Source organism: Camellia sinensis, chromosome 14, assembly GCF_055761805.1.
Source record: "Camellia sinensis isolate YWXY chromosome 14, ASM5576180v1, whole genome shotgun sequence".
Classification (NCBI taxonomy): Eukaryota; Viridiplantae; Streptophyta; class Magnoliopsida; order Ericales; family Theaceae; genus Camellia; species Camellia sinensis.
Genome location: NC_138974.1, coordinates 6,526,040 through 6,670,218, shown reverse-complemented (window position 1 = coordinate 6,670,218; position 144,179 = coordinate 6,526,040). Strand labels below are relative to the sequence as shown.

At 37.5% G+C, this 144,179-nt stretch overlaps 4 protein-coding genes and 2 pseudogenes across 10 annotated transcripts in view; 3 read left to right on the top strand and 3 right to left on the bottom strand.

The window, feature by feature from the left end:
* Nucleotides 1-5,413, top strand: part of LOC114296873 (K(+) efflux antiporter 3, chloroplastic) — a 9,878-nt gene extending 4,465 nt beyond the window's left edge. For all 3 annotated transcript variants that reach the window (XR_014350686.1, XR_014350685.1, XM_082905935.1), the window contains 3 exons: nt 602-679; nt 1,377-1,511; nt 5,071-5,413. Coding sequence is in view for 1 of the 3 variants with exons in the window: in XM_082905935.1 (XP_082762061.1) it covers nt 602-679; nt 1,377-1,511; nt 5,071-5,196 (339 nt within the window). In the remaining 2 variants the exon portion in view is untranslated. The remainder of the gene's footprint in view (nt 1-601; nt 680-1,376; nt 1,512-5,070) is intronic.
* A 26,587-nt stretch (nt 5,414-32,000) lies between these two features.
* LOC145807668 (endoribonuclease Dicer homolog 1-like) lies at nt 32,001-49,602 on the bottom strand. 4 transcript variants are annotated; one of them, XM_082906260.1, is made up of 15 exons: nt 49,430-49,602; nt 49,225-49,347; nt 48,985-49,145; nt 48,647-48,880; nt 48,358-48,536; nt 48,119-48,298; nt 36,221-36,382; nt 36,049-36,144; nt 35,306-35,934; nt 34,824-34,924; nt 34,502-34,701; nt 33,506-34,426; nt 33,214-33,378; nt 32,737-33,101; nt 32,001-32,610 (listed from the first exon to the last, which is right to left on the bottom strand). In XM_082906260.1, exons 5-15 carry the CDS (start codon nt 48,496-48,498, stop codon nt 32,433-32,435), a joined length of 3,138 nt encoding a protein of 1,045 aa, XP_082762386.1. In that variant the 5' UTR covers nt 48,499-48,536; nt 48,647-48,880; nt 48,985-49,145; nt 49,225-49,347; nt 49,430-49,602; the 3' UTR covers nt 32,001-32,432. The 4 variants fall into 4 exon arrangements, with proteins under 4 accessions (XP_082762386.1, XP_082762384.1, XP_082762383.1 ...); XM_082906258.1 differs by having other exon boundaries at nt 34,502-34,728; nt 48,139-48,298; nt 48,386-48,536; XM_082906257.1 differs by having other exon boundaries at nt 48,386-48,536; nt 49,430-49,596.
* Nucleotides 49,603-57,067: 7,465 nt separating this feature from the next.
* On the top strand, nt 57,068-57,939 carry LOC145807669 (vesicle-associated membrane protein 721 pseudogene; annotated as a pseudogene).
* A 6,952-nt stretch (nt 57,940-64,891) lies between these two features.
* On the bottom strand, nt 64,892-65,833 carry LOC145806779 (F-box protein At-B pseudogene; annotated as a pseudogene).
* Nucleotides 65,834-66,360: 527 nt separating this feature from the next.
* LOC145806778 (endoribonuclease Dicer homolog 1-like) lies at nt 66,361-90,749 on the bottom strand. Its single transcript, XM_082904590.1, has 6 exons — nt 89,293-90,749; nt 86,810-86,923; nt 83,530-83,740; nt 68,496-68,600; nt 66,761-67,155; nt 66,361-66,681 (listed from the first exon to the last, which is right to left on the bottom strand). The coding sequence occupies exons 1-6, from the start codon at nt 90,436-90,438 to the stop codon at nt 66,361-66,363; spliced, it is 2,292 nt and encodes a 763-aa protein (XP_082760716.1). The 5' UTR covers nt 90,439-90,749.
* A 17,946-nt stretch (nt 90,750-108,695) lies between these two features.
* LOC145807667 (RNA pseudouridine synthase 3, mitochondrial-like) lies at nt 108,696-124,181 on the top strand. Of its 2 annotated transcripts, none has more exons than XM_082906256.1 (10): nt 108,696-108,975; nt 109,064-109,409; nt 109,754-109,822; nt 110,039-110,197; nt 111,745-111,792; nt 111,892-111,972; nt 122,452-122,568; nt 122,737-122,838; nt 122,959-123,117; nt 123,643-124,181. In XM_082906256.1, exons 2-10 carry the CDS (start codon nt 109,083-109,085, stop codon nt 124,027-124,029), a joined length of 1,449 nt encoding a protein of 482 aa, XP_082762382.1. In that variant the 5' UTR covers nt 108,696-108,975; nt 109,064-109,082; the 3' UTR covers nt 124,030-124,181. The 2 variants fall into 2 exon arrangements, with proteins under 2 accessions (XP_082762382.1, XP_082762381.1); XM_082906255.1 differs by having other exon boundaries at nt 108,717-108,975; nt 111,880-111,972.
* Nucleotides 124,182-144,179: the final 19,998 nt, after the last annotated feature.

Sequence of the window (144,179 nt, the reverse complement as noted above, 5' to 3'; positions counted from 1 at the left end):
TATTTATTTATTTTCCTTAATGTCAGTAAATCTAATCCTGAAATGCACTACCATTGTTGTGTCCTGCCTTGTTTTTGGTGGGAAATTTGGCAATTGAAAAACTATTGTTGTGGAGTTCTCATGTTGTGATTTTGCCAACTACTTTGAACTTTTTTGTCCTATTCTACTTGCAAGCTTACTTTAGATGGGGCAAATTACAAAAGTACTCCCTGATAGGCAATTTATTGAAATGCATCTGATTTGTCTGAGTTTTCTCAAATCTGAAGTAGCTAAAATTGTTTGGGTTCAACCAAACCCCTTGAAAACAGTCCCCCTATAATGTGATACCAATGGTGAGACAATGGTCCGTTGGTAGGGCCCATATGGATGTTTTCTTTCTCCTTTTCTGAGCATAGACTTTAAGGTGTCAATCTCCATATCAGTATGTGAGTTAGTTACTGCTGAATCATTTATTATGTTCATCTATATTTCAAATTGTCTACAAAACTTTTTGTTGACACTTGGATAAACTTATAGAAATTGTATTTACCATGTGGTGATCCATGTTTGAACATTGAAATTTCATGTATTTGTTTGATGTCTTGATTTCAAAAATTTGTAGGTGAACATCAGGAGTGTTGATGAGGCAATAGTGATCGGTGCTGCTCTTTCATTGTCTTCTTCAGCTTTTGTCCTGCAGGTAATTTTGTTGTAGGTATCTCAAGGTTGCTCTGTCGATTAAATAAGTTGGTTAGAGTTTGCCAGCATTGGCCTTGTGAATTTGCAGCATGGTTTATGCAATAATTACATTTCTATCATTAAGTTAATTGAACTCTTTTTTGTAATCAGTAAAAAATCAATTTAGCTTCTTGGTGCTTCCTGTTTTACTGCTCAAGTATTGCTTAATATTTCCCTTCTTTCTTCGTTTCTTTCTTTCTTTCTTTCTTTAAATTTTTGGCTTGTCATTCTCTGCAGAATTTGGTGGAGGAAAGTATTTGGCCAATGCTTGCTAAAGAAAGTTTGAAGGCTTTACGTGGACTTGGTTTGCATTACGTGGACTTGGTTTGCTTTCGCTGGGAGGAAAATACCTTCTTCGGAGAGTTTTTGAGGTTTGCATTAAGTTATCTAGACCAGAAAATCTCCAAAGTCATGTCGTCATATGATATGCACATACTAAATCAAATATATGAATCCCAAGTGGTTGCAGAAGCGAGGAGCTCAGAAGATTTTGTTGCTCTCTGCCTACTGATAGTTGCTGGGACTTCACTCGTAACCTAGAAGTTGGGTTTCAGTGACACGGTGTGATATATATTTCTCAAAGATGGAGAATACCTGATATTGATATTGTTCAAATTTATTAGTTTATGTAATTTGTGATTTTTGCGTTCACTGTGCAGCTTGGAACATTTTTGGCTGGGGCATTATTAGCAGAAACAAATTTCCGAACACAGATTGAAGCTGATATAAGGCCATTTAGAGGCTTGCTGCTTGGGTTATTTTTTGTTACTACTGGCACTTCCATTGACATGCAGGTAGTTCCATGCTTTTATCCCATGTGTTGTGTTTTAATTATGGTGCACTGTTTCATATTCATTCCTTGGGTACAAGGTTAGGGTGATGATTTCGTAGAGTGAGGTTTTGGAGATGAAATGTCAACTGTTTGGAGGGTGTTAGCAGTCACATATGAAAAATAATTCAGTTGTTTCTTGTGGAAAAGAAATTTTTGGGAATTTTACCTAAATTCCTTAGATGTCATCAGTCATAACGTAAAATGAAGGAATTTAGGGTTGAGATTTAGGAGGAAGAAGAAGAAGAAGTTTTATATATTGAAATAAGCATTAACCTCAACTTTACATCAGTCAAATATATATACAAAACCCTAACATAGCAATATGACCATCGTACCCTCAACTTAGGTAAATATTAACAATAGAACAGAAGAACAAAATTTAACTTCCCAACCAAAGATGGGAATCATTTATCTACTTAACCTATCCTTTGATATTTTTGTACTCGGAACTACTTTTACTCATATATGCTCTTTCTGATTTGCAAAACTTTACAACAGACGGAACTACCGTATGGATGTTGTAACGCCCTCAAAATAAGACAAGCATTTACATATAAACTAACCACATTCCTTTATTTCATTGAGTTTCATTACATAAGTATTACATGTTAACATCAAAACAAAATGCCCTACGGGCTTACAGCTTTCCAAGTTAACACTTGGTTTCAACAAAAGAGTACTAACTCGTTTACACATTAAGCCCTTGGCTTGAAGTTACATGTAATACATCAAGAGTAAAACCACTACACTATGTCCGCTTCTAGCCTTCCAAGCTATGTCCTTGGAGGTGGCATGCTTCCTGTACCTGAAAATGATATTCCCATATAGGGTGAGCCACAGCCCAGTAGAAATACACTAAACCAACCATGGACAATGACTAAAACATTAGCAATTGATCGTTGGTCAACACTGATACAATCACATAAATTACATATTTATGTCAACGACTTACAAGTCCCAATTACTTTTCATTTTCCCTTTTTCAACAGATAAGCATGCTAGCTCTATCATCATTTCCACAGATATGTATAAAAACTATATCTCACATTCAGATAAGCATAAAAGCTATACCCACATTCTCAACAGATATGTATATCAACAATATCCACAGATAAGCATACAAGCTGTATCCACACTCTACAACAGATATGTATATCAACAATATCCACAGATAAGCATACAAGCTGTATCCACACTTCACAAAGATAAGCATATGAGCTCTATCTTCACTTCTCTAGACAAGCATATGAGCTGTGTCTACGGAGTTCATCCCCTATCTCCTCCCAATACCTATCCGGTTTAGAGGTACATCCCCTATCTTCCCCTAAACCGCGGAGTACATCCCCTATCTCCTCCTCTACACATAACGTATATAAACACATTGGTTCTATATACAATCACACAATACACACAATTAATGTATACTATCAACCGTCAAGTTCTATGACACATTCCATTGATTAGTTTCCGTTTACCTAATCATCATGCATTGTCTACAACAATCTCGACTATCCTCCACCGATAGCCCAAAGCAGTTATTTCTAAAACAGAAAATAAATGCACAAATGGATATTCAATCAACATTTCATTTCCTCACTTCTCACCAATTAATTATCCCAATTAATTAAACAATGTAATTAGGCCATTTTCCATAATTACCATTTCAACCCTTAGGTCCCATTTTCATCAATGATTCAACAATCATTCCATTTTTTTTATGCCAAACATGCATCTAGGTTTATTATGAATAAAACCCCAACTTTTGTAAAATTACACAAAAGCCCCAAACTTTCACAAAATTACCAAACCAAGCCCAACATCTCAAAATACCAAAATTTAAAGACAAAACCCATAGAGAGGAGTAGGTTATCCCTACCTCAATTTCGGAGTCCCAAAGGAGAAGACGACAAAACCCAACGTGCTCCAAAACTCGAGATTTTCAGATTAAAATGAAGCCCTCGACGATCAACAACTTTTTTGTAAAGGCCAAAGGTGAGTAAATCACTCCTACTAGATCACAACCTAGAGAGAAGGTAGAGTCTAGAGTGAGAGGCTCAACAATGGTGATTTTGGAAAAGTAAGAGAGAGAAGAGAAAGTGAAAAAGTGATTTGAAAAGTCACAATTTCGGGATTTAAACCCAGTCTTCCGCTCGAGCGTAAAACACCCCGCTCGAGCGGCCACTCACAGACTTCCGCTCGAGCGGCCAACCTCCCGCTCGAGCGCAGAATGCACTCGCCCAGCACTTTTGCAGAACCAGGACTCCGCTCGAGCTCCCAACTCTACGCTCGAGCTCACAACACTGCACAACAAGATACTGGATGGACGTAATCTACGCTCGAGCGCCAACACCTCCGCTCGAGCGTACAGGCCAAAAATCTGGGCAACTAGTTTTGGTTTCTAAACTCAACCAACCTGTAACAAACCCGCTCAACACATCCTATAACTCAAATACAACGTAAGAAAGGATGTAAACAAGATAATAAACAACTACCAACATCCACGGACACATGTCCGGATCACTATACAACAAGGGTAAACCTGGGATCGCTATAGATGTCACGGTCACCTTTCCCATCATAAATACGAGCTGTGACAACAGACAGAATTTAATAAGCCCGTGTAGGTTGGGAGTTAGAGCTGAAAACGCATTGAACTTAACCGAAAAAGGACGTTAAAGGGGCGAAAATATGAAACAGCCCCCGAACTACCATATGGATGTCACGGTCATCTTCCCCATCATAAATAGGAGCTGTGACAACAGACGGAATTTAATTAGTCCATGTAGGTTGGGAGTTAGAGCTGAAAACGCGTTAAACTTAACCAAAAAAGGGCGTTAAGAGAGCGACAATACAAAACAGCCCCTGAACCACCGTTCGGATGTCACGGCCACCTTCCCCATGATAAATAGGACCTGTGACAATAGACGGATTGTAATTAGCACGTGTAGGTTGGGAGTTAGAGCCGAAAACGCCTTAAACTTAACCGAAAATTGGCGTTAAAGGGGCGAAACTGCGAAACAGCCCCCGAACCACGTTACGGATGTCACGGCTACATTGCCTGTGACAAATAGGACCTGTGACAACAGACGAAATGTAATTAGCACGAGTAGGTTGGGAGTTAGAGCTGAAAATGCATTAAACTTAATCAAAAAATGGCGTTAAGGGTGCGAAAAAGCAAAAAGGGCGTTAACAGTGCGAAAAAGCTAATTGATAAACTCACTTTGTTGTTGTATAATTGATACTGTGTGTTATATCCTCATAAATCATTATTTGCCTATTTTAGTTTAAATAACAATATGTTAAGCTAAAAGGAATCATTGACTGATTTTTAGTAATATAGTCTTGGTATATCAATTGGTATATTCGTTGTGTTATTCATCTAAATTCATCTGAGTTAGTTATCTAATTTTTTCTTTCTCCATAAGCTAACTCCACTTGTTAAATAAATTGAACCATATTCTGTTTAAAAAAAAATCAAGCTCTGCATTTTTTATTACTTACCTCACTGGTTTTTGTTGCAGATTGATAATGTTGGCATGGATACAGTGATGTTTTTGGGCCAGATTGATGATGTTTGCATGGGCGCAATTTACATTATATTTTTTTTTTTATGGAAAACATGTACAGCTGATATGTTTTGTTATTAAGTTTTTTTTTTTTAGTTTGAATTGTAATTGTTGGTTCGGATAGTATATGTATTTGTTAGATTATACTATATTTATGGATTCTTATTTTCTTTGATATGTACGGTTAATAGTTAAGTTGTGTATATGATTGAAAATTGAATGCTACAGGTTGTGGAGAAATATTTTTATTGAATGGTTGAGAATTGGATGAATGAATGGATGGATGAATAATTTTGTATATGCATAGGTTACATGTGACAAATAATTGAATGAAATAATTTTGTATATGCACAGGTTACAGGTGAGAAATAATTTTGGATGAATAATTGAATGAATGAATGGTTGTGGAGAAATAATTTTGTTAATGTGGTTCTTATATGAATTCACCTTGTGTAGGTTCTACTTACTACCACAATGATTCTACCTTGCCTACGACCACATTGGCCCTGACAGATAATTGTTTGAAGGGAACGACCATATGTCAAATTTTAGGGTTTAATGTTAAGGGCTGGTGTGGATGGCTTGTGTTTTCACCATCTCAATGCCTGATATTTCCTGCTCCTAAGCCTTTCTTTTGTTGTAAGTATGAATATACACTTCAGTTAGCTTTTTCTTCACGTCTGGCAACCAAGTTTCAAATTTATTTTGCATTTCTTCTCAGGTGTTGTCCCTGCATTTCATCCCATTTTTGTCCCTCAAGATGTCGACACATTTGATGTTGAAGCAGCAAACATTGCAATGCCGAGTCTGCACCTGCTCAATCTAACAAATAATCTTTGCTTACTCCTCTTGGTCAGCCTTTAGGTTCTTCTCTTTCGGGGCCATCAGGTCTCAGCCCTCCCCCCAAAATTTTACAAGGAAACACCATGACAAATTCAATTGTTGAGGTATTCAAGCAGGCTGCAGTGTGCCTTCAGCATGATCTTCTCAATGTTTTGAAGTCCAAGGATTTTCATGATCATGAGTCTATGATCCTAGAGGCCTGTTTCATTTTTTGTTAGATGCTCTGTTTGTTGATTCTCAACCCTTTAAAGAACAAGCGGAGGAATTTATTGGTTGTGCAGCATAACTTGATGAAGTAGAATTGTCTATTAACAATTTTGTGTATAATGATAAAGGCTTGTTCCTTTATTTATGGTTGCACCTCTTATTTATCTTGAGCTCTTTTATTTTGGTTTTTATGTTGAGCAGTGACTTTCAAATCCTTTGTAAGACCAATCCAATCCAATCTTTGTAAGACCAATCCAATCCGATCCGATCTCTCATTTCCAATTCCAAATTCAAACTTTTTTTGAATTCTCAGATCATACCAGGAATTACAAGAGGAAGAGGAAATCAGCCTTGAGAAAACATTGCTATGTATAGCACATGTAATTTGAAGTCCGATTTAATAGGGTTTTTGTTTTGAGTAGTTGTTGTTAAGGGTAGTTTATATTTTATTGAACTAGTAGGGTTAAGTGTGTTGGATTGAAGAAGTTTTGTTAGGCTGAATAGAGAAAATTAGGGTTAGGGTTTATGATGGAAGATTGATTGATAATGGTGCGGCTGTTGGGATTGATTGGCCAATTTCCCTGTTTGGGGCATTTTGAATATTTTAGTCCGACTTCTAGGTTGTATGTTGTGTCATATCTTCGTTACTGGAGTGTAAGACAATGTTGTTGTTCATCTAGCGTACGGATGTATTTCAACTATTTTTTATATGAACCTGAAGTTTATGAAATAACTACATCTATAAGTACACAAATCCATTCATTGAACTATTTGTAGAATTACAAGAACTATTCAAAAACAATTGAAATATCTCCTTTCATTGATAACATAGAGAATAAACATTACAAATCCATTACAAGATAAATGGTTTGGTCATTCATCCAAACAATTTCATTCATTATCATCATCCTCTGACATCTCAACATCAGATTCATACATAACATCCATGCTCCAGGCGAAGTACTGGTGTGCATCATCCATTAACCCATCTTCGGCACGCTCATTTGCGGTCTTCATTAGTGAGGACCTTTGCAAACGTTGGGTCATGCGATTAACTTCGTTGCGGATACGATGCAATGCCCTTTGCAACAACTGTGGAGTGTCAGTTGGCATACGCATGGCTAACCGGCGAGGAAATTTAATATTAACTTCACGACATAACTCAACGAGAACGTTTGCTCGAGTTATGCGAAATTCCCACTCAGCTCTCATAGTATTGATGGTGGCACGTGAGTAACGCAAATTTGGATTTAATGGGTATTGAAATTCATCTCCATCTGCAACCCAATAGCGACCCATTGCTGAATATAGATCAACCACCGTATATCTCATGATGATATCACTCGAAATAGCTGTAAAACTTTTGTTGTGGTATGATGCGATATTTATACCATATATATATACATGGTAGTTGTATGTATGAAATTATTGTAAACAACTATGCATCAGAGTTGTCATGTCAACTTTTATGACCTGAAGAACTGTGCATCAACTTTATAGGAGTTGTCACTTCGACTTTTATGAATTGCATAATTTATTGCTATTTCAAAACAAAAAGTAAAAAATTTGTGAAAAAATATTTCAAAAAATTAATAGAGCGAGTGCAAAAAATTAATAGAGCATTTCCTGTTCGATCACATGCATGCCACTGGCCTTATACGGTGCATTCGAATGCCAGGACTCCACTGTTGTCAAGTCATGAACGAATCTAAGGCATGTAGCATCGGCTGTTGTGCCGCAGATGGTGTCAGCCTGGCTAGTGTAAAAATGTAACTTTACCTTCTTTCAAAGGCAAGTTGAAAATTAAGAGGTTGTTTGGGATGATCTAAATAAGTGTATTTTTTGTCTTCTTACAATATGTTTCTACAATATATTTTTCTACCCATTGTTCAAACCACTTTTTCTACAATTTTTTTTACTTTTATGTATTTATTAATTTTTTTAAATATTTTACGAGCAAAATTTGTTTACTTTTTAGGTGTATTGAAATATTTATTAATTTATTGTTATTTTGTTCTGACACCCCCTCAAAATTTTTATGAATTGCATAATTCACATGGACACAGTAGGTATGGTACGATAATAAATTGTAGTTCGGCGCAGTGATACGTCCAACATTTCTCAGTGATGCTCGACAGTGGCTTGAACAGGCGTGATAATTTGGATGCTTTATTTTTTCCTCAGATGCTATGTGACTTTGTGCAGCGATGCAGTGATACATCTGACTTTGTGCAGTGATACAGTGATGCATGTGACTTTGTGCAGTGATGCATGTGACTTTGTGCAGTGATGCATAGATGCATGTCACTTGATGCATATGATTTTATCTGACAACCACGTCCGTGACTACATCACAGGTACACTTCGTCACGAGTACTCAGGATTGCATGAAATGAATAACATGTCATAATATCACGGGTATCACTTCTTCTATAGTGCCCCAGCATGCATTATCGTCACTAGATCATCTCTAGTTAACCCCTACTATGATGTCTATAAATACCGATACCCCTAGTATGGTGTTTGTTCAAGTCATAACAATGGTAATATATATCTACAATTACTATTATTATGTGTTTGTTCATTTTATGAACAATGTCTTCAAGAGGTGCAGGAAGTTCACGCCGACAAAGAAATCAGAAAGTGTGGCTGCTACCTCCATTTACTTATGACTACAAGAGCGAAAAGTACTCGAGTCCGAAGGATTATTATGCTGGTATCCGAGCAGAATGGGCGTTTAGGGTAACAGAGCAAGAAGGATTGTTTAATGATCTACGTAACTTTGGGGCACCGGTACCTCACCGTCGTTCATTAACCATGGCTAGACGAAATGTGAGTGACTATGAAAAAGCAGTTAGCAGAATTAAGAAGGAGAACAACAAAATGTTGATGCGGAGATGTCGACATTTCATGCTTCAGCTAGCCACCGAAATAGCAGAAGCCAGCAACAGAGATTTGACAGTGATTGAGCGAAATAATGTCTTAAACAATGAAAAATATCTCTCTGACTACTACATGTCAGATGAGGAATGAGAAATCAAACACCTTTATCTTTCATATATGTTTGTATGTTCTCTCGTATCTTCGTTACTGGAGTGTAAGACAATGTTGTTATTCCTCTAACGTACGGATGTATTTCAAGTATTTGTTTTATGAACCTAAAGTTTATGAAATAACTACATTTATAACTGCACATTTATTAATTCATGACTTTCTTTATTAAATTGCAATAAGTTAATGAATGTTCTGGATTAATGAATGGATTAATGTATGTTGAATTATGTGAATACTTAAAACACATAAAACAGAACATGTAGCTCGGTGAAAAGCTTCCCTTAACTGGGGCTCGTGAAATAGGGATCCTCTATGTAAAGAATTTCAATCTGCATCAGGAAAGAAGAAAGAGTTGCCTTCCAATTCGTGGAAGTCCAGTCAAGTACTCCTACGTAACCCATGTTTCACTCACAAGATCCACCATTATTTTAAAGTTTATTTCAAAAGTTGAGATTGTAAATGTTTCGCAAAATATTACAAATTCAATATTCAAAAGTTCATTTTAAAATAATTCCAAATGACCACCAATATTCAAATAGGCATACTTTTCGATGAAATATAAATAGTTGGTCGTAACAACGAATGATGCATAGCTAAGTGAAAAACAACATTGCCTACATAAGCTTCCTTTTCTATTACAGTGACAATTCAGAAAGTCACATGGCAACAGTGAATTCACTGATTTACCTTACAGTGAGCATGCCCTTATTTTGTCCGTATATGCAGATGGATTGTCAAGTCATGTGACTTGGTGCACAGGCTTTGGTTTTCTCTATTTTTTCCTCGATTTATTTTTATTACAATGGCAGCTCATCTTTTATTGATATATATGGGATTCTCAATTCAGAAAGTCACATGGCAACAGTGAATTCATTGATTCACCTTACAGTGAGCATGCCCTTATTTTGTCCGTATATGCAGATGGATTGTCAAGTCATGTGACTTGGTGCACAGGCGTTGGTTTTCTCTATTTTTTCCTCGATTTATTTTTATTACAATGGCAACTCATCTTTTATTGATATATGTGAGATTCTCAATTCAGAAAGTCACATGGCAACAGTGAATTCACTGATTTACCTTACGGTGACCATGCCTTTATTTTGTCCGTATATGCAGATGGATTGTCAAGTCATGTGACTTGGTGCACAGGATTTGGTTTTCTCGATTTTTGCCTCAATTTTTTTTTTATTACAGTGGCAACTCATCTTTTATTGATATATGTGGGATTCTCAATTCAGAAAGTCACATGGCAACAGTGAATTCACTGATTTACCTTACAGTGAGCATGCCCTTATTTTGTCCGTATATGTAGATGGATTGTCAACTAATGTGACTTGGTGCACAGGCTTTGGTTTTCTCGATTTTTTACTCGATTTTTTTATTACAGTGACAACTCATCTTTTATTGATATATGTGAGATTCTCAATTCAGAAAGTCACATGGCAACAGTGAATTCACTAATTTACCTTACAGTGAGCATGCCCTTATTTTGTCCGTATATGCAGATGGATTGTCAAGTCATGTGACTTGGTGCACAGGCTTTGGTTTTCTCGATTTTTTCCTCGATTTTTTTTATTACAATGGCAACTAATCTTTTATTGATATATGTGGGATTCTCAATTCAGAAAGTCACATGGCAACAGTGAATTCACTGATTTACCTTACAGTGACCATGCCTTTATTTTGTCCGTATATGCAGATGGATTGTCAAGTCATGTGACTTGGTGCACAGGATTTGGTTTTCTCGATTTTTTCCTCGATTTTTTTTTATTACAGTGGCAATTCATCTTTTATTGATATATGTGGGATTCTCAATTCAGAAAGTCACATGGCAATAGTGAATTCACTGATTTACCTTACAGTGAGCACGCCTTTATTTTGTTCGTATATGCAGATGGATTGTCAAGTCATGTGAGTTGATGCACAGGCTTTGGTTTGCTCAATTTTTTGATTACAGTGACAACTCATCTCTTATTGATATATGTGAGATTCTGAATTCAGAAAGTCACATGGCAACAGTGAATTCACTAATTTACCTTACAGTGAGCGTGCCCTTATTTTGTCCGTATATGCAGATGGATTGTCAAGTCACGTGACTTGGTGCACAGGTTTTGGTTTTCTCGATTTTTTGCTCAATTTTTTTATTACAGTGACAACTCATCTCTTATTGATATATGTGGGATTCTCAAATCAGAAAGTCGCATGGTAACAGTGAATTCACTGATTTACCTTACAGTGAACATACCCTTACTTTGTCAGTATATGCAGATGCATTGTCAAGTCACATGACTTGGCACACAATATTTGATTTACTCTGTTTTTCCATTCTAGTGACAACTCATACCTTGTTCGTATATGTGGGACTGCCATGCAGAGGCATCTTCCTAAAGCCGTTCATAACCAACTATATAAACAACTAAAGGTGAAGACACAACCTTACAACTTATTTCGCCCTACGAAATTATCATTCATTTGTTTTAAAAAATTAGCATGGCTACATGGTTCATGGGAGGGAGTGGGAGTCGTAGAGGTGGTAGGAACTTGCAAAGGGGTGATAGTTCACGACGAGGAGGGGGAAGGGGAAGGGGAAGTGGCGATGCTGAAGATGAAACACCATTTCCTTTGTTAGATGCCTCTTGTGCTTATCATGATAGGTTTGGGAAGCGACATTTTGTCATGCCCAAGTACTATCGAGATCCATATGGTTTTGTAACAACCCTCATACTGTTTACCGATTAAAGACTGATTGATTACCGATAACCATCGATTACCGTTAAACTGAATTGATTATGATCGATAATTGAACTGATTAAAGTACTGAACTGACTGACTGAAAACTGGAACTGGATTGAATAAGTACGTCTGTTTGAATTGCATTTTATCTGTTAACTGTTTGTTTGATCTGTTCGTATTTTAGTGTTTAAACTGCTAATTGAAGGCCTTATCAACGGCCGAATCTGAAATTGATTGATGTTTTTATGATCGTCATAATTAATGAGATTTTATGGTATAATTATCCGAAAACTGATTAGGTATGCTTACATTAGATTAAATAAGCTAATTTAAGAGTTGGACTTAATTACCGTTTTGCCCTTGAGTGGGCCACTACCTCTACACCTTGAGCTCACTATACTTGAGCCAAAAACATTTTCCTCAGCCTTCTTCTTGTTCTTGCCGACCTTGAGGGAGAGAGGGAGAGAATAGAATTGTTCTTGGGGGTTTGGCTTAGTCAACTTGAAGAATTGCTTGAAATTGAAGTGTATCTGCCTATTTGAGCTCCCTCACTTCTAATTCTACACCTAAGGTAGATCATTCATTATCTTAATGGTGCCTTTGAGTTGATTGTTGCATGGTCCATGTTAGATTGTAGAGCTAAGTCATGATTGGTCCATTAATGGTGAATTGAAGCTCAATCTTTGCATGCATGTTAGTATTGTTGGATTTTGAGTTGAGTTCATGGCAAAAGGTTACATGCATGTTCATAATTTTGTAATGGTCCATGTTTTCACCATGTTTTGAAAAGAATTGGCTCCTTAGAGCATCACATTGGAGCTTTGAAAATGATTTGAGATCATGCATGTTGCATGTTCATATTGTTCTTGAAATTGGTTTGAAATTGGGTTTGAATAAAACACCCTTGGGCTTTGATTTCTCAAATTGAGTTTTGAATCATGTTTAACTATGAGTTTACATGTGTTTTCTGGAAATTTAGCCCAAGAGGTCGAGTTTTGATGCTTTTGAACTTGGTTTTGAGCTTGGAGGTGCAATCTGGGTTTTCCAGATTTCGCACTTCCGCTCGAGCGGGGGAAATGCCGCTCGAGCGTGGAATCCGAGCATCCAGCATCTCTCTGCACTGTTTTACAGTCCGCTCGAGCGGAGGATTGGGCGCTCGAGCGGAGTAATGTCTCACGCTCGAGCGGGCATCGAGCGGAGATTTCACCCATCCAGTACTTTTACAGTACGCTCGAGCGGGTAAGTTTACGCTCGAGCGTGTACCTTTGTTGCGTGACCGCTCGAGCGGGGAAACATGCGCTCGAGCGGGACCCTATTTTTTCTAAAAATGCTTTTAATGTACATCTTTGCATCCTCATCCCATTCTAGGCATTCTTAGGCCTAGTTTAAGGCATCTTGTTGAGGATATAGATGTAGAACACACCGAGGCATTAGGAATTAAGTTTTTACCGTTCCCAATTGGGTAGCTTAGTGTGTGTTCAATCTGTTAACTGTGTAGGGTTGGCGACTGGGGAGACACGCTCTAGCATACTGTAGCCCAAACTCTGTGAGTAACAATTGTGTAAAGATATGTTCAACTGATATCTTTTGAATACTGAACTGAACTGTTTACTGAACTGGTATTACTGAATGAATGTATGTCCTTTATTTCTAAACTGTACTGTGGCATCCTTAGTACCTACTGTTTACTGTTACTGTTACTGTTACTGTTACTGTTACAGAGATCTCTGTCGGTTCCCTCGTGGAACCACTACTGTTTACTGACTGATGGCCATCATTACTGTTCGGTCTTTCAAGACCTACTGTTACTGTTATGCTAATGGATGTACCACATATGACTGTTTACTGTACTGAACAACTGAAATACTGATTGAATTGAACTGTTTTCATTACTGTAAGGACATTCATTCTAAACCCCTTTATGCTTTATGTTATTCACTGGGCTTTAGCTCACTGCTCATATATATATGTAGGTGTACAGGCACCAGATCGGAGCTAGGAGCGTCCTGGTAACTCCAGTTTTGTCAAGCCAGCCTTTGTGCCTCACTGCGAGGTTCCGAGTTGCCATGCTATGGCTTGGGGGTGTTTTGTTTGTTTTCCCCCGCCTGTCTTCATACTGTCTAACTGTTCTGTATAGACTGAATGTCTACCGTACTGTTATCAAGGGATTAGGTCCCTGTACTGTGTGATTGTAAATTCTGTATAGACTGTACTGTTTGTGTATGTATGAATGCATGAAAAATCTTTTTGGCATACAGACTGTCACAGCTCATTGGACATTGTTTAATTACTGTATTGGCTTCCGCCAGGCCCTGTACTCTGTTTTACTGTATTACTGTTAAGCAGGCCTTCGGTAATCTCGGATTACTGGCCGGTTACGGTGCTAAACCCATAGGGCCGGGTTTGGGTCGTGACAGGTTTGGTGGAGCAACCATCAGATAATCAAACAGGATATGGTTTAGCAAACGCTAGACTTCTGAAGTGGCCCGCACTATTTATAGAGCGAGTCCAAATGGAAAGATTATGTCGGGAAAATCGATTGAAGGTGCCAAAAGCACGTTCTGTTGAGATCCAAAAGGAATATCCTGATAATGTTGATCGACTATGTGAAAGACTACAACGTGAGATTTCTAAAATGGGCCGACTATGTGAAAGACTACAACGTGAGATTTCTCAAATGGGCCGTAGGTTAGCCCGTGATATGCAGCTACGCATAGTTAAGAAGGATGCCGAGAAGAACAGAACAGAACCAAATGTTGCGGCTATCAAGGGTATCATGGAGGATCCTGAACTTGTCTTTGACGATGAGCTTTCGGATTGTTCAGACTCTGAGCCACCTGCCGATTTAAGCGCGAATTAGGTGTTAATGTCTACACTTCGGCAATATAACAACTTGCATTAATATGTAATGTCTGTGTTAGACTAAGTGTTTCCCTAATGAGTTTGTCAGATTGTCTACCTAATATTTGTCTGTCTAACTATTATGTTTATGTATTGTGTGTTCAGTTCATGGTGTCTAGGATGTATGTATTGTATGTTCAGTTCATGGTGTCCAGAATGTATTTTTGTGGGAGACTTATGTCTATACTACCTATGTAACTGAAAACTGTTAGATTTGCAACTTCAGTTATGTTGTTTTCACGCATGTATGAGTATTTAGTAAATTAGTGACTTCTTATATTATGTATTAAGTTTTATTACAAAAATGTTGACAAAATTTATTTGTGGAGAAACACACTTTTATTTGTATTAAGCTTTCAATGTTCATCAAATTTTCGGCCCCAAACAGTGAAAGCGTGTTTTGTAATAGCGCTTTAGCCTAATTTGGAAATTCCGTCCAAACTAGGCCTAGTTTGGGAATTAAGATGATAATTTGGCTTAATATGGGAAAAGCCCCGAAATATAGTGCACATTAAAAAAATAAATAAATATTTAAAACATAAAATATTTATTCCCACTCCAGGGTGGGTTTTGTAAACACTTTGAAATTTTGAAAATTTTTTAAAAGTGATTTTGGAATTTTTTTTCAAAAAATTTGAACTAAAAAAATTCGTTTTTTCTGTTTGTTTGTATTTTTGGCATTTAGTGTATTTATGCTAGGTATGTTTAAAAACTTAAAATATTAAAAAATTCAACAAAAACAAAAAAATATGAAAAATAAGAAAATAGAATTTTCTAAAAAATGTTTTAGAAAACTCAAAGCAAGCATTACGTTTTAATTTTTATTTTTATTTGTGCTGTAATTTTCTAAAGAAACCCATCTTTGAATGCATTGAAATTGCTGCTCTCTTACTCATCTTTTCATTCCCAAGTACAACCTTCCCACATGAGAAAACATAATTAAAAAAAAAAATTTCTAAAACCATTTTTTATTAAAAATATTTGTCGTCAAAAAATATTTATGTTGAAAATATAAATTTTAAAAAATTAATGTAAAAACTTTATATTTTAAAACCACTTTTTATTAAAAAAAAATTTGGTAGTTTTCATATTTAAGTTGAAAATATAAATTTTAAAAAATTAAAAATTAATGTGAAACCGGTTTTTCTAAAACGATTTTTCTAAAACCGTTTTTTATTAAAAAATATTTTTGGTCATAACATATTTATTTAAAAAAAATTAATGTAAAAACGGCTTTTCTAAAACCGATTTTTATTAAAAAAAAATTTTTGAACAAAAAATATTTATCTTGAAAATATAAATTAAAAAAAATTTAATGTTGAAAAACGGCTTTTCTAAAACCGGTTTTCATTAAAAAGAAATTTGAACAAAAAATATTTATGTTGAAAATATAAATAAAAAAAATTAATGTTGAAAAACGGCTTTTCTAAAACCGGTTTTCATGAAAAAAAAATTTTGAACAAAAAATATTTATGTTGAAAATATAAATAAAAAAAAATTAATGTTGAAAACGGCTTTTCTAAAACCGGTTTTCATTAAAAAAAATTTTGAACAAAAAATATTTATGTTGAAAATATAAATTAAAAAAAAAATTAATGTTGAAAAACGGCTTTTCTAAAACCGGTTTTCATTAAAAAAAAATTTGAACAAAAAATATTTATGTTGAAAATATAAATAAAAAAAAATTAATGTTGAAAAACGGCTTTTCTAAAACCGGTTTTCATTAAAAAAAAATTTTGAACAAAAAATATTTATGTTGAAAATATAAATAAAAAAAAAATTAATGTTGAAAAACGGCTTTTCTAAAACCGGTTTTCATTAAAAAAAAAATTTAAACAAAAAATATTTATGTTGAAAATATAAATTAAAAAAAAAATTAATGGGAAAACAGTTTTACGAAAACCGTTTTTAATTAATTCAGAATAATTAAAAACGGCTTTAGAAAAGCCGGTTTCTATTTTCAAATTTTATTATTATTTTAATCGATGAATACGGTTTTGTGAAAACCGTTTTCTGAAAAACGGCATTAGAAAAACCGTTTTACCCTACTTTGGGAATAAAAATAAAAACACACCCTAAAATGGGACAAAAATGTTCAAAACGGCACAAAGAGGGAAATTGGCCAAGTGTCAAGGGTGCCCCTTCACATTAATTGCGACAGGTATAAAACCCTTATGTTCTTATCATACAGTGAAATTTCATTGTTTAAATTGAATTTTATTGTCCCCAGGATAACAAATTTCACTCAAAACAATGAAATTGAAGTGAAATTGTACTTTAGACAATGAAATTTCACTTCACGACATCTAAATGTCACAGATTTTTCCCATCTTAATTGTGTTGAACGCATGTTCAACACAGTGAAATTTTCAATTGATTGCTAAAGATGCAAAATTGAAAACTGATTACAAATACAAGATTCCTATTTTCAATTTTATTACTAAAAATTCATTAAATATAATGAAATTTCACTTTGGATAGTGAAATTCTACTTTAGAACGGTGGACTTTCATTGTTTGTCACAAATTTTCTATATATTTATTATGTTGAATATAGTAAAATTTTATTGTGCTGATAAATTTCACAGTGTTGATAGCAGTGAACATAATGAAATAACACAATGAAGTTTTCAATTGATATCTGAAAATGTAAAATTAAAAGACAATTGTAAAAATTAGATTGTTTGTTTCAAATTTAGAATGCAAGAATCCACTAGAGACAATGAAACATAGTGAAATTTCATTGTCTGTTACAATTTTTCTGCATATTCACTAGGTTAAACACAGTAAGATAGTGGCATTTCCAATCAATAACTAAAAATTGCAAAATTGAAATTCAATAGCGAAAATAGGGTTTTTATTTTCAAATTTTGGACAATTATTCAAATTGTGGGCTCTAAAATAAAAAAATTTGAAAATTGCTTTGTCATATATAAGAGAAAATTCATTGTTTACAAAACTTTTATGGTAATGAATCACTGAATTTCTACAAAATTGTTCTTTTAGTCAATGGAAGTGAATTACATACTTAAATTCACTGTAGATTAGAAATGCATGAATAAGATCTAGTTCGATTCAATACACATACAGTAAGAAGATCGTGAAATGAAATTTTTGATCGTATCAAGAGAGAGAGAGAGAGAAGTGCTGGTGGTAGCGGTTGCGATGGTGAAGTTGTGACGATTGTGGTGGTGGAGTAGCAAAAATAGTAATAGTGATGATGTGGTAACCCATTTAAACAAGTTTAGACGAGTTTAAACATGTTTTAAATGGGTGTAATTGGGATGGTTTGGGTTGAGTTTTCCATTTCTACATGAAAGTATAGGAAAATTCATGTTCATTTCATGTAAAAATTTAGGGTTTTCCAACTCAAGAGTTTGAATTTAGTGATAACAAGTTTCAAAACCTAAGTTGTTCAATTTTTTCTTCAAAAGATCATTTTCGAGCAAAATCAACCAAATAAACAGTTATAGTTAAGTGTCGAAACATAATTTTTATCTCAATTCAAGCTAGGAACTAGTCTTAGTCAAGAATTCAAGCTTTCTCTTTCCTTTACTTTCTTCTATTCTCTTTTCTCCTTTATTCTTTTATTTTTAGCATAATGTCTCTCTTTCTATTTTCTTTTGTTTTTATTATTACTAGAGAGACACTTTTGCCCTATATATGCATCACTATAGAAAATTACACTTTTGGCGACCAAATATGGCTACTAAAAGGAATTTAGTCGCCAAAAGTTGTACAATCAGCGACTAAAAATTACATTGGTCGGCGTTGTTAATGGTTTTAGCTACTAATATTTTTTAGTAGCCAAAAAATTATTATTGGTGACTAAAAATAAATTCAGTCGCTAAATATGCCACAATAGGCAACTAAAAAAATATTAGTTGGCGGTAATTTAGGTTTTAGGCTACTAAAATTTATTTTAGTTGTGGTATACTAATTTTTGCCGTAAAATAAATTTAGTAGCCAAATAACTAGCTTAATGTTTGTTATTAATATTTTGCGACAACAATTTTGGTTGACAAATATTTATTTTTGGTGACCAAAAAACTTTTAGTCGTGGTATAGTAATTTTTGCCTACTAAAAAAATTTAGTTGCCAATTAAATAGCATCCATGCTATTCTCATAATTGAGGCTCCAGAAAAGGTCACTCCCAACCACAATAACAAACTCGCCGGCTGTTGTCCCCTTAGGATCAATAGTTGCACCATCTCCTGATGTCACTAGCCTACCATTCGAGGATTCTAATGAGACATAGCCATCGTCGGAAACAGAAAATCGTGTCATAGGTAAGAACATTGTACTTCAAATTTGTCAATTATCAGTTGTCATTATTTACAATTTGATTATTGTTATTTTGTTATCAGGGACTTCTAGGTCCACATATGTACGAGGACCAACACTTAGAAAAGGAATACAAAAATAATAAGATCCAAAAAATAGGAAAAATTATATGTTCACATCGATCGTGTTCTGAATGCAACGATCGAAGAGTATGCCACTCTAACAGCTAATGAGATAGGGCTTTAGATTAGGAAATTGTGCCCTCTCAAGGATGTTACGTTGTAACTGAATATGGATAAGACTACCAAAGCTACCGTCATCCAAGCTGTTCTTGTAATGGATAATATTGGGCAATATTATTTGAATTAGTTATGCTTGTAATAAGCACTTATATGTAATGATGTGATTTTCACTTGTTATGATTGTAGGACAAGTTTGATATTGGGGACGATTTTCACAATGACCTACAAGCTCAACAGATTGTGAATAAGAAAGCATATACGTTGTACAAAGATTGGAGGTGCAACTTAAATCCCGAATTCAAACTATTAGAGGAAAAGGGGGTTGATGACCTCTACGCTTATCCACCCCGAGGGGTGAGTTTGGAAGCTTGGAAACATTTGATCGATGTGGCATGGCAAGATGCATCTCACCAAGTAAAATAATAATGCATTATACATAGTCCCGTGCCAAATGTGATATGCCTTAATATTTAACAAAAAATTGTTTATGTACTTATTTTTTGTAGAAACAATCAAAAGCTAGTAAAAGTAATAGAAGTCAGTTGCCATTCAATCACACCAGTGGATCTCGCTCATTTCCTATCGTGATGGCTGCTTTCATGAGATTGATTATATTTAAAAGTAAATCCATTATTTTGTTTTGTTAAGAATAATATGTTATGATTATTTTTTTGTTCTCATTTGAAACTAACAGATAGCAAAAAATAGGGACTTGGATTTTCCTAAGTTTTATGAGGACAGCCACACGTCCAAAAAGACGAATGACTGGATCTATCCCAAGTGCAGTAAGCTGCATGTAAGTATGAAACAATGAATTAATTATATTTAATATTACTTAGTACCCAAAAATATATATCTAACAATGCCTTTTTTCCTTCTTTATTTGTAATGATAGCAAAAGATAGTCAATCTACAAACGGCTGCCACTGAGTCAGGGACGCAACCCTCTACCATAGCTACATCACGAGCACGTGATAAGGACATAGAGGCAATGAGAGTTGAGATGGAGCCACTTCATGAGGAGCAAAAAAGACATCGGGAAGAGTTGATAAAAGAGCGAGAGGAGTGCGAGAAATATTGCAATGAGATGTTGAAAGAGTGAGAGGAGCGCGACAGATGTTACAATGAGATGTTGCACTAGCGGGCGCAGAGACAAAAAGCAGAAGCCCATGATGCAGCAAGTTTTGCAGCTGCATTCTAGCCTTATGCAAGCATGGAAGCTTCTTCTAATTCGGCCTTATAGCAGTGATTGTTGTTACTGCAACTGCATGGTGAGCCACTCAATGACTGCTTCCCTTGTGCACTTCTGCAGCTGCATCCACAACAACAACAACTCCATGTGATGCTAGCCTAGTTGCTATTGCTGCTACAGCAAGCAACAATGATAAAAGAGAGAATGCTCTTCATGATATACCGTTGCAAAATCAACAAACAGACCCATAACATTCCAAAGCTCTGTAAGAACAACATTTAACTTCTAATCACCTACTTTATCATCATCAAGATTTGAAAAAGTGAAGGTATGAAACCAAAATCTGGGGTTTAAGTGCGCTTGATAATGAGAAAGTTGCAACAGTAACCGAAGCACCACAATTCAAACAAGATGAAAAGCAGAAAACAGGTGGATCGTTCTTCTTGTGGTTCCAACACACCTTCTAGCAGTGAAGTAGAGATAGATGCTTTAGAGAAACATGAGAAAGGTAGGAAGAGAGAAAAAAAACCTCACGTAAGCTATCTAGTTAGTGACTCTAATAATTATCATGGCAGAAGCTCCAGCAGCACAAATGATTCATGGAAAAAGGTCTCTGAAGAGGTGACTAAAAGATATGCTTTTCTGAATGAATTTTGTAATTTCCAGATCATTGTTGCTTTTAGTTTCACTTTATTTACAGGGTTGGTCAGCCTTTAAGGCACTGGTCTCTAGAAAAGTACTGCCACAAAGCTTTTCACAAGGGGAAGGATTGTTGACATTGGAGCTTGGGCATGGGAAGTTGAAACCTCTCTGAATAGGGTTTAAGCAATATAAAAGATGGTCTACCAAGTGTCACACCCCGACAATTTATGTGACACAAAGAGCAGCGTGGGCGGTATGCTGAAGGCGCTGGAAGGTTCCGGAATGAGGGAGACCAACCTAGAGTATGGTGGAAAACTCTAGAACGTGGTAGAAGGGTCCGGAGTGGCCTGGAAGATTCCGGAATGTGGAAGAGCCTTGGAGTGTCCAGCAGAGTCTGGATGGGTCTGTAACATCCTAGATTGTCCTGGAGAAGCCTACCATGTACTACACTAGTGTAAGAGAGTTCTAGATTGTAGTAGATAGGGTAGTTGTCCTAGATAGTTCTATGGAATGTTCTAGATGAGAGTTTGTAGCCCTTGGATCAAAGTGATCCGAGCCGTCCATTGAGGAGGGGGGATGGCTATATAAGGGTGAGGGGTCTCATTTGCTAGGCACCTAGAGACCTGGAGATCCAAGAGAGCTCTAAGAGTGAAGCACTTACGAGTGTGAGAGCCTTGTAAGCTTTGTACACGACTATACTTGTAAAGTTAACTTGCATAGTGAAGGCATTCTTCCACCTAAACTGTGTGTGTTAGTGTGGTTGAGTGGGTAAGGCTGACTTAAGTGCAACCAAGAGGGTTGAGAGGCATCTAAGGCCGCACGGTAGGCTTGCAAAGTCTAAGTCCGTGACACAAGGCCAAGGAGAGCTGTCACGCCCCCAAACCGCCCCTAGTAGTTTGGTGCCATGATGGCCAGTAATCCGAGGTTACCGAAGGCCGACTTACAAAAATCACACACAATCAGAGTATGAAGTATGGGGCTTACAAGTGCAGAAGCAATATATACAAAAATCTGAGTAGTCCATGAGAGCCGTGCATAAGTCCAATGGAACGACATACATTTTCACAAGGTCTTAAAACTCAAATACAATAAGGAAATAAGATACAAAATACATCTTGACCAAAAGGCTTCTCAAGCCGACGTATGCAAGTACACATGAAATATAAGCTAAGAAGCATGATCTTCAAGATGGTACAAAATGCAATCCCAAAACAGGTCGGCAATGCACCCAAAAACATATCGGCATCACGTCTAGGCCTCAATGCCCTCTTGTTCACCACCTACATATATATAGAGAGGGTGAGCTTGGATACTCAGTGAATGATATTAGAAATAAAGGTTTTGCATGATTGATATCCAAGGTCTCTTTCAAAACAATACATAGCATACTTTACAATCAAGGGGAAAAATCAAGTTCGTTACCGGTCTTTCAAGTTCCTTGGATGTTAATAACATCTACATATTACAAGGGGCGATGACATTTCAAGACAAGAGTGCAGTTGCATTATAGTCCCCTGGCACTAAGGACTTTCAAGACAAGAGTGCAGTTGCATTATAGTCCCCTGGCACTAAGGACTTTCAAGACAAGAGTGCAGTTGCATTATAGTCCCCTGGCACTAAGGACTTTCAAGACAAGAGTGCAGTTGCATTATAGTCCCCTGACACTAAGGACTTTCAAGACATGTCATCAAAACAAGATAGTGTTTGATATGCAAATAGGGATAGTCATTCATGCTAAATCAAATACTTTTCATCAAAACAAAGCAAAACGAGATTTATCAAAACAAGTATAACATAACTTTATTAAAAATACCACTCACATAGCTCTTCAAATGTCGGGGTCAAGACAAGCCCAAGTCCTACAAACACATGGCAAAGCCTATTGAATGCACTTTCAAACAAGTTTCATATGTATACCAATGATCTCGGAAAAACATGCTGGGCACTAACCAGGTCTAGGCCGAGGTTCCACACCTCCTTGCCGAGGTGTGTCCCCGAGGGCCACATGCAAGGAAAAGAGGTCGGGAAAACTCTGGGTTTCCCTCTGCTGATGAACATGAATAACATGAGTACGAAAACATGAAAAATATGAATGTTCTGATACCAATCTGTCATTACAAAATCTGGGATTTTCATGCTACGAGTTTGAAAACATGGACCTGGGTACCCATACTTGAAGTTCTTGCAGAAATAAACACAAAAACATGATTCTCTATGCAAGCTTTCGAATCAAAACAAGACTTTTTCTTCAAGAACGTATGAACATTATTTTCTCTTTCTAAAATCAGTTTCAAATTAATGCATGACGTGCAGAACAGGTTCGATCATGCAATGCAGCTAGATAAACACAAGGAACAACAAGAGTAAGCCAAGGATCTAACCTCAATACACGAATCTAACGCTTCGATCTCTTGGAATCAAGCTTGAAGACTTACTTTCTCACTCTAAAACTCCTTCTTCCTCCTAGAGCTTCTCTCTCTAAAAGGGCAAGGTTATGATACCAAATGATAGTTTCCTTACCCGGTTCTGGGGTTAACCCTCTGCGGGGACACGTGGCGGCGACTGGTTGGGTTTTCCCTGAAAAGGTGGCTGACAGACCAGACAAAGCATGGCGAAAGGGTGTTCAACAAGTAAAGCGGTATGGGCTCTCTGACGGGGCAATGACATCGGCTGATAAAAGGGCGTATCTAACAAGCTTCACGGAAAGGCACTCCGGCAAGGGGTGACATCGGCTAACAAAAGGGCTTCGGCAACTAAGGTTACAATGACCTCGGCTAGGAAAGACAACACTTGACTAAGCTGTGCCACATCTTGGCCTAGATGTGCCACACCTCGGTCTAGGTCATACCACTCCAGGACGAGTTCACTTGGGTGCAAAGGTAACATCTCGGCCAATGCGTCAAAGCGAGGATGGAGGTCAACAAAGGGGTTCCAAGATACTTCTAGGCTGAGGATGACCTCGGCTCGGAATGGTCTAGGCGTAACGTAACCTAGGCTTGACATAACATCGGCTAATCATAACTTAGGCAAGGCGTGGCCTAGGTTTCACATCAAGGAAGGAGCAAGGCAACCACACAACACTTAGACAAACCACAAGGCATCAAAACAAGGCATGGATCTCACTCACTTAGGCAGAACAAGTCGCAAACATACACATGCAAGCTTAACAAGCCATAATCATACAGATGCTCATGAACATGATTAAGACGTAAAATGTGGGTTCCTACAGTCTACCCTCCTTAAAGAAGTTTGGTCCCCAAACTTAAGTTACCTTGTCCTACGAATAACTCTGGATAACGGATTTTCATTTCCTCTTCCTTTTCCCACGTGGCCTCCTTGCCATAATGCTTCACCCATTCGATTTTTACCATCGGTATCGACTTGTTTCTCAACCATCTCACTTGTCTGTCAATAATTCTCATCGGTTTCTCTTCGTAGCCTAGATCTTCATTAACTACAACCCCGGAATAATCTATTACATGCAGTGGGTCTCGGATATATTTCCTCAACATCGAAACATGGAACACGCTGTGGACTTGGCTCAAATCTGGCGGCAAAGCAAGTCTGTAAGCAACGGTGTTAACTCTCTCAAGAATTTCAAATGGCCCAATGTATCGGGGTGCAAGTTTACCCTTCTTCCCAAATCTCGAAACTCCTGTCATCGGCGAGACCTTCAAAAATGCATGATCCCCAATTTCAAATTCTAACTCTCTCCTTCTCTGGTCGGCATAACTCTTCTGTCGACTCTGTGCGGTTTTAATCCTCTGCTGAATGAGTTTAATCTTTTCAGTTGTCATTTGAACCAACTCGGGGCCAATTAGAGCTTTGTCTCCTACTTCAATCCAACATATCGGCGATCTGCACTCCCTTCCATACAAAGCTTCATACGGCGCCATGCCTATGCTGGCTTGATAACTGTTGTTGTACACGAACTCCACTAATGGCAAATGCGATTCCCAACTTCCCTGGAAATCCAACACGCACAGTCCGAGCATGTCTTCGAGTGTCTGGATCGTTCTTTCTGTTTGCCCGTCGGTCTGGGGGTGAAAGGCCGTACTAAATCTCAACTCGGTTCCCAAGGCTCCTTGTAGACTCTGCCAAAATCTAGAAACGAACTTCGGATCTCGGTCTGACACAATGGACATCGGCACGCCATGAAGCCTAACGATCTCATTTATGTACAGTTCGGCAAGTCGGTCGGCATTGAACGTAGTCTTGACAGGTAGAAATTGTGCTGACTTAGTAAATCTATCAACTATAACCCAAATCGAGTTCATACCTTTCTGCGTCCTCGGCAAACCTACTACGAAATCCATGGAGATGTGTTCCCATTTCCACTCAGGAATTGACAAGGGTTGAAGAAGTCCTGCCGGTCTCTGGTGTTCTGCCTTCACTTGCTGACAATACAGACACTGAAATGCAAACTCGGCTATCTCTCTTTTCATGTTTGGCCACCAAAAAGTCCGCTTTACGTCCTGATACATCTTGGTGCTCCCTGGATGAATGGAAAACTTGGAGCTATGGGCCTCTTGCAAAATCTTCCTTTTCAACTCTGGCACGTCGGCCACGCACAATCTTCCTTCAAACTTAAGCACTTGATCTTCCATTGTGTATCCTGGCCTCGGCTTGGTGACGAATTCATCAATTATCCTTTTGAGGAATTTATCCTCCATCTGTCTGGTCTTCACTTCCTCAATAATGGTCGGTTCCACTGAGATCGTTGTTAGGCACGCCAAACTTCCAACTAGCTTCCTGCTCAATGCGTCGGCTACGGAATTTGCCTTACCTGGATGATACTGAATCTGCATGTCATAGTCCTTCAATAGCTCGAGCCATCTTCTCTGCCTCATATTTAACTCTTTCTGAGTGAACAAGTACTTCAGACTTTTGTGGTCGGTGAAAACTTGGCAAGATGTTCCATACAAGTAATGACGCCATATCTTCAAAGCAAAAACCACGGCCGCCAGCTCCAAATCATGGGTAGGATAGTTCTTTTCGTTGGGCTTCAACTGACGAGACGCGTACGCTATGACTTTACCTCCTTGCATTAACACGCAACCCAAACCCTTATGTGAAGCATCACTGTAAATCTGAAATTCCTCATTAGCTGATGGTAGTACAAGAACTGGTGCTGTAACTAACCTCGTCTTCAACTCCTGAAAGGCTGATTCTCTATCATTAGTCCATTCATAAGCTGCTCCCTTCTTAGTTAGTTGTGTCAAAGGTACTGCAATCCTCGAGAAATCCTTCACAAACTTTCTGTAATAACCTGCCAAACCCAGAAAACTACGAACCTCGGACACGTTGGTCGGCGTTGGCCAATTCACAATGGCTTCAATCTTACTGGGGTCAACTAATATACCATCTTCATTAATCACATGCCCTAAAAATGAAATGCTGGAAAGCCAAAATTCGCATTTACTCAACTTGGCGTACAACTTCTTATCTCTCAAGATTTGCAGGGCAAGTCTCAGATGATTCTCGTGCTCGCTCGTACTCTCGGAGTAGATCAATATGTCGTCAATAAAAATAATTACGAACTCATCTAGATACGGCTTAAAGACTCTGTTCATCAAGTCCATGAACGCTACTGGGGCATTGGTCACTCCGAAGGGCATTACCAAAAATTCGTAGTGGCCATATCTTGTCCGAAAAGCAGTTTTCTCAATGTCCTCGGCTTTAACCTTCAACTGGTGGTAGCCCGACCTAAGGTCAATCTTGGAAAAGACTCGTGCTCCTCGTAGTTGATCAAGCAAATCGTCGATCCTAGGCAAAGGGTACTTGTTCTTAATGGTCACCTTATTAAGTTCTCTGTAGTCAATGCAAAGACGAAGTGTGCCATCCTTTTTCTTAACAAATAGAACGGGTGCTCCCCACGGTGAAGTGCTCGGCCTAACAAATCCTTTATCCAACAATTCTTGTAATTGCGATTTCAGTTCTCTTAGTTCGGCTGGGGCCATTCTGTAGGGTGTCTTGGAGATAGGTTGTGTTCCTGACAGGATGTCCACAGTAAACTCTATTTCCCTATCGACAAGGTGGCCAGGCAGCTCATTTGGAAAGACGTCGGGAAATTCCTCAGCAACGGGTATGTCGGCTAACTCAACACTTCCATTCAAATCACTTAGTATACTGCACAAATAACCCTGGCATCCTTTTTGGATCAACTTGTAGGCTTTCATGGATGAGATTAAGTAAGGTGGGGGTACTACTCCTTTACCCTGGAAAATGAACTCGGCTAGATTTGGGGTCTTCAATGTGACGCTCTTAGTAACACAATTAATGGATGCATGATTCGCTACTAACCAATCCATTCCCAATATGACATCGAAGTGAGTCATGTTTAAAGGCATCAAATCAACTAACAACCCTACACCTTCAATCACAACAATACACGCCCTATAAATGGATGTAACAATCATATTTCTCCCAGATGGAGTAGACACAGATAATACATAATCAAGGGGTTCTAATTCCCTATTCAACTTCTCGGCGAACATAGTAGATACAAATAAATGCGTAGAACCCGAATCAATCAATACATATGCATCTTGAGAACAAATTGGAAGGGTACCTGACACTACCGCCTCGGCACTTTGGGCGTCTCCTGGTACCAATGCAAAAACTCTGCCTTGCCTTGCCTGTATCCTCCCGACGTTGTTGTTCTGTGCAGGGCCCGAGGTGCTTCCATTCCTCTTTCCGTCATCAGCCTTTGCTTTCGGGCAGTCCTTCACACGATGACCAATCTCGCCACACTCGTAGCAAGCCCCTGTTGCCCAACGACAGACCCCGAAATGTAGCTTTCCACAACTCGCACACACCGGCTTGGCATTACCTTCCTGATTTGAGTTGCTGGAACTGTCCATATTCATCTTCTTCTTGGCATTGAACGGAACTCGGCGATTATCATAATTCTGTCTCTTCCTCTGACCCTCACCTGAACCCTGGTATCGGTTCAAGTTAGCTTTAGCCAGGATGGCCTTGTCCAGTACTCCAGCGTATGTCGGCATATTGAGCATGTTGACCCGATCTTGTATCGGTCCACGCAACCCACTTTCGAACTTCCTCGCCTTTCGGTATTCGTCGTCAACCATGTGAGGCGCATATCTCGCCAGTTCAGTAAAGGCACGATCGTATTCTGCCACTGTCTTGTTCCCTTGCATCAGATTCTGGAACTCTGTGGTCTTTCGATCTCGAACGCTAAGGGGGAAATGCTTGTTGTAGAACAACTCCAAAAATTTGGCCCAAGTCAAACCTGGATTGCTTTCTCGGACCATCATCCACCACCTACGAGCGTCGTCATCTAATGTGAATGCTGCCGGAAATACCTTCTGGGCGTCTGTACTGGGGAAAATTTCAAACAACTTCTTCATCTCTAAAACCCATGCCTCGGCTTTCATTGGTTCTATACCTCCTTGAAATCTCGGCGGTTTCATTTTCTTGAACTCTCTGATCAGGGTTATCGTGTCGTTTCCATACAAAGCTTGCGGTAGAGGCACTTGTGGCAATGGGGGAGGTGGAGCTGTATATCGGCCATTCGTCTGCTCGGCCTGCGTGGAAGTGGTACCAGTATCCTGTGGCCTGGGTTGTCTCTGCTCACGAACCAAGCCTTCGACTAACCTTTCCAATCTCTCCAATCTATCTTCTGAATGACCTCGGCCAACTGGAGGTCTACCTCTCCTCATGATGCTAGGAGGATGTAAGATGAGACTTCAAAACAACTGAACAGATAACACGTATGCAAGTAACAAGCGTCTATGCCGAAATGATGCACACATAGTCAAGTAGCAAGCAATATGATGCAATCCTAACATCATTCTAAGGGAAATCCTATGCTCTTTAGGACTCAAGGTGTGTGATTAACGTACTATAAGGAACTTGTGCTCTGATACCAATCTGTCACGCCCCCAAACCGCCCCTAGTAGTTTGGTGCTGTGATGGCCAGTAATCCGAGGTTACCGAAGGCCGACTTACAAAAATCACACACAATCAGAGTATGAAGTATGGGGCTTACAAGTGCGGAAGCAATATATACAAAAATCTGAGTAGTCCATGAGAACTGTGCATAAGTCCAATGGAACGACATACATTTTCACAAGGTCTTAAAACTCAAATACAATAAGGAAATAAGATACAAAATACATCTTGACCAAAAGGCTTCTCAAGCCGACGTATGCAAGTACACATGAAATATAAGCTAAGAAGCATGATCTTCAAGATGGTACAAAATGCAATCCCAAAACAGATCGGCAATGCACCCAAAAACATATCGGCATCACGTCTAGGCCTCAATGCCCTCTTGTTCACCACCTACATATATATAGAGAGGGTGAGCTTGGATACTCAGTGAATGATATTAGAAATAAAGGTTTTGCATGATTGATATCCAAGGTCTCTTTTAAAACAATACATAGCATACTTTACAATCAAGGGGAAAAATCAAGTTCGTTACCGGTCTTTCAAGTTCCTTGGATGTTAATAACATCTACGTATTACAAGGGGCGATGACATTTCAAGACAAGAATGCAGTTGCATTATAGTCCCCTGGCACTAAGGACTTTCAAGACAAGAGTGCAGTTGCATTATAGTCCCCTGGCACTAAGGACTCTCAAGACAAGAGTGCAGTTGCATTATAGTCCCCTGGCACTAAGGACTTTCAAGACAAGAGTGCAGTTGCATTATAGTCCCCTGACACTTAGGACTTTCAAGACATGTCATCAAAACAAGATAGTGTTTGATATGCAAATAGGGATAGTCATTCATGCTAAATCAAATACTTTTCATCAAAACAAAGCAAAACGAGATTTATCAAAACAAGTATAACATAGCTTTATTAAAAATACCACTCACATAGCTCTTCAAATGTCGGGGTCGAGACAAGCCCAAGTCCTACAAACACATGGCAAAGCCTATTGAATGCACTTTCAAACAAGTTTCATATGTATACCAATGATCTCGGAAAAACATGCTGGGCACTAACCAGGTCTAGGCCGAGGTTCCACACCTCCTTGCTGAGGTGTGTCCCCGAGGGCCACATGCAAGGAAAAGAGGTCGGGAAAACTCTGGGTTTCCCTCTGCTGATGAACATGAATAACATGAGTACGAAAACATGAAGAATATGAATGTTCTGATACCAATCTGTCATTACAAAATCTGGGATTTTCATGCTACGAGTTTGAAAACATGGACCTGGGTACCCGTACTTGAAGTTCTTGCAGAAATAAACACAAAAACATGATTCTCTATGCAAGCTTTCGGATCAAAACAAGACTTTTTCTTCAAGAATGTATGAACACTATTTTCTCTTTCTAAAATCAGTTTCAAATTAATGCATGGCGTGCAGAACAGGTTCGATCATGCAATGCAGCTAGATAAACACAAGGAACAACAAGAGTAAGCCAAGGATCTAACCTCAATACACGAATCTAACGCTTCGATCTCTTGGAATCAAGCTTGAAGACTTACTTTCTCACTCTAAAACTCCTTCTTCCTCCTAGAGCTTCTCTCTCTAAAAGGGCAAGGTTATGATACCAAATGATAGTTTCCCTTACCCGGTTCTGGGGTTAACCCTCTGCGGGGACACGTGGCGGCGACTGGTTGGGTTTTCCCTGAAAAGGTGGCTGACAGACCAGACAAAGCATGGCGAAAGGGTGTTCAACAAGTAAAGCGGTATGGGCTCTCTGACGGGGCAATGACATCGGCTGATAAAAGGGCGTATCTAACAAGCTACACGGAAAGGCACTCCGACAAGGGGTGACATCGGCTAACAAAAGGGCTTCGACAACTAAGGTTACAATGACCTCGGCTAGGAAAGACAACACTTGACTAAGCTGTGCCACATCTTGGCCTAGATGTGCCACACCTCGGTCTAGGTCATACCACTCCAGGACGAGTTCACTTGGGTGCAAAGGTAACATCTCGGCCAATGCGTCAAAGCGAGGATGGAGGTCAACAAAGGGGTTCCAAGATACTTCTAGGCTGAGGATGACCTCGGCTCGGAATGGTCTAGGCGTAACGTAACCTAGGCTTGACATAACATCGGCTAATCATAACTTAGGCAAGGCGTGGCCTAGGTTTCACATCAAGGAAGGAGCAAGGCAACCACACAACACTTAGACAAACCACAAGGCATCAAAACAAGGCATGGATCTCATTCACTCACTTAGGCAGAACAAGTCGCAAACATACACATGCAAGCTTAACAAGCCATAATCATACAGATGCTCATGAACATGATTAAGACGTAAAATGTGGGTTCCTACAAGAGCAGCGTAAGTAGTGCCAACAGCCAGGGTGAGGAGAAAGGTCCGAAGAGAATACACTTGGAAGGAGAGGCTTGAACTTGATATATTGTGATAATGCGTACACAAAATTTTACCAGGGAAACCCTTGTTGCTTGTCAGCTTTAACCTATATTGTTCTACATTTACCATTATAATTTATTTATCTAATCCTAAAGCTCACGAAACTTATTGTGTAGGCGTGCGTATGTATTCACCTCTATTTAAAGTATGAAGATGCCCTTAAGACTCTCTTGAATGGACATGATAAATTTAAATGACTAATATACCTTGTTCTGCCTCTCGATATATATGTGTGTGTGTGTGTATTCTAATTGGAAAATAAAATCCCTTTCCTTCCCTCCTTCAAATGAGAGTAAAGATAACTTGGTTTGTAGTAAATGTGTTGGTAAAAAAACAAACTAGGAACACTTCCACAATCGGCACTAAACCATCAGTATATCAATGATTCCATTTGAAATAATCAGAATAAGTCAGCAACAAACAAGCTGGGACAATGGAACATCAATGCATCAATATTTCATCCAATTCACTTGTTAGCATTAGTTAGCTACATAGAACTTTTGTATGCAACACAGCTGCTTACATTATTGAAGCTTGCCAATTGACAGGCATTGGCTTAGCTCAGATCATACAATGGCAGAAGTAAATTTAAAGTTACTTAGCATAGGATAATAACCCATGATGAGGAATAACATACAACACCACCAACGGAGGTGCTGCCACTGCCAGCCAATTTTTTCTCACTGTTATCTCCAAGTGCCAGAGTCCTTGGATCTGTTCACATTTGGCAAAGGCTTTCCAATAAATGAAAATTAAGTTACATCAACAGCTAACCCAAAGACGAGGCACCCATACAGCTAGCCCCATTTATGGCAAGACAAACACCAAAAAAAAGTTTTTTTTGGATTGCTATGACCATCATGGGTACAATTTATTTAGAAGTTCTAAGAGAAGAACTGCTGCAGAATCCTTGGCTTTCTTAACGCTCGGCATAGGCTCTCCAATACATTCTTCTGTCAATTCCCTATCAGCAGTATTCACTCGTACAGCAAAAGTAAACCTTTTCGCATGCGCAGGGCCACCCTCACTTACACACCTACAGATGACAAAGTAATGAATTGTTTGTTAATCCAGAGTTTCCTAAGCATTCAACCCGTAAAATTGAACATGTAAATTACCATTATTACGCACAAAAACAAGTTTATTTATAAATTATTTTTACCGATACAGTGGCATTGGCCAATTTCTACGCAAGCATATGTCATTCAATGTCTGTCTAGTAAATGTCTGGCTGCCATTCTTCTTCCCATCTTCACTAGCATTCTTAGCTTCTGCTGTTTCCCTTTCTTTCAAAGCAACAAGGGCATTCCTGGCAGCTAACTTCTGAGCCATTTTCTTTTGTGGATTCTGAGCAATCCCAACCTGGACCCCATCGATGAAAACTTCAACAGTAGCCAAATTTCCATTTCGAGAGGCTTTGTACTCCAGTCCTTCAGCCTGTTGCTGGCACCGTTCTTGCAGTTCCCGCACTGGATGCATTGGTAATGTTTCTGGAGTAACCATTGGATGCAGCAAAGGTTGGAAGACCTGAAAACATACCAAAGATTTGGATAAAAGGAAAAGCCCAGGGGGCAAAAACAGAAAACATTACTTATATATATATATATATATATAAGGAGGTTTGAATTCTGAGAGTGACCCTCCAAACAACAGCAGTATCACGTCCACTGTCCAGAAAGATGGCACCAGCAATAGATTCAACAATGTCACCAAGAACCTTTGGAGCTTTGCAATCCCCCAAACCAAAGGAGTTAAACCCTGGTTTTGACAATTCATCTTTAACTTCCTTAACAAAATCTCGAATCTGAAAACGACAGCACGAGTTTTGAAGTAAAAAAGAAAACTATGGTTAGGCCAAGCACTGAGATAGATGACGAATTAAATAATAAATAATAAGAGTTTAAATAAATGAGATGAAGAATATAGAAAACCTGTTTTTCAAGGGCACTTGACCCATGTCGAAGGTGCATGTGAAGCTTATGTTTAACGGCTACCCGTGCAAAGTTTTCATTGTTTACAGCAGCAGCTCGCAAATCAGTCAAGCGACCAGGAGGCAAATCTGAGTATGTAAAAAACAAATGCCTTGTAATAAGGTGATCCAAGACTGCGTCGCCAACAAACTCCAGCCTCTGGTAACATGAAACTCCAGATGATGGCCTTGAAGCATGAGTAATAGCTTCAACCAGCGAGCCCCTATCTTTAAAATTGATGTTTAAGGCCCCTTCTAAAGCATCAAAATTGATGCTCCTAAGTATGCTCTCTGGAACATTGCTAGGCCTGGTTGTGCACTCTAACTCTTTAGGATCAAAATCTATCTGAATCCCAATCCATTTCATGAGGTGGTTAGCAGCATTCTTCCCGCCTTCAACGTAATATATTCCGATAAGTGCTTCAACAACATCTGCTAGTGTCTTGCTAGAGAGGACTCGATATGAACTTGAATCACTCTCGAGCTCACCATCTTCCATTTCATCATCTTCATACCCATCAGCATCTTGAGCTTCTCCGGGTACAGTCACACCAAGTGCTGTTTCATCGTCAAATAAGGATGATCCCGTCTCTTTGATATCCTCATCAAAGACAGGCAGCACCCCAGGAGCAGCCCATCTGGATGGAGCAAATCGATCTGCTTGGATGTATGATTGAAGTCCCTTATTCAAAGCGTACTGATATAAGACCATGTTACTCACCATTTGTTGTCTCAGTCTAGTAAGCTGACCCTCGTGTTTCCGAGGATATTTAAGAAAAAGAAATCTGCTCACAACCCATTTCAGGTAAGCATCTCCCAGAAGCTCTGCTCTTTCATAGCAGAAAGGTTCCTGGCATGAAGCAGCAGTCAAGGCTTCCAAGATCTGTAAAAGAAAACACACGTTAATTGATAAAATAACAATTTATTAAAAAATCAATCATCCAGGAAATTGTAATACCTTTGAAGCAGGGACAGGATAATTAATTATATCCTTAAGCTGAATGGCAAGGAGCATGCTCTCAACCCTCCTCATTATTGAGGGCAATCTCTGGGCACCTCGAACAAGTGATGCAGGGAGTGGATGTACAAAACACAGCTCAGGAGGAAGGAAAACATAATATGTTTTATCAAGTGCCTCTTCAGATTCACCATCATGAGCTAAACAAGAAAAATTTCCCGAGTTACCTCCAGAAGCCAAAATGATGAAAAGCAAAGTGAACAGGAAAATTCAACACAGAAGAAAAAGAAGGTAAATAAATGTGAAAAAGATGAAAGGATACCTTCTGAATGTTCAAATCGAGGAGAAAGGAGATTCTTGCAATATGAAACACCACGCCCTCTTATAAGAGGTTGTTGCTTATAGATCAACTCGACTCCATACCTGTTATAATATTAGACCGACTAGCCAAATGCACCTTCATTGCGCATGAAGAGCTAGAAACATCCGGTCCAGAAGGATTCATAAACTACAGACAGTGGGACACTTGCAGAACAGCTCAATGGAGGCAACTTAATTCACAGCTGAAAGTAGTTAAACGCTTCCTTCTCAGACTGAGATCAACTTCTCTCCTTCAGGCACAACAACAGAGGTGCATTAGTGCTATCCGGTCCTTGCAACAAACCAACCAAATGTTAGCAGCTGGAACAAATGTTTTTGAAAAAAGAAAAGAAAAAAAAAGAAGAAAAAGAAGACCTATTTCGTTTTAATTTGAAAAAAATGGGAAAAATAAATCAAGAAGACCAAAAAAAATAAAGCACGTACTTTTGCCTGTAGTAATCAGCATAAGAGCTGTACTCCAATGGACCAAGGTAGCCCTCTTTCCTCGGGAATGAGTTCTCTGCAGTCATATCATAACGTACAGAGTCCACATAAAACCTCTTTCCAGAGTGAGCAGCGGTTACAATTCTCCCCACCAGATCTTCCACGCCTATAAAAGAATCTGCCATCATCAGTTTGCCTTTAGTCAAATCCAAATGATTTCCAATTTCAAAAGCATTCCGATTAGGAACCAATCCAGATGCTTTCACAATGTCAAATTGTGCTACAGCTCCTCTAATGCCATAGGTAGGATGAGATTTCTGCCCAAAAGCCATGCCATGACGCAATTTTCCAAATCCATACTCCCTTCGGTCTCCACCTAGTGTTCGCTCATTGGTACCAAGGTAAACATCGGGCCGAGCTCTCTGAAGGGGATTGTTCCACACATCTGTCTTACTTATTTTTTCAACCAGATACCAGTCAATTTCTTTTAGAGGATCTACAGAATTATCGCCAACCACAGGGACAAACAAATATGCTTTTGAAGGATCCCAAGGAGTAGTGGACGGTTCAACATCCACATCCAGTACAATACTCATTAGTCTCACATGAAAGCTCTTAAGGGATGCCAACTGCATAAAAGTAGAGAACAGGGTTTATCCAAACAAACATAGCTAGAAATGTAAACAAAAATAACATTTTATAATTTGACTAGCACTTCAGAAAAGTCAACGATCAATCCCAACCTGACTTTCAGTAATATCTATTGACCCCCGGAAAACAAGAGATGCCTTTGTTATCATGGTTCGAGCAATAAAGAGATCCATCGACATCGATAAAACCTATCAACAAAACATGTAGTTAGAGATAAACATTATGCATGTTGTACCAGTCCAATAAAAATGAATGATGAGATACCTCTGCATCCAGCTCATTGCCGAAGACTACAGCGAACTCCAAAACTTGAGTTAGGAATGGATCTTGTAAGGAGCCAATATCTACACATTCAATATCATACATGTAAAGATGAAACAACTTGGAATTGTAGCAAGCATCCCTCCCAGATAGAATCCAATCTCCCTGCATAGCCAACAGGGGTCAAGGACTAGTGCATTTTGGATCCCACTAGCAGTGAGTATCTTCCAAAGTAAATAGTAATGACTGCTAAAATGTCCCAGAAGCATGGAATAAAGAAAATGTCTCATCATAAAAAAGTACAATTGTGGAAGGTTTACTAATAGAAAGTGTAATTAGTCTTCTAAATAAAGATCCTAAGAACACTCAAATTTGTTCATTTGATTATTAAATAAAGATACTTCATTTGATCCTTTGTTCACTCGATTTTATAATCTATCTAGTTCTCATAATGTTCCATTGCATTTATAGTCTCTTCCTTTTTGGTGCCAATCTCTTGGAAATTCAATTTATTTAGAAATCCTAATGATCATGACATTGATGAGTTGACGTCTTTGTTATCTATTCTTGATGGTGTTTCAATGAGGCCCAATTGTGTGTGTAAGAGAGTATCAATTGTTCATTCCTAGGATTTTTTTATTTATTTTTTATTTTTTATAAATAATTCTTTTGACAAAATTATTGATAATTCAAATGTATCACTCTAGCCTTATAATATGATTTGGGATGCATATTGCCTCTTAAAGTCAAAGTTTTTGTTTGGTCTTTGACTCGTAAGAAGATCAGCACCAATAACACGATTCAAAAAATATACCTAATTGTTTATCATCTCCATAGTAGTGTTATATATGTGCATTGAGGATGAGGATGACAGTGATCATCTATTTCTTCATTGTTGTGTTACTTTAGGCATTATGGTGGAGGTTATTCCATGAGGTGCAAGAGGATTGGGTGGTTCCCTCTTCTCATGTACCCAAATAATTCAAGTTCATTTTAGGGGTTTTGTCTCAAGTAAGAAAGCATGAGTTCTTTGGGTAGATGTAGCTAGCACAATGTTTTAGATGGTGTGGTTAGAAAAATATGCAAGGGTGTTTGAAGACATTTGAGGATTTTCAAGGGATTTGGGACCAAATTTGTTATATGTCATCCTTTTGAGCTTTGGCTTCACCCTTTTTTAAGGTATTCGTTTGTATTTGATCAACAGTTAATGGAGAGGGGTAATTTGTGACGTTTTCTTTTCTTTCCTTTTGGAGGACTTCTTGTCCTCGTGTACTTTCTATTTACCATTTTATCGTTAATTTATTTTGTTGTTGGACAAAAGGTCCATCACAGATTTATTTAGCTATATCATTCAATCTAGGGAAAGGCTGCAACACACTGTTGGGAATTGGTCCAAATTGCATTTGGATACATGCATTGGAAGGTGGATGCATTTGGGAGTTCATTAGATGGCTCATGAATGAGAGCTTCTATTTCCTCACGTGATTTCCTCCTAGTGCACACATCTATTTGGTTTGGAAATTAACTTCTGAATAAAACTATTTATTTCGGAAATCTACTTCTAAACACAACTATATGGTTCAGCTATATCTTTGGTTCGGAAGTTGATTTTTGAAGCAAATAGTTTTGTTCGAAAATCAACTTCCGAATCAGTTCCCAAAGAAATCACCTTGCCAACCAAAACTTACAGCTTCTCATAGAGACTGAATAACCCAACAGACACCACCCAAATCCACAGTCGATGAATAACAGTGAAACCTCTCAGTGATCCTTATAAGCTTTCTCTTGATTCATACATCAACTTGAAGAATAAATACCTTACGCTAAATCCTTACCTCACCTCCCTATCTCAGTAATTGTATAACCTCATATTTACAGAATATGCAACTAAAGCTCCAGTAAATGCAACACAGATGGAAGAAACAATGAATGAACAGTAGACAGAGAAGATGAAAAGACTTATGTGCAAGCTTTAGGACAACAAAACCACAGAATTTAGACAAAACGACGAAAAGTAGTAGAAAGACAACCATCGGTAAAAGAATGAACAAGGAAGATGAAGAGCTCTACTAACATGAAGAAAAAACAATGAAAAAGAAAGAAAGAATCTTTTGAAGGAAATTCAGCAAAGAAACGATGAAGAAGAAAGCAAAGGACAAGAAGAAGATTCATGGCAAAGTGTCACAAGCTGACAGTTCGACTTCAGCTCACAACTCTTGCATGTGGCGTGGCGCTCCAACATGGCGTGTTGACCCCAAGTAGTCCAACACACGCCCAGCACCTTTGCGTGCCGACCTGCCCATGCTTGCACGCTAGTGGGTCTCAAGCATGCCTTGGTGACATTCCCGTAAATTCTAATATTTGGATAATATTTGGAATTTATTGAATTATCATTATTATGACTCCTCAAACATGTGGTATGTTTCCTTGTGCCAGTCTGCAAAGGGCTTAAGATGATATTATAAGGGGGCATGGTGTGCTTTAGCCTATCTCCCCAACCTGCGATGGGTTACAAGTGAGCAACCTTTGGGAAACCAAAGGGCGAGCCTTTGACAAACTATTACTAGTTGTCTTTGGTCTCCATGTGGGTTTGGGAACCCCATGGACAGTGTCATCGAGGGGCATGAGTGTTGACACTGCATGTCATATCCTAGCTAGAGGTTTAGGTACGCACTCGCTATGCCGCTCCTCGTAACATATTGCGGTGTGGTCCTAGATCGAATGGATTGGGCTATCGAAGCGCCATCATTAAGGCATTGTGTGCTAACTCGTGAACATAGGCTTGGGTTCAACCGTGAGCGCGAGGGTCAAGTAGTCTAGCTAGTGGTTTGGTGACAATGCCGCTACTCGTGGGAACAATTGAATATCATGAAGCATTGCCATCATGCGAGGCACATTGTGCGGAGCTAGTGGGAAGGCAGAATGCTAGTTGTGGGCCATGGACATACATTATCATGCTCATGCTACACGCTAGTGCAACTCTGCGCAATGGCCCTTGGTAGATGGTTTAGCATAGGGGTGTAACATAGGGATGAGATTATATTATGGTTTTTGAATAATTTTATAGTTGGTGGGATTTGGACTCTTGTTATGAAGGCAATGCTTTCCCAATTAGACAGTGTAATCATACCTTTATATTAGAACGATTTCATAACAAGTACCAAAATCAATTTATTTCATTTTTATATTTATATGATTGCTTAACATCATTTTTTAAAGTCTATACTAAATCTTAGCGATTCTCAATTCGAATTGATTCACGATTCGCAAAATAGGATTTTGGTTCATAATACGATTCTCGACTTGACAATTATGCTTCCCACCAATGTAGGAGGACTACTTTCCCACCAACACAACAATTTAGAAGCTGCAGTAGTTGATATTAATGGCCTGTTTATTTGCTAGGAGTTTAATTCTTGAGAGTTGCAAATCCTAAAGAGTTCAAACTCTTCTTGAAAAAAGTATTTGTAGCGATCCCGATTTCGATCCTTCTTCCATATTTTGCCACTTTGACTAGGCCGGTCGGGGATCGAGCTGCTCGGTCAGCTCGCGGGGGTCCAGGAGGCAACGCCCCTTGACGGGTCCGAGGGCAGCGCCCTAGTGGGGTCGAGGGCCAGCGCCCCCGAAGCAAAAATGCAAAATGCATTCGAAATTGCTTGTCCGCTCGAGCGGCCGTTTATGTGCTCGAGCGGAGAATGTTTGGTTTCAGAAGTTTGACCTGTCTGTAAAAGTACTGGGTTAGTGTATTTGACGCTCGAGCGGACCATGTTATCTCAGTTCGTGAATCTGATATTTCAAATCATTTTTTCAGTCCTTTCTCTCTCTAAAACTCTCCAGAATTCCAGATCGGGAGCTTCTCTCTCTAGAAGTCATCTTCTCTCTTTGATTTCTCCAAATTCATTGGGATTTAGACCTAAGTTCTTCACCAAAGTTGGTTATCATCTCGAGGGCTTCGTTGTGTGCGGTGAAGATCGAGTTTCGACACCGTTGATTTTGAAAGTTTCATCCCATTTCTTCTTCAAAACTTGAGGTAGGAATTTTCTTAGAGTTATATATATGTTTTTGCAAAATTTATATTATTTTCAAAATCATCTTTCGATAGCTTTGAAACTTGATTGTTGATTCAAGAAATTGAAAGATTTTGCAAGTGAGTTTGCCTCTTATTCTTTTAAAATAATCTTATGGTTTTGATCTTCATTGATTGAAGAAAAGATGATTTTGGAACGTTTTCTTTCAAAAGATTTGAGTTGTATAGTTTTGGTGAGAAAACCTATAATTTGGGATTTTTTTTTTAAGAGACTGAAAATCCATGAATGATATTATTATATTTATTTTGTGTGTCAAAATAAATGGATCTTTGAAAAAAAATTTATTTATATTTATATAAATGATGAATTTCAGGAAATATGAGAATTATTATTCATTTTGAAAATTATTGTTCAAAACGTTGAAATAGTCTTAAAATGACTAATTGTTGAGGATACTTGAGAAGAGAGAATTATGTTATTCCTTGAATGATGAATTGGAATAAAAGTATTTATATTCATCTTGTGTTATTGGCATATCAATTCATTTGATTACATTAAACTTTGAAAGTTGATTTGAAAACTTGCATTGAGAAAAGAATGTTGAGAAACAAATTTTTATGGAATGGTTTTGGGATAAATACGTTGTTAAGTCTTGATAGGTGACATAGATGATACTTAGAAAATATGAGGAAGAAGAACTCCGAAAATATGAGGAAGAAGGAATATATTTCCGTTATATTCAAAACTTCTTATCTTACAAGACCAAATGACACTCCTTATATAGGAGATATTACAAACATCATTATAACCCATTATATGCCACTTACCTATTATATATTACCACTATCTACCACTATCATATTATATACATGCCACTATCTTCCACCAACACCACTATCATATTCTATACATGCCACTATATGCCACCAACACCACTATCATATTCTATACATGCCACTATATGCCACCAACACCACTATCATATTATATACATGTCACTATCTTCCACCAACACCACTATCATATTCTATACATGCCACTATATGCCACCAACACCACTATCATATGCCACTATCTTATTAACACAAATTTCCAGCACTCCCCCTCAAGCTGGTTTGAAGATATCTTCCATAGCCAGCTTGCTAGTCAGCTTATCAAATTGCTTCTTGTGTAGTCCCTTCGTTAGCACATCAGCTAATTGTTCACCTGTTGGAAGGTAGGTCATACAGATTATGCCAGCATTGATTTTCTCCTTGATGAAATGTTTATCCACTTCTATATGTTTTGTGCGATCATGTAGAACTGGATTATGAGCTATAGATATAGCTGCTTTGTTGTCACAATAGACCTTCATAGGTGTCGGGTGAGAAAGCTTTAATTCTTCAAGAATTCTTTTAATCCACATTACTTCACAGATTCCATGGGCAACAGCTCTGAACTCTGCTTCTGCACTACTTCTAGCTACCACATTCTGTTTTTTACTCCGCCATGTAACTAGGTTCCCACCTACAAAGGAGCAGTATCCGGATGTTGATCTCCTGTCTGTAACACTTCCTGCCCAGTCTGCATCTGTGTATACTTCAACTTGAAGATGTCCATGTTTCTTGAACAGTAAGCCTCTCCCTGGAGTTCCTTTCAAATATCTTAAGATCTTATAAACGGCCTCAAAGTGCTCTGTCCCTGGTGAGTGCATGAACTGACTTACCATGCTGACTGCAAAGGCAATATCAGGCCGCGTATGAGACAAGTAAATCAATTTCCCTACAAGTCGCTGATATTGTTCCCTCTCTTTGACTTCTTCAGCCTTAGCAGCTTGTAACTTCAAGTTAGGCTCGATCGGAGTCTCCACCATCTTACAACCAAGCATACCTGTTTCTCCAAGGAGTTCAAGAACATATTTTCTCTGATTAACGAATATACTTTCCTTGGATCTTGCAAATTCCATTCCGAGGAAATACTTGAGGGCTCCCAGATCCTTAATGTGAAATTCTTTTGCGAGTTTCTTTTTGAGGCCTGCTAACTCTGCTTCATCATTACCAGTTAAAATGATGTCATCAACATAAACAATCAAAATTGCAATTTTACTGTTTTTTGAATGTTTATAAAATATTGTGTGATCTGCTTGACTCTGCGAGAAGCCACAACTGATAACTGCCTTCCCAAAGCGTTCAAACCACGCTCTTGGTGATTGTTTGAGTCCGTATAATGACTTGTTCAATCTGCATACTCTGTCGCTTCCAAGTCTCTGCTCAAATCCCGGCGGTAGGCTCATGAACACCTCCTCTTCAAGATCACCATTGAGAAATGCATTTTTAATGTCAAGTTGATGTAGAGGCCAATCTGAATTTACTGCAAGAGATAACAGTACTCTGATGGAATTTATTTTAGCAACAGGAGCAAACGTCTCCTGATAGTCGATCCCATAAGTTTGAGTGAAGCCTTTAGCCACCAGTCTCGCCTTGTATCTCTCAACGCTTCCATCTGCGTTACATTTTATCGTAAACACCCATTTACACCCAACTGTTTTCTTGTCTTTGGGTAGATCAACTATCTCCCAAGTACCACTTCTCCTTAAAGCATTCATCTCCTCCATGACTGCTAATTTCCAATTCGGATCATCCAATGCTTCCTGTATATTCCTTGGAACAAACAAGTGTGAAATCCTAGATGTGAAAGCTCTATGGTTTTTAGACAGTCTTTGATAGGAGAGGTAATTTGCAATAGGATGTTTAATGCAATTTCGGACACCTTTCCTAATTGCTATAGGAACATCAAGGTCGGAAATAGAAGGAATAGGATTACCTAAAATTTCGATGCCAGAACTCGGGTGGACATTCGGGTCATTAGGATGAACATTCGGGTCATTATTCCTCAGATGAAATCGCTTCCTAGTATAAACCTGAAGCTCAGGATTTAGATCATGTTGTAGTACTTCTCCCCCTAAACAAGAATCTTCTTGACTAGGCACCATAGAACTTGGTTCTCCTAAGTGATCATTATCAGACAGATGTGGTTTTTGTGTAGGATAAATGACATTGGGGAGCGGGATAGAAATATCCCAAAAACGGTCTTCTACTCCACTTGTCTCCCCCTGAAGAGAAGTGTTGGGGAAATAGGATTTTGTTTCCACAAATGATACATCCATACTCACATGAAATTTCTTGGTTTGAGGATCGCAACACTTATACCCCTTTTTGTTTGAGGAATAACCCAAAAAAACACATTTTATAGCACGGGGGTCAAGTTTTGAACGAAATTGACTGGGAACATGAACATAGGCAATACATCCAAAAACTTTGGCAGGTAAATCAGAAAACAATCTCGTGTCAGGAAAAAAAGTTTTGAGACAATCAAAAGGTGTTTTGTATGTTAACACCTTTGTAGGCATCCTGTTTATCAAATAAGAGGCTGTTAAAATTGCTTCACCCCATAAATATTTAGGAACATGCATGTAAAACATTATAGCACGTGCTACTTCAAGTAGATGTTTATTTTTTCGTTCTGCAATGCCATTTTGTTGAGGGCTATCCCGACATGTAGATTGACGAAAAATCCCCTTTTTTTTCAAAAACTCACCCAACTGCTCATTGAAATATTCTGTTCCATTATCAGAATGTAAAATACCAATTTTGGTTTGAAATTGGTTTTCAATCATATTGTAAAAATTTGTGAATAAATTTTTCACGTCAGATTTTTTATTCATCAAATAAATCCAACATAAGCGGGTATGGTCATCAATAAATGTAACAAACCATTTTTTACCAGAAAGAGTAGTGATTTTAGAAGGGCCCCAAACATCACTATGAATCAAATAAAAAGGTTTGGAAGCCTGGTAAGGTTTTGGCAAATAAGTAGAGCGATGAAATTTTGCAAAAATGCAACTTTCACAATGAAAAGAAGAACAATCAATCCCTTTAAATAATGCTGGAAATAAATGTTTCAGATAAAGAAAACTAGGATGCCCTAGCCTATAGTGCCATAGCATTATTTTTTCTCGAACAAAGATTGAACTAGTACTATTAAAACTCTGAGCTTTTTTATTACTAACAGGTACTTCATCAAAGTAGTAAAGACCTTCAAGCATCCTAGCACGCCCAATCATCATCCCCGAGTTCTGGTCCTGAAATTCACAATGGGATTCAAAAAATGTAACACGACAATTAGAATCCTTAGATAGTTTACTGACAGACAAAAGGTTACAGGCTAAGTTGGGGACGTGAAGAACAGCATTGAGATTAATTTTCTCAGTTAGTTTAATAAATCATTTTCCTGCAATAGGTGAAAAACTACCATCGGCTATTCTGATTTTGTCATGACCAGAACAAGGGAAATAGGTACTAAATAAATGGGAAAAACTAGTCATGTGATCGGAGGCACCGGAATCTATGATCCACGGAGAGAAGTTTAGGCAAGAGAAGGCTTTAGGATTTCTACCTGTTTGTGCCAACAAAACACTAGGAGTACCGGATGAGGAGTTGGATTTTATCAGCTTTAAGAGTTGATCAATCTGCTCTTTGTTGAAGGGACCTGAATCGGCTTCATTAGCGATAGGAAAGCCACGATTCTTCTCTCCTTGTTTGCTGCTTTTCCAGTTGACAGGTTTGCCATGGATCTTCCAACACGTTTCGCGTGTATGGCGAGGCTTGTTGCAAAAATCACACCAGACCCGTGGCTTATCATCAAACCTGCGCTGGTAATTTGCAGCCTTGTTGGCCGCAGCATCGCTAATTAAAGCAGAAATTTCAATTGATTCACCAGTACCTTTTTTCTTAAGCATGACGCTCCTTCGGCTCTCTTCCCTTCTGACTTCGGCAAATACTTCGCCAATGGATGGGAGAGGAGGTCTGCCAATAATTCTTCCTCGCACTTCATCGAACTCAATGTTGAGGCCGGCAAGAAACTTGTAAATACGGCTGTCTTTCACAGTTTTCTTGTGGTGGTTGCAGTCGTCAACCGATTTCCATTCGTATGTGTTGAAGATGTCAAGATCCTGCCACAACCTTTTCAACGAATTGAAATATTTGGTGACGGAATCATCTCCTTGACGAATCTCTCCCAACTTCAAAGTTAATTCGAAAACTTGAGATTGATTTCCTAGGTCAGAATACATCTGACTAACATTATCCCACAATTCTTGTGCAGTAGTATAGCACATGTAATTAGAGCTTATATCCTCCTCCATGGAATTGACCAACCATGTCATAACCATGGAGTTTTCAGCGTCCCAACTGTCGAACAGCGGATCATTAACAGCAGGAGCCTTCTTGTCACCAGTGATGTAACCGATCTTTCCTTGCCCACGGATATACATCCGGACAGATTGTGACCAGCGGAGAAAATTATCACCATTTAGGCGGATGGTGATGATTTGGACAGAGTGAGAGTTGGACGTTTTCACCGGAATGACTTCCGACATGGCTATGACGGTTTTAGGGCTGCTGTGTTTTTTGTTGCTCTGATACCAACTTAGAAAATATGAGGAAGAAGAACTCCGAAAATATGAGGAAGAAGGAATATATTTCTGTTATATTCAAAACTTCTTATCTTACAAGACCAAATGACACTCCTTATATAGGAGATATTACAAACATCATTATAACCCATTATATGCCACTTACCTATTATATATTACCACTATCTACCACTATCATATTATATACATGCCACTATCTTCCACCAACACCACTATCATATTCTATACATGCCACTATATGCCACCAACACCACTATCATATTCTATACATGCCACTATATGCCACCAACACCACTATCATATTATATACATGCCACTATCTTCCACCAACACCACTATCATATTCTATACTTGCCACTATATGCCACCAATACCACTATCATATGCCACTATCTTATTAACACAAATTTCCAGCAATGATATTGAATAAGTTGGCCTGAGAGTCCGGGGTGAAAGACCGAAAACCCGCGAGGATAGGTGTCGAGCCTTCCGGTTAATACCGGTAAAAATGACAAATTGGTAGCACTTATATAGTCTACTTGCAGACACTGACCTAGGGATTACCAGAGTCGTATTTACCGCCCTTGAAATAAATTGTTAAGTTTTGAACAATTGAAATTGCATGATATCATTGAGCATGATGGTTTTCAAAAGATGAAAATGTGATTTATTTTCAAAAAGGACATAACATGACATGTACATTTCATCTCTTGAGACTTGTATAAAATGTATATACTTTGTTAAGAATTTCCTACTCGGCTTTATGCTAACCCTACGGGATTTTTGTGCAGGAAAAAAAATGGTGATCCCACCCAACTAGAGGCGTGGAAATATGTGTGTTAGGAGTACAATACTCTCATTTTGTTGTAACTCTGTGTGTAAGCCAAGGGCTGTGTTTGTGTGGGTTTGAATAACCGTTTTGTGTAACCAGACTCTAGCCTTGGAAACTTGTAAACCCTTGGGGGTATTTATTTGTTTATTTACTTGTTGTTGGTTTAATGTATTGTTGCATGAAGAACTATTATATCATGTCATGTAAGTTTGGAGATTTATATTCGGTTTTTCTTGAAAGAGCCATGATTGTTGTATTATCATTTCGGCTAGAAATTTGGAGCGTTACAGTATTCTCAAAAACTAAAATTGTTACAGTGTGGAGGCACTTGAGATTCAAAATTAACAATTATTTCAATAGTCTATTTTAGTAAAAATGACATCATTATGTCAAATAATTTAAATATTTTATAATGAGTAAATTTACAAGTCAAAATGTCAATCCTCTGTCGCATTTTATGTAGCTGTTGACTGTGCCTTTTGTCTTGTTTGAATAAATTTTTTGGGAAATAGGATAGTGTTTAAACATAAATTCAAAGAACGATAATGTGGGAAGTAGTGATTAAACTTAAGACTTGGACACATAAAATGGGACTTCCAAAAAAAATAAAACCAGGAGTCAGAAATTGGGATGACAGGAGTAATACTTGTTAACAAACTGAATTCTCAAAAATCACCAAAATACCATTGAATTTGACCAACCATTTGTGGCCCCAAGCAAATATATGTAATACGTGCAAAAGCCACCTTTAAAAAATTATTATAGGTTAAAATAAAACTAGAATATGCCAATAAAATTTCCTACAAAGTCATGACAAGCAATAATTAGCAATTCCAACCTATTACAGTATAAGCTAAAACTCATGCATTTTAGGGAGTTCCGATATCTGCAGGAATTCCAATTCCCAAGAAATTCTCAAACAAACTACAAGAGCTTTGCTAATCCTGAAGCATTTCAAATTCCTGGCTTAATTTCCTAAAAATAGGCACTAATTTAATTCTCAAATGACAATGAGCGGCTTAAGGTTCAAATTGTTGAAAGAAAGTAGTCCAAATCTCTAGAATTTGGGAGGCAAAAAGGAAATGATGTCGATTGATCCAGGCCCATCTTGCACATACTGCATTCATCAGGGAATGATCTAGCTGCATTGAATCAAACAGTCTACCACCAACGGCATTTTTGTGTGCATTGTTAGAAACACAACAAAACACATCAGCTATGATTAGTAGCTTTTGAATTACAAGTCTGGAAAGTTGATATTCAGATACACATGTAAGGTACTTCTCCAAATGGCCATTGATTGGTCTTTCATATTTCAAATTTTCTTTATGGCTACATTATATATCTTCTGTGCAACTGATATTGCCTTGAATCCTAATTTTAATAAATTTTTGCATTATATTCATGTTACACAGTAAAATATAGCACTGGAATTCATATTGAAGATTATAAGATAAGATTAATAACCAAAGGAAACATATTGATGATTGTCAGTCTTGTTGGTTTATCATATTTTCAACCACTTCAGGCAGATAACCTTGAACATATGACATGCAGCAGAAACAAACCTGGAGAATATTAGCTACACCTTCAGGATAGAACTCCCTGTGCCTTGCAGTCCCAGGGAGTGGATCTCCTTCATCATTTTGGTCAACTTTTTCTCCTTCCCCACTTCCCTTGTCTGGCAAGAGCATGTCAGTAAATGCCCCCAGCTCATGAAGCTTCTGGCAAGCAGCCAAACAAACAGCCTGCGCATTAACAAAATTAGTGACCTATTTATCTGGATTGAGTGTTATATGATGCTTACATGCATTGATAACATGATGCCAGCATGCCTGTTGTGCAAGGCGCATTGAACTGCAAACAGGACCCTCGAGTTTTTCGAAGGGTGCATTACAGGGGAGCTGGAGCCTGCATGAATATTCAATGGGGCCTCCTGGCATCTCATGGCGCTCCACAACAAACTCAGGATGAAGAATTGAATATCTGAAAATCAATGCAAAACGACTTAACTATAAACTATGTCCAAAAATGACCAAAAGTACAAGTAAATGAATTTGAATAAAGATAATGGTCATAGAGATTAGAAACTACACCTGTCACTTGGTAGCTGAGAGCAATAGAAATGGATGAGTCCCACAGCAGAATTTAAGCTCACAACAGCACCAGTTGACTCCACCTGGTACACTGTACCCGGTGTTGTATCCACTGAAATTAACCTCGAGGTACCCTTCAGATGGCTAAGGTCAGTTCTTTCTACTGCTTCCTTCCGCAAAGTCACTTCACTATTTCTGGCATTCCTCAAAAATGCTTCATGTGATAAATTTCCCCTATAGAAAGCATTTAGCAGGGAACAAAGAAATTTAATCATTTAGATCCAAAATTAGTGTACATATCATACTTAGATAAAGGTCAAATTTACGAACACAAGTACCTCTCAACCATCAAAATGTAATCTGAACCAGGCTTTCTAGCTCGACCCCTAGATTGAATGTATGCTAGAACAGTTTTTGCAAGGTCAAAGCGGATAACAACATTGCATTGTCGTATATCAAGACCTTCCTCAGCAACACTAGTGGCTACCAGCAAAGTCACCTACAATCCAGATGCAATTTTCAATAAAAAATTTACTTTTTCACAGAATTGAGTTGTAAAGAATGGCGTTTAGACATACACGACCATCTCGGAATTTGCCAATTGTGTCTTGCATTTGGCTTGTCCGCATTTCTCGACTATTGTTGTGTCCAATCAAACTTGCAGACTTGACAAAACTCAAGGATGGAAGCTCAGCAAAAACCTGCACATTTGGCAAAATATGTGATGAACTCACAACAACAAATAATGCCCCATAGAGAATGATATGCATTAACGTTATCAACCTTTGGGAGAACTAAGGCAGCCACAACTCGCTCAACAAAGATGATTGCACGGAAATCCACTGTATGCTGATATTTAAGAAGTATTTTAATCAAGGACTGCACCTTCGGTGTAACTTTTCCATCGGCTACAGCAGCTCCTATAATTACATCCACATGCTCTCCACCAGAGACAACTATACCAGCATAAAAGGTATGTCAATAAAGGTCTTTACAAAGATAGAATGAAGTGTTTTAGCAAATGTAAACAACAAAATTAATTCTAGTAACATCTTTCGATGGACAAATATTATATCATAGCTTTACAATCTAGTTAAGCACCTTAACAAGAAAGCCTTACCTATCATCTATCTTTAAAGATATTTTCAACTGCGTATGCCCTAATTCTCCAAGGATGACTATGATATTTATTTCCATAGAAATCAGAATAACCCACTAAACTGCCCCTTCTACTGTACTAATCAAAACCCTAAACGCATACTCATAATCTCACAAAAATCAGCCTGCACCAGAAGGTTCATAACTATACATCTCATATTCAGCTTCCCACATACCAGAAGTCCGTCCATATATAAAAAACGGAGTACTTAGCAACTGTAGCTGTCCTACTGTCATGAATTATAAGGAAAACTTCCTTTGAAGATGAGCCACCATTCCTAAATGTTGTAGTAGCCCAGTCTCATATTTGAGAAAGCCACAGACACGATCCAATATCCGAACTACTCCAAGCAATAAAGGTTAAGGACCTTAAACTGCAGCATTGCCAACTGCTACATATTTTAAGGAGGTTGGTAGATTGCTAATTTGCTACTCTAATACACAATTGAACAGTTGAAGAGAGAAAATGTGTATCCCTAAAGCAAAGGACAGCAAAAATGGAATCTTCTAGAAATAAAACAAATAAAAAAGTAAAGCAAAGACCTATCCTGGAGTTATGCATTGTGTACAATTATCTAATCCTTCAAAGAGGATTTGGAGGATATTTGCAGGATATTGGATAGTGCAGCGTACCTAGTTTGTCAAAATATCATACATACATCATACATGTATGAAGTGCATAACCTGTTACATGTTAATTAACTTATATACCAATTAAAACTGCTTTTATAATCACACTTACAGTAATACATAAACAATAACTATAAAGATAAGTTATATAATTGTAGAAATTTAATGTATAAAGAGAAATAGAGAATTGTATTATTGATTGATATATGTTGTTGTGTATATTACAAATGGTGAGTGGCTCATTATATAGGAGAGGGTGAGTGTAGTAGGTGAGGAGTAGGTGAGGAGTAGGTGGTTGTAGAAATTTAATGTATAAAGAGAAATAGAGAGAATTAATTATGTATAGAGAAATAGAGAGAATTGTATTATTGATTGATATATATTGATTTCTATTACAATGATTCATGATTCCTATATATAGAAGAGGGTGAGTGTGTAGTAGGTAAGGAGTAGGTGAAGTGGAGGTGGTAGTGGTGTAGTGGGTTAGGTTTAGTGGAGTAGGTGAAGTGGTAGTGGTGTAGTGGGTTAGGTTTAGTGGAGTAGGTTTAAGTGGGTGAAGTAGGTGGAGGGTAGGTGGATTTTAACAGCCCCCCGCAAACTCAAGGGGGATAGGAACTAACCAACTTGAGTTTGGAGAGAGTAACAAAACAAGAAAATACATAAAAATAAAAGAGGATAGGTGACACTGTATGGTCGTGTCAAACCATTGGTGAAGACACTGGATGGTGGTGTCATAACGTTATAGAGGACACTGTATGGGGGTGTCATAACGTTGTAGAGGACACTGTATGGTGGTGTCATAACGGTGTAGAGGACACTGGATGGCGGTGTCAGACCGATGTAGAAGACAGTTTATGGGGTTATATCGGACCGTTGTAGCAGACAATGTTGTGACAGTTGTTGTGACAGTTTACGGAGTCTTTCTGGACCCTTGTAGAAACTAACCGGAATCAATGTCGGGACAGTTTACAGAGTCTTGTCGGACCCATGAAGGAGCTAACCGGAATCAATGTCGGGACAGTTTACTGAGTCTTGTCGGACCCATGAAGGAACTAACCGGAATCAATGTCGGGACAGTTTACAGAGTCTTGTCGGACCCATGAAGGAGCTAACCGGAATTAATGTCGGGACAGTTTACAGAGTCTTGTCGGACCCATAAAGGAGCTAACCGGAATCAATGTCGGGACAGTTTACAGAGTCTTGTCGGACCCCTAAAAAGTCGCACCCTCAAAAGGTGTGCCCAATCTTTCAAAAGGCGTGCCCAATCCATAAAAAGGCGTGCCATCAAAAGGCGTGCCCAATCCATAAAAAGACGTGCCATCAAAAGGCGTGCCAAGTTGTCGGCGAGCGCCGAGCGGCTCATGATGCGCGTGTCTGCCTCTTCGTCAAGGTCTTTATAAATCGAAGCGGAGGCTGAGGCTGAGGCTGAGGCAGAAAACCCGCTAAAAAACTCTGAAAAAAACTCTTCGTGTTGCTGAGAGAGATAGTTCCTTTTGCTGAGAGAGTGTCTCTAAGAGCTGCAAATCTTGAAACACTCTGTAATACTCGGTTGCCCAGAAAATGGCCTCTTCGTCCCGTAGTCTGCTCACTCTCTTTCCAGACCTCAATGAGTCAACAAGAGAGAGAACTGGTGCGGTGGCCAGTGAACCTCAACCAAACACCTCTGTGTTTGCTCCGTTGAACTTTCCGATGCGGTCGGTGGAGCAAAAAATGGCGGTGCAAACTGATATTGAGGCCAATCAGTATACTCTGAAGTCATGTGTGGAAACCATGACTGCGGTCACAAACTTGTCGCACCGGCTGCAGAGCAGGACAAATGAGGTGCAACAGTTAAACTCCCAGCTGGCTCTGCTCCAACGCATGTATAAGGATGCGCGAGCAGAGATAAGTGTGCTAAAGGCGGAAAACTAAGAAGCACGGACACTTCTAGGAAGGTGACGTATCCGTGTCGGGTACGTGTCGGACACCGACACTCTTTGGACACTCTCAGGACACGTGTCCGACACTCTTCAAAACGTGTCCTATTGTTTAAAGACTTGGACACTCTTTGGACACTTGAAGGACACAGGTGTCAATCGTTTAAACACACGTGTCTAACGATTAGACATACGTAAAACTAATTATAAGTTTGAACAAAATAACTTAAGATACAATAATAAAATAAAAACCATATAAATTTATAAGAATTAGTGTCATATTGCATTTTTTATTATCTTTAAATGATATATTCATATATATATAACATATAATAAATATATAAAATTATATATTTCATGCGTGTCTTTCTCGTGTCGTGTCCTGCATTTTTTGAAAATTAACGTGTCGGCGTGTCCGTGTCGTACTCGTGTCGTGTCACGTGTCCGTGTCCATGCTTCTTAGGCGGAAAACAAGGAGCTGAAACGGAAGGCCACCGTGATGTTCCGATTTGGAGGGCCGCCATATGCTGCAGTGGAGGAGCAGGGAGTAGTGATCATGCCCAGTGGAGTGGGAAACACGGAGGCAACACCGGCAAGGGCCGCCCAGGACGGAGGCAAGAAGAAAAGACCGGCGGCAGAGTAGAGAAGAAAAAATCCCACCTGTGAATGTGGTTGTTTGTTTGTATTTTGTTTTTTTTTTTTTTTTTTTGTGTAAAATTGTGATCGGGGTTGATCCCTGAGATGAATAAAATATGGTTTGGTGTGCAAAGCTAGATGGTATGAATGGAATTGGAAAAAGATTAAAAATAAGGTGAAAGAAAAATAAAGAAAGAAATAATAAAAATATATTTGAAATCAAAAATGAAAGATGGAGGAAATAAGGAAAGTGGTTTGGAGAAAATAAATAAAAATAATGGAGTTTGAAATCAAACGGAGGAGAGATGATGTTTTTTTTTTTTTTTTTTTTTTTTAATATATAATAAAAAGAGATATATATATATATATATATATATAAAATAAAGAAAGTGGGGAACAAGGAGTGCACCAATTAAGCTTTAGAATAAAAAAAAGTTTGGGCGGTGGATGCAAAGTGAGGAGAGAGAGTGGGTGTAAAGTGTTTGGTAGTGTAAAATGGATGAAAAGAAAAAATAAAGAAATAAAAGAAGCAAAGGAAAATGGGTTTGAATAAGATAATAGAATAAAAAGAGATAGAGATATATATATATATATATATATAAAATAAATAAAATAAAAAAAAAAACAAAAGTTGGGAACAAAGACTGGCTGTGAGGTTTAGGCTAGTCCTTTGACCAGACAAAGACTGGCTGTTGCTCTTTGGAATCCATGTTCAAAAGCTGCAAAGGTGAAAAAGCTTTGCTTCAAGAGGTGGATGATGATGAAGCAGATGCAGCAGCGGTGGCCATGTGCCCAACAGAGTGGGATGGAAGCTTGACCAAGGGAGCTTATAATAATCCATGTGTGTGTGGTGGGGTTGAAGTGTATGAAGCTCTGTGAGAGATAGAGAGAGAGGTTGATGCCGAGAGTGAGAGAGAGCCGTGGGTCTCCTTGGTTGGAGTTTTCCAAATCAAATAATGTCTGTGCAACTGTCTCCTCAAATTCAGTGGGTGCCGCATCCTGATCTTTGTGTATCTTCTTCCTTGAAGTGTACATCGTAACAGATCTTGAGAGGTGAAGCGAAGATCGTATCTGATCTATCTGTACCAATGAAGGAGGCCCCCGGTTCGGCTTCAACTCCAGGAGAGTGTAAAAGAAATTGAGAGAGAGAGTAGATGTGAAATTTGTGGCAGCGGAGTGAAGGTATGTGTAGAAAATTTTAGCGGAATTGGTTGAGGTCCGGCGGACGGCTAAGGTAAGGTTGCCGCCCGCCGGTGAAGCGAAAATATTAGGTTCTAAACCTACTCTGATACCATGTAGAAATTTAATGTATAAAGAGAAATAGAGAGAATTAATTATGTATAGAGAAATAGAGAGAATTGTATTATTGATTGATATATATTGATTTCTATTACAATGATTCATGATTCCTATATATAGAAGAGGGTGAGTGTGTAGTAGGTAAGGAGTAGGTGAAGTGGAGGTGGTAGTGGTGTAGTGGGTTAGGTTTAGTGGAGTAGGTGAGGTGGTAGTGGTGTAGTGGGTTAGGTTTAGTGGAGTAGGTTTAAGTGGGTGAAGTAGGTGGAGAGTAGGTGGATTTTAACAGTGGTGGTAGGTGATGGTAAATTGGTGGTAGGTGATGGTAAATTTTAACAGCCCCCCGCAAACTCAAGGAGGATAGAAACTAACCAACTTGAGTTTGGAGAGAGTAACAAAACAAGAAAATACATAAAAATAAAAGAGGATAGGAGACACTGTATGGTCGTGTCAGACCATTGGTGAAGACACTAGATGGTGGTGTCATAACGTTGTAGAGGACACTGTATGGTGGTGTCATAACGTTGTAGAGGACACTGTATGGGGGTGTCATAACGTTGTAGAGGACACTGTATGGTGGTGTCATAACGGTGTAGAGGACACTGGATGGCGGTGTCAGACCGATGTAGAAGACAGTTTATGGGGTCATGGCGGACCGTTGTAGCAGACAATGTGGTGACAGTTGTTGTGACAGTTTACAGAGTCTTGCTGGACCCTTGTAGAAACTAACCGGAATCAATGTCGGGACAATTTACAGAGTCTTGTCGGACCCTTAAAAAGTCGCACCCTCAAAAGGTGTGTCCAATCTATCAAAAGGCGTGCCATCAAAAGGCGTGCCCAATTCATCAAAAGGCGTGCCATCAAAAGGCGTGCCATCAAAAGGTGTGTCCAGGTTGGCGTCGAGCGTCGAGCGGCGCATGATGCGCATGGCTGCCTTGGCTATTTAACCAAGGTTGATGCTGAGGCTGAGGCTGACAAAAAACTTCTGAAAATCCTCTGAAAAAACTATTCCTTTGCTGAGAGAGAAACGCTGTAATACTCTGTAACCAACCCGTCTCTGAAACACTCAGTAACATGGCCTCTTCTTCCCGTCCAGCTACCCAGAACATGGCCTCCTTGTCCCGTGGTCTGCTCACGCTCTTTTCAGAACTGAACGAGTCCACAAGAGAAATAACTGGTGCGGTGGCCAGTGAACCTCAACCAAACACCTCTGGTTTTGCTCCGTTGAACTTTCCGATGCGGTCGGTGGAGCAAAAAATGGCGGTGCAAACTGATATTGAGGCCAATCAGTATACTCTGAAGTCATGTGTGGAAACCATGACTGCGGTCACAAACTTGTCGCACCGGTTGCAGAGCAGGACAAATGAGGTGTAACAGTTAAACTCCCAGCTGGCTCTGCTCCAACGCATGTATAAGGATGCGCGAGCAGAGATAAGTGTGCTAAAGACAGAAAACAAGGAGCTGAAGCGGAAGGCCACCGTGATGTTCCGATTTGGAGGTCCACCATATGCTGTAGTGGAGGAGCAGGGAGAAGGAAACTTGCTTGGTGGTTTGGGAAACACGGAGGCAGCACCGGCAAGGGCCGCCCAGGACGGAGGCAAGAAGAAAAGACCGGCGGAATAGGCGAAGAAGTGAGGTCGGTTGATGGCCGGCTGCAGAAAAGAAAACAAAGCTGTTGGTGTTGTGTGGTGGTTTGTTGTTTTTTTTTTTTGTGTGTAAAATTGTGATCGGGGTGGATCCCTGAGATGAATAAAATATGGTTTGGTGTGCAAAACTATATGGTATGAATGGAATTGGAAAAAGATTAAAAATAATGTGAAAGAAAAAATAAAGAAAAAATAATAAAAATATATGTAAAATAAAAAATGAAAGATGGGGGAAAGACGGAAAGTGGTTTGGAGAAAATAAATAAAAATAATGGAGTTGGAAATCAAACGGAGAAGAGATTTTTTTTTTTTTTTTTTTTTAATATAATATAATAAAAAGAGATATATATATATGCTGGAAATTTGTGTTAATGCATATAATAAGATAGTGGCATATGATAGTGGTGTTGGTGGTAGGTAGTGGCATGTATAGAATATGATAGTGGTGTTGGTGGTAGATAGTGGCATGTATAGAATATGATAGTGGTGTTGGTGGTAGATAGTGGCATGTATATAATATGATAGTGGTAGATAGTGGTAATATATAATATGTAAGTGGCATATAATGGGTTATAATGATGTTTGTAATATCTCCTATATAAGGAGTGTCATTTGGTCTTGTAAAATAAGAAGTTTTGAATATAACAGAAATATATTCCTTCTTCCTCATATTTTCGGAGTTCTTCTTCCTCATATTTTCTAAGTTGGTATCAGAGCTACAAAAAACACAGCAGCCCTAAAACCGTCATAGCCATGTCGGAAGTCACGTCCGAAACCACTTCAACCCCTGCCGCTCCCATTCCGGTGAAAACGTCCAACTCTCACTCTGTCCAAATCACCACCATCCGCCTAAATGGTGATAATTTTCTCCGCTGGTCACAATCTGTCCAGATGTATATCCGTGGGCAAGGAAAGATCGGTTACTGTTAAAATCCACCTCCTACACCTACTACCACATTTTCTTCTATATATAGGAATTGTAAATATATCAACGATCAATCAATCAGATATCAATCAATAATACAATCAATTTATTCTCTCTCTTTTCCTATACATTAATTCTAACATGGTATCAGAGCAAGGTTAAAGATCTTGGTGTTCTTCGCCTTCCGGCGGGCGGTGCCGCCCGCCGGAGCTCAACCAATTCAAACCTCCCTCTCCCTCTCGGCACATCACTTTCTCTCTCTACAAATTTCTCCGTCCGTTTATCTCTCTACCCCTTTGTCTCTCTAAGTTTTAGGGTTTTGAGTGTGAGAGAGATGGGGCAACAGTCTTTGATCTACAGCTTCGTGGCTAGAGGAACAGTGGTTCTCGCCGAATTCACCGAATTCACTGGAAATTTCACGAGCATCGCTTCTCAGTGCCTCCAGAAACTCCCTTCCTCCAACAACAAGTTCACCTACAACTGCGATGGCCACACCTTCAACTATCTCGTCGAAGACGGCTTCACTTATTGTGTCGTCGCTGTGGAATCTGCTGGCAGACAGATTCCAATGGCATTTCTTGAACGAGTTAAGGAGGATTTCACCAAGAGATATGGTGGTGGAAAAGCTGCAATTGTTGCTGCTAATAGCCTGAATAGGGAGTTTGGACCCAAACTTAAGGAGCAGATACAGTACTGTGTGGATCATCCAGAGGAGATCAGCAAGCTTTCCAAAGTAAAGGCTCAGGTTTCAGAAGTCAAAGGAGTGATGATGGAAAATATTGAGAAGGTTTTGGATCGTGGAGAGAAGATTGAGCTTCTAGTGGATAAAACAGAGAACCTTCGCTCTCAGGCACAAGACTTCAGGACCCAGGGTACCCAAATGAGGAGGAAAATGTGGTTACAGAATATGAAGATAAAGCTTATAGTTCTTGGTATCCTCATTGCCTTAATTTTGATCATAGTTTAATTGTGCGTGGGCCAACCTTCTCCACTCATTTATTTTATTATTATTTTTTACAAATCCATACCCACTCTAATTCATACCTCCTCACTTTTTAAAACGCATGCTGATTCACGCTACCCCTACTTTACCCCACTTTACCTTTCTTTATTTTATTTTATCAAAAAAATAAAAAAATAAAAAAAAATAAAAATAAAAAAATACCAAACCCATTGCAGGTTTTTCACCAAAACCGTGGGCCAAGAAACTCACGTGAACCAAATTTTTTTTTTTTTCCCTCACTCTCTCGTTTTGATTTCACATATCTTCTTATTATTTCTTTCTTTTTTTCTTTTTCTTTCACTTTATTTTTTCATCTTTTTTTTCCCTTATTTTTTTTTTTGCAAAAAAAAAAAAAAAAAAAAAAAAAAAAAAAGAAGACGAACTGCACACCAAACTCATTTTATTCATGTCGGGGCTCACCCCGATCACCATTTTACACCCAAAAAAAAAAAAAACAAAAAAAAAAAAAACAACATAAATCGGAACAGTGGCATTTTTCTTCTCTACTCTGCCGCTGGTCTATTCTTCTTGCCTCCGTCTTGGCCGGCCCTTGATGGTATTGCCTCCGTGCTTCCTAGACCACCAAGCAAGTTGCCTCCTCCCTGCTCCTCCACTACAGCATATGGTGGACCTCCAAATCGGAACATCACGGTGGCCTTCCGCTTCAGCTCCTTGTTTTCTGCCTTTAGCACACTTATCTCTGCTCGCGCATCCTTATACATGCGTTGGAGCAGAGCCAGCTGGGAGTTTAACTGTTGCACCTCATTTGTCCTGCTCTGCAGCCGGTGCGACAAGTTTGTGACCGCAGTCATGGTTTCCACACATGACTTCAGAGTATACTGATTGGCCTCAATATCAGTTTGTACCGCCATTTTTTGCTCCACCGACCGCATCGGAAAGTTCAACGGAGCAAACACAGAAGTGTTTGGTTGAGGTTCACTGGCCACCGCACCAGTTCTCTCTCTTGTTGACTCATTGAGGTCGGGAAAGAGAGTGAGTAGACCTCGGGATGAAGAGGCCATATTCTGGGTAGCTGAACGGGAAGAAGAGGCCATGTTTTTTGGGTTGCTGAGTGTTTCCGAGAAGGGTTGGATACAGAGTATTTACAGATTGTTTCAGAATAACAAGTTCAGAGGTTTCAGTCTGGTTTGGTTTCCTCCGCCTCCGCATTGGTTTATATTGACACAGACGACGCAGCCGACACGCCGCTCTGTCGCTCACGTGCCTCGCCGCGTCTCCGGCTCACCTTTTGATGGCTCGACGCTTTCTGTCAGGCACGACTTTTGATGAAGTGGGCGCGCCTTTTGAGGGCGCAACTTTTGATGGCACGTCTTTTTATGGATTGGGCACGCCTTTTGATGGCACGCCTTTTGAAAGATTGGGCACACCTTTTCAGGGTGCGACTTTTTAAGGGTCCGACAAGACTCTGTAAACTGTCCCGACATTGATTCCGGTTAGCTCCTTTATGGGTCTGACAAGACTCTGTAAACTGTCCCGACATTGATTCCGGTTAGCTCCTTCAAGGGTCCGACAAGACTCTGTAAACTGTCCCGACATTGATTCCGGTTAGCTCCTTCATGGGTCCGACAAGACTCTGTAAACTGTCCCGACATTGATTTCGGTTAGTTTCTACAAGGATCCAGCAAAACTCAGTAAACTGTCACAACAACTATCACAACATTGTCTGCTACAACGGTCCGACATGACCCCATAAACTGTCTTCTACATCGGTCTGACACAACCATCCAGTGTCCTCTACAACGTTATGACACCACCATACAGTGTCTTCACCATCGGTCTGACACGACCATACAGTGTCTCCTATCCTCTTTTCTTTTATGTATTCGTGTATTTTCTTGTTTTGTTACTCTCTCCAAACTCAAGTTGGTTAGTTCCTATCCCCCTTGAGTTTGCGGGGGGCTGTTAAAATCCACCTCCTACACCTACTACCACATTTTCTTCTATATATAGGAATTGTAAATATATCAACGATCAATCAATCAGATATCAATCAATAATACAATCAATTTATTCTCTCTCTCTTTTCCTATACATTAATTCTAACAGTTACATCACTGGTGACAAGAAGGCTCCTGCTGTTAATGATCCGCTGTTCGACAGTTGGGACGCTGAAAACTCCATGGTTATGACATGGTTGGTCAATTCCATGGAGGAGGATATAAGCTCTAATTACATGTGCTATCCTACTGCACAAGAATTGTGGGATAATGTTAGTCAGATGTATTCTGACCTAGGAAATCAATCTCAAGTTTTCGAATTAACTTTGAAGTTGGGAGAGATTCGTCAAGGAGATGATTCCGTCACCAAATATTTCAATTCGTTGAAAAGGTTGTGGCAGGATCTTGACATCTTCAACACATACGAATGGAAATCGGTTGACGACTGCAACCACCACAAGAAAACTGTGGAAGACAGCCGTATTTACAAGTTTCTTGCCGGCCTCAACATTGAGTTCGATGAAGTGCGAGGAAGAATTATTGGCAGACCTCCTCTCCCATCCATTGGCGAAGTATTTGCCGAAGTCAGAAGGGAAGAGAGCCGAAGGAGCGTCATGCTTAAGAAAAAAGGTACTGGTGAATCAATTGAAATTTCTGCTTTAATTAGCGATGCTGCGGCCAACAAGGCTGCAAATTACCAGCGCAGGTTTGATGATAAGCCACGGGTCTGGTGTGATTTTTGCAACAAGCCTCGCCATACACGCGAAACGTGTTGGAAGATCCATGGCAAACCTGTCAACTGGAAAAGCAGCAAACAAGGAGAGAAGAATCGTGGCTTTCCTACCGCTAATGAAGCCGATTCAGGTCCCTTCAACAAAGAGCAGATTGATCAACTCTTAAAGCTGATAAAATCCAACTCCTCATCCGGTACTCCTAGTGTTTTGTTGGCACAAACAGGTAGAAATCCTAAAGCCTTCTCTTGCCTAAACTTCTCTCCGTGGATCATAGATTCCGGTGCCTCCGATCACATGACTAGTTTTTCCCATTTATTTAGTACCTATTTCCCTTGTTCTGGTCATGACAAAATCAGAATAGCCGATGGTAGTTTTTCACCTATTGCAGGAAAAGGATTTATTAAACTAACTGAGAAAATTAATCTCAATGCTGTTCTTCACGTCCCCAACTTAGCCTGTAACCTTTTGTCTGTCAGTAAACTATCTAAGGATTCTAATTGTCGTGTTACATTTTTTGAATCCCATTGTGAATTTCAGGACCAGAACTCGGGGATGATGATTGGGCGTGCTAGGATGCTTGAAGGTCTTTACTACTTTGATGAAGTACCTGTTAGTAATAAAAAAGCTCAGAGCTTTAATAGTACTAGTTCAATCTCTGTTCGAGAAAAAATAATGCTATGGCACTATAGGCTAGGACATCCTAGTTTTCTTTATCTGAAACATTTATTTCCAGAATTATTTAAAGGGATTGATTGTTCTTCTTTTCATTGTGAAAGTTGCATTTTTGCAAAATTTCATCGCTCTACTTATTTGCCAAAACCTTACCAGGCTTCCAAACCTTTTTATTTGATTCATAGTGATGTTTGGGGCCCTTCTAAAATCACTACTCTTTCTGGTAAAAGATGGTTTGTTACATTTATTGATGACCATACCCGCTTATGTTGGATTTATTTGATGAATAAAAAATCTGACGTGAAAAATTTATTCACAAATTTTTACAATATGATTGAAAACCAATTTCAAACCAAAATTGGTATTTTACATTCTGATAATGGAACAGAATATTTCAATGAGCAGTTGGGTGAGTTTTTGAAAAAAAATGGAATTTTTCATCAATCTACATGTCGGGATACCCCTCAACAAAATGGCATTGCAGAACAAAAAAATAAACATCTACTTGAAGTAGCACGTGCTATAATGTTTTACATGCATGTTCCTAAATATTTATGGGGTGAAGCAATTTTAACAGCCTCTTATTTGATAAACAGGATGCCTACAAAGGTGTTAACATACAAAACACCTTTCGATTGTCTCAAAACTTTTTTTCCTGACACGAGGTTTTTTTCTGATTTACCCGCCAAAGTTTTTGGATGTACTGCCTATGTTCATGTTCCTAGTCAATTTCGTTCAAAACTTGACCCCCGTGCTATAAAATGTGTTTTTTTGGGTTATTCCTCAAACAAAAAGGGGTATAAGTGTTTCGATCCTCAAACCAAGAAATTTCATGTGAGTATGGATGTGTCATTTGTGGAAACAAAATCCTATTTCCCCAACACTTCTCTTCAGGGGGAGACAAGTGGAGTAGAAGACCGTTTTTGGGATATTTCTATCCCGCTCCCCAATGTCATTTATCCTACACAAAAACCACATCTGTCTGATAATGATCACTTAGGATAACCAAGTTCTATGGTGCCTAGTCAAGAAGATTCTTGTTTAGGGGGAGAAGTACTACAAAATGATCTAAATCCTGAGCTTCAGGTTTATACTAGGAAGCGATTTCATCTGAGGAATAATGACCCGAATGTCCATCCTAATGACCCGAATGTCCACCCGAGTTCTGGCATCGAAATTTTAGGTAATCCTATTCCTTCTATTTAAGCGATTTCATCTGAGGAATAATGACCCGAATGTCCATCCTAATGACCCGAATGTCCACCCGAGTTCTGGCATCGAAATTTTAGGTAATCCTATTCCTTCTATTTCCGACCTTGATGTTCCTATAGCAATAAGGAAAGGTGTCCGAAATTACATTAAACATCCTATTGCAAATTACCTCTCCTATCAAAGACTGTCTAAAAACCATAGAGCTTTCACATCTAGGATTTCACACTTGTTTGTTCCAAGGAATATACAGGAAGCATTGGATGATCCGAATTGGAAATTAGCAGTCATGGAGGAGATGAATGCTTTAAGGAGAAGTGGTACTTGGGAGATAGTTGATCTACCCAAAGACAAGAAAACAGTTGGGTGTAAATGGGTGTTTACGATAAAATGTAACGCAGATGGAAGCGTTGAGAGATACAAGGCGAGACTGGTGGCTAAAGGCTTCACTCAAACTTATGGGATCGACTATCAGGAGACGTTTGCTCCTGTTGCTAAAATAAATTCCATCAGAGTACTGTTATCTCTTGCAGTAAATTCAGATTGGCCTCTACATCAACTTGACATTAAAAATGCATTTCTCAATGGTGATCTTGAAGAGGAGGTGTTCATGAGCCTACCGCCGAGATTTGAGTAGAGACTTGGAAGCGACAGAGTATGCAGATTGAACAAGTCATTATACGGACTCAAACAATCACCAAGAGCGTGGTTTGAACGCTTTGGGAAGGCAGTTATCAGTTGTGGCTTCTCGCAGAGTCAAGCAGATCACACAATATTTTATAAACATTCAAAAAACAGTAAAATTGCAATTTTGATTGTTTATGTTGATGACATCATTTTAACCGGTAATGATGAAGCAGAGTTAGCAGCCCTCAAAGAGAAACTCGCAAAAGAATTTCACATTAAGGATCTGGGAGCCCTCAAGTATTTCCTCGGAATGGAATTTGCAAGATCCAAGGAAGGTATATTCGTTAATCAGAGAAAATATGTTCTTGATCTCCTTGGAGAAACAGGTATGCTTGGTTGTAAGATGGTGGAGACTCCGATCGAGCCTAACTTGAAGTTACAAGCTGCTAAGGCTGAAGAAGTCAAAGAGAGGGAACAATATCAGCGACTTGTCGGGAAATTGATTTACTTGTCTCATACGCGGCCTGATATTGCCTTTGCAGTCAGCATGGTAAGTCAGTTCATGCACTCACCAGGGGCAGAGCACTTTGAGGCCGTTTATAAGATCTTAAGATATTTGAAAGGAACTCCAGGGAGAGGCTTACTGTTCAAGAAACATGGACATCTTCAAGTTGAAGTATACACAGATGCAGACTGGGCAGGAAGTGTTACAGACAGGAGATCAACATCCGGATACTGCTCCTTTGTAGGTGGGAACCTAGTTACATGGCGGAGTAAAAAACAGAATGTGGTAGCTAGAAGTAGTGCAGAAGCAGAGTTCAGAGCTGTTGCCCATGGAATCTGTGAAGTAATGTGGATTAAAAGAATTCTTGAAGAATTAAAGCTTTCTCACCCGACACCTATGAAGGTCTATTGTGACAACAAAGCAGCTATATCTATAGCTCATAATCCAGTTCTACATGATCGCACAAAACATATAGCAATGGATAAACATTTCATCAAGGAGAAAATCAATGCTGGCATAATCTGTATGACCTACCTTCCAACAGGTGAACAATTAGCTGATGTGCTTACGAAGGGACTACGCAAGAAGCAATTTGATAAGCTGACTAGCAAGCTGGCTATGGAAGATATCTTCAAACCAGCTTGAGGGGGAGTGCTGGAAATTTGTGTTAATGCATATAATAAGATAGTGGCATATGATAGTGGTGTTGGTGGTAGGTAGTGGCATGTATAGAATATGATAGTGGTGTTGGTGGTAGATAGTGGCATGTATAGAATATGATAGTGGTGTTGGTGGTAGATAGTGGCATGTATATAATATGATAGTGGTAGATAGTGGTAATATATAATATGTAAGTGGCATATAATGGGTTATAATGATGTTTGTAATATCTCCTATATAAGGAGTGTCATTTGGTCTTGTAAAATAAGAAGTTTTGAATATAACAGAAATATATTCCTTCTTCCTCATATTTTCGGAGTTCTTCTTCCTCATATTTTCTAAGTATATATATAATAAAGAAAGTGGGGAACAAGAGTGTAATGAAAAGAAAAAGTATAGGTTGGAACATCGTGGGTCACATGGGTGAGTAAAAGAAAAAAAAAAATAAAGAAATGAAAAGAGGGGGACAAAAGTTGGTGTCTGGGTGTGATGATAAATAAATAAGAAAAGAGATACATGTGCAAATCAATTTGTGTTGCGTGTGCTTTTTCAAAAGATGGAGTAAAATAATAAAAAAAAAGAAAAAGAAAGTTGAGTGGGTGGATAATAGGAAAAGAAAAAGAAACGAAAAGAGGGAGACAAAAGTGGTGAATGATGAGTTCTGCTGTGGTTATATGGGTTTGTGCAAAAGTGGTGGATGATGGGTCTGCTTTTGTTGAAGCAGCTTTACTGGGTGATTTTGTCTATTTCGTACAAGAGAGAGACCAGTTAAATGCTGACAAGTCCCCAAGGTCTGAAGGCCACTATTTGTCAAGTCATAGGGCAGCTGTGGTTGCTCGATAGGTCTGTCTTCCAGATCGAGCTCGACCAAAAATGGGAGAGACTTAGTGATGGAGATGACAAGCTCATCAGATATAATATCTAAGACAAGCGATAAACTCTGCAAAGCGAAACCAGGAGACCCTGGACAGACAGGGATGCTGAGTCTGGTTGAGTTCTGCAAAAAAAATTTGTCATCTCTGAGTTCACGTATGAAATGGATGGCATCTTGTATAAGCAGTGGCTGCAATTTTAGAACTTTGACAGTTTTGGGAAGAGACAGTTCCATTGACTGAAAACCATTTGCATCAAGTTCTGTCCCTCGGATCTTTATACAAAGTGCCTCCAAGCATGAGCAACTGTTAAGCATATGTGTAAGGTTCCTCTTGAACATTTCTGGTGAGTCTCCTCCTGCCAATTCCAGCACAAGTACCCGTAAATTAGGGCATGTTCGTCTAATGGAAGCAAGAACTTCATGCGATAAGCATGAACCCTTGAACAAATTCAATTCCTGGATTTGTTCTCCAAGAAAATTGGTGACGAAAGAAGAATCATGGAGGCGTAGGCAATCAACGGTGACGCTTCTGAGTCCTCCCCCAAACCGATTCAGAATGCAATCCAGAGTCTCCACATCTGGAGAAAACGAAGAGAGATCGAGAGTGGGGAGAGAGGAAAGGACACGGTAGACAGAGGATCGAATGGTGTCGGAGACACAAGCTGCGGAGCAAAGCGTCTCTAAATCCGCCTTTTCCAGGATTTCGTAGATTATGCTATCAGTAAATGATATGGGCATGTTCCTCCTTTCTGTGAGTTGCGGAGGCCTACAATCAGTGACATTCGGTGGATTCTCTAAAATCAGTGATGCTGGCTTTGCAGCAATTCTACAATCCTGCAATGGCTTGGAGAGAGAGAGAAGTTGTGCATGTGTGCATGGTCACGGTTTGGAAGCTGTATGGTAGCTCAGTCGTGGAGTTGCAGCAGTGGTGTCTGCCGGTTGTGGAGGTGCAGTAGTAGGAAAGTGAATGTATGTGTAGAAAAAACTCCAGCGGGCAGCGAAGGCAAGGGTGCCGGCCGGCTGTCCGCCGGAAAGAAAGGAGTATAGGCCTAAATCTTATAGCTCTGATACCATGTAGAAATTTAATGTATAAAGAGAAATAGAGAATTGTATTATTGATTGATATATGTTGTTGTGTATATTACAAATGGTGAGTGGCTCATTATATAGGAGAGGGTGAGTGTAGTAGGTGAGGAGTAGGTGAGGAGTAGGTGGTGGTAGGTGATGGTAAATTGGTGGTAGGTGATGGTAAATTTTAACAATAATCATAATGGCAATATACAATTTTTGCAACTCCAGTTTAATGAATCCATGAATAAAATCATTTTACTCAATTTGATTAAGCAGGATATACCATGACTGTCAGGAAGCTCCCCCTCTTCTATTTCATCAAGGCCACTCCCGCCTTGAGTGGCATCATTATCTGCAGTCGCATTTTTTGAGTTATTCTCTGAAACGGCTCCTTCTGACAGTTGGCATTGCAAGAGAGTGACAACTTTACTTAAGTATGATTCTTGAAACTTTACATCAAGCTGGTAGTTTGACCTTTCATCATTTTGTAAAGCTGTCAAAAAAGATTGAGCGACCTGCAAAAGAAATGAAGCTCAGCAAATCAATCCAAAAACAATTATCTAGTTGATCAAGATTTGTAAAATTATGAGGCACCTTGTAAGCACACCATTGTCCTATTTCACCAAGTGCATAGTTAATAGCCCTCAACTTTTGAATTAGATTAGCAGCACCATCACTTTCTGTTCTTTCAGAGACCCCATAAACTTGCCGCAGCTCTTCCTTGGCTCCAGCATCTCTTGCTCCCATAAATTGCCATTTACTTCTCCTAGAACTTGATTGAGCAGCTTCTTCAACTGCCAACTCCATTTGTTTTATTTGTTCATGTAGGGACCATAAGCTAGTCGCTTTGTCATACTCCACCACAATTTCTGAGGGCATTGGTACATGCTTCTCCAGCTCCTTACGATCTTTTATTGTACAAACTACAGAATCTAGTTTAGTTTCGAGATTACGAATTTTAATTGCACAATCCACCTGACTGGAAACACCTGAATTGATCATGAGCAACATAGAAATCAAAACATGGATGCAGCAAAAACACATTGTGATTGAAAAATTTGTCGAAAAAGAAATTAAAGAATGAAAACACTACTACAAAATTCTGATAAAAGATGGTTGAGAATTTTTTTTTTATTAGCAGCAAAGAAAATTGTATTAGAGAATGTGCTGACGAGGCACAACCCTTACAAAACTTTAAAAAAAAAAAAGCCTAAACAAAAACATCCACTCCCAACTACTGAAATATTTCACATCACAAAAGGTGCTTTTTCATCTCCTCACATCGATTTCCCATTGTTTCTGCCAGCTTTACCAATAGAAACAACAAATTTGATGTCCGGATACTCCCATGAACACTATAAAAGCACCAGCTGCCTTCTTAGGAATTTTACTATCCTTAACCAAACAGCCAACCATATCCTCCTCACCACCCTTCCCCGGTAAAGGCCCACTCCCCTCCTGTACATCATAATTAACTGTGCAATGAAGCTTTTTAAGTTCCCTATCCTTCCCAGAGGATGATTTTCCGCTTCCCCTAACCTTTTGAATCTCGCAAATCTCCTTCCTCATATAAGATTTTTGAAATTCTCTGGTTCAATTTTCAGAAGGCTGGTACAACCGTCACACTTCCCTTCACCTTTTTATCTCCATCAGCCAATTCTTCCACCTTCCTAACCACTTGTTCATATTGTTCAGGGTCTGGGCTACCACCCTTATCATTAGAAAAAGTAAGGTAGCGTTTGGTAGAGTTTTCTAAATATGATTTGAGAATAGGAGTTCTATTTTGAGTTTGTGAGTTTTAGAATTATAATTTGAGTATGGAAAATTTGTTTGGTGAATAAGTTTTGAAAAGAGTTTTGAATTGAGTAGGGAATTTTTGATGTGACATATGATATTTGATACAAAAACTTATAATTCATAACCAAACACACAACTCAAAATTCTATTCAAAACTCAAAAAAAAAATTAAAAAATTCCGAACTTTCTTTTATTTAAAATATAAAAAATAACATGTGGCAATTGTAAAAAAAAAAAATGCACTGTTTCGGTCAACCGGCTGGATGTCCGGGAGGACGACCAGTTAGTTCAAATTTTCCCGCCTTGGACAGAGTTGTCAAAAGTGAGTGTGGAATTAATTTTTGAAAACTGTAAATAAACATCACGTGCAAACCAAAGGGTGGAACTAAAGTTCCAAAGCTCTACCAAACAAAGCCTAAACTTTTCTAATTTAACACTATGCTTATCTACTTCTTAAGAATTAAAAGAACTTTGAAATCAATTTCGAATGAAACTTCAAATGGACGTAAATCCCTTTCTCCTAGACTCCCACCCAATGCTGCCTCCATAATGTCCAATATTGGAAAACTTTGAAGCCATTCCCTTTGTTTCCCCACCTTCCATAAGGAGCTCCTCTTGGATGCCAAGCTTTCCTTCCCTAATAAAACAGAGAACAAGAAACCCACCACACACAAAAAAATAAATAAATAAATAAAAAGAAAAGAAAAGAAAAGAAAAAAGAAAAGAAAGAAAGAAAGAAATCAAAATATATCACACACAACTCAACAATCCCTAGAAATTTAAAACAAAGGGATACCCTTAAAAGGAGATGATACAGAATGCCAAAAGGAAGAGAAATGACAAATTTTATTCTAGAATTCTTCTAATTCGTTAGATTTATCCTAAAAAATCCTAGCATTTCTCTCCAACCAAATCATTGAAAGAATCGCACAAATAACACAATCTCAATGGACTTGGGCTTTGTTCATATAACCAAAGCCTTTATAATCAATCAAAAACATTTGAACACAAGTAGATGGTGCTACCCAGTCAATTTCCACCAGCTGAAATATAGAAAAGCAAAAACAAATTATATATGCTCTCCTCCTCTCTCCTACACATAATACACCACTACGGAAGTAAATGACAATGATGGCTCTACTTCCAAACCATATAGGGTTTCTTATAAGCCATATCATTTGGCCCGCTCTAATAATTCATATATTGCTTCTATGGCTGCTTCTCATGTCTGATTTCTTGGAATTTCAATTTCTTCAAAAACCTTAATGATTAGGAAACTATTGAATTGACCTCTTTATTGTCTATTCTCAAGGATGTATCTTTGAGGCCTAATGTTATGGATAAAATATTGTGGACTAGGACTATTCATTGTTTGATGTTACTCTGTTATAAGTTATTATTTGATATGATCATTGACAATCCAAATGTAACCCCTTTTTGTCCCTCAAAAGATGGATTTGGAAGGCAATTGTGCCTCTTAAAGTATTTGCATGAAAACAAAAGATCAAATGAATTTCTAGCTTCCATACATCCTTTAAAACAAGAACCTTTCCCCATTATCCACAAATAAACAAGTAGCTTGAACCATTAACCACATAAGAATCCCAACCATTAGCTTGAACCTATGTTACATGGACTCGGGTACGGGTGTCGAGTACGGGTATGTATCTAGAGGTCGGACTCATCAAATCATAAATTTAAGGATACGCGGACTCAGCAAAAAAATGTCATATTTTTATATTTTTAATCTAATATGTGAGATAAAATGGTATTATATGTAACTTATAGTGTCAAAATGACATTTATAGCAATTATATAATAATATATACATATAATAATAGTGTTATATACAATTATATAAGAAGTATCCGTTGAAAAGTATCCGACACATATCCCATACCCTTGTCCGAGTGTCGGGTGTCCGACACGGGTATTTGATTTAATTTGAAGAGTCCATGTAACATAGGCTTGAACCCCATACTTGCTCTTAATAATAAAGTGCTACAAAGAATCACATTTCAAAGGAAATCTCCCAGAACCATTGCCCATAGTCATTGCCAATCCTACACTCACTCTTCCCAACATAACCCCATCAACCACTACCCTCTGCTCCCAAAAAACAGTAATTGAAAGCCCATGCATACCTAAAGAATAAACCTTAGAATCATTGTGGTTGTCCTAGTCCAAACAAGGAATCAGCCTAAGTCTACAATCATGGAGCTTCGAACACATGGCCCAACCGAGTGATTGGGCTGATCAACCAAACCGGTCATCGAACAACCCGAACCTCCCCACCCAATAATTTCATCCCTTTCTTTGTCATCTCCAATGTTGTGAAAAGCGCGCCTAGGCGCGAGGCGAGGCGCACAGTTTGCGCCTGAACATGTCCCAGGTGAGGCGCTTTAAGGTAGGCGCGAGCCTTAGCTACGACTTGAACCAGGCAAGAGAGGCGCAAGGCGCACGCCTAGGCCCACTTGATTGTTTAACAGCTAGATCTGATCTAACGGCTGCAGGAGTGTGTTCGAATGGCTCTTAACCACAAAGGATTACAACTCATGTACAATATGACCCAAATACGACTCAAATGAAACCTAATCTGTGTCGTCTCTTCCTCTCTCGCCTAGCCTTGGACTTCGACTTCGACTGGGCTGCTCGACTTCGACTTCGACTTCGACTTCGCAGGTATGCTTTGACTTCTTCTTCTTCTTCTCTTCTGGTTTGCTTTGTGAAATTTTTTTCCCCCCTCTCTCTCTCTCTCTCTCTCTCTCTCTCCTTCTTCGTCTTCTTTTGGCTGCTTCAATTGCTCTGTTTTGCCCTTCTTTTCTTTTTTTTTCAATTATGCTTGAGTCTTTGTTAGAAAAAAAAAATACAAATACAAATACAAAATAAGATTCTGATTAATTAATACAATGTGTTGCTATTGGTCTTTTTTTTTTCCCTTTATAATACAAAATAAGATTCTGATTAATTAATACAAAATAAGATTCTGATTCTGATTAACTAACTAAAAAAAATACACTGAAAAAAATTACAAATAATTAATTAATACAATGTGCTATTGATCCTTTTTTTCCCTTTATCTGTTAGGGAAAAAAAATAGATTCTGATTTTGATTAATTAACTAAAAAAAAAAACACTGAAAAAAAAATTACAAATAATTAATTAATACAATGTGCTATTGGTTTTTTTTTTCTCTTTATCTGTTAGGGAAAAAAAATAGATTCTAATTCTGATTAATTAACTAAAAAAAATACACTGAAAAAAAAATTACAAATAATTAATTAATATAATGTGCTATTGGTCTTTTTTTTTTCCTTTATCTGTTAGGGGAAAAAAATTACAAATAATTAATTCATCACACATTACATTACACTGAAATTATTTTTCATTTATTAAATTTGTTTCGTAGAAAATGACATCGGAAAGTAATAGAAAAGATCCGGCGTGGCAATATGCCCATTTGGTAGAGGAGAATAATTTAAACAAGCTCGAGTGTAATTTTTGTGGTAAAGTATCAAATGGAGGTGTTTATCGGGTGCAACAACACCTCACGGGAGGTTATAGGAATGTCACTGCTTGCCCGAAGTGTCCAGCTCATGTAAGAGAAAAGATTAGAGAGTTCATGTCAAAAAAGAAGACACAAAAAGAAGAAATGAACATGTTGTCTGATTTCGATGACATGGACATGGAAGATGAAGATGTTGTTGAGATCAATGTCAATCAACACCGTAAGTCGACAAGTAGCAGCCAAGGTTCATCCAAATCCAAATCAAAAATGCCAAAGAGAAAAAGGCCTATGGATGTTTACTTCACACACAAACCTGAATCAGTGGAGAAAAATCGAAGAGACCAAGCAAAAGGGAAGCAAACCAAAATTGATGTAAATGACCCTTACAAAAAAGAAATGAGAGCTCGGGCAGTGCAAAGATTTGCAAGATAGATGTATGATGCTGGTATCCCTTTTAATGCAGTAAATTATGAGAGTTTTGGACCAATGATTGAAGCCATTGGGCAATATGGTCCTGGTATGAAGCCACCAACTTACCATGAAGTGCGGGTTACCCAACTCAAAAAAGAAGTGAAACGTACTGAAGATTTGATGAAGAATCATAAAGAGGATTGTGCAAAATACAGGTGTTCCATAATGGCTGATGGCTGGACTGATAAGAGAGGAAGGACATTGATTAACTTTTTAGTTAATTGTCCAAGAAGAACCATGATTGTTGAGTCGGTTGATGCTTCTAGCTATTCAAAGGATGGGCAAAAGCTATTCGAATTACTAGACAAGTTTGTGGAGAAAGTTGGAAAAGAGAATGCGGTGCAAGTTATCACTGATAGTGCTGCAGCTAATGTGTTGGCGTAAGAATATTTTCTCATTCCTTACATCAAAATTGTTTACTCATAGTTTGTTTTGTATTTAAAATTTAAAAACCTGAAAATAATAATTCTTCGTTATTGTTACATTATAGGGAGGTTTTTGGAAGCCAAGTATGAACACTTGTATTGGACACCATGTGTTGCTCATTGCTTGGACTTGATGTTAGAAGACATTTTCAAGATACCTAGACTGAAAAAGACATTTGAAAGGGGTATTGCAGTACATGCCTACATTTACAACCGACCTACGTTGCTAAACATGATGAGGCGCTATACAAATCTGAAGAATTTGATCAAGCTTGCAAAAATTAGATTTGCAACCGCCTTTCTGACTTTGTTTAGGATGCATCAACAAAAAAACAATTTGAGAAAGATGGTCACCTCCGAAGACTGGACCTCAAGCAAATGGGCAATGGAGCCACAAGGTAAAAGAATGGCACAAACTTTGTTGATGCCTTCATTTTGGAATACTATTGTGTTTGCTCTTAAGGTCTCGAGTCCTCTCATCAAAGTGCTTAGATTGGCTGATACCAAGAAGAAACCTCCCATGGGATACATTTATGAGGCAATGGATAGTGCAAAAGAATGCATTGCAAGTTTATTTGATCATAAAGAAGAGAAGTATAATGAAATCTTCGGAATCATCGACAAAAGATGGGATGTCCAATTGCATCAGCCTTTACATGCAGCTGCGCACTTTCTTAACCTAGAATTCTGTTAAAATCCACCCACTACACCACTACCACCTCACCTACTCTACTAAACCTAACCCACTACACCACTATCACCTCCACTTCACCTACTCCACTAAACCTAACCCACTACACCACTACCACCTCCACTTCACCTACTCCACCTACCACCTACTACCACCTACTCTTCTATATATAGGAATCATTGTAACATATCAACACATCAATCAATATAATACATAATTTATTCTCTCTATTTCTCTATACATCGAATTTAACATGGTATCAGAGCAAGGTTAAGAAGCTAGTAATTTTGCTTCACCTGCGGGCGGCAGCCTCGCCTTGGCCGCCCGCCGGACCTCTACACATACCTTGACTCCGCTGCCACTAAACCCAATTCAACATTCACCTTCAAGATCAGAGCATCATCACCATCATCCATCTTGGTCACCTCCACCAACACACATGAGCTAAGACCAAGGCCTCTCTCTCTGTCTTTTCTGCAAAAAGGGCCGACCCGTCGGAATCTCGCATTTTCGAAGCCGTGCAAGTCGTTCACTCTATTCAATGGCTGATGAAGCCACTTCCTCCTTCTGGTTTGCCACCCATTGCTTAGCAACCAAACCAGCCTTCAATATCTCTGTTACCAAAAATGCATTCTTGGGTTGTTCCGAGGCAATTAGTTATCAAAAAAAAGACCCATCATCTATCCCCGATGCAGTTAACAGAGCTGGATTGATGCTACCTCTGGTTGCAAAGCCTTTGGTTGTCGATGGAAGTGCAAAGTCACATGAATTGTCACTAGCATATGATCAATACTCCCTCCAGATACTTGAACCTCCACTTATTCTACAGGAGTTTGTTAACCATGGAGGTGTTCTCTTCAAGGTTTACATCGTTGGGGAAGCTATTAAGGTTGTCAGGCGCTTCTCTTTACCTGATGTTAGTAAACGTGAGCTATCAACAAATACTGGGGTATTCCACTTTCCAAGGGTTTCTTGTGCTGCAGCATCTGCTGATGATGCAGATCTGGACCCCATGGTTGCTGAGCTTCCTCCACGACCTTTGCTTGAGAGACTTGCCAGGGAACTTCGTCGGCGACTGGGCCTTCGGCTATTCAACTTGGATATTATTAGAGAGCATGAGAGCCTCACCATATCTCTAGCAACTTTTTACTTATTTTATAATAATAATAATTATTATTATTATTTTCTCTCCTCTTTTTTGGCAGTTTGAAAACATACTTTTCACACTCTCTCTCTCTCCACACAAGGACATCCACCATTTTGTCAACTTTCTAACCTATCTTCTTTCACCTTTTGCACCCCACTCACCGACTCCCTCACCACCAAAAGAAATACCTTTATTTATTTATCTTATCTTTCTTATGTTCCATTTTTCACAAAAAAAAAAAAAAAAAATCTTACTGATTCACATTACCCCCACTTTCCTTTTATTTATTTTATTTTATCTTCCTTTTTTTTCATAATCAAAAAAAAAAAAAAAAAAAAAAAAAAAAAAAAAAAAATCCATTCCCAACCAACTCGGTTTTCATTCCACAAACTTGTCATTTTTTCATATCGGGATCAAGCCCGATCACCATTTTACACCACAACAACAACAAAAAAAAAAAAACACAAAACACAAAACAAAACAAAACCAACACAAATCGGAAAAGTGGCATTTTTCTTCTCTACTCTGCCGCCGGCCTCTTCTTCTTGCCTCCGTCCTGAGCGGCCCTTGACGGTGCTGCCTCCGTGTTTTCCACGCCGCCGAGCACGTTCACTCCCCCATACTCCTCCACTGCAGCATATGGCGGACCTCCAAATCGGAACATCACGGTGGCCTTCCGCTTCAGCTCCTTGTTTTCCGCCTTTAGCACACTTATCTCTGCTCGCGCATCCTTATACATGCGCTGGAGCAGAGCCAGTTGGGCGTTTAACTGCTGCACCTCATTTGTCCTACTCTGCAGCCGGTGCGACAAGTTTGTGACCGCAGTCATGGTTTCCACACATGACTTCAGAGTATACTGATTGGCCTCAATATCAGTTTGCACCGCCATTTTTTGCTCCACCGACCGCATCGGAAAGTTCAACGGAGCAAACACAGAGGTGTTTGGTTGAGGTTCACTGGCCACCGCACCAGTTCTCTCTCTTGTTGACTCATTGAGGTCGGGAAAGAGAGTGAGTAGACCACGGGATGAAGAGGCCATATTCTGGGTAGCTGAACGGGAAGAAGAGGCCATGTTTTTTGGGTTGCTGAGTGTTTCCGAGAAGGGTTGGATACAGAGTATTTACAGATTGTTTCAGAATAACAAGTTCAGAGGTTTCAGTCTGGTTTGGTTTCCTCCGCCTCCGCATTGGTTTATATTGACACAGACGACGCGGCCGACACGCCGCTCTGTCGCTCACGTGCCTCGCCGCGTCTCTGGCTCACCTTTTGATGGCTCGACGCTTTCTGTCGGGCACGACTTTTGATGAAGTGGGCGCGCCTTTTGAGAGCGCAACTTTTGATGGCACGCCTTTTTATGGATTGGGCACGCATTTTGATGGCACGTCTTTTTATGGATTGGGCACGCCTTTTGATGGCACGCCTTTTGAAAGATTGGGCACACCTTTTGAGGGTGCGACTTTTTAGGGGTCCGACAAGACTCTGTAAACTGTCCCGACATTGATTCCGGTTAGCTCCTTCAAGGGTCCGACAAGACTCTGTAAATGTCCCGACATTGATTCCGGTTAGCTCCTTCATGGGTCCGACAAGACTCAGTAAACTGTCCCGACATTGATTCCGGTTAGCTCCTTCATGGGTCCGACAAGACTCTGTAAACTGTCCCGACATTGATTCCGGTTAGTTTCTACAAGGGTCCAGCAAGACTCCGTAAACTGTCACAACATTGTCTGCTACAACGGTCCGACATGACCCCATAAACTGTCTTCTACATCGGTCTGACACCGCCATCCAGTGTCCTCTACACCGTTATGACACCACCATACAGTGTCCTCTACAACGTTATGACACCCCCATACAGTGTCCTCTACAACGTTATGACACCACCATCCAGTGTCTTCACCAATGGTCTGACACGACCATACAGTGTCTCCTATCCTCTTTTATTTTTATGTATTTTCTTGTTTTGTTACTCTCTCCAAACTCAAGTTGGTTAGTTCCTATCCCCCTTGAGTTTGCGGGGGGCTGTTAAAATCCACCCACTACACCACTACCACCTCACCTACTCCACTAAACCTAACCCACTACACCACTATCACCTCCACTTCACCTACTCCACTAAACCTAACCCACTACACCACTACCACCTCCACTTCACCTACTCCACCTACCACCTACTACCACCTACTCTTCTATATATAGGAATCATTGTAACATATCAACACATCAATCAATATAATAACAATTCTTTTACCCAAAAGCATTAGAGGTGCAAAAAGATCATGAAGTGATGAATGGGTTTTATGAATGCATGCAAAGGTTGGTCCTGGATGTCACTGTTCAAGATTGATCACTAATGAGATGAGTATTTATATGAAGGCTGAGAGTCTTTTTGGCAAGTCTGTTGCGATTAGGCAAAGAAATATAAAGGCACCCGGTAATATATTATAAACTCATAGAGTTTATTTTTAGTAATACTTTTAGTAAAACTCAATACTTGGTGACAATTATTTCTAACTAGTGATTATCGCAGCTGATTGGTGGCCATCATATGGTTCTAAAACTCCAAACTTGCAACCTTCTGCCATAAAGTCCATAGCCTAACATGTAGTTCATCGGGTTGTGAACGAAATTGGAGTATATTTGAACATGTGAGTATTTAACATTCTAACTAATTTTTTGTTCAATTCAAATATTTTTTATTCTCATTATATAGAATTTAATATCGTTTTAATATTTGCAGCTTCATATCAAGAAAAGAAATAGATTGGAACAACAACGTCTCAATGATTTAGTGTTTGTCAAATATAATAGAACATTGAGATTTAGGTATAACATGCGCAACACTCTTGATCCCATATCTTTGCAAAATATTGATGAAAGCAATGAGTGGTTGCTTGGGAGGATGGATGGAGAATCAGATGAAGATAATGAGCCTGTGTTTGATGATGATGATGGCTTGACGTGGGCCACTGTTGCTAGAGCTTTTGGAGTAGAAAAAAGTAGCCATGTAAGTAGAGCAACAAGTTCACGCTCAAAGGCACAACCGAGGATATCTAAATCATCAAGATTAACTCCACTTCAATTAATAGATGAAGAGGAAGCGGGCTCAGATGACATAGAGGAGAAAGATGTTGAGGGATATAAATCAACTGATGGAGAAGAAGATGATAGTTTGCTTGACATTGATGTTGAGGATGATGATTGACTAACCGACCTAAGTTCTAACCTTTTTCTTTTGATATTGATGTTTTGAAGTGTTAAGACATATATTAGTATTTGTTGGATATTTATGTTTTGGATGTTTAGTGTTTATGTTTTTGTTTTTGTTTTTATTTTATTGAATATGGATTATTTTATCTTTGAAAATTGGAATGTTATGTAATATGCACTTTCATGACTTTGAGAATTATTTTATATTTTGTATTGAATCTTGATTACTTTTTATTTTTAAAAAAATTGTCTTAGTATTATGAATGATTGGTCTATGTTAATTTTTTTAATTTTTACTAAAACTGTGCACTTTACTTCAATAAAGCCCGCACCTTGCCTTGCGCCTAGGCCCCGAGAGACCTTCAGTGCCTTAGTGCGCCTTGAGCCTTTAAAAACACTGGTCATCTCCCCTTGATACAAAGACATCCCTTTGATCAACTAGAACCAAACACTCTCTATCATCACATACATTTGCTCTAATGTTCTCGAGTATCCTTCCCTTTTGTAAATCAACGTTCTCCCCTTTAAAAGATACCAACCCTCATTCCGTCGGACATGTAAAAGAAAATGGTATAAGACTTGGGTCATTCAAGTGAGTTGTTTTCTTGAAAGTGATTTGAGATAATCTTGGCTTTAGATGAGCCACCTCATAAGAAAGGTGTGACAATCGAGTCATGCATAGCATTCATGCTTTCATTCATATTAGGAAATTCTCTTACCTTGCTTCTATGGTATATGTAATGTGCTAGTTTAGAAGAGAACTAGGAGAAAGTGAATAGGGATGCTTTTGGTGGAAAACTTAAACTTAGAAAATTAAGTAAGTATTGTAGAGTCTAACGAGCACTTTATTAAAAATTAAGTAGGCTTAGCAAAAGTTAAGTAAGATTAACTAAGGCCTAAGTAAGATTAATTAGGCTAATGAAGGTTAGGAGCTAAACATGATTAATTAGAACTAAGCATGGTTAATTAAAATAAGTGCGTAATTAGCGAAACACTTGCGCTAATTATTTTTTGGTGATGCACACACACACCTCAATATTTCCTACAAAACAAAAGAGAAGAATAGAGAAGAAAGGAGAGAGTTCTTGAGAGAAAAGGGGGAGAAAAGGAAGAAAATTTAAAAAATAAAAACAAAAAGAGGCTTGGGAGATTCAAACCATCAACCTAGAAATCAAGAGAAGTTCACAAAAATGCAAGAAATTCAACCCTCTTTCTTGTGTTATTGATTTGATCTAGCTAGAAAATCATTTAGGATAGGTTTTGAAGGATTTAAGTTGGAGTTTTGGAAAAGTGAATTGGTTTGAAGAATTTGCAAGAAAAACCATGTTTTGATTTGTTTTAACTTAGGATCATTGCATACAAATGCTACACTATGAAACACACATCATCTATTCATGTTTCAGAGCCTTAAACATCATGTTTTGAAGAATTGAACTGAAGAAAATGGAAAAAGGTTTGGAAAGAAACTAGGTTGAGAAATTCTTGAATCAAATCTTGTTTTTGGTTGGTTTACCCTTGAATTCATGAATTCAAATGAATTTTTCATGAATCATATATCATTTATTCATGTTTTGGAACTTCTAGAGTTGAAGGTTTGGAATGAAGAAAATGGAAGAAACACCAAGAACACATATTAACCCGTTTTGACTGATTGAAACTGTCCGTGCCGCCAGAAACTCTACACGAGTGGATTGAAATTACACTATCGATGGAAGTCACTGCCTTAATCCGCCTGAGCAGATTTTCCAAGTTTAAGAAATCAGCCCGAGTAGATTTGCGAGCACATTTACCCGATTTCATCTTTTTTGCTCGTTTTGATGCACCGGACCTCATTATACTCTTTCGAGACTTAAAATAGAATTGAATAAGGCTTAAAAACCGACTTAAAGTAAGAGTAATTAAGAAATAAATTTAGTTAACGTGTTGTGTTGCTTCGTTGCATCGATATTTGTATGTTTGCTTGTGTAGGTCGAAATCGAGAAGAGTATAACCTGAACAAGAGCCATTGTGAGTAATATTATTGTAAAGTTATGTTTTAAAATGGTTATTTGAAAATTCGATGATGTATCTTGTTTTCGAGAAGACTTTACTTTGTATTAGTATGAATGAATGTCCTATATTTTCGTACGAATCTAGGCATCCTTAGATAGTCCTAGCCATTGGAGGACAACTTAAATGCACCATGGTTGTTGAGATCTCCTTTGCCACTCGAGGGTGGGTTGTTTAATTGGTATCCAGGCAGGTTATTCCTTCGTTTCACTCTATTGGATGTACTATGCTATCATGTAATGTAAATGTGCCTATTTTGTTAGAAATGTTTGAATGTTTTGAAAATGTGATATGATATCTATACTTTACAAATGGTTTGGAAGTCATTCATGTACCACTTCACTCTGATATTATTCACTGAACTATGGCTCACCCCTTTTCCCTCTATATATGTAGGTGATCAATACGAAGAGTAGCAATAGAAGGTTTTGGATTTGAGAAGTTGTTTTTGAAGAGTCTTTTGTTTTGTTAACTCTTTTGAGACTTTTGTACTTTTGAAAGGTGAGATTTTGTCGAGTTGTATAATAGTAAATAGGTTTTTGTACTTTGTGGTTGTAAATGTTTGTACCTTTAGTAATCTATATACATGACGTAAATTATTCAGAAGTTAAGTAATGAAGTCTCTGTTTTTTATTTCCTATCTACTTATGCACTGCTCTAGTGGACTTAATAGCTTAATAATGAAAGTTTCCGCTGTATAGCCCCAATATATCTTAGTCCATTCTTAAATTTGATGAGTTAGGCCTTTGGTAATCAAGGATTACTGGCTGGTCACCTCACTATCCTATAGGGGAGGGATAGGGTCATGACAAAAGGGCCTTCAAAACCAAAGGCTTAGTTGAGTGGGCTTGTGGGTTAGACTAAACACGGGACGTAATTACTAACGTATTTATGTTGTTTAGGCCTTGATTCCATTGAACCATGCACCAAATACCCAGCCTGAAAAATGATGCAATGCAAGATGTTGCTTTCCAAAACCATGACATCTTGTGGACCATGACCTCCCTCTCATGCACATTTGCTCCCCACTAAAGTTAAGGGACAACCGGGTCAATAAATATATCATCCCTACCAAGATCATCAAGAGACCTCGGAGATCTACATGCACCACCTTCGTCTTTGTCTCCCTCAACCCTGAGAATTTCACTACCTCTCCACCATGAGACCTAAGCATCGTCGGCTCCTTCATACACTCACCTCCATCTCGCCAAAATCCTTGACAAATCCATCTCGGAACATAGAACCATCAATCCACTCCTTGACCACCTGAACGTCCTTGATCAGAGCCTTCAAACCCTTAAATTTCCATACCAAACACCACCCTAGAAATTCCAAATTACTATACCATCAAATACGGATCCACTACCCTAACATCCTCATCTATCGTACCTCACTAATTCAAAATAAACAATTCTTGAGGCCAAGTGTCACGGGTTGCCTTGCAAGGCTAACTCCGTGACGTTTCGCCTACGGTGGTGTGGCCATTTGAGTGCTCAAGAGTGGCCGTTGGAAGTGCCCCAACGTGGCCTAGCATTGGCCCCAAGTAGCCCAAGGCATGTAAGCCACTAATAGCCAGCAAACGGCAAAGCCGCAGCCCATGCCAATAACCAACCAGCGCTGCCAGCAGCAGCAAAATACAGCAGCAGCAGCCAGCAGTGGCAGCCAACAGTGCAGAACTTTGCGCGTCGTTTCGGCATTCAAACGAAGGAGTTTCGGGCTGAAATTTTTATGGTAAAGAGGTTTTAGGGAAAGTGTTTTCCCGACCAAGTTTCATGATTTTTCTCAATTTGTAGAATTTATGAAAAATCATTATAACTCCTCGGACATGTATGATGTTTCCTCCTGCCAGAGGGCAAATTGCTAACAAGCATATATAAGGGGCCAAGGTGTGCTACCTACCTACCTCCCCGCCCAAACTGGGCTTCAAGTGAGCAACCTTGGGGCAACTCAAGGGCGGGCTTTAGGCATCCAGAGGGGTGTCTAGAGTCTCCACATGGTTTTGGGAGCCCCGTGGACGGTGCAATAATGTAGGCACTGCGCGCACCCTCCCGGGTGAGAGGTCCACTACGTTGTTTCCATTATGCCACGCAATATGGTATCTTTGGGACTCGTTTTGGAGCGAATGGGCTATCGAGGCACCACTAGAGGCCTCGTGTGCCAACTCTAGTGCTTGGTTTGGGTTCAACCTTGCACGAGGGGATCCCGTGGCTTAAGCTAACCGGTTGGAAGGCGACACCGCATATGTGGGCTATCGAATGAAGGCATCAAGCTATGCAATGACTACGTCCATTGAGGGACTATATTATGCTACAAGCAAGCTACGGATTGAGATGTTGCCTTACTCATGCTACACGCTGGTGCAACGCTAAGGTGCGCAATGGCCTTGGGCGGAATCTAGCACACGTGTTGGCACGAGGACTACGCCGTGGGCAAGAGATTGACCCTCAGTGGCTTGTGGGCTTCGCATGACCAAGTGGCCATCCAATATGCATCTATTGAGGCATGCTTGACCCTACGACACTTCGAGATGCTACTAGAGACCCAACATAAAACGTTGGCTTGTCAGCTAAGTTGAGGACCTTTGCTAGCACATTGTTGTGTGGCTAGGCACCTTGATGACATGAACCTAAGTTGGGCGAGCACCTTGCTTGAGATAAGCTTGGCGTTATGAAGCGACTTATGCCGTGCTTGGTGCACTTGAGGCATCAGGCCTACTTGTGGCATCCGGGTAGAGACGGAGCTTCCTTGTGAAGTTGTTTTGCTTGACAAAGCATTGGGGCCTAATGTTCAAACGGGTGAGACCATCAACACTCGATTTGTCAATGAGCTAGGGCGGGCTTAAACTTGGTGGAGTTTGAGCGCCACACGGGCAAAAATTGATCCGCTGCGCCTCTAAAGGAGTCGGCCCGTGACACCAAGCCAAGACCTCTACCTCCTAATCAAAAGCCTTCCACTGAAACTCTTTCTTCCCACGACCAACTAAAGCAAATTCTATCAACACCGTTGCAGCACCTGTTCACTAACCACCATACCTGATTCAAAAATAACACAACTTTTCTCTCCTATTTTGATGACTAACTCTTATCTTCACAAATCTTCCTTCCCTTTTTGTTTTGAAGGCTAAGAGATTACAACAATTTGCTCCCACTCTGAGAAACTGAGACTGCCCAAAAAAATCCTTGTTGACCTTGAGGTACCTCTCTTATCTTTATGCCCGACCAACCAAACCAATCTCAAACCCTAGAACGGTGAGAGATCTTTGGAATCCTTTCCTTGCCTCCATCACGAGCACCTAATTCCCATTCTCACCATTTCCAATGAACTCGAACGTCTCCAAACCTAAATGAACAAACCTCCTCATCTCCCCTCAACAAAAAAAAAAATTTAATTTCCCCTTTATCTTCTTCAGCTTCTCTGAAACAATCAAATTGGAACCCAAAATCAGAACCCTAAAACTAAAAGGAACAAGAAAGACTAGTAGAACGAAGAAGAATCAAAAGAAAAGGGCGGAATTGATGAACAAAATCCTTAAAAACTCCAAGCAACGGGAACCAAAACTAGATCTAAGCAAATCAAAACCAGAAGAAAGTGAACACCAGATCAAAATATGATTTGAAGAACCTGAAAGAAGACGGCCCTAAAGAACTAGACCTCATGAAGACAAAACAGCACTGAAAACAGAACCCTAAACAAAAGATAATCAAGAAATGATGGAAACGATGAAGAAGAAATAGGAAAGGAAGAAAATCACTAATCGAAACACCCCGAAAGAGAAAATTGAAGCCCAAAGGGGCTCCGATCAAAACCCTAAACTGAACACAAGAGAGAAAATGATAAAAAAAATTGCCTTTCTAGTTACTTAGGATTCTAACGTTGTAAGTTACATGCCACATTACCTTAGTGCCATGGTTAGCACCATCTAATCATTTTTCAAAGAGATACTGGGAATCATACGCATTGCCTTAGAAAATAAGTCTACCTCACATATTGGGCCCAATGCTATATTTAGAGAACTCATAATCTCAAAAGAAACATAAATGCCTACTCTGAGAACCGAATGAACAATACCCTTTAAATTAACAGGAGAAGCAGTCATTCCAAAAACTGATGGCCTATTCTCCGTAGGTGTTGTGTGATAGAACTCAGACATCACTAGAGAATATGGGTGTTTCTTCACAGCATGATGACATTCATCCAGAATAAGTAGATTGATAGCTTCCATCTTTATTATGCTGTGTCTTAGAATGTTCAAAAGTATTTGAGCTGTCATCACTAAAACCTGCAGCAGAAGCAAAGAGTTGCAGTGAGTAGAGAGTAAAAACTATTCCAAGATTATTGATAATTAAGTACCAAATATAAGTACTCGTTCACAAAGCAACCTTCTGCGACCAATTGCAGCAACCTTCTTTTTACTTTTTTAATTAAACATGGCAACCTAATTCACTTGAATCAAGATGAAATCCAATGATGATAATACAACTTTGAGTTGACATATGTACTTATTTTAACACTCAGTTACATTTTTACATATACTATATACTGCAGGCTGCAAGCTATATTGCCGATGCAGTAAAATCATTAAGTTTTCCACCTGTATTTTTAACTTGACTGTAAAATCAAGAAACGAAAACCAATTACCCACAACATGACAAATTGAACTAATACTTAATAGGAATAGTTGTACTGTGATCAAATCCAAAAGTAAACAGCTTAACATAAATAACGTAGCCCTAAAGCAATCGCATTATACCAGCTGTGAACACCTCTAGAATAGTTTTCTACCAAATAGTTTAAGATATTTAAACTATGTTACCATATCATTTATAAATTTATCAATTATGATTACATAGAGTGATACAAAAATGAAATTAATCAATCACCTACAAAGCATGGACACAAACAAGCACGCAATATGAACACGCTGACAAGGATTTTTTCAGTCAGATCATTCGAAGATAAAAATAAATAAATAAATAAATACAACATAATAGTAATTTCTAAAGTTTAACGGAGGAGCTATATTGTTTATTGGATCCCACGTCATTTTGTTCAAACTTGTCATGTAGCCCCATGTGTCTAAACAATGGACACGTGTCCCCCAAGTGTCCAAAGTGTGTTTGAGTCTAAATTTTTTTTTAAAAAGAATATGACATGTTTGGACATGCATCCAACATGTGTCAGGACATGTTTGATGAGTGTTGGTGTACAACACACCTTCAACACCAACATGCCACCTTCTTAGAAGTGTTTGTGCTTCTTAGTTAATTACACTAGCCAACCAAACAACTACAACTGTCATGGTTGCCGCAATGCCTTCCCAACCAAGATAATGTTTATGATCTAAAGGTCATACGCTCTTCACAGTATGCTTCTAATTATTATTCAAGTCACACCCGCTACACATGGGTAGGAATTGGGCATCTCTGTTACAGAACCCTTCATTGTTGGCACTGACAATAAATAATTGGTTCTTCATTGCTACTTGCTTAAGAATTGATACAAACTTAATTTGTATGATGAATTAATCATATATGTAATGTTAGTGTCTCATTACAGTTTGGACCATGACAATACCATTTATACTTACAGTTAAAATTTGGCATTTTAATGCTTAAAACCATGATGTATTGCATTCCATAGTGGTTCAAATATATTTGTCTTCTCCAGTCCATAGTGGTTCATATATATAAAAGAAGAAAATAAAGATTATTGGGTTTATCTTGACAAAAACACTATTACTTTATTTTAGTGTCCATTGGGGCCTAAGAAACACGAACACTTTTAAGAAGGTAACATGTCATGTCGGACACAGACATGACACAACACTAGTAGGACACTTCCACACACTTAGACACACTTAATTTACATTACAAGTTTGAATAAAATAACTTGGAATTCAATGATAAAACAAAAATAATGTAAATTTATACCTATTCTCGTCCTTTAGACTTCAAAAATTGTTATCTAACTTAAATATTCATATATATGACATATAATAATTATTTATCCTTATATATGGCATTATAACAATTTAACAAATATATAAAATTATATATTTAGCACGTGTCCAATACGTGTCATGTCTTACATTTTTTGAAATTTTCTATGTCAGTGTGTCAGTGTCGTGTCTGTATCCGTGCCTCTTAGATTGGCACTTTGGCGGGTGTATCGATTGGGGATTGGGGATGTGAAATTTGAGGGCTTCCAACTACTTGAGTGCAACTGCTTAAAATAGTCATCCAACAGAACTTCCCTCAAATCTCATGTACTACCACTCTATCACCAGTAAAGGGAGGGGGAATTGCAAACAAAACAAAACCAACTAACATAGCACTGGATTTGGGTATCATAAAGATGAAACTCAATAATCTGTTTCACTGACATGCAAATCTTGAATGTAGCAAACAAAATTTATGCTTTGGTATAATCACATGTGCAGATCTAAGCAAACACTATTTCAGAAATTACGTTAGAACAGCATAACTTCATAAATACAAACATAAATGTCAATAACAGTTGCCCAGTGTCAAAACTTTACAATTGCAACAAGAAAGCATATATACATATATATGCCTAGCATTAATCATTAGAATATTTTATATAGATATCACTGAACTACTGGTGGGACTGTAATCTTGGTCAAATTTGAGGCCTACAATACAACTAAATCAGGTTTCAGAGATGAAGAATTAGCTAATCATTACACATGTTTGTATAATGATACAGGTAATGAATAAGGTAATCTTCGATACAACATTTATTTTATTTTTGTAACAAATTTTTAAAAAAAAGTTCAAAAAAAAAAAACAACTACAACAACAACAAAGGAAAACAAAGGGAAGTAACTCAAGCATAGTTTTCAATGTTCTGAAGAGCAACATGATCTCATTTCCAGTGTAAACAATAATTTTTTTCCTTTGAAACATCACCAAAGAAGAAAGGCATATCACAAAATAAGGAAGAACCATAATGGATTTCTTCTACACAAAATCCCATGTTCAAACGAAGGATGCTAGAAACATGAATTGACAATCATATGGAGTTGCTAGAGACATAATCAAAGTTATCAAACAACTGTCATGATAATGAGCAGATAAGGTAAACTAGCTTAAAATAATATGCATCTATGCATAACAAAATCAATGATCAAGTCTATCAAGTGGCTTTCAATGCTTGTGTTGCTTAATCATATTATTTAACTGCAATACTCATCAAAAATACAAAAAAGATGATTTAACTGCAATACAGTGATTGTACCAGTCCTTCAGATAAATAATAATAAACAACAAGATATAAATAGATACATCTAGAAAACAAGGACAACTATAAGCAGAAACACTGGAGCTACCTGCTTTGTTTCAAACTCACGCTGCCACCTCCGAGCATCCCAGAAGTCTTGGCCCATTTCACCACAGTAATGGCCTACTTGATAACCAGTTCGCTCACGAATAACTTCTGCTTGCTGCATGTTGGACAAAAATACAATAGCATTACTTCAGTTCGCGGTTGACAGGCATCACCCAGGGGTCACAATGTTAAGCATATAGTTAGTAAAATATGGGACAACAAAAGAATGATACATTGTATGCATGGATTTAACACAACGATTCTCTGAAAAGTATGACGAAAGATTGCGTACAATAAAACAATAACAGAAAAAACTATATTTAGAGACAAACTCAGCTTTCTTTTCAAGTGAACTCTTACAAGTACTGATGGAAGAAGGCTAAATTCGTCTGTCTTCGATTCTCATATCTCAAGTTCTCAACAATGAACATATAATTCTAGAAAACCATGCTTATTCATTTAGCCAAATCAACTAAAAAAAAATCTACAAAAACAAAAATACATAAAAAAAAATTAGTAGTAGTGATGAGTCTGATGACAAAGTCTATATAATATTGCCTTTCTTGCAAATTGTGAGCTCCAGGGAGTTAGAAGGCTTGATTATGTTATAATATTATCTGGCTGGTACAAGATCCTTTCACAAACTTTTAGTATGAGCCTGAGTCAAAAAACTAAAAAGAAATGCAAAGGGGAAAATTTTCATCTATTTTGTATCCTCTTGGTGACATGACCAAGTGGTAAAGGCGGAGGACTGCAAATCCTTTTTCACCAGTTCAAATCTGGGTGTCGCCTGATCAACTAAAGACTCGAAATCTCCTATTTTGTTCTGCTGATATAACTAGCCTAATTATTCCCCAGCAGAAGCAGAGGAAAGGGACTGCTGATACCTCTTTGATTCTAAGCATCAGGTCTGGGGGGGTTCTACAAGATTGTAAAAGACTTCGGAGTGGGACCAAAAAAGTCCTGAACTGCAGGATAGCTCTAGGGAAGAACCCTTGCGCACCAAAGCTGAAAAACAGAATTGAATAAGAGAATCAATCATTTACCTGAGACTGTACAGAGAATGAAGTGCATTGTGTTAATCATTTAACAGAAGTACTACACAGTTCAACTCAAACAGTTTTCAGAAGATTTCAGATTTACAGGGAAACAGGAGTTTCTTTCATTTATATATGTGGAATTATTTAGCAAACCTCTGTTCTTTAAAAAATTATTTCCCAAATACAAGTTGTTTTGAACTTATTTCTCAAACACACATTTCTTGAAGTTGTGTTTTTACAAAACACTAAACCTGAAAACTTTTTGAAGTCATGCTTTGAAAATACAATTTCAATTAAGTGCTTTCAAAACATGACTTCACGTCTGACGTCGCAAAACAACATGAGTTTAGGAAATAAAAATTCTGATATAAAACATAAAATATCATGTTTGAGAAAAATGTTTTCAAACAACATGGATCTGGTTTTAAAACATAAAATAAAATATTAGAACACCTCTAATCTAAATTCAAGTTTGAAACTTATGTAATTAACCTCTTTTGGTCAGCCCGAAAAAAAGTAATAGATCTATGAGGAAGCTCATTCGATTAGATATGGTAGATTAAAATGAGATACAAAAGAGTTGACGGCTGAACCATATGAGGTAGGAAACTCTCAAGTACAGTTATAAGGGAAGGAATTAATAGGCCTATTCTGACCAGGGAGAACAGGCCATTCGACAGGGAGATTCTGTGTGGATATATTAAAAATTTAACGGCAGAGACAGGGGCTAGAAAGTCAAAAACACTTTATAATTCTGATATAACCAAATCCTAGAGGGTGTTTTGCCTCTTTCCCTTTTACCCTCCACATATTTCTACGATTTATTTAGTGCCTACTAAATCTTCTTTCACGTAATTGAACCTCATTTGTTCAAGTAACATTTAAAGTGGATTTTACATATTTTTGAAGTACATCATATTAATATCAAATCTAATAATTGTGATAGCTACTACTATAAAAATTGTAATCCTTTTGTCTTCACCTAATTTTATTACTGTAGATACCACTACAAGCCATTTAACAAGTTAAGAACTTCAACTGTTTAGCAATTAATAACTAGGATAATAATTAAGGCTATGCCATATGATTTATTTAAATTTCTACCTTTGTTATTAAAAATTGGAATCGCAGAAAAAAATAATCATACCTTTGTTATTAAATGTCTATTTTAAATTAATTGTTGTAAAAAAAGAAAAAAAATTAAAAAACACAAAGGGTCTAATGCACTAAACTTCTGAAAAAAACATTATAATATATCTCTTGTTCATAGAAATTGGCATTTAAATAACAAATAAAAAGTATTTATATAATCTCTCCCTCCCAAGAAAAATTTCTATGGATCCACCTCTATACATTTATGATACAAGTTATATATGTGTATACCGATCATATGATGTAAGTATTTATTATGCCAAAGTATAACACAATCCAGGAGAAGTCTTACCTGATAAACAAGAGGAACTTTAGGAACCAAAAATACAGCCAGCATTCTCTTGTTTTGTAATTGCAAGTCACTGCAAACACTTTTTATGAGGAGGACAGCAATGAGGGTCTTCCCTGCCCCTGTTTCAAGAAAAGCTATGGTATTTTTCTGCTTCGCCTGTTTGAGAACATCCAACTGGTATTGACGTGCCTGTTCCTCAGGAAGTTTCTCCTCCTTAGCCTTTTCGGGTTTCTTCTCTACCTTGGCAATGCAATCCTGGTTTCTCTCAGAGGGTGCCTTCCCCTCTCTGTTTCTTTCAGATTCCCAACTACCCACGCGGAAAACCATCTCATTTGAACCAGGGCGTTCTCTCTCCCAAAAACCCTTGCTTTCCCTCCACTCCCTCTTTTTACCACTGCCATAGCGTTCTCTTCTCGAGATATGATCTCTCTCCCTCCTGTCAATAATATCCTCCTCCCAATTGCGAGGCCTCTTCCGTCTCTCCCTCTCCCTAGGGCGGTGTTGCCCTCCTCCTCCTCTGTTGTGAAAGTGCCTTTCAGTCTTGTAATTGTAGTCATTAACGCGAGCTCTTTTGTTGGACCTTTTTCCTTCACTAAGTACTTTGTCGTCCTCGTCCCGGTCCCTATAAAGATCATCAGTGCCTCGAGTTTCTTCAAGGCTGCTGCGAACTCCATTTCTTTCAGGAGAATGGTTTGGTGATTTGTTGTCATTGCCATTGCTATTGCTATTGGTTTGACAATGATGCTTGCAAGTCTCAGTAGTGGCAGCAGCGGCATCGCTGTTGTTGTTACTAGGAGATTGCCCTCCATTGTCATTATTCTTGCTAGCCGCAGTAGTATCATCATCAAATTTGTTCAGTAATTGGTCCTCAAGGACTTGTTCCATCTTGGGCGGTCCTCCAACAACAGGTAGACCGTCACCATTCTTAATGCTGTCGAGAATCTGATCGATTCCTCCGAAGAAACAAGGATCCAACCCAGCCTCCGAAATGGCGGCAGCATCCAAATCAACAAAATCGTCAATAAAATGGCAGGACATAGCCTCCTCCTCACAAGCATCCAGCCAGTAAAAGGCCTCCCCTACATCTTCCTTCTCCGGAGGAGGATTAAGGCTTCCTGAAACCCTAGCCACCTCCTCATATTCCATTACTACTCTCTATTTATTTACTACTATCATATGATAACACACTAATTCAACAAGACAAACAAGAACAGCACAGAGAGACTTGTGTTTGAGAAATGAGTCAATCTATCTATCTAGTTTGCATATTAGCGTGAACACGCAAATAGTTTAGCCCACACAAGTTGGGTGATTCAAAGATTCCACGCATGATGATTCCGCCCTCTTTGCCCCCACCCAAATCCGCGGCCCCAAAACTATAAACCCTCAACCAACTCTCCCTCTCTCTCTCTCACACTAGACAAACAAACTCTCGGCTGTGTTTGGTTACGTTTACCAAGCATATTTTCATCCCTTATTTTTAAGTGTCTTGTTTATTTGGATTTTTTAAAAATTAATTTCACGCCTAATTTTAAAAAAAAAAAATTCAAGGCGGGAAAATTTAAGTTAATTAGTCATCCTTTCGAACGTCTGGTCTTTCAAGAACTAAATATCAGGTTAGTGACTGCACTAATTTTGATTTTGCTTAATTGTGCTGATAGATTTCAAATTTACAGTGACGCTTCATATAAATGTTTGGGATGTGTGCTAATACAAAATAGTAAGTTGATTGTTTATACCTCGCGACAACTCCGACCACGTGAAAAGAACTATCTGATCTATGATCTTGAACTTACAGCTGTGATTTTTGCACTAAAGATTTTGCGTCATTATCCGTACAAAGTGACTTGTGAAATGTATACTGGCCATAAAAGCCTCAAATACTTCTTCACCCAAAAAGAACTGAACATGAGACACAAAAGATGGTTAGAGCTGATTAAAGATTATGATCTGCAGATTTTGTACCATCCAGGAAAAGCAAATACAGTCACAAATGCCTTGAGCCGAAAATCTATTGAAAATTTGTCATGTTTGCTCACTAGCCAGAGAGAAATGTTATGTAACCTAGAGAGGAATGGAATTAAGATAGTCCTGTGTGAACAAAGTGGAATCCTAGCCGTCATTTCTGCTCAGCCTGCATTCATTGAAGAAATTAGAGAGAAATAACTTGAAGATGAGTTCTTGAAGAAAATTGTTGATAAGAGTGACTCAAAACCGAGGCCGGGATTTATGCTTGACAATAATGTGTTGAAATTCTAGAATAGACTGTGTGTACCGGATTGTTCTGACTTGAGGAAACGTGTTATGACTGAAGCACACAATTATAAATTTGCTATGCATCCGGGGAATATGAAGATGTATCATGACTTGAAACAAAATTTATGGTGACCTAGAATGAAAAAAAGCATTCCTGACTTTGTGGCTAGATGTTTGCATTGCCAACAAGTTAAAGCCGAACATCAACGACCCGCAGGATTACTTTAGTCACTTCCAATATCGAAATGGAAATGGGAGCACATTACAATGGACTTCATTGTTGGACTGCCTCGCTCCTCTCGAGGTATGGACTCTATCTGGGTGATTGTTGACCGTTTAACTAAGTCTGCCCATTTTCTACCTGTTAAAATTATTTATAGTGCGGATAAGTTAACTAACATTTATATGAATGAGATAGTGAAGTTGCATAGTGTGCCAGTATCTATTATATCTGACAGAGATTCGAAATTCACGTCAAAATTTTGGTAGAGTTTACAACAGGCCTTGGGAACTGAACTGCGGTTGAGTAGTGCATATCACCCACAGACAGACGACTAATCTGATCGAACCAATCAGACTTTCGATGACATGTTACGAATGTGTGCCTTAGATTTCCAAGGCAATTGGGAGACCTACGTATCATTGGCCGAGTTTGTGTATAACAACAGCTACCATTCAAGTATTGGTATGGCTCCTTATGAAGTTTTTGTATGGTAAAAAGTGTCGATCTCTAATTTGCTGGGCTAAAGTAGGTGATGAACCATTGTTAGAACCAGAACTTGTGCAAGAAACGACTGAAAAAGTGAAACTGATTCAACAAAGACTAAAAGCAACACAAAGTCGCAAAAGAGTTATGCAAATGTTCAAAGAAAATATCGAGAATATGAAGTCGAAGATCATGTGTTCATTTGAGTAACTCCTATGAAAAGGCAAATGCGGTTTGGAGTGAAAGGCAAATTGGCACCGAGGTATGTTGGGCCATATGAAATTCTTGAGAAAATCAACTCGGTGACATATCCAGTAGCCTTATCGCCAGTCATGGAACATATGCATAATGTTTTTCACGTCTCAATGCTTCAGGACTATCTACAAGATCCGTTACATGTTATTGAACCAACACATGTGCTTTTGAATGACGACTATACCTATGAGGAGAGGCCAATTCAGATTGTGAACCATTGGATCAAAAGATTGAGAAACAAATAAATCCCCTTAGTGAAAGTAGATTGGCAAAACCACAGAGGGACATATGCAACATGGGAGACGGAAGAGGACATGATGAAGAGATATCCTGATTTGTTCCATTTGGACCCGATATTCTTCCGAAATGAAGGTAATTCGAGTTTGGAGAACCAAACTCTTTAAAAGGGGAAGACTGTAACAACCCTGACCTGTGATTAGCCGATAATCCATGATTAATTATGTTTAATACGTAATTAAGAAGAAATTTTGGGGTAATTACATGTACATTGCATTATTTGTGTTTTATATCTATCTGCTGTAGGAATATCTGTTTGTGTTTCTGTTTTGTTCTACGAATTAAAAGCTTTATCAGCATCCGATCACGAAATTGATTTGGTTTCTTTGTTTTTTGGGATTTTTAGAATTTTATGGTAGGTTTTATTAAAATTCAATTCAGAACGAATAAATTAGAATAATTAGTGTCCATTTGATTAACTTTAACTAATTACCATTAACTAAGCCTATATAAGGCTAGTATGCACTTCAACTCCTCTCTTTACACCTCTTTGAGCCTTTAAAATAAACAAAATATGAACAAACAAAACGTAAGGGAGAGTGAGAACTTAGGGAGAGTGAGAGCTTAGGGAGAGAAAGTGAATTCAAGAAGAAGAAATTGAGGAATTGCTAGGAAACTCAAGGGAATTGGCTTGACACCTTAGTGCATTCACCATCTAGAACTTAATTGAGAAGTGGAGGTAAGGATGCAACCCTTGGCTTATGACTTATGATGTCTAGACCATGAATTCAAGAGGATTAAATTGAGTAATGAAAGAATTAAGCTAGAAATAAAGAAAATTTAGTTATTCATGCATGCATGCATTTTCATCACATTGTTTTGCCTTGAAGCCAAACCATCTCATGCATGTTATGTTTTCAAAGAATTGAGTTTTGTTTTGCACAATTGGCTAGCTTTGGGCCTTGATTTTGTGAAATGATCTTGAATTCTCAATGTTTTCCAAGTTCACACACATTTCCTTAAGTTTTTGGCCCAAGACGATGAGTTTTGATGTGTTGAATTCGAGTTTTGAACTTGGAAGAGCAATCTGGAAATTTCAGGTTTTGTCTATCCGCTCGAGCAACAGAACCTATGCTCGAGCAACCACTCTGTATTTGGCACTCTCGCTCGAGCAACTAAAAGTTGGCTCCAGTGTAAAATGCATGCTCCCGGAAGTTACACATTTTTGCAGACCGCTCGAGCGACCAGAGTTGCGCTCGAGCGAAGACATTAGTCTTACGCTCGAGCGACCGTCGAGCTTGCGTCGAGCGGAAAAATCAAGCAACTAGTACTTTTGCTGAGTTTGTAGATCGCTCGAGTGAAGGAATCTAAGCTCAAGCGACCACTCACATTTTTGAACATCCACTCGAGCGAATAAAGTTGCACTGGAGTGAGGACCCTGTTTTCAGTAAATTTGCCTAAGTTTTGAACAGCATATGTTTGGCACCCTCATTGCATCCTAGACATTCTTAGGCCATGGTTAAGACATAATAATAAGGTTCAAGACCTAAAAACACACTAAGAATGAAATGAAACAAGTTGAGTTTTATCCGGTTGTGTGGTTCAAGTATGTATATGTTCTATTTGTGTAGGTCATATGCTGTAAGCTTTTTGATTTGTCTGCTCTGTCTGTTTGCCTCTAGAGCCATATGTGAGTAATAACTTAGTAAAGTTATGTTCAAATTTATTTATTTTCTGTATGATGAAATAAGATTTGTTTTCTGAAATGTTATGTTATATACAATGAATGATTGTCTAATTTCTAAAATATATTCGTGGCATCCTTTACATTATATGATATCTGTTAGTTGTTACCCGATATCAGAGGTTTCATCATGAAACTTAACATGTCTACTATCTATTACCCATACCGGAGGCTCAATTATGGAGTTCAGCATATCTGTTATCTGTTACCCGGATCCAGAGGTTCCTTTATGGAACTAGTTATACATAACCACTATCTTTTCTGTATATGATATGTATTTGTTCTGTTAATGCTAATGGATGTACCATGTATGATTAAGCATAACCTCTGATTTCTGTATATGAGTGGAACAAGAATAATAATATGAATATGTTTCTGATATGAAATCTGATTCCAAATCTGATATGGGACATCATTTAATTAAAACCCTTTACTTTGTTATTATTTACTAAGCTTTCGCTCACTATTTATATTATGTATGTAGGTGATAAAGCATGTGACCAGGCTCAATAATGATCGCCTAGAGCTTGTTTTGTCGGCCAACCCTGTGTCTTCCGAAGAGATTCCGAAAGTCATGTGGTCATGTTTTGTGAATGTATAAGACTTGGTTTCTTTTGGTATATGAACAAGTTTTTTGTTTATCTGTACTTTGGGTTAAGTCCCACATTTGTTTTATCTGTATCAGCGAGTGACGTAAGACTGTTGTAGTATGACGTCACGTGCATGTATATAAAAGTTTTGAAATTATGTCCCATATATGTCAGCACGGCTTAATGGACTATGAATGTTTTTATATATTTGCTTCCGCAACCCCTTATTATGTCATAATCTGTTTAGAGGCCTTTGGTAATCCAAGGATTACTGGGCAGTTACGATGCTAAACCTATAGGGGCAGGTTTTGTAACAACCCCTATCCGTATTTAATGATGTTAATGAGAGGATTAAAATAAATTATGTGTTTACTCTGCACTTTGTATGAATTTGGCTTTCTATCTGTTACTTATAGAAATATTTGTTTGGAATTTCACTTTAATATGTAAATTGAAAGCCTTTTCGGCACCCGAAACCGAAATTGTCTACACCGATATATTATTTGGAATTTTTAGAACCATATGGTAGGTTTTATTAAAAATTGATTCAGTCTGATTCGTTAAGTTGCGTTTGGCAAACCTTATGTTCAAATTAGTGTATTTTAGCATCATAGCTTTATATGTGAGATATAAGCTCATTTGAGCTCATTTGTTTCATCTCCCTTGAGTGGAAAAATCTGAGAATTCATCTTAGAGAGAGAGAGAGTGCAATTTTAGAGAGAGAAATGTAAAGATGAAGAAGGAATTGAAGGCTATAGCTTGAATTGATCAAAGATTATGCAAATACCTAGCTAATTGAAGACTCTAGGTAAGATTACAACCTCTAGATTGTGTAACTAAGTCATTTAACATGAAATTTCTTCAACATTATATGTTTAAGGGTGTGCATTGAGCTTAGAAGGAAGATTTGAGTGGCAATTCATGCATGCATGTATATTTTCTTACAATTGAGCATGATTTTCATGAATCTTCTCTTGCATGTTTGAAATTCATCTTCATTTGGGGAAATCATCAAGTTTCAAGTTCTTTTATGGTGTTTGATCATGTTTTGAGAAGTTTGATACAAGAAAAATTCATGCATGTTGTGTTCATAAACATTCTTGAAGTTTAAGTTGAAATTGTGAGTTTTTAACAAACCCTTGGGCCATGATTTTATGAAATGATCCTAAATTCTTCATGTTTTACAAGTTTACTATGTTATCTCAAGTTTTGGGGCCCAAGAGATGTGTTTTGAAGGTTGGAATTCGAGTTTTGAGCTTGAAGGTGCAATCTGGAAATTCCAGAATTTGCATCTACGCTTGAGCGTAGGAGTCCACGCTCGAGCGACCAATCTGAGTGCATGCACTCTGCTCGAGCGACCAAAAGTCCACTCGAGCGACCAAAAGTCTGCTCGAGTGTGAATTTCAAGCTCCCAGAAGTTTCATGTTTTTTACAGATCGCTCGAGCGAAGGAATGTGCGCTCGAGCGACCATTCATATTTTGTATGTCCGCTCGAGCGAGGAAAGATACGCTTGAGCATGGACCTTATTTTCAGAAAATTTGACTAAGTGTTCCAAGGCATGTTTTGGCATCCTCATTGCATCTTAGGCATTCCTAAGCCTTAATTAAGCCATAGTAATGAGGTTATGGATTAGAAACACACTAAGAAAAGAATGTACTAAGTTCCGAGACTGCAAGTGTGTGTGTGTTAGGCAATGTGATAAGAAAGAATATAAGCTATTGTAATGAAAACTAAGCCGTGTTGGCTACGTGAATGTGTAATGATTAAACGTGCTTGCGTAATGTATTTTGTGGTTGTAGGTCAAGACTCGAGGATTGATTGACCATTGCTAGAACCACTGTGAGTAACGTTATTGTAAAGATACGTTCATATGAATTACGTTCCAAATGAAATATAATAAGTTCTTATTTATGAAATGATATCTATTTTCGTGAACGAATATTCCATGTTTGAAATCTATTATGGCATCCATAGATAGTCCCAAGTCATGGGGGACGGCATGAAAATGCGGGTCCATAACATACAAGTAATTACGAGATCTCGTTAGCTACTTCATTGTGGTGATATGTGTTTAATCGGTATCCGAAACCGATTACTGTAGTCGGAAGACGTTCTGTGATGTGTTCTATGAGATGTACCATTATTATGTTCTGATATGAGAATGATTATGCTCTGGTCTGTTTTCTGCTTATGATATATTTGGATTTCGTTCATTAACCCTTTTACCTTAATGTTATTCATTAGGCTTTAGCTCATTGTGTGTATATATATGTATAGGTGAGCATTATGGAGCCCAAGCCTGAAGGCTTTTTGTCTGGATCTGTGTTATGTTGTCAGCCAACCATTGTGCCTCACGTGGAGGTTCCCGAAGCATCCTGTGTTTAAGTTCTGTGGTTTCTGTTTATTTAAGACTTGATTTGATGTCATTGGCTGTACTTAAAATACTGTAATGTGTGTGGGTATAATGTATGAATGACTATTGTATATGTATATAAAGTTTTTGAATATTCCATTTCATATAAGTCAGCACAGCTCATTGGACAATTATATTTATGTATTTGCTTCCGCTAGCCCCTTAATCTTGTTAATCTGTTCAGAGGCCTTCGGTAATCTAAGGATTACTGGCCGGTTACGATGCTAAACCTTTAGGAACGGGTTTGGGTCATGACAGGTTTGGGTCGTGACACCTGTATCTATGTTTTCCTAGTCAAAGCCCGTTGTTTTAGAGCTATCTCCGATAGGTCATATTAAATTTGAGTAAAAATTTAGTTAATCGTTTGATCTAATACAATATATTTCAATTCTTTTATCAATTTTGGTCAGTCACCGATCGTCTATTTAGAGTAAATTTTTATTAAATTTATCTTAAAATCAGTTGTCTAAAGGATGTTCGTACAATAATCACGTATAAATTTGATAAAAGGATAAATGCTCCTTTCATTTGATAACAATATCACTGTTTTCTTTATTCATCACCAAACTGATGAAATAGTTGGAGCACCGTTTTCATCATTGATCAAATTTAAATTTGATAAAACATCTAAAATTTGATAAAAGATCTGATGAATGATTCGAGATAATCTTAGCTAGTTTAAAATGAGGGATGTGTTCACTTTCCAGCCAAGCTTAGAATCATCTAAAATTAAAATTTGATAAAAGATCTGATGAATGATTCGATAATCTTAGCTAGTTAAAATAAGAAATGTGTTTACTTCCAGCCAAGCTTAGAATCACATAAAATAGTCAAAATCAAAAAGTCATTATCAAATTATCTTCTATTTTTTTTGTACGTCTTTTCATTAAAAAAAAAAAAAAATCAACTAAAGTAGTTAATTCTCCAAACAACGCTCAGTTCTAATCACAGGAGTTTCAATAACAAAGCCTGTTTGGATTGGATGATTTCAATGCAAAATAAGGTAATCCTACTTAGAAAATGATTTTAAATCATTACATTCTTCATATGAAAATTTTTTATTCCAATTTTACTTATATGCAAAATTACCTTTAAGTGCAAAAGATAAGAAATTAAAAAAAAATTGAATATCTATTTATACTCATTCCACTTTAAATCTTATTTCCTTTTTTTTCCTTTGTCATTTCATCTTCTATATTGCACATTTCCTTACAAAAGTGTAAACTATAATATTTTGATCATAAAATAAAACAACGGATGAAGAAATGGTGATGAATGACCAAGAGAAAAGCAAAATGATGAGTTTTTTAATTTTATTTGTATGTTTTTTAATAGAATTTGCAAATGGTTGTTCAACTTTTGTTCGGTGCACTAAAATTGAACAAAACCAAACAACCTAGAGCTATACTGCCGAACAAAACCAAATCGCGCAGACAACCATTACTGAACAAAATTGAAACATTCTTATATCCATTGCCAAACCATATAGACCCATTATATTCGACATCCCATAACCTAACACACCTTGCATATTTGATAGCTCACAACTGGACAAAGGTCATGTATTCAACGAGCTAGTACAAAAATGTTTGTAAAATTTGGATCAATGAAAATGTAAAACAAAAAATCAAAGGGGAATGCTCTGTGATGCCCCAAATTCTATTCTAAGAGTTGAAGTTTAGGAAACATCACTAATGAATCCTTTGGTCAATAAGCAAGTAAGATCCTAGGAAAGATCGGATGAGTTAGAATAGCCTCCCTTCTAAGTCCAATCTCCTTGAATAGCAAAACTACCTTTTTGACAAATCTTAACAAGGTATTAACACAAGGACATTATAAGTTGACAGGGAAATAAATGATAGGTCTACACAAATAATGTATATATATATAGGTGAAGTAACAATTACAAAAGTTATGCCTTGGTTACAAGACAAGTAGTTCCATTAATATTACATTCCAAAGACCTTATTACAAGATAAAGTTAAACAAAATAAGTTCTAATTTTTTTTGAAGATAGCCATACGTCCTCAAAAGTTTCTACTGCGCCATTGTCCGAATAAAATTCTTCGACATTTGGCATGAAACACCATGAGTTTGGAATGTATAGTAAACTCATACACATCTCATCCATTTTTTCCAATCCAATACACAATCACAATTAAGATAAATAACACGTATGATATTCAAGTCAATAGTTAAAGGAATTACAAAGTAGGTGTTAGTAAGATAGAAATCTCCCAAAGAGATTTCAACCTCCCAACCACAAGAATCGAACTCAGATTATTCGATACCCCCTTTTGCTGCTTTATAGATCTTACCATAGATGCCTACAGCGGTTACTTACTGCGTATCGCCAATTGAGGACCTCAAATGAGACAATAAACAAGGGTTAACATCCAAAACCTCCCCAACCTTATAACACCAATAACAATAACCACCTAGGGTCCGAATACAACCGATCCATTCAAGGGTTCCGAAACAATTCACTTGATAAGACTTAATCTTTGAATAGGGAACACATCCTACCAATCAATATTTAAAATCGACATGTCATTATCTCATAAAATTACTTTAGTGAATGAAAACCCAGCACTACCCTTTTTTAGTTTCCCATTGAGTTAGGTATATTATGTTGGGTTAGAACAAATTATCGAAATAACAAATAATACACAAGTATAAACATTTCTGTTGGAAATGGTTTGGAAAATCTGGGTAAAAAACAGATTTTTTTCCTAACTTTGGTCTAATATTTAGATGGGACCCGAGCGTCGTTTTTCACGGGTCAATGTGGTAACGCGTTCTATGTTGCGTTGTGATTCACGTGGTATATTTGGTTGCTCAAAACCATTATCGAGTGAATGGAAAATTGAAGCCAAAGAGTGCTCCATGAAAATGGAGTTTTGGTAGAAATTCCTTAAGGTTTGTGTAAATGGCCTGTCCCATATTGATTTGGTGGGAAGTTTTGAATGGGTTTATATAGCTTGGACTTATAACTTGGGGAGGGCCTCAAGGGGTACCCCAAATTTGTAGAAGGGAGAGATTATGGGCAAAATGGGCTAGACCCATTGGACCCAAAAATCACTATGCACTTAATTTTATTTTTTGGTAAAATAAAATCCAGAATTCAAATTAATTCCGAAAATAAACTGGTTTTTATCTGTTTGAATTTTGAACCCAACAGATTTAAATCTGTTTAATTCAAAACCAAACAGGTTTCCTACCTGTTTAATTCAAAACTAACAGCCATAATTTTGCCTACAAATAGACTAATCCCTCGTTTGGATTTATTCACTAATTTTCGTCCATAAAATACTGCATTCATACTCTTTATTTTGCTGTATTATTTTCTTGTGAGAGAGCGTATAAAACACTTAGTGTGTTCGTTGTACAAATATATTGTAGTATTGTATATATTTGTTGTTGATCATTTTATCCTGGAAGATAGACGTTCATATTCTGATAGCACCGTGGAGAGGACGAATCTGTCTTAAGGAGACAGTGTCGAACACTGGACTTGATCAGAATAATATTCAAGATACTAATCAAATAAGTTATTTATTTATTTTCTGTTTTATTATTTATTTAAATCAGATTTTTATTTTATTTTTGTAACAAAATAAAATCCGTTTTTATTTATTTAATTCTATTTCTAGTTTGATTTTTGTAATCAAACTTTCTCTCTCATTTCCTATTTTTCTTTTACATTCTGTTTGTCGTTTAGTACCCAAACAGAATTAGTTAATTTAATTACAGTGAAGATTGTCCAACAATCTTAAGACAGATCTATTTTTGGTATCTTCATTGTATTTAATTTTCTGTGATTTCATAAAGACATATTTTGGTTGGAAAAACAAATAGTGATTTATGCTATTTGACAAATAGTAGTAATATACTGTCTCTTTTCTTTGACAACTAGTAGTAATATACTGGTGTCATTAACAATTGCAGAATATTAATTTGTGTTACCAAAAATTATTGTGGTATTTTATTTTTCTAGTTTTAGTAACAAGGAAAATAAAATTATTTTGTGTAATAATTTATTTTCTGATTTTAGTAACTAGAAAATTAATTTGTGTTTTAATTTTTTCTAATTTTTGTAATCAGAGATTATGGCTACTACAACTGAAACTGCAACTGGACATGGTACTCCGATTGTTACACCAACACCGGTCCCTATCCAGAACTATGTTCATGTACCAATAAATCATGGAGAAAAATCGAAAAAATTTAACGGTACTGAGGCCAAGTTTGGGAACTTGTAAAAAAGTAAAAATGTCAAAAAGTTACTCAAAAACTTAAAAAGTTAACATTATTCACCAAAAGTTAACAATTACGGCTGCACAACTCCCAATTCGAATTTTTCCCTACAAATCAATTTTTATAATTTTTTATTACACATTTTTTCATAAAAAGTCAAAAAGTTAACCCAAACATCCATATTTTCAACCTCAATTTTTTAGTCTAAAAAGACAAAAAGTGCACTTATTTAGGACACCCCAAATAACCCCTGAGTTTAAGAGATGGCAGCAGAAGATGTTGTTCTATCTTACAACTCTAAATTTGGCCCGGTTTCTCCGTGAAAAGGCTCCAGCACTTAAATAGGGTGAAAGTGATCAGCAAATTGTTGCCGCTGTAGATGCTTGGAAACATTCAGATTTCCTGTGCAGAAACTACATCCTCAATGGCCTTGACAACATGCTGTATAATGTTTACAGTTCCCTGAAGTCAGCAAAAGAATTATGGGATTCTTTGGAGAAGAAATACAAGATAGAGGATGCCAGCACGAAGAAATTTGTTGTCGGTAAATTTCTGGACTTCGTTATGGTAGACTCCCAAACGGTAATTTCTCAAGTTCAAAGTTTTCAATTAATTTTACATGATATTAATTCTGAGGGTATGTCTCTGAGCAAGTCTTTCCAAGTCACTGCTTTAGTGGAAAAGTTACCACTAGCTTGGAAAGATTTCAAAAATTATTTAAAACATAAATGCAAAGAGATGACCATGGATGAACTTATTGTAAGACTGAGAATTGAGGAAGATAACCGAAAGGCTGAAAAGAAGAATGTGAAAAATCCTATTGAGTCCAAGGCTAATGTGGTTGAACAAGTTCACAAACCACATAACAAAAAGAGAAAGTTTACTGGAGATGGTCCTAAATAAGGCGATAGTAACAAGATGTTCAAAGAAAAATGCTATAATTGTGGCAAAACTGGACATCGAGCTTCTGACTGCCGCCGCCCTAAGAAGGATCATGGAAGTACAAGCAAGAAGACTACAATCAGGCCAATGTAATTGAACTAGATTACATCTCTGACGGAGTGAATGACATCAACCTTTCTGCTGTGGTGTCTGAGGCTAACTTGGTTGGAAATCCCGAAGAGTGGTGGGTTGACACAGGAGCAACTCGTCATATATGTGCGGACAAGAAGATGTTCACTACCTACAATGAGGCTGCAAATGGTGAACAACTTTTCATGGGAAATTCTTCTACTTCTACTGTGGCTGGACAAGGAAAGATGATCTTGAAGATGACATCAGGGAAAAAACTGACCCTCAACAACGTACTGCATATACCTGACACCCGGAAGAATTTAGTTTCTGGTTCTTTATTAAGTAAAAATGGTATTAGGCTTGTCTTTGAGTATGATAAATTTGTATTAACAAAGAGTGGCATGTATGCTGGTAAGAGATATATGAGTGATGGTCTCTTCAAACTAAAGTTGTATCAAAAGTTGCTATTAATAAGAACAACACATCTATTGCTTATATTCTTGAGTCGAATTTATGGCATGGTAGATTAGGACATGTAAATACCAAAATTTGAAATTAATCCTAATCATAAATGTGAAGTTTGTGTAAAAGCGAAACTAACTAAGGCTCCATTTAAATCAGTTGAAAGGAAAACCGAACCTCTAGAATTAATTCATACTGATGTATGCGATTTAAAATTTATTCAAACTAGAGGAGGTAAAAAGTATTTCATAACATTTATCGATGATTGCATAAGATATTGTTATGTTTATTTACTTAGAAGTAAAGATGAAGCCTTAGAAATGTTTAAACTCTACAAAACAGAAGTTGAAAATCAACTTGGTAAAACCATTAAAATGGTTAGAAGTGATAGGAGTGGTGAATATGATGCACCATTAAATGAATTTTGTGCACAACATGGCATTATTCATCAAACTACAGCACTTTATTCTCCACAGCAAAATGGAATTGCTGAAAGGAATAATAGAACCCTAAAAGAGATGATGAATGCCATGTTACTAAGTTCAGGCTTACCATAGAACTTGTAGGGGGAAGCAATATTGTCTGCTAATTATGTTCTTAACAGAATACCCCACAAGAAAACCAACAGCACTCCTTATGAATTGTGAAAAGGTCGACCACCTTCCTACAAATACTTAAAAGTATGGGGGTGTTTGGCAAAAGTTGAAGTTCCTATTCCTAAAAGACTAAGATGAGACCAAAAACAGTAGATTGTCCAACAATTTCATGACATAAATTTAAATAATTATAACCACACATATACACAAATAACAAACCAAAGCTTGATCAATTAATAAGGGCACATTCAATCAACTAAGAGCATGAGAACACTAATTGCAACAAATTTCCAGATTTGTATTACTTTGGAAACAACTAGCAAAGGGGTATTTTTAATGGTCTTGAAGACTTGACCTTTCTAGGGTTTTTATAGAATTTTATCAAATTTCAAAAATTAGGAACTTGAACTATAGATGAAAAAGAAAGTAAAAACGAACAAAGAACCAAACCCTTACTAGAGATAAAGGATAAATGTGTTGTTTGTTTGGAGAGATTAAGACATGGGATAAAACTAATAGTCCATCTGGATTAATAGTCCGTTGTTTAGTTTAAAATTTTTGTACCGGACTATTAGTCTCAAATCTGTTGGACTATTTATCCCATGAGAGGGAGGAAATACAAATCATGGGATAACTCATTACATGGGATTAGGTAATGAAATTACATTTTTGACCCTCTATTATTTAATAGCTTTTTAAAAATAAAATTTACTTATTAAATTATTTATACTTAATAAATTAATTAAAATATTTATACTATTATACTTAATAAATTATTCATTACATTATTTATACTTAATAAAATTTATTTATTAAATTATTTATACTTAATCAATTTATTTATACTTAGTAAAATTTATTTATTAAATTATTTATTTTAATAATATGGTATTAATTATACTTGGTAAAGTAAAATAAAATTTAAAAATCTCAACTACAAATTAAAATAAATTTATGTAATTTTTATTAATATTCTATTTATTTAATTTTTTAAATGTTCTAGTAAAAAAATAAAATAAAATTTATAATTCAGATTTAATATTCCTATTATTTAGTAAATAATTGAAAAAGGTAAAATAGTCTTTTGAATATTTATCTTTTTCCGTAATATTCCAAACATACATAGGATTCAATAGAATAGTGAAATCCAGACATCTAATCCCATGACTAAACAAACATAGGATATAAATCCAGTCCAACCAAATAGTCCAGGGACAATGTATTTCAGGACTAATAATCTAATGGATTACAATCCTCCCTTATCCAATTCGTCCAAACAAACACACTCAAAGTGTCATCAGCCACTCTAACGTTATCTTGGCCAAAGCAAGGAGAATAAGAATAAAAAGGACTAGAGGCACTTGTCATGTGGTCAGTGGTACCAGAATCAATAATCCAAGAAGGAGATAATGATGTAGGAATACCTATGTGGGTAAAATTGAAAGAAGTAAAAGTGAAAGGAACTGTGGTAGATGAGAATCAAGTTGAGCCATCAAACACCTGAAAGTGTGTAACTCATGATCCTAAGAAAGAGTATTGCGCTCACGAGGAGTACTAATAGCAATATCAGACACATACGTTTGGAGACGAGCTATACTACCACGACCCCAAGTGTAACAACCATTCAATTTCCAATAATGCTCTCAATCATGTATGTCTTTTCCACAGTAATCACACTTCAATCAATCTCGATAAACTAGTGTACCCTACTGCTAGACTAAACTAGACTAGGCCTAGGAGCTTGAATGGTAAGAGCAACAACCAAACTAGAACAATCTTGAATAAAGGAATGAACCACGACACACTCTTGTTTGACAAGAGTATAAGGCTTGCGTAGGGTGGGAAAATGTGAATGACCCAATACTTGGATGCAAATTTGACCAAACTCCAAATTAAAGCCAACAAGAAAGTCATACACATGCTCATTTTTTACGGTTTGCTAAAATAAAGTGGCATCTTTGGAACAAATAACATGAAAACTCTGGTAATAATCTAATTCCTGTCACAAATTACTCAACTTAGCATAGTATGCCGCGAGTGATCTACCCTTCTGATCTAAGTCCCGAAGCTTCTTCTTCAACTTATGCGCATGTGCATCATTACCCTGTTAGGAGTACACCTAGACTATAATTGTCCAAATCTTATGAGCAGTATCCAATAAGAGGAAACTCTGTCTAATGGTAGACTGCATAGAATTGGTTAGCCAAGTCACAATTAGAGCATTTTCAAAAATTCATTGAGTACGCAAGGAGTCATCATCAACCGATTGGGAAAGAGAACCAGTAATGTAACCAGTTAAACGCGAATAGCAATAGTGAGACTAAAAAATAAATAAATGAGAATTCAATATATTTTTTGTATTCTTGTGTATTTATTGATTTTTTAAAATATTTTTTTACAAATATTTTACTTTTTAGATACATCTAAATAAGGTACATCTAAGTAAGGTGCATCTAAAAATGTAAAAAAAAAAATTGCTTAAAATTTTAAAAATATTTACTAAAATCAAAAAAATACAAAAAATAAAAAATTAAATTTTCAAAAATTAAATTTAAAAAATTGAAACCAGAGAGTAAATAGAATTATCTTTGGCTTCTTCTAGCAACTCACATACCCAATAGCCACCTGTTTTCCTCTTCTCTCTCTATCTCATTCTCTTATCTACAACATTTGGCAACTTAATATTTTAATTTAAAAGTTAAAAAATCACTAAAAAAATTAAAAAGTCAATAACTTACACTAAAAAGTTAAATATTTAATTTTCTCTCTACTTTTTACACATTTTTTCATAAAAAACTAAAAAAACATTTAAAAATATTATTTTTTTATTCATATTTTAATTAAAAAATCAAAAAATTATTAAAATAACTTGATTTCCAAACGGGACAAAATCCAAACACAACATTCAATACTATACCAAAAGGCAACCCCACCTGTCAGACATGCCCTACCACAGACACATCAAAGAGGCTTGTGCTTCGACCAAATATCCTCACCACCATATCATATGTTCAAACACAAGTTTGGATCCTTTGCCGCCTTTCTCTGCGGTGCCCCAAAACGACGTTGTTTTAGGGCAATTTTTTTTTTTTTAAAAAAAAGAGCACAAAATTAGAGAAGAGAAAAAGGGGAAGATGACCATCTGTGTCTACAATGACTTACCAAGAACACAAGCTCTGTCGTCGTCCAAAATGGCCATGGTCATCTAAAGAAGAATTTCCCAAGAACACACAGAATAATTTGGACAATCCAAAATAGCCATGGTCATCATCTAAAATGGCTATTTTTCCCAAGAACACAAAGAATAATTTCATTATTATCAACAACAACAATAACTAAAAATAAATAAAATTAAGACCCAAAAAAAAGAAAAAAAAATAGAGAGAGATAGAGAGAAAGCTGAGTACGATGAAGCAAAAACACAAAGAACACAAAGAATAAACCCAAGAACTGATATAAATGAGATCTATAAACCCAATCAACATAAATGAGATTCACGGAAACTGATATAAACCCAAGAACACTAATATAATTTCATCATCATCATCAACAACAATAACTTTAAAAAAAAAAAGAGTAGAGAAAGAGAGAGACTCGGATACTCCAACCGATTCCCCCGCAGCCACTGGAGCTCACCGTTGTTCGTCGGCACGATCTCAGACCTAGAGACGTGGTGGTGAGGTCGGATCCTTCAATGATCATCGACTGGTTATAGATAGATAGATAGAGAGAGAGAGAGAGAGAGAGAGAGAGAGATTCTCAATCGGCAGCGACGGAAAGAGAAGAGTTTGACAGTCGGGGAGTTCGCCGGCGAGAGAGAAAGAACTCTTTTCTTCTATGTTTTTTTCGTTCTTCTTCTCCTTCTTCCCTCTCTCTTCCTTTTCTTTCTTATTTCTCTCTTTCTCTTTGATTCTGTGTTTTTGTTTTTTTTTTGAAATTTTTCCTTACAACGACATCGTTTTGGAGGCGCTGCAGGAACCACCGCAGAGAAAGGCAGCAAAGGATCCTGACTCATTCAAACACACATTCGCTCCGTTTAGGATAAAGGTTGAGGTTAAAATAGTTATATTTTATCTAGTTAAGGGATGACTTGAGATATTCTAGGCTCCGTTTGGCAAGAGCTAAACGAGGCTTTTTTGGCTATTTTAGCCACAAAAGACAAAATAGGCTATTTTAGCCACAAAAAACAAAGGCTTCGTTTGGGAAGTTGCTATTTTAGTAGGCTATTTTAGTTTTTGGCTATTTTAGCAGGCTAAAATTTGTGTTTGGAAAGATGATTGGATTTTTTTGTAGTTGGATGTGATGTTTGTAAGAGAAAAAGTGAAATGATTATGGGTTTGATGTGATATTTTGTCTTATTGTCTTTTTGTGAATTTTAGCCTAAACTAGGCTATTTTTTTCCTTGCCAAACACCTCCAAAATATTACCTCCAATCCATAATCATTACATTCTTCTCTCACAAAAAAGCCAAAAAAGTCAAAAAGCCATTCCCAAACCAAACTTTTTAACCCAAGCTAAAATAGTCAAAAAAAGTCAAAAAGCCACTTCCCAAACGGAGGCTAAATAATTATATTTTTTGATTTTTATAAAAAAATGTATAGAAAAGTAGAGAAATTAGTTAAAAAATAGAGAGGAAAATGTTGATAGATGTGATCAAAATAAGTATATATATGCTAAAAAAATATATTTTTTTAATCTACCTTAAACACCTACTAAATAGAATAAAATGTCGCATTCAACTCATAATCATTTTATTTTTTTTCTTATAAAAATCAAAAAATATATCCCAAACAAAATATTTTGACCCCAAATTAAATTAAAATAATCAAAAATCTAAAAAACCAAAAAACCAACCCCATCCCAAACAAACCCATTTTCATCACCATCTTTCCCATTTCCATTTCTATCTCTATTGTCTCTCCACATTTTCTCTCTCTCTCTCTCCCTACCCAGAACCGTCTCTCCCTCGCTTTTCTCATTCTCTACTCATGTAAACCCTACATCTCTACTCATGAATCAAATAACAAACAAATTTTTTTATCTCCTTTGTTCGATTTTTCTCTCCAGTGGTGGTGGACAGAGTTATGTTGGCAGCTGAGGCTACCTAGAACTCTCTCCTCTCTGATTGAATGTGAAACCACGAATGAGCTCGGTATGGGAATCTGATTCCTGACTCCAGAAGCTAAGCGACGCTAACTTTTACGTAGTGTTATTGATGCATACCATGTGTTTGATGGTAGGTCTAGCATATGTGCGACGATGTTGAGGAACGCTGTTGGTCAATCCATGTTGATTGGGGCCAGGCATTTCTCCAGAGTATCACCACCACCACCTGCTCGCATTGAACCAGTCCTTCGAGTATCCAACAGCATAGTCCATTTGGGTCCTCCAAAGGAAGGCCCAAAGCCTCGGCAGCTCCTGTCTTTGCCGCCATTCCCGGCACACCCTTTGCCTGTAAAGGATCCATCTACTACTACTACTACTACTCGTGGGAAGCCCTCGCATATCACTGCCATTAGTTGGGTCAAGTATTACTTTGATCAAGTCCCCAGCTCTGTCATTCAATCCCATTTCAACAAGGGCCTTGTGAGTATAATTATATTAGTTTGTCTTCATTTAAGTTCTCATTGCAAGAATAATTTTTTTCTTTTTCTTTCTTCTTCTTCTTCCAAAATAATTCATATCAAACAAAAGTTGGTGCAACATATTGGTGTGAATCCTATCAAGAAATGGAAAAGGCACATATTAATAAAAAAAATTACTTACTTATTCCCTAAGCTTGAAATTTTGAAAATTGTCACATTGTTCATTTGGGTGTATTTGTCCATTTCTCTAGATTTGACACCTAAGTAGTGTTGATCACATCATTAGATACTTTTCTTGTAATTGGAGGGTATGAAAATTTGCAGTTTGATTTCTTCATCTTATAGGTTCAAGTGGAATGTCTTGATTCCAATGACTCATCCATCCAAAACGGACAAGCAAAACCTGTGAGAAAGGTAAAGAAGCTTGCTTATTTAGCCCATCGTTGGTCATAGTTTTACTAGTGTCAGCTCCACTGCAGATTTTTGAAGGAGAATAGTTGTTGTTATTGCCATTGTTGTATGTTTGTGTCTGCCAGTGCACCTGTTCATATGGACTTTATTGTTTCTTTTTCCTTATGCACTCTATTTCTGTGGATTTAATTATTCAATAATTCTACAGCTAATTTACAGATTAAGCATAATGAGGTCATGGAGGTGGGGGCAAGAGTTTATATACCTGTATCAGTTGCAGAATCTAGAATCTCCAAGAGATTTGACACTATACCAAGTGGAACACTACATCCAAATGCTGATGAGATAGAGTACTTGCAGAGGCTTGTCAAATACAAGGCATGCCTTCAGTTTGAACTTTTGATTATCTTGTTTAATGTTGCTGGGAAATGTAAATGAATTGCAGGTCTTTATCTTTTTTGCCATTGATTATCAGTATTTGAATATCAAGCAACACATTGGGAGTATAATGTGTGGAAGTGTCCTAGATGGGGGAAGGGTGCATAGGACAATTTGCAGTTTAATCTCTTTTTTTGATGAATTGTTCAAGAATTATATCATTTAATTCCCTTTTAATCGAATTTGTATTGACTTGACTGACAAGCTCAAATGAATTGTATGTATTCAGCTCATGCATTCATGTCAAGATATATTAAATTAAGTGTAAGAAATGTAAAGAGAATGAAATACGGATTTATAGTAGCTTGTTTCCTCCAAAAAGAAAATAAAAATAGTGGTTTGGAACAACCCTTGTGTCCATATCCACTCGTATTCTACCTTGCTGGTTTTAACTCCATTAAATCAAATGGGTTTCCCTAGGTTCACCCAAAACTTTTACATCTATATGTTTTTCTTAGGACAACCAAAAACCTTTACAATAACTCAAAGAAAGAAATAGTTTTCTTGGATCAACTTGATTCTCGAACCATCAACCAACAATACAATTCTAAGCATACTTGAATAGTTAAGCTAACTCATTATTTCCCATCGACCTTTGTGAAGATATGTGAAGGGTTAGTGTATATAACCAAAGAAGTATAACACTAGGCTGAAAGGGCATACCTCCAAAAAAATTCTCAAGACTTTAATAAAGCAAGCTCTCAAACACTGAAGTGCAAGGAAGGCTTCCCAAGCTCATACACACTTATAAAAGGTTGAAATTTTTATGAGATGTGATTGAGAGTGTATAAGAACTGTACAGACATCTCAAGAGATAATTTTCATCAATCTTTATCGAGCCTAGGGTCGCTTTTTTAAAGAGCTTTAAAAAATAGTTAGTCCAATAGCTAGTTTTTTTTTTTTTTTTTTTTTTTTTTTTTCGCACTCATGAGCTGACCCATGGTGTGCTGTGGTCGGCTTACAAAACATGGAGCTATAACTGAGAAATCATTTTAGGTTGGTCCATAGCCTACTGCAGAGTAATACCTCACTATAGATTTCTAAAAGCCTACCATGGTCAACCAACCTATTTGGCTGGCTGCCAATGACCTAAGACACTTGTTGGACCAGACTCTGATGCTAGTCAACAAGGATGACCAAATGGACAACTTTGTCCACTCTTCAACGTCTTCCCAGTTCCCTTGTCCAAAATGTTCTGACATTAATGAAGCTCTCCTATAGCATTTTGCATGCAAATGAAGAACTCCCATAGCATCCATGCTTCCAAGGCTTCAAGGTTTATCCAATGTGCTCTCCAAAGTAGTGGTGGCTTGGACTCTATCTAAGATGAACATTATATAATCATGAATTTTTCAGTTAACTTAGATATGACAGAATAGCTAGCTACTTCTGCATGTGCACCATTTGTAGATTTGTGGAGTCAGGTGACAATTAATTTCTTTCATTAGTTATTGCTTCTTTGTTCATGGTAGTTCTTAAATTTTCAGGATTCTGCTATTCTTGTGCTAAATAAGCCACCCAAGTTGCCAGTAAAGGTTAGCATCTCTTGGCGCCTACTCTCTGCACAGTTTGCCGCTTCTATGCATATTCTTTTGCTTTTTAACTTGTGATTATTAACATAGTTATGTTGTAAGGGAAACCTCCCGGTGCATAACAGCATGGATGCCTTGGCAGCTGCAGCACTGTCTTACGAGTATGATGAGGGTCCTAAATTGGTAAGCTTCTTACTTTGGATAACTGCTGTGAAGTGGGAAGGTTAATAAATTGAAAAAACATACACCCTGTCTGGCGCAATTTTCTGTAAAGGAAGTCCTTCATCGAAAAGGACTTTAATAAAGGGACTACATAAGGACTTTGAAAAAAGGACACATGTTTGGTGAATTTTTTTGGAAGTCCTTTGAAATTAAGAAGTATGTATTGTTACATAGTCCTGGGTAGAAGTTAACCTCAAAAGCTAGCTATTGAGGTGAGAGTGCCATCACGTTTATATGCTTAATATTACTTTAGTACTCTGGCGATTTGGGACTTCGCTTCACACCCTCCCTCACGTCTATCATGCTCACTCGGCAGCGCCTGTAACGTGCAGGCCAGGGACACGCACCCTACCCACCCCTGTATTCCGGCTTCATGTGTATACCATGTAAAAAAACTTCTGATGGCAACATTTTAGAAGTACCAAATAGCTTTCCATTAGTGTTATCGTTAGCCTCCCTCATTCTATAAATTACTTGAATCCATTTATTTGTTATAAAAAAACACATTGTGGTTTGATGCTATGGGGGTGGGGACATGTGAGAATATACAATCATACATGCCTAATATAGAAGATATATGGAATATATACTAATATATGTAAGAAATCTGAATGAATAATTCTTGTATATTCAATTGTAATCTTTACAAAGCATACATCCGTTTATATAGCCCTAAAACTAAAACTAAAAAAGGAAAATCAAATATCTACGCAATCAAAGGAATATCTACACAATCAATACCAATATACAATCATACATGCCTAATATAGAAGACTAGCGAATGACCCGTGCCTAAAGGCACTCCCAACGCAAACAACGCTCGTTAGCCATAATGCACATTAAAAAATAAATAAATAAAATTTCAAAGATTAACAATTATATATTTCAATAATGCAAATTAAATAATCTAATTTAAGGACAATATTCTAATATAAAATTTAGAAGAATGCTATTCATCACTTTTTTTTTTTCACCATTTATTTCACTTCTTAAGTATATTGATGTAATCAAAGTCATGTGTATGTGTAGGATCCATATTATTTAATAAATAATGGAACTAACCAATCTAAATAGAAAATCACCTAGGAAGTGAATAGTTCGAGCATAATGTTTTAATGATATATAATAGCCCTCTAATATTTATAGCTATAAAAGTGGCAACTTATACAAACTAGCAATATTAACCATTTAACAATAATGGAATGTAAAAAATATTACTCTTTTAACCTTTTAAAAATTTGACAAATTAAAAATGGCAAAATCAGAGTGTAAAATTTAAGATACTATACAATAGTAATCAAATAGAAAATACACTCTTAAATTAAATATTGCTATGCCAACTTAATCAATGGCACACCTAAACAATGACATTTACCACATTCAAGCTCTCCAATGGAGCTATGAGAACAAAGTTGAGAACACAATAAAGCCACAAAGTGAACATTAAAGATCCAAGCTGTCAACTTATCTCATAAACCTACCACTTGTAGCACATCCAAGCCCACTGTGTTCATAAGCCCTTATATAACACAAAAACACATTGATAGGTTTACGAAGCAACAACATTCAAACTATTCTAGTCTATATAATAAAACACAATGATTTTTAAAACTGTCTCTCTCACACACTTGGTTAGTAACTAAAGCATTGAACGAATAATTTTAACATTTGAGGATTTTAAGAAAATAAACATATATCAATTTCAACAGTTCAATAATTAATTAATCTAATAAATTAATATATTTCATCTTGTAATGAAAAACAATTAATGAATCTAATAAACACAAAATAAGAGAGGGATATTGGGGCTGATTTCAATGATCCAAAATGTTAATTTTTTTGAGTATATTGAGTAGAATATACCTGCAACTTGCAAGAAATTAAATTGATCGGATATTGGTAGCCCTTTCATCAAAGCATATTTGTATCTAAAAAAATAAATAATAAGTGTAATTTGAAATATAAAACTAAATACAAATGTATTTTGATGAAAGGGTTACCGATATCTGATCATCTAGATTTTTTGTAGGTATATTATGCTCGATATACTCTAAAAAGTGAACGGTTTGGATCATTAAAATGGGCTTCGAAATGGGTCCATTAATCTATTCTTTGAGATATGGGGCGTGAATGTTGGGAGGAAGGTGCTAGGAAGTTGCTTTGAGTGGGAAATTTATTTTGATCCAAGTAAATCCAACCGTCAATTAGATAGATGGGTTAATCTCAGTTGTTCTAACCAATTATAAGAGATAGACATTTTTAAAAACAAAGCTGCTTTATTATATAAATATATGGAATATGTACTAACGTATTCTTACAATCTTGTTCAAACTCAAGGTGTTTTAGCAAAAAACACGGAGAGTTTGTCTAATAGAAACTAAAACAGAGCAGTAGTGTGAGTTTTGATAAATAAATCAGCAAGTTGCAGAGTGGCAGAAATGAATGGAAGCAAAATAGAGCTAAACTACAAATGTTGGCGGATGAAGTAACAATCAATCTCAATGTGTTTCGTTCACTCATGGAAAAATAGTGTTATGAGCAATCTAAGTAGCATTGTGGTTGTCACAGTAGAGAGAAGTCGGAGAGGATTAAGGAACACCCAAATCAGACAAGAGACAACGAAGCCAGACAATCTCTGCAGTGACATGAGTTGTAGTACGGTACTCAACTACTGTAGTAGAACGAGCAACAATAGTTTGTTTCTTGCTTTTCCAAGAAATCAAGGAATCATCAAGAAATATACAAAAACTAGAAGTGGACTTTCGATCATTAACATCACCAGCCCAATCAGCATTAGCAAAGACCCCTAAATCCAAAGAAGAAGTGGATGATAACAGTAAACCGTGAAATATAATATCTCTAAAATAGTGGGGAATTTGAACCAAGGCTGCCCAATGCATGGAACGAGGAGCAAAGACAAACTAGCTGACTACATGAACAACATAATCAAGAATAAGGAGAGTAACAATTAGATTGACCAAGCAACCAATAAGCTCGTGATAAGAGGTGGGATCAGCTAGTGGAACACCATCAATATGATTAAGCTTCACATTTAGCTTAATCGGGATATTAAAAATCTTAGTGTCAGTAAGACCAGCATGGTGAATAACTTCATTTTCATACTTGGCTTGAGACAGAAAATCCTTGGGAGAAGAAGAAGCTACTTGAATGTTAAGAAAATATTGCAATGGGCCTAGATTTTTCATTTTGAAGGTACGAAAGAGATGCTGCTTGATCTCAGAACTAATAGAAGAGTTAGAGTCAGTGATGATCATATCATCTACATAACGGTATAGCGGTAAAACAAAGCAAAATCCTGGGTACAAGGATGAAACCCAGGTTGAGTAACAACCGGTTGAAAGTGATCATACTGAGCCCAAGGAGATTGCTTCAAACCAACCATAAAGAGCACGCCGTATATGACAAACCTGTCTAGAGGAACGAGGAAGGCTTGGTGGAGGACACATGGAGACGTCTTTGGTGAGCATTCTTAACATCCATCTGATAGAGAGGCCAATGACGGATAGCAGTTATAGAAATCAAGGTACGAACAATAGTCATCTTAGTGACAAGGGCAAAAGTCTTCTCATAATCAAGACCATACTTTTGTGACAAATCTTTGACAACCAGGCGAGCTTTGTAGCACTTAAGAGAACCATCAAAATGAATCTTTTACTTTATAGATCGATTTGCAACCAACCAGATTTTTGCTAGCAGGCAAATGAACCAACTCCCAAGTAGTAGTCTTTTGCAATGTAGTAACTCATCCTCCATAGCTCGAACCCAATTAGGATCCTGACAAGTTTCCTTGTAAGACTAGGGTTCTAAAAAGAAGTGAACAACAGACAAAAAAGTGCAGTGTGAAGGAGAAAAAACAGGTATTAGAAAAACCAAATTACCACAACCTTACGTTGATGAAGGGGATACTGACAAACATTAGGATCAATGTCACCAGAAGAAAGAGGATCAGCATCAGGGAAGGAGACATCCGATGGGAGAAGGCCTTGCAACGAGAATAAACTAACAATGGAGGAGCAGAAGGGGAAATAGGAGGAGAAGAGGGAACAAGCTCATTGTTAAGATTGGGATCCTACATAGGATTGTTTTGGGGGTCTTTCGGATCGGATCGGATCGTAGGAATGGATCGAGGATCGTAAGATCTTACTAAAATGATAAAAAAAGCAATCACCATGCTTGTTTCTAATTTTTTGAAAACACATTTCAAAAAATTCTACTTTCTTGTTTTCCGCATTTTTTTTTTGTTTTTACTGAATTTTTTTAATATTTTAAGTAATTTTTTTAATTTGTAGACACACCTAACATAAATACACTTAAAAAGTATAATTTTCGTCAAAAAAATCTTTAAAAAATTCACTAAATACCAAAAATATAAAAAAATATGAAAATTCAGTATATTTTTCGTATTTTTATGTATTTATTAATTTTTAAAAATATTTTTTTCACAAATATTTTACTTTTTAGATTCATCTAAGTGACGTGCATCTAAAAAAGTAAAAAAAATGCTTAAAATTTTAAAAAATTTACTAGAAACAAAAAAATATGAAAAACAAAAAACTCAGTTTTCAAAAAACTGAATTTAGAAAACTGAAACCAAACACACTGATAGTTTTTTATATGATGAAGTAATACTATCAAAATGTATATAGAATGACCCCAAAAAACATGAGAATGTAGTTCAAAGGGTAGAGCTCTCACACTTGCTTCATAATTTGCTGAATTATAAAGTTTAGTATGAGCAGATCGATGTTTAAATCCTTGCATTCTCACTTGTAAGGAATTTAAATTATCATTCTAGATCTTTTCTTAACAAAGAAAACATAATAGAGAAGAATAGCAATTCAAGGTATCATTCAAACATTTTTTGACAAAAAAAAAAAATCAAAAGCATAATAAAAGAATATACCAACACTTGCACAACATTCTCATTGTTTCTTATGAAAAAAAGACAAACTAAACAAGGGAAGAACAAATAAAAGACTAAAAAAAGGCATCATTATCGCTGAAATTATCATCATTGCCACAATCAACATTAATGTCATCGCCACAATCATCATCATCACCCATGGCGTCATTCAACTCAAAAAAATTTTTTTTTTTGATTAAAAGAACTGTTTTTTGTGTAGAGTTGTGCTGATTTTTTTTTTTGTTAAAAGAATTATTTTTTCAGCATAAGTTTAAAAACCAGAGAAGAAACAAAAACAGTACACCGTCAATCACACGAGGGAAGTAGAAAAAATGAAGAGGAAGAAGCAAGAAAAATGAGGAAGAAAAAGTAGGAAAAACGAACACCAAAAAAAGAAAAAAGAAAAGGAGACATAACACAGTCGAACAAAGATAGAGGAGGAAAAAATAAGTCGAAAGAAGAAAAAATTGCAGATTTAGATTCAAATTGAATAGATAGAAGAAGAAGAAGAAGAAGAAGAAGAAGAAGTAGCAACAACAGCGTAAGGAAAAACGAAGAAGACCAAAAAAAGAGGAAGAAGAAGAAGAAGAAGAAGAAGAAGAAGAATAGATACAAGAGGGATCGTACGATCAGGATCGCTAGATTGTACGATCTGGATCGCAATCTTAACAACCATGGTAGAGATATACTCATCAAGATAGATCTTAGAAGGAAATGGATCAATGTGAACCAAATTCTCTTTGGAAACAAGGACAATGATAGGAGGAAACTGAAAGTAAGATACGCGTTCGAGAAAAGGCAACATGGCAAGAGACATAAAGGCGACATGAGACAAGATCATAATAATGATAGCATTTCTAAGTAAGACTATAATCCAAAAAGGCACACAGGATAGACCGAACACTAAGTTTGGTCCTATCTTTACGGGGAAGAAGGACAAATATGCAGACCTAAAGACGTGAAAGAGGGAGTAATTGGGAACATAGGAAAATAAAGCCTCATATACGATTGAGAAGAAAGGTAGCAATAAGAACGGCCTCACCTATAATGGGGCCGGAACAGAGGCAGAGAGAAGAAGAGACCAAGTGGTCACAAGAAGATGACAATGTTTACGCTCAGTCCTGCCATTCTGGGAGGGCGTATTAGAATAGGAAGTTTGGTGAATGGTACCCAAATTAGCTAAATACTCACAAAACTCAGTTTTAAAATATTCTTCACCCAAGTCAAACCGCAACATTTTGATAGTAGACCCAAACTGTGTAGTAATCATAGATTGAAAAGTATAGTATATTTGGTAGAAGTTGGACTTATGAGTTATAAAATAAACACAAGTGTAATTGGTGCAATCATCAACAAATGACATATAGTATGTAGAACCCCCTTCGATGAGAATAGGAGAAGGACCCCAGAATAGGTAAAGGGCTCCAAATATCAGTATGGACTAAAGAAAACGTATTGAAAATAAAAATACTCTTATTAAAAGGTAATGTTGTCATTTTGGCAAGTTTACACTCTCGATATTCAATAATTTGATTAGGAAAAACTTTACCCAACAATCTTGACTGAGTTAAAGACTGTAAACGGTCAACAGAAAAATGGCCTAATCTAGAATGCCACAAATAAAACTGATTCGACTGAGAATCTAACTGAAAGGATAAAAGAGTAGTCCGAGAGATGGATAGAGGGAAATGAAAGCTTTCTACCACATAGAGGTCTTTAATTCTACAGCCGGTCCCAATTTGCTGCTTGGACATCCGATTTTACACAACAGATTGAAGAAGAAAATATAACATCAAAACTGGAAGTATCAAGCTGACTGATAGATAGTAAATTGACAGATAACTGAGGAACATAAATGATAGATGGAATAGTGACGACAGACATGTCAGATGGTAGGACAGACCCAATAGCAGACATACCAAACCATTAGTAGTATTAACAGTAATAAGAAAGGAAGGGGGAATATAGTTTTGAAGTAAGGAGAGATGAGGTGTCATATGATGAGAGGCACTAGAGTCAAAAAGTTAGACAGAAGAAGAGATACTTGAAGAGGATCGAAGCAAACTTGAATGAAGAGAGGTTAGAGTGGAGACAGACAAGGATGGCTAGGAGATAGACATCATATGCTGAAGTTGAGCAATCTGAGCACTTGAAGAAGTCAAGTCAGGATCAGGAGTCGGAGTAGATGCAGTATATGTGGCGGGAGGTCAAAAAGTACTTGGACGAATGCGAAACTGGGTCTGAGACTGTTGAGAAGACGGAGCAAGTGGACGTCCCTTCTTGGGATAGTTATATTTCCATCGGCATCTTTGATGGTAGAAAGTACACTCATCTAATGCCAGTGGCCCCTTCTTTGGGTTTGGCAGAGACCTGAAGCTGATGGGTAGATGGGGTTGACAATAGTGGAGGTTGAGTAGGAGCCAAGAAATAGATGGAGACAGAGTCTGATTAGTCGTCTTGAGATGGGTTTCTTCGGAGAAGAGCTCATGAACAATAGCATCCACAGAAGGGAAGGGAGAACGGTGAATGATGCCACCATGAATAGCCTCAAATTGAGGAGAAATAGCTATTAAGAATTGCACCAAATGACACTCTTCTTGGAATTGCAAATAAGCATCTAGTGCCTTGAGATTAGATGGTTCTATGAGAGCAAACTGATCCTAGAGTCCAATGTTGAAATCCTGGGTAGACCTGTCCCGCTAATGAGCACCTTAAATCGTTAATTCCAACTTATATCGTTTGGCAAAGTTAGATTGCTGATAAACTCCAAGTAATTAGTCCCACACCTCCTTGGCAGTAGCATATTTGGAAAACATCATCCCAACACGATCTTCCACAGAGTTGTGAAACTAAGTCAAAACTTGGGCATTGTCACAATCAACATGATACCTTTTTTTATATCCAACGGACGAGGAATAGAACCATAAACATATCCTTATCTTTTTTGACCTAGTGGAAATTTTTTCATAATGTTGGACCAATAAGCGTAGTTAGTACCAGGGAGTGTGCAACTAATGGTCTGAATTCTATTATCCGACATTGTAATGAACCAAAAAATAGAAAACCGGTGGAACGAAGTGTAACAAACAACGAACTGATGGTCCAAACTGTAATAAACCAAAAACAGTACCAGATGGGTCATATACCAGTGGGTAAGTAGCGAAACAGAAGAGAAGACCCAAACTCAAATAAGAGATAGAGCAAACCTTGCGAGAATCAAAGAGGTAGAGAGAGAGAGAGAGAGCTCAATTGCGATTCTACCAGGGAACTAGAAAGAGAGAGATTGTGACCCAGGAGTTGATGTTGCGATTGCGGCGAAGCTTTTGGTGATCTTGAACCTTGAGAACTTCGATCGATAAACCATAGAAATCACGAACAAGGATCGGTGATGAATCAGAGAGAAACGTTGAACCAGAGATCAATGATGGCTATAAGAGGCTAGGGTTCCAAACACAGCTCTAATAGCATTTAAGAATTCTGAATGAATAATTCTTGTATATTCAATTGTAATCTTTACAAAGCATATATCTATTTATATAGCCCTAAAACTAAGACTTAAAAAGGAAAACCAAATATTTATATAAAAAAAAAATTTGAATATCCACACAATCAATACGATATACAATCATATATGCCTAACATGGAAGATATATGGAATATATGCTAATATATTCTCACAAGGAAAACCTAAGTTGACATGGGATGTGGTAGTGAAAAAAGATACGAATTTATTGAATTTAATGGAGCATATAGCACTTAATAGTGTTGAATGGAGAAAAATGATTCATGTAGCCGACTCCACTTGATTGGGACACTAGGCTTAGTTTGATTTGATTTAGAAAAATACATGGTGGTAGTGAAGCAAGCAAATTGTCAAATGGTAATTGGGTATGTCCCATTAATGTTGTTTGGTGATGTTCCAAAGTGGTGTTGGTTACAATCCATTGTGGTGACTCTGGTTGTAACCACTGGTTATGACCCAAATTGGTGTTAGTTATGACTCAATGTAACTGTGATCAATGGATTAATTAATTTGTTTAGATCCACTAGCTGAAAGCGATGAATGCATATGGTATGCATCTTTTTAATATGAAGTGTATTGTAAAATTTTCATACTGTATAGGGCTAGTATTAGAAGTTTGTTATAATTTATGAGCGTAGTATCAGGAACAATTAAGTGTCACCTAAGATTTATTTGACTTTGCAAGAAACTAAGCAGCACGAACACTTCCAAGAAGGTGGTGTATCTATGTCATGTCTGTGTCGGACACTGATACTCATTGGACACTTCCCGACATGTTTCTGACACTCATCAAAATGTGTCCTATTTTTAAAAAGTTCTTTAGATCTGGACACTCTTCGGACACTCGTGTCAATTACTTAAACACATGTGTCCATTGATTAAACACACATGAAACTCATTATAAGTTTGAACTAAATAACTTAGATACAATAATAAAAGAAAAAAATATATAAATTTATAAAGTAAGTGTTATATTGCATTTTTTTTTTATCATCTTTGAATGATATATTCATATATATGATATGTAATAAATATATAAAATTGTATTTTTCATGCGTGTTCCTCACATGCTGTGTCTTGCATTTTTTGAAAGTTGACATGTCGCCGGCATGTCCGTGTTGTATCCGTGTCGTATCCGTGTTGTGTAGCGTATTCGTGTCTATGCTTCTTAAGCGAGAAGTTGTTTAAAACGGAATTACTGAAGCATGCTAAACTAGCTTCTCTTGAATTGACTTTCATGGCCTGTGACTTCAAGTGAAATTCCTTTTTGTTAGTTTCACCAAACAGTAACAAAAATTACAAAGGACTTTTACAACTTGAAAGGACTTTGAAAAGTGATGCCAATCACCCTCATAATATTTTTCTCTATTACTAGACAATGATGACAAACTCCAATTGTATGATGATGACAGTCTACAATTTTATGATTGGGATTCATAAATGATATAAGCCAAGTTATTTAATATTTGGGGGCCATCATTCTAGCATTCAGTAGAAAATCTGCAATGTGTAATCGTCTTTGTAATATAGTGTATGTAAATGGACTATGATAATTGATACTTCCATGTTTTTAGCTGCTTACATACACGTGTACTTGCATCCATGTTCAAATAAGTTATATATGTTTATATTGTATGGTTTTAAAAAGCGGTATTGGGTGGCGTAATGCTTGCAGTTGTGTAATGGACATTAGGAGTATCATTTTTTTATTTATTTATCACAATTTGAATGTTTTAATCAATGTTGTCTCTTCAAAATTTGTTTCTTAAAGAAATATCGAATTTTATGTTGCCTTCTAAGGCAAAAAATGTGAAAATTTTCATAATAAGGGAATTTCACTATCTAGGAAATTTGAATTTAAATTTTTATTTTTTATTTTTGAATTGAAACATGTTATGCTATTGCTCAGATGACTATGGATGGTAACTTATTTGATCTGTTGACTTATTTTAAAGCATTTGTGTTTTCTTTTTCTCATTTGACTGTATGTTAGGTTCATCGTCTAGACAGAGAGAGCAGTGGCCTCCTTTTAATGGGGAGAACTAATGAAAGCATTTCTCATCTTCATTGGTTGTTCAGCGACATAAACAGAGCAAAATCCTCATCTAAGGTACTCATTCCTCAACCTGAACCATCCATATGGTGCATTAAATTTTCCCTTACAAACATCATGTAAAATCACTTGAAATTATTTATTTATTTATAATATGTATGTTGAACGGGACATTGGTTGGTGTTAACCTTTTTCTTCTAACATGTAAAATCATTGGAATTTTAGGCTTGGAATACTGCATGTGAAGCAGCATATCAGAGGTATTGGGCTTTGGTCATTGGGTCTCCCAAGGAAAAGGAAGGCATAATTTGTGCCCCTCTTTCGAAGGTTCTCTCTGTCTCTGTCTCTGTCTCTGTCTCTGTCTCTCTCACGCACACGCACACAAACACAAATTTAGTTGATATGAAGAGTTAACAATATGAATAGGGCTTTTTTAATTGATTGCAGGTACTTCTTAATGACGAGAAAACTGAGAGAGTTATTTTGGCTAATTGCTCAGGTTTAGAAGCTTCCCAAGAGGCTGTAACTGAATATCGGGTGCTTGGTCCGATCATAAATGGATGCTCATGGATTGAATTGTGTCCACATACAAGCCGGAAGCATCAGGTAGCTCTCTTCTCACTTCTCTCTTTACACAGGCAACCCCAGTCACTCATTATGTACTCATTTGTGTGTCGAGGATGTGATATACTCCGAAGTGAGTTTTCTGTGCTTGCGTATATTGAGTTTTCAAAGACCCTACAAAGTTTTACTGAACCAGCAACCATTCATGATGTAGCAACTTTCCATTTTGAAATTGGTTGTGGGAATTTTAACTTGACATCAATTCAATGAAATGTGTTATAAAATTTTATTCTAGGAATTTCTTATCTCAATTGTATGTGTTGGATATATATTTTTATATATGCTCCTAGCTTGAATGTACTAGTGTTAACATTCGGTAAAACAAGTGGACTGATTGATTGACTGAGATGTGATGCTCACTAGAGGAAGAGTGGTTGATTCATGCTTTTGGATGCCTTAGTGACTTTGTTGTCCGTAGTGTCATAAAAATCATTAGGAAAAGCTTCATTCTGGTCTCTGGATTTCGGGGCATATCTAATTTCAAGTTCTATTGCCCAATTTTTGCAGCTGCGTGTGCATTGTGCTGAAGCTCTTGGCACCCCAATTGTAGGTGACTACAAGTATGGCTGGTTTGTGCATCGTAGATGGAAGCAAATGCCTAGAGTTGATTTTGAGCTGACAACTGGAAAACCCTACAAGTTGCGGAGGCCAGAAGGTTTGGACGTTCAAAAGGGAAGTGTCCTGTCTAAGGTTCCCTTGCTACATCTGCATTGCAGGGAGCTTGTACTTCCCAACATTGCAAAGTTTGTGGAGCTTAATCATCATCACCTAAACCCAGAAAACCACCACCCGAACGCCATGCTTCGCTCTAAGCCAGATCTCCTTCGGTTTGTGGCATCGATGCCATCCCACATGAAAATTAGTTGGAACCTCATGTCCTCCTATTTGATATAACAGTGACTTGTTTGTTTTATTGGTTTTGCTTCCCTTACGCTGTAGAATCTATATAAGATGGTTTATGCGGTAGAAACATTTTTGAGATTTGCATCTTGAAAATGCTTTACATACAAAATCGAGAAAATATCAAATAAGGCTTACTTTTTCAATGGAAGTTCCCATTTACATAAATTAAGTGATGTTTGATAAAATCAAAAATTAGGTATTGAAAATTGAATACTGTATTCTTTAAGTTGAAAAGATATTTGATAAAAATTTAGGTGTTGCATTAAAACAAATTATTTGATATATATATATATAAGATAATATTACGATGGTGAGGTAGTGATGGCGGTGGTGGTGGTGGTGGTGGTGGTGGTGGAGGAGGAGGTGGCAGTGGTGGCTATGAGGCCAATGGCAATGGTGTTGTAAGTAGAAAGATAGTGGTTATAATAATGGTGGAAGACTAATGTAATGGAGACAAAAAAGAGTGGCAACAATGGTAATTATTGTTGTGGTAGAATGATGGTGTTGATTATAGCAATAGTGGCAATGGTTGCAGAGAAGAAGGATTTTCATATTATTGTAGTCGTGGTGGAAAAGTGGGGTTAGTGGTGGTGGTGATTATAGTGATGGTAGTGAAACAATGTTGATACTTGTAGAATAATAACAATGATGATGGAGGTGATGGTAGTAGTAGTGGTGATGGTGGTGAAGAAGTGGTGGCAGTGGTAATAATTGCAGTGGTGGTGTGGCGGTGATGATAGTGGTTGTGATGCTAACGGTGTGATAAGATTATAACAGTGTATGCCAACACTTATCATAATCATTTATCAATTTAGTCAGTATTAAGTAAGTTTTTAGTCAATTAAAATATTCTTGACTTTTAGTTTACATTTTAACGGTCACTTAAAATTTTAAGTAATGCTAATTATGATTTTCAAACATAATTAATTAATTTTTATTTAATACATTCAATTTTAAATGGTGAATTAGATTATCAAATATCGAACTCTCACAACATGGTGTTAATACTCAATGGGAATTACATTAGAAAAGTGAATTTACTACCAAATCATGCCAGCAGTGAAGAGTAGGAAATTTACTATCAAATTATGCCATTTGCCCTTGCACCCGAAAAACGACGCAAATTACATTGGAAGTAAGCCTATTACATGCTTCACTCTCTCTATCACACACTCTTTCACTTTCAACATAATTAATTAATGAAATTTTTTCACAAAAGTCCCATCCTAGAAAGTATTTACAGGAAAGTCCCATAATTTTTTTTTTATAAGCTATTAAGTCCTATTGAATTTGAAAAGATATATAGTGAGGTCTTTTTACTATATTTCTTGGAAATTCTAAATATGGATATGTTTTATTTGTGCATTATTGTCTTATTAATTTTTTGTCAAAATTGTATTTTCAAAAAACTTATGAGTTGATATTTATGGGATTAGTCCAATAAATATTAGATATAGGATTTATTAAATTTTGGATATAGTCCATAAATTTTGTATATGTGATTTATTAGTACATGCCCCATTTTTAAATAACATCATTAATAACTATAAAAACTTTGAATAAAGCTTAAGACCCCCAGTGGGGGTGCTGGGGGTCTGTTTTGATTGGTCAAAAAACTGTTTTTCTTTTTTTTTTTTTTTTTTTTTTTTTCTTCTCCATTGGTAGCCCCCCACGTGGAGGTGGGGGTGCTGGGGGTCCTTTCGTATTGGGGTCTCCAGCATCTCTCAAAAACTTTTTTATGGCCTTCTAGACTAAACGTACAGAAAAAGTTAAGATAAAAATAAAAATAAAACTGCTTTAAAATGTCTAAAAAGTAAGCTTATAAAACATTGTCAACAAAAAATATGAATAGGCTATTTCTAATGTATATTTTGCTATAAATTTATAGCTTTTTGACTCATATTCTGTCCATTTTGTAAGACTAACAAAAAAAAAAAAAAAAAATGTTACCATATTTACTTGCATATGCCTCTAGAAGTAAAGGTTTAATTAGTAAAAAAATAATAATAAAAGTAGAAGTTGGATACAAGGGAGGCTCTAATGTACCTGAGAGTTTGGTTGGGCGCTCCATTTTAAAAATTTTTTCTAATACAATTTTATCCCTCAACAAAATGACAAAAACCTTACCACTTGCCATAAACACAGCTCTGGTCAATCACCCAGCTCTGGTCGCCCCTACCGCCATGCCCCATCATGCCGTTACCATTGGCAGCCCTCCCTCTGCAACTCCCCTATTCTTCTTCTTCACACCCTACCCCGTCGCTCGCCACTAGGGGTATTGATGGCATATTTAGCACCAAATCGATCCTTTCAATTTTCATGGTTAATAAACCGTTACAGACCATATGCCACGGTTCGACTTTATCGATTTTGTCAGTTTGATGTAGAACATAAATTTGCATGAGGTTTTAAAAGGTTTTATCGAAGATTAAGAATTTTACATTGAAAATAAATGAATAAAATGTATGAAAGTTGCTCTGTAAATGGTTCCCTCTAGTTTTTACCACAAAAGTGTATTATATTTGTTACTTATTGTTGGTGATAATTACAAATAAAACACTAGAAAATATAAATAATAAAAATTACAATAATTATTGAAAGGGCTGAGGCGCGGGAAATTCACTCTCTTTAAGGAGATTCAAGCCCTCTGCGGTTAGGCAAAGCCTTACATCGGTGCAGTAGAAAAAATCTTGACTTGTCCCCCCTAGGATACAACAGCCCGACTAAGTCGTACAGTTCACCAATACTGCACAATTGGTTGAACCCAAAGCTTTATCACATATACCCTTTTTTATTTGCCTATAATCTCACACAAAACATAATAAGGCAACAAAACTTCTTCTCGTGTGTTCCAAGATAGGAGAGTAGCTCAATTTATAGAAGATGAAACTTGGTGGACAAGTTTCTTGGAGGATCCTTCTTGGAAGTTGCTTGGAGGCTCCTTGGAAGATGCTTGGAGGATAGGTATGAAGACTTGACTCTTGGAAGACTTGAAGGAGACTTGATTTGGCAAAGACTTGGAGGATAAGAATAGGAAAGGAAATTGGTAGGCAACTTCCTTGGAAGACTTGGAGACTTGTAGAGAAAGATAATGAAAACTTGGAGGGAAAGAAAAGAAAATCAAACCTATAACACATTATAATATTAAAATATCTGCTAACATTTCCCCACCTATTTTAATATTATAGGTAACAAAAACTGAGATTATTAGGCAAATAAGGATATTATGCATCATGGTAGGTGTGTTCTGCATTGAACCTCCATTAGTGAAATAATAATATCTACCCCAGAGCCAATAGTATGCTTAGCATTGAACTATGACTACTTAAAGGAAATAAATAATTATTGCACACACATAATATTCCAGGTGTTCACATAACCTTTAAAAACCAGCACATTACGGCCTTGTGCGATTCCAGGATTCATGAGTGTGTTTGAGAATTAGCCCAAATCTCATAGGTAGCGGCCCCACTCACACTCACATAGGTGAATTCTGTCAAGGGTGCTCCTGTAACTATGACACCCCACTCAATAAGAGCTACAGAAATTCATGAAGAGTTTTTTTAATAACTCAACCTCTACAACGTTACAGGATAAATGCACTTACATCATAGGGATGGGTAAAAAGTAATTTAATGCATTTCTCACGGCCATCATATGATCGTTTTTCTCATTGAACCCAGTTACAGGATCTCTGGTCCCTAGGTTGAGTATCCTCATACATGGCTCCTGCTATATTCAACGAGCTTTAACCCCATCCCCCTCGATGTATTCCAGACTCTATCTCTTGCTAAGGCCTTAGTTAATGGATCTACAAGATTATCACCAAATTTAATATAATCTACATTTATGATGCCATTATTCATATAAGATCTCACAGTACTGTGTTTTCTTCTGATAGGTCTGGATTTACCGTTATAATAACGATTATTAACTCGACCAATTGCTGCGGTGCTATCACAATGAATCAATATAGGTGGAATCGGTTTTTCCCAACAAGAGATTTCATTTAACAAATCTCTTAACCAATTTGCTTCTTCATTGGCTGTAGCTAAAGTAATAAGCTCAGCCTCCATTGTTGAATTAGCAATAATGGTTTGTTTTTTTGATTTCCAACTTATAACACCACCTCCCAATGTAAATAAGTAACCGGTGGTTGATAATGAATCACCTGACAAGGTATTCCAATCGGCATCACTGTAACCTTCAAGTACTGCAGGATACTTATTATAAAACAAGCCATATTTTATGGTACCAGATAAATATTTCATAATACGCTCAATGGCTAGCCAATGATCACTGCCAGGCTTGCTAGTGAACCTGCTAAGTACTCCAACTGCATAGGCAATGTCAGGTCTAGTACAGTCAGTTGCATAACGCAAGCTACCAATCATACTAGCATATTCCTTTTGATTAATTACATCATCATCTTTTTCAATTGGAAATAAACGCACATGAGGATCAAAAGGAGTAAGAACATGCTTGCACTTATAAAAATTATATTTTTTCAAAATTTTCTCAACATAATGTAACTGATCAAGAAATATACCATCACAAGTTTTGGTAATTTTCATTCCCAAAATATAATTACCTTCACCAAGATCTTTCATATCAAAATGGCTACTAAGCATATTTTTAGTTTTCACAATGATATGTAGATTAGAGCCAAATATAAGTAAATCATCCACATAGAGGTTAATAATGACATGTGAATTTTCTTCAGATTTATAGTAGATGCATTTATCACATTCATTCGTTTTATAACCATTCTCAATCATGCAGGAATCAAATTTCTCATGCCACTGTTTGGGGGCCTGTTTTAAGCCATATAGGGATTTAACTAGCTTGCACACTTTGCTTTCTTGACCGGGTTCCACAAAACCCTCAGGTTGATCCATATAGATTTCTTCACCCAGGTCTCCATTTAAAAAGGCTGTTTTAACATCCATTTGATGAATTTTTAGATCATGAATTGCAGCCACTGCAATTAATAATCTAATGGATGCAACTCTAGTAACCGGAGAAAATGTATCAAAAAAGTCAAGATCTGTTTGTTGTTTAAAACCTTTTGCAACAAGCCTTGCTTTATATTTATCAATAGTTCCATCCGGTTTAAGTTTTTTTCTCAAAACCCATTTGCAGCCAATAGTTTTACAACCTGGTGGTAAATTTACTAATACCCAAGTTTTATTGGATAATAATGATTCCATCTCATCATTTACAGTCTCGTTCCAAAAAACAGAGTCAGGAGATGCCAAAGCTTCTTGAAAAGTTAATGGAGTTTCCTCCACATTAAAAACATGATAATCAAGGCCAAAATCTTTTTCTAATCTGGGTCTTTTACTCCTTCTAGGTTCAAAAACTACAGTATCTTGGTTTTGTAAAAGAGGAGTAGAGGAATCGGTTTCAGATAAAATATTTTCTTGATAATTTTGACCCTCACCATTTTTAGATTTAAAAGGAAATTTTTCTTCATGAAAAATTGCATTACCTGATTCAAAAATTATTTTGTTTTCAATATCAAAAAATCTATAGGCTGTACTATTTGTTGCATATCCCAGAAAAGCACAAGTGACAGCTTTTACACATAATTTAGGTCTTTTAGGGTTCACAAGTCTAACAAAACCTAGACAACCCCAAACCCTCAAATATCTCAAATTTGGCTTATGCCCTTTCCACAACTCAAAAGGTGTAACTTTTGTTTTTTTATGTGGCACTCTATTCATAACATAACATGCAGTTAAAATTGCTTTTCCCCACAAATTTGAGGGAGTACCTGCTTCAATTAGCATAACATTTGTTAAATCAGTTAAAGTTATATTTTTCCTTTCTGCTACACCATTAGATGCAGGTGAATGTTGTGGAGTAGTTTCATGGATTATTCCCAAAGACTGAGCAAATGAGTTGAATCTAAAAGATTCATACTCCCGGCCTCTATCACTTCTATATCTTTTAATCTTTTTACCGAATTGATTTTCAACTTCAAGCAGGAATGCTTTAAATTTTTCAAAAGCATCACTTTTATTTTTCAACAAGTATACATAAGTGTATTTTGAAAAATCATCAATAAAAGTGATAAAATATCTATTTCCACTACGTGTTAAAATTCCTTCAAATTCACATAAATCAGTGTGAATTAATTATAACAATTCAGTATTTCTCATCACACTTTTATGAGGCCTTTTAGTTATTTTTGCTTGATTGCAAACTTCACATTTCTCAAACTTATTTGTTAGTTTGGGAATTAATCCTAAACTACTTATGACTCCCACATATCAGCTATTAATAGGACACAGATGAGCATGCTAAAATTCATAGAAGACAACATATAAATAGAAACATTTGCTTTCTTATTCTCAACATTTAATTTAAACATTCCATCACAGGCATACCCTTTCCCCACAAATATGCCTTTTTTAGTGATTACATATTGGTCAGATTCAATAGTCTGCTTGAAACCAGCTTTGTTGAGCAAATAACTTGACATCAAATTTTTCCTCATGGACGGTGTGTACAACACATCTTTTAAAACAAACACACGTCCAGAGGTAAAAATCAGCTCAACATCCCCACACTCGAGCACCTTGGTTAAACTGGAGTCACCAAGCATAACAGTCCTCTCCTCATTAAAATGAGTGAAATCTTTGAACCAATCTTTATCATAGCAGACATGCCTATTGGCACCAGAGTCTGCCCACTACTCAACCATAGATTGAACCATAAAAATATCTGTGATCATTGCCACAAATGGTTCCTTGGTAACATTAGCCTGTGGTCGAGATTGTTGTTTCCAAAATTTGCAAGTTCGAGCAATATGCCCACTTTCGCCACACACAAAACATGTCACATTTGTCAAATCTTGTGAAGGGGATTCTTGGTTCCATTTCCTTTGCCTCGGATAATTTTTATTTTGTGGCCTTCCAGTATTTTTCTAGATTTTTTTAACTGGCTTCAAGTGACTATTTTTATGAAATTGACCTTTAAGTAAAGTATTTCCAGAAGTTAAATTTACCTTTGTAGTGGAATGCTCTTGTGTCATAAGCGTATCTTGTCCTCGTGCTTCCTCCTCTACCCGAATCCATGTGATTAGAGTTTCCAAGGACGTCTCTTTTTGCTTGTGACGCATTGACTTCTGGAACTCCCTCCAAGATGATGGTAGTTTGTCAACAATACCTACTACAACAAGATTGTCTCCAATTTTGATGCCTTCAGATCTAGCTTCAGCTACTAGCGTCTGAAAATCTTAAACTTGCTCCACCACTGATTTTCCACCTATCATCTGATAGCGGAAAAAAAGGCTTGCAGCATATTTTTTAGCGCCTGCCTCTTTAGTTTCATATTTATTCTGCAAGGCTTTCCAAATTTTCTTGGCAGTAGTGTAAGTGGTATCATAATAATCATAAAATTGATCTGAAAGACAATTCAAAAGATAATATCGACATTTATACACATCTGTGTTGTATTTCTCGATTTTTTCAAGATGAGCAGCATACTCCTCGTCGGTCATCTCTTCAGTGGGGACTTTGTTCGGATTTTTCTCGGTCAGGATATAGGCCACCTTGAGGAGACTGAGGTAGAAAAGCACCTTGCCTTTCCATCTCTTGAAATGAGCTCCTTTGAACCGGAAGGGCTTGTTGAGATCGCCGGTATTCTCGTTAGGCTTCTCCAGCACTAGCTCCATGAACTTTTGCTATTTGAATCTCCTTAAAATTGTTGGTGATAATTACAAATAAAACACTAGAAAATACAAATAATGAAAGTTACAATAATTATTGAAAGGGCTGAGGCGCGGGAAATTCACTATCTTTAAGGAGATTCAAGCCCTCTGCGGTTAGGCAAAGCCTTACACCGGTGCAGCAGAAAAAATTTTGACTTGTCCCCCCCAGGATACAACAGCCTGACTAAGTCGTACAGTTCACCAATACTGCACAATTGGTTGAATCCAAAGCTTTATGACATACACCCTTTTTTATTTGCCTGATAATCTCACATAAAACATAATAAGGCAACAAAACTTCCTTCTCCTGTGTTCCAAGATAGGAGGGTAGCTCAATTTATAGAAGATGAAACTTGGTGGACAAGTTTCTTGGAGGATCCTTCTTGGAAGTTGCTTGGAGGCTCCTTGGAAGATGCTTGGAGGATAGGTATGAAGACTTGACTCTTGGAAGACTTGAAGGAGACTTGACTTGGCAAAGACTTGGAGGATAAGAATAAGAAAGGAAATTAGTAGGCAACTTCCTTGGAAGACTTGGAGACTTGTAGAGAAAGACAATGAAAACTTGGAGGGAAAGAAAAGAAAATCAAACCTATAACACATTATAATATTAAAATATCTGTAACACTTATCATATAATGTTCAAGAAAGTATAATATAAAAGTATTTAAATATAATATTCGGTCGGTTTGGTCTACATTGGTATAAAAAATTTCAAAATCGAAACAGACAGTATATTAGGGAAAACATATCAAAAATTGAAATTTCGGTCGGTTTTAATCAGTTGGCTCAGTTCCATCATTTTTTTCTTACATCCCTAGTTGCCGCAGTCATCGCTATTGTGCCGTCTCATTTTCTTCTTTGCAACCTCCTCGCCTCTTACCCTATTCTTCTTCTTCTTCTTCTTCTTCTTCTTCTCCTCATTCTTCACACCCTACCCGTCGTTGTTGCCTCCATTGCCATCACCGTCACGCCTCATTTTCTTCTCTGCCACCTCCTTTCTTGCCATGACCTTTTCCCTTCGCGAATCCCTGTAGACACTCCATTATGGTTGGCTATAATACTTGGGCCCACTATGTAAATGCTACCCAATGATGAAAACAAAAATGGTTTGGAACCCTCGATTTGTCAACTTTTACCTCGAATCAGATGCACCTGAATGGATTTTAGCCTAGACAAACATCCTAACCAACCTTTCTAGACCTGTTTGAGACATATTGATTCCCTTAGGGTTCATTTCATTCTATTCTCTTTGACCTTGCACAACTTCGGAAAAGAATACTATTTTCTGCACATTATTTTATGTAAAACAATTTGGATTTTTCAAAAATGGATCATGATAGTCTGTAGAATTTTCAAAGAGTTTTCCAATGATATATGATTTGGTTGAATCTGATTTAAAACGAAAATTTGGCAGTCAATTTTATGATTGCTCGTTGATTTTTGACAAGTGATAGTAAAATGTTTTTTTCACAAAATCTATAGATCGGACTTGGACCAGACATTTTTTTATTTCAAAGTGGGCTGATTTAATTACTAAATAAATTTAGGGCAATTTACCCGTATGTTCATTTTGAAAAATGTTTTCTATTTAACTCCAAAATCGTTTGGGTAAATCCAAAAATCCTGTGCACATTTTTCTTCTTCTCATTTTCTGCGCCCTGCTACTTCTCTCTCTCTCTTCATGATTTCCGGCGACCAGTGATAACGCCTTATTTCTTCTCTTTCTCTTTCTGATATATAGTTACCGACGACCACTATCGATTGGGGTTCATTAGCAAGCACCGAGTACTGACTCCTTACTTCGCGCTCACCATGGAAAAGGGTTTTCGACTAAGAAGATGAGAAGATCTACATCAGATTTGAGTATATCTACGTTGGATCTGGCTAGATCTAAATAAAAAATGGTTGCTAAAGTACAATCCTCTCTCTATATCTGTCTCTCTCCTTCGATCTCTCAGTTTTTTTTTTTTTTTTGACACACTTCTATTTTCCTGTTTTAATGGAAAAAATTTTTAAGTTCTAAATAATTTGTTTTCGAGTTTTAGTTACAAGCGATGAAAACTGTAAAATTTTACAGTTTTAATTTTTTTAATGCTGAAATGAATCATGCTTTAAAACTGTAAAATTTTTCAGTTTTATAACATACTTTAGAACTGTAAAATTTTACAGTTTCATAACATATTTTTCAGTTTGATTAATAAGGATAAATACTTAACAGAATCATACTTTCAAATTGTAACATTTTACAGTTTCAAAATTCGTTTTTCAGTTTGATCATGATTTTTATTCTTTAAAGATTTTTATTCTTTTAAAGAATAAAAATCATTATGGTTCCATCATTTTTTTGGAAAATGTAGATGATTTTCCTTTCTTATCATCATGTCGCAGTCATATTTTTATCACATGACTAGATTTTGTTAATGATTGAAACAATTGAGTAATAAAAATGGGACATTGACATTTGAATAGGGACTAAAGTGAGACTTGATCAAAGGTACAGGAGGTTGATTGTCACAATTTCATGTGCAAGGACCATAGCGGGATTTGACCAGAAGTGCAGAGAGCTGGCTGTCATGATTTCATGTGTATAGGCCAAAGTGAGATTTGGTGCAAAATGTAATTTACCTCTTTTAAATTTTGTCTTTGGCGGTGTTTTTTTTTTCTTTAAAATTATGTCAAATTTTATTTTTAAAATTTTTGTGTCCGTCTTGTGTAAACAAATCTAAAAGGTAAAAAAAATTGAAAATTTTCATAAAAAAACTAAAAAGGGCCACTATTTTTGGGATTTTTTTTTAAATTTTTTTTTATGGAGTTTTTTAATTTTATGATTTGTCTCCTATAGTAAAATCCAGAAGTCTAAAATTGTTTAAAGAAGAAAGTCGGAAAAAAAAAAAAAAATCTCAAAAACCTATTTCCTAAACTCCAAAATTCCGAAATGCACACAAGCAAAACACAACACACACACACAAAAGTAGAAGAAGAAAGAGAAGAAGTGATATCTTTATTTGCTTGGGTAGTTTGCACTTTATTTGAAGCTATATATCCATATCTAACTTGGCTTGGGCATGAAACTCTTTCACAAGTGAAAGGGGATTTTAACAAGAAAACACACAATAACAAGTGTCGATTAACTCGCATCGACCATGAGCACGACTTCCCTCTTTCTGTATGCATGCTGCATTGCACTGATCATTATTGCATTCTGCAATTGTCCAATAAAGTTTCACTTTGCATAATGCATCCACATTTTGCACTTCACTCCCTGCACTCATCAATACAAAGCACTAATCAAAATGTTACGGTGTCATAAATTTTATCTCGAATTTTATTCAGAAATAATATTTATAATTTAGATTTATTTTATACTTGGACTCATTCATCAACAATTCAATTTCTATTAGATAAATACTTCACCCCAAAAAAATCTGGATAAATAAGATAAAGTCCATACCACTATGGAACATTAATAAATAGGAAAATGCTATACAAACAAAAAAAAAATTTACAAACTTTTCTTACAAACTGATATGGCATGGAATGATACAACTTTGGAATGTGAAATGAGACCCAACTTATTAATATTCTAGGTAACATATCAGTTTGTAATAAAAGTTTGTTTGTATAACACTACTCTAATAAATATAGATTTCCATATTTGATTTTATGTTCACATGATTCCAAATGGAGGCATGCCTTGAATATGAAATAAAATAATTTAGGGACCTTTTTATTGGCCCTATTTGGTAGAGTTTTTCTAAGTTAAAAGTTGATAATCAGAAAGTAGAAGGTAAAAGTACTCCTATCCCAACTTTTAAATAATCGGTTTTTTTCAGGTTAAGCTATTTCTGCCAAATAAAATATAAGTAGAAGTTGCACCAAACAGTTTCACACAGACTCCAAAATCAAAATAAGTTATAGTCACCCAAAAAATTGTAATAAACAGTCCCATTGATAGGTTGTACTAATAATTAACAGTTAAGGGATAAGAATAGATTAATGGGGAACTTACTGATAAGTCCCATGTACTAAGTTCAAAACCCAACTAATCCCAAAACAAAATACTTGCACCAATTAATCCAATACATTTTTAATTGTTACCAAAAAATCCTTTTTTTTTTTTTTAATTTACAGACACTGTTCACATCTTACTACCGTCGGACTTCCGTCAAACGGTCGCCGGAGACTCGTCGGAATGTTCAACATCGCCGGAGACTTGTCGGAATGTTTAAAACATGTTATGAAACTGTAAAATTTTATAGTTCTAAAAAATGTTATAAAACTGTAAAATTTTACAGTTTTAAACCATGATTCATTCCAGCACCAAAAAAAAAATTTGAAACTGCAAAATTTTACAGTTTTCACCGCCTGTAACTAAAACTAAAAAATTACTTGTTCAGAATTCGAAAATTTTCTCATTACAAATCTGTGTGATATCTGTACAAATTTGAGTCATTACAGATCTGTTTCAATGATATTATAGATCTATTTCATCATCAACAACAACAACCATAGATCAACAACTATCCCAAAAAAAATCTGTAAATAGAGAGAGAAAGAGAGAGAAATTGACAAAGATATATACACAAATCTGTTCAATCTAAGCACAGATCTGAGGATGAGCGTCTTCTTGTTCTTGTTCTTCATCGTCTTCTTGTTCTTGTTCTTCATCGCCTTCTTGTTTGACTTTAGGACTGAGATTAGGGTTAGAGGAGGAGGCGTAAAGAGGGAAGCAAAAAGCAGAGAGAGAGGGGAAAGGACTTTTGGGTGTACTCAAAAAGTTATGGGATTAAATGGTATCCACATGTTCCACATGGGACCTATGGGTAATTTCCCCTAGATTAATTGCTTATTCACGCATGTTTTGGAAACATATAAACTTATTTTGGCAATTTATTGTTTTAGTCAAAAAAATTATTACAAAAAAGTTAACTGTTCTTTTCATTTTTTTTTTATTTGTATATCTTTTGGTAAAAAATTAAAAGTCACTAAAAGAGTCAATTTTCAAAACAACCCATAATTTTAGCCAAAAACTTATTACAAAAAAGTTATTTTTCCTTTTTATTTTTTTACATATACTTTTATAAAAAATTAAAAATTCACTAAAAAAATTCAATTCCCAAAACAACTATCAGTGGGTGTTTAAGGTTTTCTTTTTTTGTTGGCTTATTTTCCTCATTAATGATTTTTTTTTTATTTTAGAAAAAAGGTATAGAAAAGACAAAAATAAGTAGAAAATAGTAGAATTTTGTAGCTTATTTTCGCTTTGTCAATTTTGTTTTGGCTTTTTTCAAAAAAAAAAAAAAAAAAAACTTTTTAGATTCGTTTACACAAGAAATACCCAAAATATAAAAAATTCAGACATAGTTTTTTTTTTAAAAAAAATCTCTAAAATAAAAACTCTCAGAAAATGAAGTGACTTTTTTCTTTATTCCAAACAACCTTAGTCCAACGTCAACCGGCATTTGTAGAGATTTTTTTTTTTAATATTTTTTTTGGATGGTGATTTTTAGAGATTTACTTAGGTAAAGCTTGTTAGTGTTCAGAATTGAATTTCAAATTACTAGGTTAAAATTAATATTTTGAACATCAATACCACTAAAAAAAAAAAAAAAAAAAAAATGAACTAGGACCATTCAGCTTGTTTTATGGGATCCGCCACAGACTTTCCTTGAATGATTTAAATTGTTAATTTTGTAAGAAATAAATCATACATGTCAAAAATCAAGTTAATCAGATATCGGTATCATTAGGTCATATCTCATTCCTTTAAAAACAAATAAATAAGCGAGTTATTTTTAAAATCATACCGTTTATTAATTATTTTTGAGATAAATATAATTCGATCAAGTTACTCTTGATGTATGATCAACATATTTTTTGTATAAGTAATTTTCTCAACAAATTATATAAAATGAACGATTTAAATTTTCAAAATGAGCTTGAAATAGGCTCACAATGAACCAAGCTGGACTGCTCAATTGGGTAGGATCCAATTTCTCTCATATATATATATATATAACGTGAAAAAGATAATTAATAGAGTGAATGACAAGAGGATCACCTGTAGAAATGAAAAGAAATAAAACAACAACCGCTAACATAGAGAGATTCTTCATGTTTTTGGGTTTCTCTACAATGCCTGCAAGTAGTATGAGTGTGTACGGGAAAGAAATAACCTTCTCGTATAATTCTGTTGACTAAGTCTGCACTCCTTCGTACGACGTTGCCTTATCACCTGAAAACACAAACGTGAGCTAGCTGGCGGGTGTGTGCCGGAAACCTCTCCGACGCCTAAGTCAGTAAACTTGACAAATAGACAAAAGCTCTGTGTATTCAGAAAGCAAAGTTGTGTGTTACCTCCTCCAAGGTGATGTTTGTGAGCTTTTATAAGTTTCGTGTGGCACAATCCTAGTAGGACTTCTACTTCTCCATGCAGAGTCCTCCTAGGATTCATACTCCTGAAAGATAATGCTTATCCTTCAACACCCCCCTCACTGCTTAAATCAAGTGAGATGGTTTTATCTTGGCCGAACTACCATACGACCGGAATAACACTACCATACTATACAGGCAGGTATGGCCGATTTGACTACTAGTTCGGCTCTTCCCTTCCTTGCTTCTATCCCGGCTGCGAATGCTAAGACCGAGCTATCCATAGAAGTGTCAAGCCGAACTAACTCTAACTTCCTTGAAGAAGGTTCTCTCACTCTGGTTAGAGGAGATGACCGGGCTAATCCGTAATATGCCGCAACCGAGCTGCCCCCAAGCCTATCTGACAACCGAACTAACCGTAGTATTCCTTTTGACTGGTGTATCCACTGTCTTTCGTATTTGGACCTATCTCGGCCCAACACCCAGCTCGGCCCAATTTATATACATAAATTACCCTCTCAATTGCCCCTTAATTCCATCTACATAGCATGATAGGGATTAATTGTTCATCAGCCGAGCTATAGTCCCCAAACCTTCGAGCCGAGCTTCAACCATTTAGCTTATCCTGCCGAGCTAAACTTAAACCGAGCCGCTCTCATCCGGTCACAATGTCTTTTCAATCACCAAAAACTGAATCGCTTCCTTTTCCGTATACACGTGGCACGTTCCCATTCGCGGAAGGCAGCTGTCAACGCCGTCTTCGTATTTCGCAATTTTTGAACAGTTCCCGCCCTTTCTCTCTCTTTTCCACAAAACAAACATTCTGTCTTTGAATCATTCACCTATACTATTTACCTTCTTCTCTCTCCGTGCCTTTGCTTCTCCAACCTCTGAGTTCCCTGAGTTCGTGTTCTTCGTTGGTGCTGTTGCTCCCATCACCAGCTTCATCTTCTTCTTCTGGTAAGCTTCAAAAAATCTGTTTTGTTTTTCTTCTTTCTGCTTTCTATGTTTTTGCGAAACATGTTTGTACATTTTTGCTTTGCTTCTGTACTTTCATGGAAAAATCAGTAGAACCCATGAGTATATGATATATCCTATAGAAAACTTGCTTTTGATCCAGAATCATGTCCCAACCAAACTAGGAGACTGTTTGTGCTATATATGTAGATCAATTCAGACAATAACCGAACTAGATACACTTTAGCCGAGATACGCTTACCGAACGAAGTTTTGAATTCAGTAAACTAGGAACCTTGGTATTCAACCGAGCTAAGCCTTTGGGGCTAAGCCAACTTTCTTAGTTTCTAAACCAAACTCAGAAAGCTGCCTCTAGAGGCTCAACCGAAGTAACTAGACCCATAGATCAAACCGAGATAACCAGCCTTATACCAAAACTAATCTCGCGAACCTTATGCTCAATCCGAGCTACCAAGCACTTTGCTGAACCGAGATAGAGCATCCCCATAGGCCAAAGTAGGACTTTTATTTTTTACTTTTATTATATAGCACGGTCCAGTGATCTGTGCTTAACCCCTCTGTTTTCTACCTTGCAGACTTAGGTTGCCCAGGCACTCCTCTGCGCGCTCAACCGAGCTACTGAGCACATTCTTCCGACCGAACTAACTTATTAATAACTTATACAATAGATGGGGAAGTATAGGTACCTAGTAAATACTCCGAGCGGCCTAGCCGAATTCAGAAAAGACTACCATATACCCGATGACGTCCACCTGATTTTGGCCGAAAAAGACGTCATTTCCTGGGGTAATAAAGGCTTTGTCCCCTTCACCCTTTTATCCATAATAGAAACCGGACTACGATTTCTAGTCCAACCTTTAATTTGTGAGTTTCTTAGGCAAACCAGATTATGCCCAACCCAACTATCCACCAATTCCTACCGCATCATAATGGGAATAGCTGAACTGAACCGCCAAGCCGGACTAAACCTTGGCCTGGCCGAAATCTTCCACCAATACTCCATTGGTTCAAAAGAAGATGGGTGGGTCTATTATTTAAGAATACGTCGTCGCCGAGAGAAGATAATAAAACATACACCGGATAAAGACTTGAACGACGACGTCTTTTTCTGGGTATCTAGGAATTTTGAGGATCATCAAGCCCAGATTCCTGGCCGACGTATAAACTGGAAAAAAGGAGAGCCCGGTAAATTTACTTCGGTTTTCTTGCTTACTTTTTTATATTTCGGTTTTTTAATGTATCAGCCGGACTAACAGTTGTCTTCTTTCGCAGATTCTGCCCACCTTCACTCTTTATACAGCTACCCAAACCTAGCCACTTTGCGTGCTGCACTACGGTATCCAGAATGTAGTTGGGCCAAATTGCTAAAGTTCGAGCCGACCTACAGATACAGTGGTCGCCGAAAAACCAGAGTGACTGATTTTCTTCTTGAAGACGCCCTAGAGTCGGACCCAACCTTACCACAAATCAGACTAATTCCACTAACTGCTGAAGAGGAGATGGCCAAAAAGAACAGAGTAAGGGCCCTATTGACCAAGACCAACAGGGCCGAAGTACCACCAGCAAGTCAAACCCAAGAAGCGGTGGTGGCGCTTCCTACGCAACAACCGTCCTCATCCCACCGAACCAAGCGCGCCCGGACTACCGAAACTGAACAACGCTTGGTTGATGAAGACGAAACTGTTCTTCCACCGAGCCTGCCACCGAGCCCCCAACCAGAGCCTTTTGACCGAACTACCAGCAGCTGGGCACCAAAACTTACCTTCAACAACCGAGATATCCAAGACTCTGACTCGGTTGTTGCTGATAAGGACCACCAGTTAGCCTTCAACCTGGCCAAGAGTGTGTGCCTCCCCAAAGATATGGAGCACCACCAAAAGCAACTAAACACCGAACTGAAGGCCATCCGGTCTTCAACAAAATCGATGATCCTGGTAAGTAGCTCCGTCCGTTTTTCTGTGTAGTTTTTTCAACTTTTACTTCGGCTAAAGGTAAGTCTTTGTTTTGTCAGGCCATTTAGAAAAACAACATCACTCACAGGAAAGTGTTAAAGCTCAGGAAAACAACAAGGCAAGCCGTGGCAGAAGCCGAAGCGAAGACGACCGAGCTAGAGGAGGCCAAGAAGCAAATGGCCGAGCTTCGAGCTGAGAACGGCCGACTGGCTGGACTGGTTAGTTCGGCCGAAGTAGAAAAGCAGAAGGCTGCCATTGTGCTAAAGGATAAGTATCTGCGCGAGCTGGTGAAGCTTGAAAAGAAGAAAGATATCGAGATAACCCAGCTGAAGGAGAGCGCAAAAGGAGCTGAAAAGCGAGGCTTCAAGAAGGCAGAGGATGCCTATATCCAGCAGTGCGAAGCCGCCAAGGAGCTCTTCTTTAAGTGTGGCTGGAGGGCAGCTGTTGTGAAGCTCGGTCACGATCCACAGACTGAGGTCTTCAACCCTCCAGCCTACTTCATACCGAACTCCCTAGTGGAGTATGCTGGTGCCATCCAGCAACAATTTCTTGAAGGTTCAGACTCTGACGAAGACTCTGCTTCTGAGGATACTCCGGTTGTCAATGTGGACCCGTCAGTTCGGCTGGAGCCCACGGTGGAAGACCTGACTATTGAACAACCAGGTGAAACCGTGGTTCCGACCGAAACCACCCTTGTGACCGAGAACGAGCTCCCGCCTGAAACCGGTCTTCATGTTGATGCCGATGCTGCGTTTGATGCCGAAATTGATGATCTTTTCTCTTGATTTTCTTTTTGGTTTTCTTTTTTTGCTTTTACCTGTAACCGGGCTAGGAGCCCATTAACTGTAATCTTTCTGATGAATGAGAAATTTCTTTGAACTCTTACTTCGGTAGATCTGTATGTTTAACTCTTCCAACTTTTATCTCGATTTTACTGCTCAAACTAACTATGCTTACCAGCCAACCACTCCTTAGCCGACATAATTACTTCGGCTGAGGAGTACTCAGAGTTGGTTTATTCCAGCTAACCACTTTTCAGCCATACCCTTACTTCGGCTGAAGAGTACAAAGAGTTGGTTTAATCCCGCCAACCATTCTTCAGCTATGCCCTTACTTCGGCTGAAGAGTATAAAGAGTTGGTTTAATCCAGCCAACCACTCTTTAGCCATACCCTTACTTTGGCTGAAGAGTACAAAGAGTTGGTTTAATCCAGCCAACTACTCTTCAGCCGTACCCTTACTTCGGCTGAAGAGTACAAAGAGTTGGTTTAATCTAGCCAACCACTCTTCAGTCATACCCATACTTCGGCTGAAGAGTACAAAGAGTGGTTTGATCGAGCCAACCTCTAAGTTGGTTTTCCCAGCCAACTTAGAAAAATGTTTGATTATTCCGACCAAACGTCCTGCAGCCTGGATTCTTATCCTGGGCTTAGGAGGGGTGTTGGTTTAATCCAGCCAACCTCTAAGTTAGTTTTTCCAGCCAACTTAGAATAATGTTTGGTTATTCCGACCAAACGTCCTGCAGCCTGGATCCTTATTCTGGGCTTAGGAGGGGTGTTGGTTTATTCCAGCCAACCTCTAAGTTAGTTTTTCCAGCTAACTTAGAATAATGTTTGGTTATTCTGACCAAACGTCCTGCAGCCTGGATCCTTATCTTGGGCTTAGGAGGGGTGTTGGTTTATTCCAGCCAACCTCTAAGTTAGTTTTTCCAGCTAACTTAGAATAAAATGTTCGCAATGTACCTAAACTTTACTAAAGCTAACTTTTACAGAGAACAACTCATGCTGAAAAGAATCGATTGTTTTATTGAAGAAAAAGAAATTACACATGTTTGAAAAGAAAAAAGCTAAAAATTAAATAACTTGAGATTGGCCGTGTTCCATGGCCTAGGGATTGCTTTGCCGTCCTTGTCTTCTAAGTGGTATGCCCCTTTGCCTGCTAACCCAACCACTTTGTAAGGACCTTCCCAATTTGGCCCTAACTTGCCATCTCCTGGTATCAAGGTGTTTTCCATCACTTTGCGCAGTACCCAATCTCCGATCTTGAATTGTCTTGGATGCACCGTTTTGTTGTATTTTCTGATCAACTCTCGTTGGTATGAGGCAATGTGAACCAGTGCTCTTTCTCTTCTTTCTGCCGCAAGGTCGAGTTCCAATGCTATGGCTTCTCCATTCAAGTCTGGATCAAAATTTTCGCTTCGAATTGTGGGGAGGCCAACTTCCAGTGGGATTACTGCTTCCATTCCGTAGGCTAAGGAGAATGGCGTCTCTCCTGTTGATCGTCGCGGTGTGGTGCGGTAAGCCCATAAAACATGAGGAAGTTCGTCCGCCCACTTGCCTTTTGCCTTCTCTAACCTTTTCTTCAATCCATCCAAGACGACTTTATTTGATGCTTCTGCTTGGCCATTTGCTTGAGGATATGCCGGTGTAGAATTGTAGAACTCTATCTTGTATTCTTCACAAAAGCCTCTGAAGAATCTGCCGTCGAACTGAGTGCCATTGTCTGAGATTAGGGCTTTTGGTATGCCAAACCGAGTGATGATATTCTGCCAAACGAACTTTTTCACATCTTTTTCTTTGATTGATGCCAATGCTTCTGCTTCCACCCACTTTGTGAAGTAGTCTGTTGCTGCGAGAAAGAACTTCCTGTTGTCGGGTGCTGTTGGAAGTGGTCCTACTATGTCCAAGCCCCACATTGCGAAAGGCCATGGGCTGGTTAATGGTAGGAGTTCTCTTGCTGGTTGATGTATTTGGTGTGGGAATTTTTGGCATTTTTCACACTTCTTCACATATTTCTCTGAGTCTGCCTGCATGTATGGCCACCAGTATCCTTGTGAAATGGCCCTGTAAGCTAGCGATCTTCCTCCTTGATGGCTTCCGCACACCCCTTCGCGTATCTCGTACAAGAATGTTTCCAATTTGCTGGGGTGGACACACTTTAGATAGGGTCCTGAGAACGACTTTTTGTATAATGCCAAAGATGGGGAGAGCCAAAATCGCTGTGATTTTGCTCTAATTTTGTTGGCTTCTTTCTTTTCTTCCGGTAGGACGCCATCTTTTAAGAATAGTATGATGGGATCCATCCATGAGGGGCCTAGTTCTGCGCAGCATACTTCTTCTGCTT

Coding starts and splice junctions, on each gene's coding strand:
- LOC145807668 (XM_082906257.1), bottom strand. CDS start 49,275: ATGCGGACAAGCCAAATGCAAGACACAATTGGCAAATTCCGAGATGGT. Junction 34,427..34,501: donor ATCCTGTCCCTGCTTCAAAG/GTATTACAATTT, acceptor TTTCTTTTACAG/ATCTTGGAAGCCTTGACTGC. Junction 33,379..33,505: donor CAAGTGCCCTTGAAAAACAG/GTTTTCTATATT, acceptor TGTCGTTTTCAG/ATTCGAGATTTTGTTAAGGA.
- LOC145806778 (XM_082904590.1), bottom strand. CDS start 90,438: ATGGAATATGAGGAGGTGGCTAGGGTTTCAGGAAGCCTTAATCCTCCT. Junction 86,924..89,292: donor AAGTTCCTCTTGTTTATCAG/GTAAGACTTCTC, acceptor TCCAACATGCAG/CAAGCAGAAGTTATTCGTGA. Junction 67,156..68,495: donor CATTATGGAGGCAGCATTGG/GTGGGAGTCTAG, acceptor TGATCAATTCAG/GTGTTTCCAGTCAGGTGGAT.
- LOC145807667 (XM_082906255.1), top strand. CDS start 109,083: ATGTTGAGGAACGCTGTTGGTCAATCCATGTTGATTGGGGCCAGGCAT. Junction 109,410..109,753: donor CCCATTTCAACAAGGGCCTT/GTGAGTATAATT, acceptor TTCATCTTATAG/GTTCAAGTGGAATGTCTTGA. Junction 122,839..122,958: donor TTTGTGCCCCTCTTTCGAAG/GTTCTCTCTGTC, acceptor AATTGATTGCAG/GTACTTCTTAATGACGAGAA.